Below are 143,822 nucleotides of genomic sequence, written 5' to 3' on the forward strand. Positions count from 1 at the left end.
CTGGCATGTCCTTCCTGCCATGGCCTCCATCCCCCTTTCTTTCTAAACCTTATCTTTTAATATTCAACCAGGAACAAGACTGCCAAGATCCCTGCCCTCTAAGAACTTACTTTTTGGTGAAAGGAGACACATAAGTAATCATTTCAGATACTGATACAGGCTATGAAAAAACAAAACCAGGCAAGAGGAGAGTGTGGAGGGTGGTGCTTTAACGAGGCTGGTCTGACAAAGGCTCTCTCTGCTCGCGGGCCATTTGAGAGGAACCTTGAGGAATGACGACGAAAAGGAAAAGATTCCAGAGAGAGAGGGAACTGCGAGGGCAAAGGCAGTTTCCGAGGAAACAGAAAGAAGGGCAGTTTGGCTGGGCAGCCCAAGCCAAGCAGAGACTGGCTTTGAGATGACACAGAGGAGGCGGGGCCAGGTCCTGCAGGGACTTGTAGCCCACAGAGAGGAGGTCAGATTTTATTCCCAAGGTGATGGCTTTACAGCCAAATTGCTTTGTAGAAGGGTTTTCTTGCAGCTCGTGGGACTTCTCCAAGCCCCAGTGGCTCATGCCTCCGCCGCCAGCCTGTGAGGGCCAGTTTGCCTCTGTGCGGTCATCGCCCCTTTAAGTGGCGGCTTCCTCCTCAGACCCTGAGCCTCTGGGGACGCCCCTGGCTGGGTGACCGCAGCGCGCAGCCCCGCGCCTGGCCCACAGCAGTCGCGCAGCCCGGGTCGGCAGAGGCTGACCAGGCGATTGCGCAGGGCGACTGAACAAGAAGTCGGCGCAGAACTTTCCCCCTGGAAGCGGGGCCTCCCACTCGTCGCGGCCACGCGGATTCCGGCTGTAGGACGGGGGGGCGGGGGCTGGAACGTGAGGCAGGCGGCCGCACGTGGCCCAGCCGTGTGCTTTTCGGGACAGGTGCGGGGGCCGACAAGTTCGAGAAGGCGCAGACGCAGCCGGGCCTCGGCACCCCGTCTCCCACTCAGGTTTATTTTCAGTTTCGCGGCCGCTGCGGTCTGGTCAAGGGACGGTGTCCTCGGAGGGCGCCAGGGCGTCTTCAGGGGGCGGGCCAGAGGGTCCCCCACGCGCAACGCGCAGCGAGCCGCGTGCCTGCTGTCTGCCCAGAAGGCTGGTGGGAGCCCGCGGGCTTCGCATCTCGGAAGTTTTTCTTTGGACTCTGAGGCTCAACTTGCCCATCTAAGAAATGGGTCTCTGAAATAAACAGCTGGCGAAGCACTTTGCAAACTTGGATTCAAGTTGGGCGGTTAATTCACTTTCTTCAATTCCCTCCTCCCTTTGGAAGCCCAAGGGGCTGGAGTAGCGGGAGGCCACCCACCACACCCTTCCGTCCCTGCATAGTGGTCACGGGAGTTGATTTTGCGTCCCCTGCGGCCTGGAAGCACCGGAACAGCCCTCCTGTGGGGTGCGGTCTCGGAGCCCCGGGTCACGTGACTCCCGCCCGCTGCCTCTGGCCAGCGAGCAAGTGCGCATGCGCAATTCTCTCTCTCTCTCTCTCTCTCTCTCTCTCTCTCTCTCCCTCTCTCCTCTCCCTCCCTCCCTCCCTCTCTCCCTCTCTCTCTCCCCTCCCCCCTCCCCCTTCCTCTCCCCTCCCCTCCCCCTCCCTCTCCCTCCCCCTCCCTTCCTCTCTCTCTTTCCCTCTCCCTCTCTCCCTCCCTCTCTCTCTTTACCTCTCCCTCTCTCTCCCTCCCTTCCTTTCTCCCCCTCCCTCCCCTCTCTCTCCCTTCCCCTCCCTCTCTCCCTCCCCCTCTTTCTCTCCTTCTCTCCCCCTCTTTCTCTCCCTGCCTCCCCCTGCCTTCCCCTCTGTCTCTCTCTCTCTCTGTCTCTCTCTCTCTGTCTCTCTCTCTCCCTCTCCCCCCCCTCCCTCCTTAGGTTGGCTCGGATGCAACCACTGTCAGCTCCTCCCCCTCCTTCCCCGTCTTCACCCTTCCTGACATTCACTCCCTTCCCCTCGCCCTTTGGTTACGTCAGGCGGACACGCCGATGAGCCAATCACGGCGCTGTGTTTAGAGGCCGGCAAGCGGAACTGGTCGGATTGGACCAATAGGAGCCCTCGGATCCGCGCGCCCCAACCGGGCAGGGGAGCCGGGGCCGAGTGGGCGGTGCTTCCCCGTCAGCATGTGGGCGGGGACCAGCAACCGCAGAGGCGTCGACGACGGCGGCAGCGACGACGACGTTCCTCAGTCTTCGGGGTAGGCTCGGCGGCGCCGGCAGGGCTGTGTGGAGCGGTCGGCGGTCTGAGGCGGCGGTGGCCCTAGGGAGGCCGCGGCGCCATGGCGGGGCGGTAGACGTGCTCAGGCCGGCGAGGCGAGAGGCGGCGGTGTCCATCCGGTCCGCAGCGCCTTTCGGCAGGGGCCGGGGGTGGGGAGGACCGGGGCGGGGGTCGTCGCGGGCAGCGCGGGGCCGCGGGGCGGGGCTCGCAGGCCGTCGGGGTGCAGGAGGCCTGGGCCGCCGCGAGGAGCCGCCGCAGGCCGCTGGGCCCCGCCGCCGGGCCGCTCGACGACGACGCTCCCGCCGGGGCCCCGCCTGAGGAGGACGCGGCCGCGGCGGCTGCGAGGCCGCGGGAGGCCGCGGAGGATGGAGGAGCGGAAGGAGGAGGGCGAGGCCGAGATCCAGGAGCACGGGCCCGAGCACTGGTTCTCCAAGTGGGAGCGGCAGTGCCTGGCCGAGGCCGAGCAGGACGAGCAATTGCCCCCCGAGCTGCAGGAGGAGGCGGCGGCCGCCGCGCAGCCCGAGCACAAGCAGCAGAAGCTGTGGCACCTCTTCCAGAACTCGGCCACCGCCGTGGCCCAGCTCTACAAAGGTGAGGGCCGCCGCCGCCATTTTGCTCCGCCGCCCCCGCCTCGAGCTCGGCCGTCGGCGGAGAGCCCGGGGGGCGGTTGGCTGGGCTCCGGCGGTCGCGCCGCGGCCTCGCCGCCCCCTCCCCGCAAGATGGCGCCGCGGGAGGCGGGCCCTCGGGAGGCGGCCGGGGGCCGGCGCGGGGGGCGGCCGGGCTTGGGGCCGCCCGGGGGGCCCTCCCGCTCCTGGGGCCGGGCCGCTGGGTGCCCCTCGTCCGGGGAAGGCAGGGGAGGAGCCCCCGGTCACAAAATGGCGAAGGGAGGCGGCCCGGGGGCCCTATTGTGCCGGAGCCGGCCTCGGGGCGGGGACTGCGAAGGGGTGCCTCCCTCTGCCGCGCCTCTGCCCGGGCTGCGCCCGGGGGCCCCGCGGCTCCCCCTCCCGCTCCGCCGCGACCCCCTTCTTGCCCGCCCCCCACCTAGCGCGGGATCCCGGAACCCTTGAACAAAATGGCGAAACCTAATATGGCCGTTCCGGAGTGATTGACGCCCAAATAACATGGTTTTTTCTTTTTCTTTTTTTGTCTTTGTGTGTTTCTTTTCCTTTTTTTGTTTTTCCCCTTTCCTTTCGTCGTTTTTCAGACCGAGTGTGTCAGCAGCCAGGACTTTCTCTCTGGGTTCCCTTCCAAAACGCAGCCACTGCCGTCACCAATCTCTACAAAGGTAAGGACAACCTTGCTGCATTGCCGGCTAAGGGGAAGGGCGGCCTGCATCGGGGTTTAAGTCCTGCGTTCCTTAGTGCATTGGCCACCTTGACCTGGAGGGATCGCCGGAGTGTTTTCTGCCTCTGAATCCAGCCACTAACTCTCAGTACCTTGCAACTTGAGAATTCTGGCGGTGTGATGTCATATCTAGATAACGGGTTCTCAGCCGGGGGCGTTTGGTCCCCTCACCCCATGGCGATCTTTGACAACGTCTGGGGCACTCCAGAGTGTCATCACTGAGAGGAGGCCGCTAACCGTCCTCGGTGCACGAGGCAGCCTCCCCACCCCCAAACGGCGGTAGTGCCGAGGTTGAGAGGCCCAGAGCTCCAGACCGTGGGATGTGCTTTTTAGGCACCCAGGGAAGAAGAGTGTGTCTCACACACAGGTGGGAGGGACAACTGGTTTGTGGAAAAGCACCTCTTGGAGTAGTTTTTCTTGAGTTAGGCAATTTCGAGCCTGATGGTGGCACAGCATGATTTAAGTGCGTCGAAAGCTAGCTAATTGAAATAATCTGTACGCACATTAAGATGCAGATATTTGATGGACTTGGTCTTCAGATATTTGATGGACTTGGTCTTCCCTAGCAACTCCGTCAAATATTTGCCTTCCAAGCTGCTTTCTGCCTGACCGTACATTGTTGGCAGGAAATCTGATCAGTTTGAGTTGGTATCAAGATTCGTGTTTCATGGCAGTGCTTTTCTGCAGTTAATCCCCGCCCCCTACGTGAAGATGTGTGAGTAAATGTTCTTGCTCATCGTGTTCTCTCAGCAACAGTGGGCTTAGATTTTGTGCTTTGTTTTGAAGATTTGGAAATTTGGGTTTGATTTTTGGCAAGGTTTCTGTGGGAAAAGGATGTGAATTTGAGTGTTAATTTTAGTAAAAATGTAATTAAAATAAATGCTTTTAAACTGCTAGAAGCTGTTGATAATTGCAGTAGAGCTTTGTGTTTTTCAGAATTATCTAAATAGGTTGAAACAGGCTGTGGAGTGACTTGATTCTCAGATTCTTATCTGCATATGAATGAGCAAATTAAGATAGATTTCTTCAGGGAAAAAAATCCCTTATTTTGGACTTCCTTGGTAGACCTTGCAGTTTTTTGGGATGGTAATTTGAGAACGTAAACTAAACCTGGTGAATAGAATGTTAATTTCAGGGAATGAGGAACTAATAGTCTAGGCTTACTGAGAAAAGGGAAACCTAATAAAATGGTGCCCCAGTGGTCAACTTTGATTTTATATAGCTGAGTTCCTTAAATTTTGACTCTAACATTCATTACTGCTTGAGGGTTTTTAACATTCTCTGGAATGGCTCTTGGTTTCACCCAGACAGGGAATTTTGAAATAATACTTGAAACTCATATCTTTGGGAAACTCCGCTTTCTTGGACTATAATTTACATATAGTAAAATCACTGTTTTAAGGTGTATGGCGTGAATTTGACAAACATGCATTGTTAGTAAATGGAATATATTTGTCCCCCCGCCCCCCGTCCCCACACCAGCAACCGCTGATCTGACTGCTGTGTGTATGGTTTTTGTGTTTCCATAATGTAATAAATAGAACCTTGTAGTAGGTAGCCTTTTGTGTTTGGGTTCTTCTATCCACTTTTCATGTTTCTGAGATTGATCCATTCAGTTCACATTGCAGGTATTAATAAATAGTTCAGTGCTTTTTTTTTTTTTTTCTGACTAGTGTTCTGGTGTGTGGAGGTATCACGGTTTATCCATTCAGGTTTTGCAATTATTTTTTGCTTTAAGGGGAAGGCAACACATATTTTTAGTTCGTCTGTGTGCCCGGCTCTTCGACTAGGCCGTAGAAAAATATGAATGTCCTCTGACTTCTCAGTTTTTGGTGCTGTTGTGCGCTCCTGGAATGCATCTCTTTAGGACTGTAGCTGACGGTTTTCTTTAGTGTTAATTCTTCATATAAAAAAGTGGGCTCAGAAGCTGAACTCTGAAATAATCCCTAATTTGATTTCTTGATTTGGAAATGCGTCTTATAATGTATTAGTTTTCTTTGTTCAGAAAACGTAATGAAAGACATAAAATTTCTTTTTAAATAAACATGAAGTTTTTGCATTATGGCAAATGCTGGATTGTCCAACCTTAGTTTTATTTTGTATCCTATTTCTGTAAAATGAAATATATCCCCTTTTACCTGAGGAATGGTTAATTGTGGTTTGTGGAATTTGGTAGTATAGCAACATTATTCTGTTCCTAGCTGACTCGAGGAAAGTGTGGATAAGCTCTGCAGATCCTCACATTCTTCTTTCTTTTCAGGGTGTGGTCTTTAGAGAACAAGAATGCAGCTGTAGGAATAATTGGGCACCTTAAATAGAACCAATAAAATTAGCAAGGTAGTGTCACAGTGCATGCAGCTGTAAGTAGTGGTAAATTTAGAGTGTTCACAGTTCTGATTCAGTATCTAAATGTAATTTATGGGGGCGGGGATGGGGGGAGATTTTGGAGGATCCTTGTAAATGGGCAATGCTCTGGCAGTTTGTATGATTAGGCGCTTATCTGACAAGCCAAAGATGGCTCATTTTCCCTCACCCAGCCTGGGGAGAGGTTGGTACTTTTACCAGCTTCCTGATAACACCTAAGATGAGCACATAGGAAGGTCAGAATTGAGGTAAAAGTCTAGCAGAGGGCCCCTTTTGATTGCCTGTGGCGTCTTGAAACGTTGAACGATGCAGTTGGTTTGGTTGAATGTGGCTGGAGACTTGGAGGAGAGTGAATTGGGGTGTCCTCAGTGTGGACAGAATTCAGCAAAATGGAGTTCCTTCTACTCCACGTAGTAAGTTGAGTCAGACATTGGCATCCTTTTTTGGAAGGGAAGAAAATTCTGATGGCTGGTTTTTGTTTTTACTTTGCTTTGATAAATCTAAAGGAAGTAATGTTTGTTAAATATTCAGTGGTGGTGTGTCCGCTGGCTTAGTACGGTTTTTGATGTCTGCAGCAAAAGGGAGTGAAGTTACTGAGGTGGTTTTAACTTGCCTGGTTGATGCTTATCTGAGAAATGCTTTGTCAAGCTCATCTCTTTCTGCCTCTTAAATCCACCTCCCATTTCCTTGGGTGACTGGTTTCAACCTCTCTCCTGACTGCTCATTAGGAAAATAATGAATTCTAAATTCCTTCTACAGTGTGGGGGTTACTTGCTCAGTAGAGGCTACTCCTGTGGCTGTTCTCGAGGACAGAGCCGTCCTTTGGAGCCTCGTGGTCAGCGGAGGTGGGCGCTGGGGCCCTGCTTGCTCTGCAGCAGCTGCCTGGGAGCCAGTGCTCACCCACATCCCCCAGAGCCACTTCTCACTGCTTCTCTCATTGTCATTTCTCTCAACTTTGTAATATTTTTCTTTTTTGATTTTTGTTTTATGTTAAGCTCCATTTTTTTTTGTTTTATGTTAAGCTCCTCTGCATTTTAAAACTGTCTGAAACTTTAGTTGCATACCGACTTCTCCCACATATGTTAAGAGCTTTCTCTTGATACTGTTTATGTTAAAGATGTTTCTGGTTTTCTCCTTGAACAGCATTTGCCCCCAAGGTGTGACTCTAGCAGTACTTGGAGAAGGCCAGCAGCATCATTATCATGGAGTCTTCTGCTAGATTGTTCTAGTTCAGATTTTAGACTGTTACTTTTACTTAGTTGTATGGTCCTGGAGACAGATAATGGAACAAAAAATATTTCACTATTGTAAGCCTTCATTTTCTCAATTGTAAGTAGGAGTAAGTACCCACAACTTAGAGTGCAGGCTCTTAGTGTGTCATGCAATGAGTCTTCAAGCATGGACTGTGTTGGTGGTCAGGTTCTGTTTTTCAGATGGTGTATTTGGCTATGGGCAGTGCTTAAGATGAAGGGAAGAAATTCTTATTATTTTTTGTCTTTTTAAAATTTCTGTCGGAATAACCTTTGTGGTGTGTCTTCATTTTTCCCTGAAAGGGCTGAAAGTAAATAGAATTGACAGGAGAAAAATAGTATGATGCCCTTTGAAGTCCTTATTTTTGAGACATCTTGATGCCAGATCCTTTTTATGGTGTGTAGTCACTTCATTGTGGCCTTCTTGGGCTTCTATGTGGACTGAAAGTGAACGGAACATACTGAAAATTTGTGGATGAGTGATTGGTATATAAACAACTGGTCAGAGAAAGCATGTTCTACCTGGAGGCAGATAATGAAATTTCAGCTTATGTTTTGACTTTGTGGAGTTGGTTTGTGACTCCTGTTACAGAAAACTATTGCACTTTGAGAGTGTTCAAAACACCTTAGTATGGATTACAGTTGAACACCCTCAGTTTTATTTTACTAAGCAGCAGCCTCATCATTACTAATACCATGTGTAGATTTTTTGTGAATTTTTATAGAAGACGGTCAGTTTCTGATGTGTAACTTCTCTGTAAAAGGATGTTTTGGCTGCAAATAGCAGAAAACACAAGTCAAGCTGGACATGGATTGGCTGCTCTCTGCGTTGAAGCCTGAGGGTGGGATTGATTGAATCCAGTGGCTCAGGCCTCCCTGCTCTGCAGCTCTCTGTACTCCATGTGTGGGCCTGCACATACCAGCTTTGTCGTTAGGCTAGTTTCAGTGTGTTGGCAGCTCACACCTCACATCTTAGGGTCACTCACAGAAGGTTAGAAGAGCCCAGAAGCTTCTTTCCCAGGAGTAAATGACTTCTGTCTCTTGGCCAGAATTGGGTCACATGGTTATTCAGAACCAGTATCATAGCCACAGTTTTGGGGTTCTGCAGATTTGTTTGGGACTAAACCACAAGTTTCACCACTTGAGCAAATGTGGAGGAAGCTTTTCTTCAGAACTATCCAAACAAAAACTTGGGAGTACCTTTAGGAAAGGGAGGACGAGGACTGGATGGTAGGGAACCGTGGCCACTCTGATCCTTCCCTGGTTCCTGCTGTTTGTACGTGCTGGGTGAAGATGTAAGTCAGTATGTAAGTTACCTAGAAGTTCGTGTTTATTTTCGGATACCACTTTGTTAGGGAAGATAGAAATTATTTCCTCAAATCAGTTGAAAAACGGGCTTCCCTGGTGGTCCAGTGGCTAAGACTCTGCACTCCCAATGCAGGGGGTTCTGGTTCAATCACCTGGTCAGGGAATTAGATCCCACGTGCGGCAACTAAGAGTTAGCATGCTGCAACTAAAGATCCCGCATGCCGCAGTGAAGATCCCACGTGCCTCAACTAAGATTTGTCACGGCCAAATAAAATATAAATAGATAAGTAAATATTTAAAAAAACAAAACAATTGAAAGGCAGTTTTATTTTGGTCATGACTCAGATATCTTTTCCTTTTTTTTAAAAAAAAAATTATTTACTTTTGGCTGCGTTGGGTCTTCGTTGCTGTGTGCAGGCTTTCTCTGGTTGCAGCGAGCGGGGGCTACTCTTCGTTGCGGTGCGTGGGCTTCTCATTGTGGTGGCTTCTCGTTGCGGAGCACAGGCTCTAGGCGCATGGGCTTCAGTAGTTGTGGCAGACGGGCTTAGTTGCTCTGCGACATGTGGGATTTTCCCGGATCAGGGCTCGAACCCGTGTCTCCTGCATTGGCAGGCCGATTCTTAACCACTGCACCACCAGGGAAGTCCCTAGATATTTGTTTCTAATGAAACAGTTAAAATACATATTTTCTCCTGCAGCAGACTAGTTGGTTAGTGCAGATTGAGTTCTAAGTTCAAATGTTTTGTAGTTACTAGTATTCCTTGGAAATGTACTCTGATCTAGCAGTGTGATTTTCTGGTTTGTAGATCCTCTAAGGAGAATGGGAGATGACTTCTCTATTGTTGAGGAAGAAATCGATTGTAGAAAGAACTTTTGCTATTTAGTAACTTTTTAGGGCAAGGCCCTTTGAGCCTCAGTTCCAATTCCTTGTTTATGAAATTGAGATATCTGCTTTGGCTAACTCACATAAGGTTTGTGAGTATCAAAGAACTATAGATAGTGAAATCTGATTGTGTTTATGTTTCATGTAAGAAAGTTCTGCATTTGGTCTTCATTTCAGAAATCAGTATGATTCTTTGCCTACTGCCCCTTGCCAGCAGTGGGAAAATGAGACTAATAAAAATCCCTTGAATTCAATTTCACCTATTTATATAAAAACAGTTTTAAAAAATATGAAACAAAGATGTCTACAATGACTTGTATGAATCAGTTTTTTTTTTGTTTTGTGTTTTTTTTTTTTTTTTTGGCTGTGTTGGGTCTTCGTTTCTGTGTGAGGGCTTTCTCTAGTTGCGGCAAGCGGGGGTCACTCTTCATCGCGGTGCACGGGCCTCTCACTATCGCGGCCGCTCTTGTTGCGGAGCACAGGCTCCAGACGCGCAGGCTCAGTAGTTGTGGCTCACGGGCCTAGTTGCTCCGCGGCATGTGGGATCTTCCCAGACCAGCGCTCGAACCTGTGTCCCCTGCATTGGCAGGCAGACTCTCAACCACTGCGCCACCAGGGAAGCCCTTGTTTTGTTTTGTTTTGTTTTTAGGAGTTTTGTAGAGTCAATCCTATGGGGGTACCCTGGCCCTGATTTGGGGGTACTGCGTTTTTGTTTTTTAAATTAATTAATTTATTTATTTTTGGCTGTGTTGGGTCTTTGTTTCTGTGTGAGGGCTTTCTCTAGTTGTGGCAAGCTGGGGCCACTCTTCATCGCAGTGCACGGGCCTCTCACTATCCCGGCCTCTCTTGTTGTGGAGCACAGGCTCTAGACGCGCACGCTCAGCAGTTGTGGCTCATGGGCCTAGTTGATCCGCGGCATGTGGGATCTTCCCAGACCAGGGCTCGAACCTGTGTCCCTGCATTGGCAGGCAGATTCTCAACCACTGCGCCACCAGGGAAGCCCCAGTTTGTTTCTTGAATAAGGAAATGAATGTGTTGTGATTAAAGGTTAGATTGACATTTTGATGCCCTTGGGCTTTGCCTAACCTTCGAGATCATGGCCGTTTTCCACAGTGGCTTTGGCATCAGTAAAAGTGTTGGACACAAGACTGTCCCCACAGTTTTCTGTGCTGTGCATTTCTAGAATTTGGGTGTCTTAATTGTCAAGGTTCAGGAGTATTCAAAGCAATCTTTGGCTGAGAGCCTTCTGGAGGCCATCTTTGTGTGTACGTTTATTATTTTACTGGATACTAAATTAAGCAGTGATTAAAATCTAGTCTGGTCATTCCTAAGATTCTCCAATAAGCATTTAGATCTCTTCTACTTAGTGCAAGATGTGATAGGAGGGTTTTATTTTCAACCAAGTAACTCTTTAAAGTTCTCAAACATACGAACTATATTTTAAACTATGTTTTAGTGTCAATGTGAGATTCTCTGTTTAAGGAAATAACTGAGATTGGATTAATCTGGGTGGTAAAGTAAGTGGATTTGGCTTTCAGGATATGTTAATGGTATAAGACCAAATTATGCCCAGACAGTGCAAAAGCATGTATGTACCCGAAGTCCTTAAATGTTAAATCAGCTTTTCTCCTCCTGTACTTCTTAGTCTGTAAAAGTCTGTTTACAAAATACTTGATTTTTAGCGTGTTCTTGGTTGGTTGTGTTGTTGAGACTTGTGCAGAATTTTTGAGGTGAAATGATTGGTCAGTTGCGTACATTCTTTTTTTAAAGACAATCAGATGTTTTTATTTATTTGTTTGTTTATGGCGGTGTTGGGTCTTCGTTTCTGTGCAAGGGCTTTCTCCAGTTGCGGCAAGCGGGGGCCACTCTTCATCACGGTGCGCGGGCCTCTCACTATCGCGGCCTCTCTTGTTGCAGAGCACAGGCTCCAGACGCGCAGGCTCAGTAATTGTGGTTCCCGGGCCCAGTCGCTCCATGGCATGTGGGATCTTCCCAGACCAGGGCTAGAACCCGTGTCCCCTGCATTGGCAGGCAGATTCTCAACCACTGCGCCACCAGAAAAGCCCAGTTGCATATATTTTAAAAGAGATTCACAACTACTTACATAACTGCCTTCCTTCAAAAGTATGAATATTGAGTTGAACTTTGTTCAACTCTGTGATTAAAGCATCAGCCTGTTGCCGATCTGACTTTTGGGCTTTCCTTGTGTCCTCAATCAAAACCAATCAAAGCTCTTTCCTCCCAGGATTGTCAGGGTTTTTTTTGTTTTGTTTTTGTTTTTTGAACTGCTTCATCTGGTTCCTTCCCTTTGGCTCTTGAGTTTTGTATCAAGTTCAGCTTTTCTTATTTGCTGTCTGGTTTGCTAGGTGTACATTTACGTGCCTGCTTCATCTTACTTTGCACTATCCATGCTTGCTTCAAACTTGTTTCTTGTACCCCTTTCAACTTTTTGTTCCTCTATACTTCCAATTCTGGACCTGCCTCCATTTGGTTCTCGAAAAATAAGATTTCCTGAGTCATTCTTTTTGGAAACAAACTTCTCTGGTTAAGAGCTTGATTGTAACAACTCTGTTAGGTAGGGCAGCTTTGTAGAAACCTAGTTGCTTGTAGATCCATAACAGTGGATGGTTATCTATCTTCCTTTCTGTGGTCCCATGGGATGGGCTTAGTTTACTCAATGACTTGATTTCTCTTAAAATGCTTCTAGCTCTTTCAGAATCACTTAAGGTCTACATACAACTTTACAAGGTCATCTTAGGGATTATGCACCCTTTAAGGTTGGCTTCATCTAAGTCTTTAAGACTAAGAGATGGGAAAGCACTGTATTAGCTTCCTAAATGCTATTTTACCTTTGAAATGGGGTTCGTGCTTGTTTTGTTTATGATGAAATGAGAAATCAGAACACATTGATTCACATTGTAACTTGGGCATTCTAGTAGTGAGACACTGGAGAAATTACTTCATTCATGAGTAGCTTTTTCTTTTAGACTCATTTATTTTTTATTTATTTATTTAATTTATCTTGGTTGCACCGGGTCTTAGCTGTGGCATGCGAACTCTTAGTTGAGGCATGCACGTGGGATCTAGTTCCCTGATCAGGGATCAAACCCGGGCCCCCTGCATTGGAAGGCGGAGTCTTATTAACCACTGCACCACCAGGGGAAGTCCCACGAGTAGCTTTTTTTGTATCTGTAAAATTAGAAAGTTGTGATGGAGTTTAATATTTAAGAGTACTTCTGTGGGTAACTTCTTTCATTTTTCTTTTTAACTTTTTAGCAATAAGAACTGATCATCTAAGGAAGAGGCCTTGTTAATAAAGTTCTGTTTGTGCTGCCCTCTTGCCATCTTTTTTAATAATGCAAATTCATGCAGCTTGGGAGCCTCTGTGAGCCTCTGTGATGTCTGGATTATTGTCTTTCTGGGACACAGGTCTTCATTCGCTGGTTTGCTTATCCTTTCAGCATCTACTTTAGATGTCGCAGACAGAATTAAAATCCAGGTCAGGAAAAGTAATAGAGGAATGAAGATATATTGGTGATTTTCCTGCTAGCACAGCAGCTCAACTAAAAATAAATTGCAGTGACTTAAATTTCTAAGGATTGATATTGTTTTCAATTGTGTAAAGCCACTAAAGGGGCAGGCATCATTTTATTGAAAATCTGGGTTCAATATGTACAGGGGGCAGTATCTACAGGGAGAATAGGAGACCAGTCTGAGAGATTTTAAGACAGGGTCTTTTGGGAGTGGTTATAAGTTACAGAAACCTGTTGGGAACTGGAAGCAGATTGAAAATGTTCCTGGGAAATGAATGAAGCTTCTTGTTTCCACAGTGCTGTTTGGCTTTGTTGAGCAGTCAATCAGAATTAATTTTCCCTTGTTATTTCTAAAATATTTGCTACTGCTTTTAGTGTGTTTCCAGTTCTTGGTGCTGAACCTGTCAGTTAGGAGTACACCTCCGAAATGACATGGTACATGCAAGGTTAGCACCGCCTGAGTGACTTGTTGCGGTGTTTAGTCATCTGTTGAATGATGTGAACGCTCCTGTTTAGAACTCCTGAGAATTCTGTCTTTTCTCAAAGCTTTGTGGTTAAGAACCACAGACTCTGGAACAAAAATTCCAGCTCTTGAATACTGTGGTAGAGTTACTCAGTGTCTGTTTGCTCAGTTGCAGTGAGGGGACAGTAGTACTGCTCTCAAGGTATTCGTGTACCTTGTTTTTCAGGTGAAGCTGGGTATAGTACCAATAAGCCTTTAATAATTCACTTACTGTTGGGCTTCCCTGGTGGCGCAGTGGTTGAGAATCTGCCTGCTAATGCAGGGGACACGGGTTCGAGCCCTGGTCTGGGAAGATCCCACATGCCGCGGAGCAACTAGGCCCGTGAGCCACAGTTGCTGAGCCTGCGCGTCTGGAGCCTGTGCTCCGCAACAAGAGTGGCCGCGATAGTGAGAGGCCCGCGCACCGCGATGAAGAGTGGCCCCCACTTGCCGCAACTAGAGAAAGCCCTCACACAGAAACGAAGACCCAACACAGCCATAAATAAATAAATGAATGAATAAATAATTAAAAAAAAAATTCACTTACTGTTAGCATTACTAAATAAACTAGCTTGATTAGATTAAGTAAGCTTTTTTTTTTAAGGAAATAGCTCTATTAAAATGGTAATTCGGTTGACAAGTAGTTCCTCTGTTTTTATCTAGTTTTTTTTTTTAAGAACAAGGCAGAAGCTCTAGGATTATGTGATGTGTTTACTGAATTTAGAACATTATGATTAGGTGTCAGGTATGATATTTTAAACATGAATGAAGTTCAGTTTAATAGATTACTGATAGACTTAAAGAGCCCCGTACTTCATGATACTCATTTTGGTGAACTTGTAAAATGGTGGTTTTCTTTAGGAGAGAATGCAGCTTGGCTCTACTGATCATCATGTATCTTTTTCTTATTCTTGTTTCCTAACAGAAAGCGTGGATACCCATCAGCGAAGTTTTGATATTGGAATTCAGATTGGCTATCAGCGACGCAATAAGGATGTGTTGGCTTGGGTTAAAAAGCGCAGAAGAACTATTCGTAGAGAAGATTTGATCAGCTTCCTGTGTGGAAAAGTTCCTCCACCGCGAAACTCTAGAGCTCCCCCAAGACTGACTGTAGTGTCCCCTAACCGAGCTACTTCAACGGAAACTAGCTCATCTGTAGAGACTGATTTGCAACCCTTCCGGGAAGCCATAGCTCTGCATGGTAAAGCCGTTTAAACATATTTCTTTGGAAAAATGGTTAAGAGTGTGCCTGTGGACCCAATTTCACATTTAGGTTTAGGTCCAGATATATTGTCTGTTTTTTGTCTATTCTAGTTACTACTTGCTCTAGAAATGTTTAAATAGAATGTAAGCTAAGAACTTACATGGGCAATTTTTGAATGTTAGCCAGCCTATCCTAAAAAAATGTTTTTAGAAAGTTAGTTTGAGCTGATTGGTGTTACAATAACAGCATTTTTTGCAACATTGATTAGAATTTATTGCTTTACACACTTATATTTTACATGTTTCCTTACTCTTCTGAGTCAAAGAGGAAGTTCTTGTGTGTTAAGAATTCTATTGCATCTGTAATTAACCTGGAGAGCCTAGTCAGTGACAGGCAAGTAAGGCAGATAACTGTTGGGCTAGTTCTCATGGGAATTCCCTTTGACACCTTGGGTTATTGAGTGTGCCTGCAGAACCTGAGCGTTGATGACCCAAGAGGGAGTGGACAGATGTACGAATAATTAAATTGACTTTCCTCATGTCTGTTGTCCCTTAGGGCCTTGCTTTGATAGTCAGGACTGTGAGAGCAGGTCCATCACCATCTCCCCAGGCCAGACCTGCCATAAAAAGACATTCTTGGCTGAGGGGTTTAAGTATTATTGGAGAAACCTGGGGTATGTAGTCAGTAAGTTTGTTGTTGCTTGTTCTCTAATACAGGCTTCCAGATAGAACTGGGAGAGGTACTTATAGGACATTCAACACTGCTGTAAAAATAAAACAACAAAATAATAAGACTTGGTTGAAGCCAAGATGAAAACGTGGATTGTACAAGTGACTAAGCAGATAGAAGTAATTAGTGAGTTAGGTCATGAGTCCTGTTAAAAGTTAACACATTTCTGAGCCATAGTGTAGGTCATCTAAGATGAAATAACCTGGTGATAAAAACTGGGATGTATACAAAGGGCTTCTATATCATCGAAGCTTTAATGCTTACAGAGATTCTTGTTCTCTTTGGCAAACATTGATTCTTTATCTAAAACCCCATTCAGAACGTGGAGTTGGAAAAAGTGTTTTTTTTCCCCTCCTGATTGTGAGTTTGTTTACGATAAGTTAAAAACACAAAAACATTTTATTTCAACAAAGTCCATGATGTATGGATGCAGTACTTAAGACTGCTTGCTGTTTCTAATATAGTGGAACAGTTGATGCTGTCAGAAAGTTTGAAACTCAGGCAAAATAGAGATTGATCTGTTCCTACTGAATTAGAGTTTCACATCTTTTACCATTGTTTGAAAAAAATTACTAGAAGTGTACATAGTTTGTCAGATTAATTTTAGTGCATGGTAGTATTTGATGTAGTTTTGTTTTCCTTAAGCATTTTGATTTCCTTTGTCATCAAGTGGATTTATGATTCATTCCATATTTCTCTTGTTAAAATGTCTTTTTTTCTGTATTATACTATAGAAGGTAGTTTTAAGAAACATAAATGCCACTCTTGTTATAAAATCTTAATGCAGTTGTACACATTGTAAAAAGGGCAAGCCAGCAGCCCTCCCCCCCGCAACTACTATATTCTCCAAATCCCATTACATTTTTTTAAATTGAGTTTATTCAACTTATGATTTATTATTTTACTGAACTTTGGGAGTTTTAGTGGTGATGTAGATTTAGGAAGGTACTATTTATAATTTTGACTTACTTTTAAATTGTGAGGGTTTAAAGTTCAATTATAAAGCTATAGAAAAATAACCTTTCCTTTCAATAAACTTACGAAGTAGTGCCAATCCAGAATACGTTGGATTCCTAGGGTTCGTAAACTGAATTCATGTAGTTAAAACATGAAGTTGATATGCAGTAATAGGGCCCCTTGAAAAGAGTACACAGAAACAAATTATATACTGAGTTTTGTGTTCTGTTGGTTTTAGAGGACATAGCTGTATTGGGAATGCTAGTCTGACTTGAGTATTTTTAGTAATTTGAGTGATTTCTAATAATAGGGCATTGTTAACTAAATTGTAAAGCAGATTAATGACTAACTTTGTAACCAGGTGTCCTCATGATCTGATTTTTTGAATAGCTGTAAATTGAAGTCAAAACTGTTCAGATCTTTTGAAATATATTTGGAAATTCATCTTAATTAGGGTGCATACTGGTCAGAATTTGGTTTTGCATAGAATTTGTTTAGCCAGATCTATGAAAATGTGAGGTCAAATTGAAGTTCTTGGGGTTCTATGCTGGAGGGAGAGTCTAAATTCATGAAGTTTTGGGATGCCAGGGGGAGACAGGAAAAGAATTGGTATACTGAGGCTGACTTAAGTTTATAATCAAAGCAAACATTAGTGTTAGGAGTCACATTGATTTATTCTTATCCATAAACAACCTCATGTCCTTAAAAGAGAGGACAGTTACCCCTGTAATTTTTTCTTTTTTTCTTTATCGGCTCCTAAATTCTCACTTCCACCAAATGCCACCCATATGTGCTTAAAATATGTTCTTTATAAGAAGACAGATGGCCAAGATATAAGATAATTGTAGAGTTTTTCATGTAGACAGTGAGGGTGTGATGATAAGATCCTTTGATCAGTACCCTTATGAGCCTTCGACTTAAGTATTGCAATTAAAAGTACATCAATTAATGATTATCAAATAGTTTCAATCAAAACTGTCAACTAATGGTTATGGAGGTTTAAGGAATATAATCCAGTGCTCTATTTTGGCACTTGTTTGCAACATACGTTGTTTATTTTTTGTGTACCATGGTATCTCCTTATCTGGATGCTAAGCTCAACAGAGAAATCAAAGAAATGCATATGCATGTGCTAGATTGATTTCTGTCCTTTTCTTATTCATCCTTGTCTTAAAATAAGAACATTATCGAAAATTTACTGAGAACTGGATTAATAGCTGGCACCTTGTTTTTATGTAAACAAATTTCAGATTGACCAAAAATCATCTGGACCATTTTGTGGTTCCCTGCCTGCCTTTCTGATTATTCCTCTCTTAGTCATCTTTTCTCTTCTAGAGACTTTTCTTGTCTTCTATTTAAGCTACTTTGACCTCTGACTTTTCAGTGACTTAGGTTACATTCCCCAGGATTTAGCCCTTAGCCACCTTCTCCTGCAATCCCTTTAAGGGCCATTTCAGTCTTAATTTCCAAAATTGGTCCTTATGTTTAGACCCTCTCTCCTGACTGCGAAACACGTATGCCCCATTGTCCCCTGGTGGACATCTCCACCAGGGCATCCTGCAGGCGTTCAGAGGGACTCATCCTTCCAGCCTCAACAACAGCAAAAACAGGTCTTTTCTTCACCTTACCACTCGGCAGATGTGTACGTGGCAGATTCTGTGCAGTTTCTAGGGAATATATGATTGAATAGGGTGCTTCCTTTTCTGTTGAGGCCAATGCATACTTGGGTAATTTATTTTGATGTCATATGTAAGGTATTCTGGGGTCAGAAAAGGACATTTCACAGTGCGGCCTGGCCATGGGTTCAGAGAAGGCTGTTCTGGAGGAGGTGAGTTCTGGGCGCTTGGAATAATCTTCATGCTCTTGCTTCCCAGTCCTGAGTTGACCCATTCACCAGTCCATCTTTTCTGGGACCACTGGAGTGATCTTTTTGATCTTGTTGCTTCACTGAAGAATAACCTTTGTTTCCCTGTGTCCTCTAGGGTGAAGTCTGAACTGAGCACAACATTGTAAGGCCCTTGTGATTTGATCTGACCTTGGGTCAGATATCTTAGCCATACTGTGTAATCTTTTGAACACCTTCCTGCTCTTTTCTAAGCTTTTCCTTCTGCCTGTTCATCCCTTCAGACTGATCGAACATCTGTGACGAAGCTTTCCTTCAGTTCTCCCCATTTTCTCCAACCTTCCCTGAGCTGGGTGTCTGCTCTCCCCTTTTGCTTTGCTTCCATAGCTATCCCTTCCCATAGACTGGTGCAGGGGCCAGTGGTGCAGGGGCTGTGTCTTGGAGCTTCTGGCTTTAACAGAACCTGGCATAGACGTGTTCTGAGCTTAACACAGGGGTTCAGAGGTCTGCTAAGTCAACACAGTGGGGGCAGAGAACCTTTCCAAAGAGTTGAGGCTTATAGATCCCCAGGTGACTGCAGTACGAGGAGGGTGAGGAGAATGGAGAACAGAGCGGGTATATCTTAGTGCTGCAAAGTCAGCTCTTCACACTGAACAACTGAGTCTTGGAGTGGGGCCTGAGGGTGATGTACCTTTAGAGCAGTTCTTCCAGTGTTTACTTCACGTCAGCATCCTGCTGAGGAGGGTCTCATTTAAAACTAATAATTCCCCTGGATTATTGCCATTTTATTGATGAAGAAGGCTTATTTGTCTAAAATAGACCAGGTCAGTAAATGGTAGAACAGATACTCCAGATTTGTCTGGCTCCCAAATTCAGTGCCTCTACATGTGTACATTTGGGGTTTCTTTCCCTCCCCCCCTTAGTAGGGCTGGTGGGTGGCGTGGGAGAGGTCTCTAGGCTTATTTTTTCTTCCCTAAAGACATCAGACTATATACATAAGTTTGGTTTCTTGCTGGGGTTTTTCCCCATAAGTGAATCTTGGTAAGTAGGCTTGAAGATGAATGGCTTTTGACCTGTATTTCTGGTTCATTTTAGCAGGAAGAGTATTTAGGCTTGTACATAGGCTGCATTCGCAGCATGACCTTGGGCAAGATGGCTAACCTCTCCAAGGCAGTCTCCTCTGTGAAAAGGAGATACATAAAGTGAGAAGCAAAGTACCCACCCTTCAACAAAGTGTACTTTGCCTTGAGAGGAGGAGGACTTCTGGTTAGTTCTAAGTCCTGAGTGCCCTCTTTGCCTCTGGATGGCATTACTGCAAAAACAGACCTGGAGGTCAGGTGGCCTTTGAGGATACTTTTTCTCCCTTTTCAGGAAGGGTGGCTTTTTAAATTGCAGATAATCATTCCAGAGGAAGGGATAATTTAAAACTTAGTGTTAACTACCTACTTATATTACTTGCTAAGATCTTGAGCTTCTTTTATGTTGGTATAAACTGGTGAAGTTGGTGATGTTCTCTCTGTCTACTGGATGGAGAGATTCTGAGCTGACTTGCCCAAGCTAGTGCTGTGTCTAGAAAGCCTTAGATTGAAATCTGGTTTCCTCATTTTGAGTTCTGTTTGTCATCATGGGGATTAGGTAAAAAGGGTCCAGAGCTAGAATGGGGCACATATGTGGAAGATAGAGACCTGGATGGGAGAGTAAGCCGGGTGCCAAGTCAGACTTCACTCATTTGCTAACTTTATTAAAAACCTGCTCTCACTCAGTCATTTCATAGGTGGACTTTGTAGGTTTTTGGCCCTGGTTCAGACTGTTCCATAAAAATTGGAGACACTTGGTTTTATCAGTAGTTCTAAAAGTCATTTTGATGGCATTCTTGACTGTAGTACAGGGAACTAAAACCCCATTGGGACTGGGTTGATCCTCTGTAAAATTCATCAGTTCACACAGGGTCTGGGTGTTAAACTAGTCACTGGTGGGAGCCATTGCTGTCACTGGCATTTGGCTTAAAGATACCTCCTTGCTCAAGTTCAAGTTCCTTTTGTGTTTAAACAACAAAAGTTTAAAAAAGAGAGTGGGCTACTACATTTGTAAGTACTGAAAGAGTCTTAGGCAAATGCAGGCAGTCTAGCCTTTAATATGATATTGGAGAATTTCCCCCGAAAAAGGAAAGTAACAAAAGAAAAGGGTTTTGTTATGTTTGTCTGTTTTTGAGAAAACACTGTGTGTGTTAAAAGATAGTTTTTTTAGCGAGGATTAAAGTCTGAAGCTTTTTAGTCTGGAAACGTGTGTGTGTGTGTTTGGCTGGCTGTGGTGTTACGAGTTCTGATTTCTGCAATTAAAAATCCTTCTGTGGAAGGTGCGGTCATTTAAAAATGCGAGTGTATCTTGTTATTCTGTAGCCTTTCCTATTGCCCAACATTTACTGAACACAGTAAACAGCCAAGCATTCTGTTTATTAGAGGCTAGTGATAGGGGCAGGTGATACAAAGATGAATCACATAATCTCTCAAGGAGTTTCTAGCCTAATAGAATTGTATTATTAGACAGTTTGAAGCGTAATCCCAGGCAATCAGATTGAGGCACAGTGCCATCACTTTAGGAGTTAATAGGCTCTATATCTGGCCTCTCTTTTTTGTCTAACAAAGTCTTTTTCTGGCATATGTGGTGATCCTTAGTCTCGTAAATCATTAAATTGCTTGACAAGATTCTTGGATCTAGAGAGACTGGGTTATAGGGCCATATAAGAAAAATGCATTAATTTGATACCATATTCAAGGGTGTAAGGTCAGGTAGGAATTTTTTACTTAGAAAAAAATGTAAGGCAGATTCCGAATTTGTCATAAAATGGATCCCTTCTTCTAGAGTTTTGGAAAGCTGTGATTTTAGGCAGCATGGACCAATAGGATTTTCTTGCTCCTTCGAGCCACAGGTTTTGTAGCTTTTGTTATTTTGTCAGAACATTTTTTGGCCTGTGTGTAGTAGAGAAGTTACCAAATTTTGGTGAGAACAAATCTTCCTGATAAAATTGAGATCTGTACATTTAAGAAGAAATTTGATTATTTATGCTTGGTTCTGTCTCTCTCCCCTTTTCTATCACTCTTCATTCCTTCCGTTGATAAAGCTAAATATATAGAAACAAACATTGACAGCCACACAAATACTTAGGTTAAGTGCTTTTAAACCGATGGTACAGTATGAAAGAAACTTGACAATTTTCTGTTGTAGAGAATTAATTAGAACTGACCTGTGGGGGATTTATTTCCAACCACCTTTCAAAATCCCTTTTCCTCCTCTTGCCCACACTCCTAGCACAATGTGTGGAACACAGTAGATTCTTAATAAATGCTTGTTGAATGTTGCATTCTGCATCTTCTTGAAATAACGGAACTGTCAATAGTCATTTAACAGTAAAATGTTTTAAAAACTTATTTGGAAATTAAGATGTAAGAGATTAATGCACCAAAAGCAAATCTCATCTCTTAATTGCTTAAGATTGATTATTTCAAGTAATCTTCTTTAATGGAAACTCTTGTGAAGGCTGGAATTTTTAAATTATACCCTTTGTTCAGACCAGCCTCTGAGAACAAGAACAATTAAGGCAATTAAGATAGCATTAAATTTTTGACGAAAAGTTGGCATTTTCTGTATATTAAGATTAGATATTAGCTACTGAAGTTTCTGTGGGTAGGACTTAACTAAAGCTTCCAACATTAATAATACAAAACTGTTACGAATTTGCAGTAAAATTTTCTTGGACATTTTTTTCATTGAGGTGAAGAAGTCCATGTAGCCATGCCTCAAAGCCAGTTTACTCACTTAGTACTTCCTTAATAATCCATTGGTAGTTTAACATTTAAGTTTTATTTTTTTTCACTAGTTTTCTGATTTATAAATACTGATTTCTTGGAAAATTTGAAAATTTCCAAAAAGTAAAAAATTCAGTATCTTGTTTTCCCACTATACAGAGATAACTGCAGTTAAATGTTTGGTGCATTTTCTTCCAGTCTTTTTTTTCAATGTATAAATATTAAAATTATTTCATAGTTGAGATCATGCTGCGTGTATGGTACTGTATCTTGCTTTTTTCATTTTAACGTCGTGAGCATTTTCCCCATGGCATTAAAACTGTCTTTGAAAAATTGAAAGCATTTTGGGCTGTCAGCATAACTGAAAATGTTTTCTTGGTGTGACACATGTATCTTTGTAATTGGTTTGATTTAGTGTGCTTTACTTCAATAAAAGTTCAGTATTACAATTTACAGATTGGGGTGGGGAGTGGTATCTACTTCAAATTACCCAAATCTTCCTAGTAGAATTCACTTTTCCAGGATTGAACTCCTCCCCTGGTGCACTTAAAACACGACATTTACACACAAGTGCTTGCTTGCTTAAAACCTCAGAATACAACTTTGTGCAAAGGGAGTGTATGTCCATTTGAATAGTGCAATTCATTTCAAATGCAAGAATGCCTGTTTCTTAGGGTTCCCAGTCAGAATGTTAATCACCTTGTCCAAGTTGCGGGGATTTCACATCCCCCTTCTGCCGGAGATGAGAGAGCTGGTGGCGCAGACCTGCAGAGGGTCCTGGACCTGTGCTGAGTGGAACCACAGTAAACAGTCTGCCTTGTCTCCTCCAGGGCGAGTCTCGCAGGTGCTGAAGGGGGCTGGGAGGCCAGCAGAAAGGGTAGAGGCGGCCTCTAGGCCTCTTCCAGGGCTGCCGGATGGAGGAAGGGAGGCTGGCTGGGCTCTGCGTTTGCTCTTTCTGTGTGACCTAACTATGTGCTGGTAAACTGGAATTACATGTAATTAATTCTGAAAACAGGATTTCCTTATGACCCTGAGCATGACCTTGGTATGAAAATAATAGTTCTGTGCTACTTTTTAACAATTTGCCATGTAACCTAGATTCCTATAACTTGGACTGTAACTTTGTTTTAGCTCATGTGGGAGCTTTCTTTTCAAAGTATGATTAAATCCTCCTGATCTTTTTTCCACCCCTGCACTAATCCTTTAAAATGAATGCAGAAACTTTGAAAACTGATAAGTTTATCTTGTATTAAGCAATGGAGACTTTTCTGTCTAATCGTACTACTTGTTCTACTGCTTTTTGTCAATTGATATTCCCATAGCCCTTTTGAAAAAGTGTGTTTTTGGTAGAAATTAAGTTGTATGCCCTTGGGTCATACAACTTAGTTTTTAGTTCTGAAGCATGTTTAGATTCTCTGTACTTGTATAGGCCTGATTGTTCATGTGGCTTAGCTAAGGTTTCCTAAAGCATCTTCTAGTAGCTGTCATTGGTTTATAAAATAAAATTTGGGTTGTTTAAAATATATATTTTTTGGTTGTTAATCTTAATTTTTTTTTTGACACTTGTGGAAAGTCTTTTGGGGGAAGATTAGACAGTTAAACTTTGAAAAGAATTTTCACTGCTGAGAGTAGATAATAATAAATAGGTAATGTTGCACATTGTGATTTTGCTTTAGCTGTCAAACTAAGCCCAGAGTCATACACCCAACAGAAAAAAGATTGTGGTTTTCTGGAAGTTACTGGGGAATTTTCAAATTGACCAAATTGATGTTTAATCTCTCTTCTTTTTTCATGGAGGATAGCAGTTGAAGGATTTGCTTGAGGTGCCTCTTCACTTCTGATGGAGCGTTTTGAGCCTTGGGTGTTAAACATACAGCTACGTGGCTCCTACATTAACAAGAGGGGCATTGGAGCAGGGTTTGTTGAGTTCTTTTTTGGGTATCAAATGCTTAGGGGATCCTGAGTTTAATTACTGAAGTAGCCCAGTTTATTGCTGAGGGGCCCATATTTTGCAGCATAATTACCGTAGAATTTCCTGCATTATGAAACAGGTATGTAAAGGTGGTCTCAAGTACGCGGACACCTTTCAGTATGTTACAGGCTGCGAGATTAGGAAAAAAGGCACAGCTCTCCCCTCAAGGAGTTTACAGTCTTGGTGGAGAACTTAAAAACAGAAAAAAAAAAAACCAAACCCAGGAAGTTGCGAATAATTGAGTTTTAACTTCATGTCAAAGATTTAAGTGAAGAGAGCCACCTGGGTATATTTCCTGGCATTGGAGAGGTGAATAAACATCAACAGCTTTGGATTTCAGAGTGACGGTTAGGACTCTGAAGCATTGTGTTAATTAAGTGCCAGGCACTGTGTTCATGAGATACAGATGTAAAGACACAGTGTCTATAGGAAGAGATGAGCAATGGTGCTGTGCTATGTGAAATCAGCCCGAGGCGTTTCTTTCCCTTCTTTTTAACTTCTAATAAAGTTGTGTGGGCTGGGGAAGAAGCAGCGTGGTTTTTTCCTGAAGATGTTAGGTTTCAGAGGGCCAAAAGGCAGTTAGAAATATGGATGGGCCCTTGATCTCAGGAAAAATGTCTGCTCCTGTGGCACGGATGTGGAAAATGATGCCTGTGGGTAAGCTAAGACGCCAAGGCTCTCACCTGGGTGACATCCGCCTGTGGGGGGCAGAAGAGAAGCCTGCAAAGGCCAGTGAGGAAGGAGCAGGCAGGCTGGACAACAGCAAAGAGGAGAGTTTCAAAGGAGAGGGTGGAGAACCAGGAAAGTAGCCCCAGACTGGGAGGCGGTGCTGGAGGAACTAGGGCCTCAGGCAGTGGGGAACAGATGTCGGGAGGCAGGTGCAGCCTGGGCCATTTTTAGGAACTGCAGATGAGTTGATATTGGCAGTGCAAGATTAAGCCTTAGGATGGGAGTGAAGAGGGCAGAAGGGAGAGGTAGCTTTAGCTGTTCAGAGACAGACCTGCGAGGCAGGCCGGGCCCTAGATCCTGAGGCTGAAATAATACAGGCTCGAAGTGGTGGGTAGCATAACATGAGTAGGAATTTAGATTCTGTTTGAGTCTTGGGTCCCAGCTCTTGCTTACTAGCTCTGTGACCTTGAGTGGCTTACTCAACCTTTTAACCTTGGCTTTTTCATCTGCAAAAAAGATAACACAAATATCATAGGCTTAGTTTGAGGATGAAATTAAAAAGTGCTTATTAATACAGTCCCTGACATAGGAAGTACTCCAGTATTAGTGCTTTTATTTTAATAGGCACTAGCCTTGGAAAGGAGTGAGATAAGATTTCCTCTGGCCACCAGCGGAAGGGAGAGAGGATGCATCTTCTACAGGGAGACCAGTGAGGGGACTGGTTGATTCCTAGCGTAGGGAGTTGAGAGCAGTTTAGAAAGGAGGTGTGGACTGCAGAACTTGATCAGCATATATGGGAGGTGGTTGAGGCCAAGGGTTTGGGAATGTTCACAGTAATTGTAGAGTGAGAACAATGTCAAAGGGAATTTAATAGCTTCGGTGTGGTAGGAAGCAGAGAGTCCTTTTTCAACTTAATGTTCAAATTTAAAGTACATTTATGGAGTAAATGAGAATGGGCCCCTACGAAACCAACCTCTAAGCTTACTTTAAGGTACAAGTCCTATTCTTGGGAAACACTGATTATACTAGATCATATCAGTTTAGTCAAGCACTAACAAAATCCATATATGAGGCTAGGATAGCCCAAGGGGGAATCCGTAAGAAGGAAAATCCACAGGCGGTGATGTCAGGTTATTAAATTCAATGCTGTGGTTTGTTTCCAGGCCTCTCTCATGCCTTTCACAGGTGTATCCTGAACATTTAGAAGCAGAACATACGTTGGCCTCCTTTAACTGTTCAGGGGTCTAAGGAATGGAGTGTCCCACCATGAGTGCTGGAATACTCTGGATTTAGTAACTCTTAACCTTGAAGGCAAGGCAGCAGGATTTTTTATACCACCCTTGTTCTCCCGCCCCCCGAAGGATTAGGGTGATGCTGAGTGAGGCTGCCCTAAGGGGTATCTACCAAGTATAGTATAGTCCAGACCTTGGGGTGATCATATAGCCTGATTTGTCCAGGGCAGAATCACTTTGTATTTGATGTCCCAGGATCATTCTTGATAGTGACCCTTTTTCATGTTCAGTAGTGTACTGTTTTAGATGCTAAATTAAAAAGTCTCCTTATCTATAGAAGTGTCAGAATAAGCCCACTCAGGCTTGAAAGTGACTGCATGCTCCCCTGTTTGCACACACACACACAGCACAGGGATCTATTGGAACGGTGACTTTGGATAACCAAAATGTTCTGTTTAAAGCAAGCACCTCCTTCCTCAGCTCTAAGTTACAAATAGTCCATACCTAGTAGAGTAGATGGCAGGATTTCATAATGGAGTTGTACACCTAGCACGGTGCCTGCCGCATAATAAGCTTCCAGTAATTGGTGGTAACCGATACTGTAAATATTGGTAGTATTACCAGTGAACATCTCCTATGTCAAAGCCAGATGATTCGTTCTTCCAGGAAAAAACTGCTCCCCGGTGACCCCCTTGCAAGGAAAATAGGCAGACATCCTTTGACACTATGACGACGTTGAAAGTAAAGTTGGGTTGCTTTCAAGAGGGTTAAATAATCGAGCAACTCTAAAACCTTTTTTCTTCTTCCTAGGTCTTAGTGGTGCAATGGCTAGTATAAGCGTGCGTTCGAGTACCCCAGGCTCTCCTACACATGTAAGCAGTGGATCGAATGCTAGTCGAAGGAGAAATGGACTCCATGATGTCGATTTGAACACTTTCATATCAGAAGAAATGGCACTCCACTTGGACAATGGTGGAACTAGAAAGCGTACCTCAGCCCAGTGTGGCGATGTCATTACAGACTCACCAACCCATAAACGCAACAGAATGATCTAAACTGCAAACATTTTCACACCCACCATGCTGCTTGAAAGCCACTTGATCCTCAACATATACTATTATTGCAAAGGAAACATGAGGCCATCTTCCCTTGTTCACTGTTTAAGACAAGTGAATTCTATAGTGGTTGCCATAAAAGGAAGTTCTAGGTATTTACAGTAGATGCCTCTTGTAACTATGGCTTTCTTAAAACTATAGTCCTAGCAGAGGACATCAGATATCGTGTAGTCGTTAGCAAGATCATCATAGGCAAACATATATCTGTTTCAAGGCTAAAAGTGACCTTAACTGTATTTATTCTCAAAGGGAAAGGAAGTATCAGATGTTTATTTGGTTATAGAATGCTTTTTTTTGGGGGGGGGGTCCATTTCCTGCTGTGTTGAGTATTTTGCTTCAACAGTATTGCCAGGTTCCTAAAATTGTCTAAAACACGTGATTTGGCTTCCTCGTCAAATCGCCAGGCTTCCATTTTTGCAGCAGCACTGTACCATGCACCTGGTTTCTCTCTAGTAACAGTGTGCAACTTCTGATTATTGAACTGTGCCCTATTTTTAGTTTTCAAAGCAGTTTCTAATTCTGGTGATTGTGTGATGTAAAGAGGTGCTATGATGGTCATGCAATTAATACTTAATATCAAATCAATACACAGAACTTTATTGGATTCACTTTGTGTGTGTTAGTGCTCTAAAAGTAGCAATATTATTAATTTGCCCCCAGATTAACCTTGTAGGATTAAAATACTCATTTTTAAGACAAGTACTACTTCCCATGCAGGGTACTGTCCTTATGGTAAATGTAAACATGTAGACTGCATTCATGGTGACCTAAAGTAGAGAGGTCATGAACTTTATGGGCTTCCTTTTTGGTTCAGTATTAGTGAGAGCGAGATGGATGGTGGGAGGGTAGGTATTCTAGTCTGTTATATTCTGTTTTACATTTTTCATGAATGTTCTACTTTGTGCAGTTTCCATTGGAATGGGTGGAAGATAAAGGTCTTTTATCTGCTAATAATGTGATCACACCTTAAATAGCAAAACCCAACTCTCCAATCCCTCTCCTATAAAGTGCAGTTTGGAATCTCATTCTGGAAAAGATGGAATCGCATGGAGGTTCTCTAGATGTTAGGTAGACTTAAAGTTCTCAATAGATTCCTCTTTTGAGTAAATATAAGACCTCTTGTACCTACAATGTTTTAGAGCATGTTTCATCTTCATTTTTAATATCTTGAACTGAATGGTAGTCTTTTTTTAGATGAAGAACTGATGTCAGCCTGCCAGGTACTGTAATTTATTCTATCAAATTATAAATGTATCAAGTTAGGACAGTGAAAATGTTTCCTTGCAAACTTGTAGCTCAGTATCAGTTACTTTGTTTTTATCCTTCAAAGACCATTGCAAATCAGTGTAAGGGTTTTTCCAGTAATTACTCACAGCACTTTGTTAAAGTTTGCTATTTCTTCAGCCATTTAATAATCTTTCTGTGAAGAAACTTTGCTAAGTTAACCATAATATTCATTGACTGGGTGGGATGTGAATATAATGTGTGAACTGAAGAAGTTCTGTATTCACTATAGATACAGCCCTTATTTAAAAAAAGTCAATTCCATACTAAACCTAGGAATGAAAGTGAGGCATTTCTAAATTTTTGCAAAAGTGGATCATTTTTTTTGTTTGAATATGATAAGGAAGAATTATAGCAATGTATCATTTTACTGGAAACGGGTGAGTCTATGTATTATGAATACTTTCAGGCTTCCCTTTGGAATATATCAAGAAATGCATCTGGAGTTATCTTTGTTTTTCTATCGTTGTAAATTTAGATTCTGGAATTGGGTTTGGTGGTGTGAAGCGTTGCTCACAAGCAGCCAGAACTTCTCTTCCTAAAGGATTTTGAGGCTGAGGAACACATATTTAATCTCCCCTTTATGCCTTGGTTCTAGGTCCTCTTTCCAAGTTAATAACAAAAAAAAAAATTTTTTTTTGGTGGTTTTTGTTTTAGTTGGTGCTCTGAAGCTTAATCTCAGTACCCTTTACTCTTCGATTGTCAAATTTTGATAGAACATGTGCCATTTTCTTTGGTAAGAGAAAGCAGGTCTTCACGTCTGCCAGAACACAATTTATATTATCTTATTGGCTCCATTAAACTTTTTAAAAACTTAAGCATTTGTTAACTTTTTTCCATTGCATTTAATTCTAAATGCTCTGTTACCCAGCAGTAACTCTTCCTCCCATCTCCGTCCCGTTGCTCTCCTGTGCCACCCGAGCACAGGATAAACCGAGACCTAGGAGTAGAAAGGGAAATGATTTCTCTTAGGAAAACTTAGTTCTGACTGCTAGATTTTTGCAGCCTTTCTTTGTGCCATTTTAGATGCAAAACAAATCATGGAAGATTGCATATTTGTGTGATACTTTTTAATGTTGGTTTTTTTTTTTTTTTTCAGTCTCTTGAGAACAGTGTAGGCTGACAGTTTACTTTGGGGGAACAGAACCTCTTTTCATCTTAAGCTAGATTCTGATTCTTTTAGATGTCATAGCTCATGAGTTCTGTTCCTGTCACCCTAACTTGGCATGAGTGGGTTGAGTTATCCTTAAACTGCAGTGTTCTGAGCATGGCTGAAGCATTAAAAACTTAAGTATATAATGTTTGGTATTTTATAGAGCAAAATTAATGGAAAGCATTTGGCTGAATCTAAAGACCTGCAGTCAAATTCTTCAATGTGGTTTACCCAACTGGAGTAGTGGTACACACCTTAAATCATTCAATGAATAAATAATTTAAAAAACCAAAAAACTTTGGGGCTTGTCTGCAGTTTTGTTTTGGTCATCACATCTGAACAACTTTGACATAATCAAATGAAGCTCAGGCTTAAAAAATAACTAGCTGAAATATTTTTCCCAAGGGCTGCTGGAACTCATTAAACTTGAGTCACTGTGGCTTTTGGGCCTTAAGGTTGCCATACAGCAGTGAAAGCTGGGCTAATTTGCTGAACAGTAAGGGGGGTCGCCAAGGCCTGGCCAAGAGGGTGAGCTAGCCTCAGTGCAGTGAAGGTGAAAGATGCCAAGAGATGATTTGGAAATGGGCCTTTAGCTGGGGACACAGGCAGCACAGTTAATTTCAGAAAATGATTATGAGTGGATCAGTAAGTTTTTGGCACCATTACTACCTGAACTTTTTGAGAGGTATAGTGACTGTTAGATTAATTTCATTACATTTTATTTTGTATAGCTTGCTACTACCTGCCAATTCATCCATTAGATTGATTATTTAGGTGTCTAGTTAGGAGGCTGGGAATCTTTCATAGGTAGGTTCTGGACTCTTGGAGTGCAGTGACGTGAAAGCTTCCGCCAGAAGAAACCCTTGTTTATTTTAAACTTAAGATTCATATGTTTAATTTAGTTAAGTTTAGGAGGTTATTCTGATCAGATGTTGTTACAGTACCTGCTCCCTCCTTGAAAGCTGTTACAGCTTTGATCAATTCAGATGACCACACCCCACGCTGGAATGTTTGTGAGGTGTGTGATGTTTTAGTGGGGTCACTCTGTGTTGTACTGATGCATTTGACAGGGTTTTACTTCCTGTGATGGGACCTGCATGTTCTCTGTGGAGTCCAGCACAGAGTAGCCTGTGATGCAAGAGGGTTTTGAGAGTCCAGCACAAATTTTGTGGCCCTCGGCAAAACGGGGAAGTTTCATTGATGTTATTCCAAATTTCTGATGGCCCCTCATTTTATTTGTGTTGAGTTAACGCTTAAAAAAATTTTTTTAAACTGCAGAAATCCAGCCACACAGCAGCTTATAGTATATGCAGATCTTTCTGAAAGAATATATATGGTGGTATTTTGTGACTAAATAGAATTCCATGGTATGTCTGGGCCTTTATGGTGGGTCCCAGTTTTTTCCATAGTTAGTAGCAGTGAACAGTCAAGTTTTTTTTAGGTTCCTATGGGATAAATTTCTGCAGGTAAAGTTGTTGGTTCAAAGGAATTCATTTTAAATTCCATATTAAAATTCAATATTAAAGTATTGATATGTCCTAACAAAGAAGGAGGATCGGCTAATACTTTTATCAACATGGTTATAAGAGTGCCTTTCCCCCTACATCTTAGCCAGTGTTGGGTAGCTGTACTACTTGCAGAGAGAAATGATCTCACGATTTCCATTTGCCTTTTGCCCCCTTGTATGAAGGAGGAACCTTTGCTTGAAATCATGTGGATTTGAATGCTGACCCCTCCACTCACTAGGTGTGGGAGCCTGGGTAAGTTTGCCTCTCTGGGCTCAGTTTCATCATCTGTGAAATAGAAAAAAATGATGCGAAGCTTAGTGACTTGAATTCTGTGGATACATTTACATCTGCATTTATAATCTGCCTTCCATCAGTGGAGCCCTTATTAACTCTGGAATGTGGCTGATAGTTGTTTTTTTTTTTTTAATGTGCCATTGAAAAGATTAATATATGCGTTTTTATAAAGAAAATTAAAATGTCAGACATTAGCGTAAAGGCCCTTTCAGCTTGTGTTCCTTTTTCAGCCCTCTCCAAAGGTAAAAACTGGATAGTTTTGGAGAGTAACCTTCCAAACAATTTTCTGTAGGTTTGTAAGTCCTTCATGCGTGTGGCCACTCAGCTGTGCTGGCTGACTCTGTGTAGGAGTTAGTGCTGGATCACACACTTGAGTGATGTGAGAGACTGGAACGTGGAAGCTCCAGGCTTGAAAATGGGCTGATTTCACCGTGTCCTGGGACAGTTTGAGACCAGAGGGGTAGGTACCAAGCACGAGGTGAAGCTTGCGGTCTGTGTAATGATTAGTTTTTAGGGCAAAAGCTTGTCCACATGTTCGCGAGATCCTACTTTCAAGAATGAAGTTGAACGCCTACCTAGGATGCCACCGGCCAGCAAGTACAGGTGACCTTCTTTTATGAGTCCTTAATCCTCGAGTTGGGGAGCCAGGCCTTCAGAACCCAGGGGACCGGGTGCTGGGAGGGCGTGTCCGCTCTGCGTTCAGTGCAGGGCCCGGTTGTGGGTTGCAGCACAGCGGCGCTTGGTAGGGCTGGGGTAGTCCTCTGCTGCGGATCTGGTGGGTGTGTGCTTTGAGCTGCCTGAAGTGTTTAGGGTCCGATCATTCATGGAGCTGTCATCGAGAGCGCCAGGAGCCCTAGGCTTTATCCAGCTGCAGCAATGAGGAAGGCTTGGCAGGCGTGCAGCCTGAGGAAGAAGGGCTGGGGGTGCTGGGGCAGCCCGCCCCCACTGGTTTCCCTGGGGTGCTTTCAGCCCACTGGGCCCGGTGGGCTCCTAATCCAGATGCCCCCCGTAAGTCCACCAAGGTATGTGCCACTGTACCTTTGGGATTTGTGGAAGGATTCTCAGACCGTTGGTGTCTGTTCCTTAGGGGTGGTGGTGATGCTGGACTGAAATTCCTGGGGGAGAGGAGAACATTCATCAAATCATGGAGGAGGTTGGTTGCTCTTTTCACCCATCTCTTCTACAGTGAGCCTTATGACCACAAAGGCAGTGTTGATTTCAAGGTGTATCTGCAAGTTGGTAACTACCACGAAGTTCTCATGTGCTGTTTGGGGATTCTTTGGTTAACATAAATGTCTACAGAACTGTGTTTGCTTACACAATTATATTGGGCATGTTAAGGCTTGTCTCTTGCCCATCTCAGTGTTTCTCAAGTGTTTGGACCGCGATCCACAGTAAGAAACTCCTCTCCCTTCAAGACCTAGTGTGGACACACACACACACACACGCACCCCCCACAACTGAAACAAGTTGTAGAGAATTGTTACCGTTTTGTGTGTGGTGCACTTGACTTTATGGTTTCTTGCTATTTCTCTAAACAGTATGCTGTCTGTGAACTACTACACTGATTTCCCACCCAGTTTGAAAAGCTGGGAGCTCTGGATATCAGCGCCTGGCACAAAGTGTAGGAACTTGGACATTTCTTGAATGAGTGAGTAGATAAAGGTGGCTTGAAGTTTTCTAGGTTTTCATGAAAAGTCCCTCTTTTTCCCTATGGACCTTCACAGTCTGTCAAGGACCAGGGTATGGTGGTCAGTGAGGTGAGCGCTGTCTCCTGTCCGAGGTGAGGTGAAGTTGCCTGGGATGACAGCTGCCCGTGGGAGGCACACCCAGGAGCCGCTCAATATGGGCACCTCCATTGTCCACCTGGCTGGATAAAATCCCCTTCCAGAGAGTGAGAAGGGTCTCCCCTGGGTTCTCCGCTCGCCTCCAGCTCCTTTCGCTATTTCCTCTCTTCCCTCCAATTCCGTGGTTCTCAACTTACCTGCACATTAGAATCAGCCATGGTCAGGTGTACCCCAGACTAGATGAGACTAGATGAGACTCCTTGGGGTGGGACCCAGGCCACTAGCATTTTTCAAGCTCATCTAGTGAGAACCAACTGTCCCAGGACCTCTGGTGCGTTCTGCAGAGAATGCAGAGGGGAATGGTGCTTTGGCCCTTTCCAGATTGCTTATTGGGCAGGTGGCCAGTGGCACCGGGCTCTCAGGCCAGCCCTGAGGCTGAGGGCAGCTGGTCCTCCTGTCAGAGGACCGTGCCCCTCCCCTTAGCTGCCTGCCCAGCCACCTTCAGTCCCTTAGGCCTTCAGGAAGTCTGGACATGACCAGCGCATTCTTCTGGGGCAGGCTGTTTTACTGGGTGTGGTAGGGGGAAGTTTGCACCCACAAGGCCCCAGGGTGCTGCACCCAGAAGGCCCCAGGGTGCTGTGAATCATGACTCACCAGGAGTGACCCAGCAGTCCTGCCCCAGGAGATGACTCTCCTGCACCTGGCGGGGCTGTGTCACCTTGGGAGAGGTTTAAAAATACAGATTCCTGGACTCCCCACCTACACACAGAATCCAAAGGTCTGGGGTGGGGACAGGGTTTCTATTCTTAAAAGAAGGCAAATTAAAAAATAAGAGTGGGTCCTAAGTCCTACTACCTGGTTACCTCTGTTTACATTTTAAAAATTTCATTGATAACACATGCACTTGGGAAAATAGTACAGAAAGGTTCAAGGTGACAAGTCTTCCTGAGCTGTCTCCTCCGGGATGTTGTCATGTGTGGAGGTGAGCCTGGAGTTGTGCGGCCTCCAGCCACTGAGGGAAGCTGGACCAAGGCCAGGGCTCATGGGCACAGCAGGAAATGAAGGACCTTGGTCCCAGAGTGTGCCAGCCATTGCATTCACTCAGCTTGGAATCCTGTTTCAAGGAGCAGTTCCCCGTTGCAGGAAATCAGGGTGGGGTGCATCCCACACTCATCTGTGCAGATCCCCGGTCTCCCTACCTTGTCAAGAGTTAACTGGGCGCACTTAAAAAATAATTGCTGTACATGTACTTAAATACACGTATTCCTGAAAAACTATACGAAAAGGGTCACATACACTCTCAACTGCACTTTTAGTTTTCAGTTAAAATAAGTTGGAGGGCTTCCCTGGTGGCGCAATGGTTAAGAATCTGCCTGCCAATGCAGGGGCACATGGGTTCGATCCCTGGCCCGGGAAGATCCCACATGCCGCGGAGCAACTAAGTCCAGGCGCCACAACTACTGAGCCTGCGCTCTAGAACCAGCAAGCCACAACTGCTGAGGCCGCGTGCCTAGAGCCTGTGCTCTGCAACAAGAGAAGCCACCGCAATGAGAAGACCACACACAGCAACGAAGACCCAATGCAGCCATAAATAAATTTATAAAAAAATAAGTTGGAGCTCTTCCCTTGCCAGCCTGTACAGATCTGTACCTTGTATTAGTAATGAATATTGTAATGAAAAAGGGTGAAGATACCTGCCAGCTCGTGGGGCAGGTCCGCCAGCTACATTTTCCGGATGAGGAGAGTAGAGCTTGGGTGCCTGGCATTGTGGCCACTGCCCTGTGCAGGGCTGGGTGCGCAGCGGGCTCCTGGGGAGCCCTTGGGGCTGCGCTGGCCACTGTGCTCGGACGACATGGAGCCTCGTGGGTACAGTCACCCACCCACCTGGGCAAGTGTTGGCCACTCTGCCTCGGTCTTCCCGTCCGTAAGGGAGGATGAAATGGGGTGATGCCTCACATGGAAGGATATCCACCTCACACGGAAGGATACCCGCCTCACAGCACCGAGTTCTTCATCCTGGCACCGGGGCCGCAAGAGAGCATTCTCCATTTCTCCAGGGGAGCCAGAGCGGCTGTCCTGAGGATGGAAAGTGGTGACAGCGGGGGACGCTGAGGCCCCCAGGCCAGAGGAGGGCGCTCTGGGGGAGGACGGGGCCGCCGAGGTCGACGGGGAGAGGCACCGGGACGCGGACCCGCCCCGAAGGGAAGACCTGGGCCTACACCCAAGGACAGCACGAGCGCGGCAGGTGGGCTCCGCGGAGCCGCCTGGGACCTGACGTCTGGGAGACTAAGCTGCGCAATGAAACCCGTTTTAAATTGGCTGGCTCTGCGCGCCTGGCGGCTGCCCGCGACCCCACATAGTGGGCTCCCCTCCAGATGTCCCGGCTTGGGTAGGCGACCAGCGGGGTCACCGCCGGTACAGGCTCACGGCAGGCAGGGGTGGGGGGCTTGAAGGCCGAGGGAGTTACTTCCAGGCCCTGGGCGCCGAGGTGGCCTCGTCCGAGGCTGGGGTCAGCTGTCACCCCAGCTGGTGTTCTCAGCAGGTGCCAGCGATGAGGGTTTCCCTTCTTGGTAATGACCTAGCAGGGCTCGGGGGCCACCCCACTGGAACCTTCCCCACAGGCCTCTCCTTGTGAACAGTTGCTCAAAGTTGTGCAAATACTGGAATTCTTTTGATTTATGTCTGCCCCCTGGGGTGCCCTTTCACCCACTGTTGAGAAGGCTGTGACTTTATTCTTTTTGGTTCATCTTCCATGTCATCTCATAGGACGCTCCCCTCCCCCATCATCCTCTCTGCCCCTTGTTTCTCATCCTGTCGTGGTTTTATTTACTGGTTTACTTTTGCGTTGTGTCTGCCTTTCCTGGAGGCCATGTGTGTTACTCACTGTCATTGTGCCTGTCACCGAGTGGACGTCCTTAACCATACTTGATGGGATGAGGGGATCCCCATTTTACATATGAGAAGACAGAGGCACTAAAAGGTTAAGGGGGTGCCCAAACCAGGGGCTGAACCCGTATCTGTCTGCTTCCGCCCTGTCTAGAATGTACTTGTGAGCATTCCTTGTCCAGCTGAAGCTCGGGTTCAAATTCAAGAGGGTTGGGACCTTGAGCAGGTTACCTTAACCTGAGCCTCAGTTTCCTCATGCAAAATAGGGATGACACTGGTTAACTACCTCCTGGGGTTGTAGGCAACAACTTCGTGTTTTGGGGGCCTGGCCAGGGACTGGAGGATGCCCATGTGAGCTGTGTGACCTGGTCAGCTGGACGAACTTGGACTGAGTTTGAGAACTTCCTTCAGACGCACACCATTCAGTGACACAAGCAGATGCTGAAATCGTGTCCCCTCACCCGCAGAGCCATGCACCCCGCAAGGTCCTGGCCCCCCACCCCTCCCCCGGGGGCACCTAGGGTCGTCCTTGAATATTACCTTAAGGCTGGGAGCCTGGCATTCTCCTGCAGTGACTCACTTCCTGTTTGGGCCTGGAGTTTGGAAGGTTGAAAAACAGCCAGGGTCAGCTCCTTGGAAATGTCTGGGCCCGCCCACCAGAGCCTTAAAGGGACAGTCCTCCTAGGGCAGGGCTTGTACCGGGGATTCCTGGTGCTGAGTGGGTGCTGATGAATGGGCCCAGCGACCCTGGTGTCAGGATTTGAGCCCAGGGAGCCTGCCGCCAGATCCCGCAGTGCTCCTCTTTTCCCCTAAGGACACCGCCCCAAGCCCCCTCCCACCCTGCACCACCTCCCAGTGCCCAATCCAACTGCTGGACTATTTTGGAGGGACCCACACTGCCAGGACCTCACTCCCTAATTCTGTTGAACTTTGGTCTGGGCCTTCATTGTCAAACTGGGTAACAGTACCCTAGGCTGGCTGTGAAAATTCCATGAAGTCCTGTTTGCTGGAGGTGGTCCATTCAGATGCTGACGGGGTCAGATCCATGAGTGCAGCTGGCATCCCCAGGATGAAGGTGAATTGCAGAGTGCACAACGGTTTAAGGAAGCTTGAGTTCAAAACAGGCTGTTGGCCCAACTGAGCACCTTCTGTGGGTGGGGCTGGCTTTGGCCTCCCTTGGGTCAGGGCACCTGGGAGAATGGGTGGATGCCTTTCCAGGCTCCTTCAGGCTCCTCACCTTGCCCACCTCTAAAATGGGCCCTCTCACCGGCCCTGGATTTGGGGTCCTGGCTTGGGATACTCAGGAATCCATGAGCTGTAACTCACACTTACTTATTCTCGGGGTTTAGTCCCTGCTCCTGGACCACCCGCCTCCCCCCGCCCCCGCAAACTCCCTCCCATCCCCAGACTGTGCCAGGGTTCTGGTGGTGCCTCGGGTCTGCCCTCCAGGGCTTTGCCTCAGAAGTCCTTCCTAGTCCCAGCTGTGGCTGTAATCCTTCCATTAGCCTGTGCAGGAGACAAACATGGCTGTGGGCAAAGCAGGCTTGGGCTTCTTGGCCAAAACAAACAGGAAGTCCACCAATCCTGCAGGAATTTGTGCTGTGCCCACAGGGAGATGAAAGGCCAGTTGTGCTGGTAACCCCATTTCTCCACTGTCTCTTGGGTGCTTTACGTGCATATATCCCATTGCAAGGTTATTGCAACCCCTAAGGCATGTGTATGTGTCTGTTTTGCCAATGGAGAAGCTGCTGCTCAGAAAGGTTGAGTGACTTGTCTGAGGATACCCAGCTGGCACTCAAACTTGGAATTTCATTTCTGTAGTCCAGACTCCGTCTGTGTGACTTTCCTTTACCTGATCAAGGCACAATCCTTGTTGTCATGGAACTTGTGATCCGGTGGCGGGTGTGTCATTCGGGATCATTTTATGTGTTTAACTTTGCTTTATATTCACTCCAGGTAAATGGTGATGTTTCGTGGTCTCAGCATAAAGAGAGAGAATAGCTTCTTTTCCACTCAATCATGCCTTTTCTTTAGTATAAAAATGGAATTCTTTATTAGAATGGCTGGCACACTATTTAAAGAAACAGAACAACACAGCAGGACTAAAAAAAGTAATGCTGATGTACGATCTCTGGACACAGGATTTGAATATCCTGGCTCCACCACTGCTGAGCTGTGTGACCTTGAGCAAACCCACTTAACTGCTCTGTGCCTCAGTTTCCTCATCTAAAATGTGGATAAGTTGTTGTTATGAGGCTTAAATGGAGTTAATGACTTAATAATCTAAAGTTCTTATAGTAGCATTTGCCATTTAGTAAGCACTGTAGAAGTGTTTTTTTTTTACTGTGATAGAATGGATAAATATACTATGGAAGGGGGAATTCCCTGGCGGTCCAGTGGTTGAGGCTTCACATTAGCACTGCCGGGGGCGGGGGGGCGGTGGGTGGGGGCAGGTTCGATTCCTGGGTGGGAAACTAAGATCCCACAAGCCGTGTGGCATAGCCCCCCAAAAAAAGGAAGGGTCCTCACCCATAACAGATAGAGTTAATAGCCCCCTTGGTCCCTCAAACCCCTAGGGCAGGCTTGTCTTGGGGATTCCTGGTGGTGAGTGGGTGCTGATGAATGGACCCAGGGACCCTGGAGTCAGGATTTGGGTCCAGGGAGTCTGCCACCAGATCCTGCAGTCCTTCTCTTTTTCCCTAAGAACCCCCCTCCACCCCCTCCCACTTTTATCCCAGAGGCAATAGTTTTGACATTATTTTGGTACCTATCTTTCTGGACCAGGAGTCAGTAACTACAGCCTGTATGTAGCCTAAGGGCCAAATTCTGCCCCCGCCTGGTTTTGTGAATAAAGTTTTATTTACATTCGTTTGCTTATATATGGTCTAGGGCTGCATTTGCAGAGTTGAATAGTTGTGACCTTATGGTTCGCAAAGCCCAAAATGTTTACTCTCTGGTCCTTTACAGAAAGCTGACCTCTGCTCTAGACCATTTATCATTAAAAAAAAAAAAAAAAAAGAATTATATTGTAGGCATTTGTTTAGCAGTTTGCTTTTCTTCACTTAGTATTAAATCAAGGACCTCCTTGGGAATTCCCTGGCGGTCCAGTGGTTAGGACTCGGCGCTTTCACTGCCGAGGGCCCGGGTTCAATCCCTGGTTGGGGAACTAAGATCCCTCAAGCCGTGTGGCATGGCCAAAAAAAAAAAAAGGAAAAAAAAAGATCCCTCCACACGCAGACCAGCCTGCTGCTAGTATTTCAGAGTTTGGCCATCCCATAATTTATTAGCCCATCTCTGTGATGTCATTTAGTTTATTTCCCTGTAGTCTATTGCAAAAAGTGCTGCAGTGATCCTTTTGTGTATATGTGTGAGATTTCTAGATACCAAGAAATAGAAATTCTGGGTCAAAGCATACATACGTTTAAGAGTTTGATGGAGACTATCAAATCCTCTTCTCAAAAGGCCAGTTTACCATAATTCAAAAAGATACATGTACCACAGTGTTCACTGCAGCATTATTTACAATAGCCAGGACATGGAAGCAACCTAAGTGTCCATCAACAGATGAATGGATAAAGAAGATGTGGCACGTGTATACAGTGGAATATTACTCAGCCATAAAAAGGAACAAAATTGAGTTATTTGTAATGAGGTGGATGGACCTAGAGTCTGTCATACAGAGTGAAGTAAGTCAGAAAGAGAAAAACAAATACCGTATACTAATGCACGTATATGGAATCTAAAAAAACGGTACTGATGAACCTAGGGGCAGGGCAGGAATAAAGACGCAGACGACGTAGAGAGCAGACTTGAGGACACAGGGGGGAAGGGGAAGTTGGGACGAAGTGAGAGAGTAGCGTTGACATATATACACTACCAAGTGTAAAATGGATGGCTAGTTTCCCACTGCATAGCACAGGGAGATCAGCTCGATGCTTTGTGACCACCTAGAGGGGTGGGATAGGGAGGGTGGGAGGGAGACGCAAGAGGGAGGAGATATGGGGATATATGTGTACGTCTAGCTGATTCACTTTGTTATACAGCAGAAACTAACACAACGTTGTAAAGCAATTATACTCCAGTAAAGATTTTTTAAAAAGCCCAGTTTATACTATCCCCAGCAATGTCTGCAAGCACCCATTTTCCCATATTGTCTCCACACTTGAAGGTTGAATCTTGCCAAATTAACTTTGAATTTATGGTACAAAGTTGAATTTATAGTTCTCATAAAAGTCTGAAGGGATTTTTGGAAACGCATCAGAAATATTGCTATTTAAGTTCAGCTGAAAGAATTCACAGCTGAGATTAGCTAAGGAAATTTTGAAATCATCAGAAAATAGCACAAATGATGGAAAGGATGGATTAGCCAACAAGTGGTGTCAGGGGAAACAATATTTGGGGGAAACATTGTTAGAGCATCATTTCACGCTTCCAGATATATTGAGAGATTAAAAAGTTAAACGTAAAACATAAACAAGGAAAATGTTTGTGAACGCTTAACCTTATAAGCGTAAAGAAATGGACAATATTTTTTAAAAATAAAAAATTGATTGTGAGCATAAATTTAAACTCTTGTTCATCACCAATATGAACAAAATTGAAAGGAAAATGGGACTGTGACATGTAATACACCAAAAGAAAAATAGGAACAGGGAATTCACAGGCAGAAATGCAAATGACGAATCAATATGTGAATAGAAAGTTCATCCTTACTTTGTGAAATCCAAATTTTAAAAAGAGATACTGCGTTTTGAATACAGTTTTGAAATGATAAGTGGATACTACTCAGCACTGGGAAGTCCGGGGTGATGTACCTTCATACATGCTGCTCCTGAGAAGGCAAACTTCCAATATTCCAAAAAATTAGTTGGCCATCTGTATCAAGATCTTTAAAATTGGTCCTAGCTTTTGATCCTATAATTCCACTTCTAAACATTTACCCCAAGAGGGGAATAATCAGAGTTGTGGAAACTGCTTCTTATGCAACAATATGAAGTGTAGTATTATTTGGAATAGAAGACACAAAGAAATAATATAAAAACCTAGTGATAGGGGACTGATAAACACATCTTATTAGTTTCACTAGGTGGAAAATTATGAAGTCTTTATAAAGCATGCTCTTGACTATTTCAAGAAATGGGGAAATGCTCATAATATAATGGGAAATGTATGCAGCATGATCTTAATTTGGCTAGAACAGTGCCTGGCAGCTAGTTTTCAGTAAATGTGAGCTACTATCGTTATTGATGATGTCAAACCCTCCAATGATCATTCATTCATTCATCGCTCAGTTGCACGCGTATCAGTGTTCCGGCTCCTTGCCTGGTCCACCCTGTGTGAGCCATTTGGAGAAGGTTGTAGAGCAGTGGCCCCAGGCTCCTTCCCCCTGTGGGGGGGTCCCTGGACCGTCAGCTGGCTCTGTTTCTGGCTGAGCACTGCCATCTAGAGGCTGCTGGCCCACAGGGCAGCTGTCCCTTGCAGCCCCTCCCTCTGACCCTGGGCTCCAGCCCCAGGGGTGGAGAGGGCCCAGTCAACCCTGCACCCCGCCCCATGGGAGGTCTGCTTGGTCAATGCTAGAAAGACGCTTAAGTCAGGATCCTTACAGGGATCAAGGAAGCCTTTGGGGCCGTGTTTCTTAAAATGTGGCCCTTGAACCTGCATCGGTGTCAGCTGGTGGGAGACTTAATAGTAAAGATCCAGGGTACATCCCAATCCCCCTGAATCAGACCTTGCTGGGGGGAGGTGGTGGGCAGGGGTGCTGAATAGCTAGAATTTTAACATGCTCCTTGGGTGATTCTGATGCACATTGAAGTGTGTTTTTGTTTTTAATTTTTATTAGAGTGTAGTTGCTCTACAATGTTGTGTTAGTTTCTACCGTACAGCAGAGTAAATCAGCTATATGCATACATATATCCCCTCCTTTTTGGATTTCCTTCCCATTTAGGTCACCACAGAGCATTGAGTAGAGTTCCCCGTGCTATACAGTAGGTTCTCATTAGTTATGTATTTTATACGTAGTATCGATAGTGTATATATGTCAGTCCCAATCTCCCAATTCATCCCGCCCGCCCCTTTCCCCCTTGGTATCCATACGTTTGTTCTCTATGTCTGTGGCACATTGAGGTTTGAGAGCCATCGATAGACCATTGATATTTTATAATTTAATGGGGGCCAGAGCTTGGCATAGAGCCTTTGACCCTAGAAACATACATATAGATAGATATATTTTAGGAGGTTTCTTGACTCCATTTTAAGACTTTTTAAAGAGCAGTTTTAGGTAAGCAAAATTGAGAGGAAGTACAGAGATTCCCATATTATAGCCCCCACCACCACCAGGTAGCCTTTCCCATTATCAACATCCCCTACAGAGTGGTACATCTTATGAACTTAGACTGACACATCATAATTGTCCAAAGTCTATAGTTTACATTAGGGTTCATCTGGTGGTGTATATTCTATGGGTTTGGACATAAGAATAATGACAGGTATCCATCATCATAGTATCGTACAGAGTATTTTGCTGCCCCCCAAATCCCCTGTGGTCCACCTATTCATTCCTCCCTCCACCACAACCCCTGGAAAACACTGATCTTTTTACTGTCTCCCTAATTTTGCTTTTCCCAGAACGTCACATAGTTAGAATCATATAGTACATAGCCTTTTCAGACTGGCTCCTTTCACTTAATAATATGCATTAAAGATTTCTCCATATCTTTTCATGGCTTGATAGCTCATTTCTTTTTAGTGCTGAATAATATTCTATTGTCCGGATGTACCACAGCTTATGAATAAAGCTACTGTAAACATCCACGTGCAGGTTTTTGTGGGGATCTAAGTGTTTAGCTCCTTTGGGTAAATACCAAGGAGCAAGATTGCTGGATATTGTATGGTAAGAGTATGTTCAGTTTTGTAAGAAACCACCAGACTGTCTTCCAAAGTAGCTGTACCATTTTGCATTCCCACCAACAATGTATGAGAGTTCCTGTTGCTCCACATCCTCACCAGCATTTGATGTTGTCAATATTTCAGATCTTGGCCGTTTAAGTAAGTATGTAATGGTGTTCACTGTTGTTGTAATTTGCATTTCCCTGATGACATATGATGTGGAGCATTTTTTCATATGCTTATTTGCCATCTGTGTTTCTTCTTTGGTGAGGTGTCTATTAAGGTCTTTGGCCCATTTTTTAATAAGGTTATTTATTTCCTTATTGCTGAGTTTTATTTATTTACTTATTTATTTTAAAAATTATTTATTTATTTATTTATTTATTTTTGGCTGTGTTGGGTCTTCGTTTCTGTGCGAGGGCTTTCTCTAGTTGCGGCAAGCGGGGGCCACTCCTCATCGCGGTGCGCGGGCCTCTCACTATCGCGGCCTCTCTTGTTGAGGAGCACAGGCTCCAGACGTGCAGGCTCAGTAGTCGTGGCTCACGGGCCTAGGTGCTCCGCGGCATGTGGGGTCTTCCCAGACCAGGGCTCGAACCCGTGTCCCCTGCATTGGCAGGCAGATTCTCAACCACTGCGCCACCAGGGAAGCCCCTTATTGCTGAGTTTTAAGAATTCTTTGTGTATTTTGGATAACAGACCTTTATCAGATGTGTCATTTGCAAACAGTTTCTCCCAGTCTGTGGCTTGTCTTCTAATTCTCTTGACACTGTCTTTTGTAGAGCAGAAGTTTTTAATTTTAATGAAGTCCAGCTTATCAATTATTTCTTTCATGGATTGTGCCTTTGGTGTTATATTTAAAAAGTTATTACTATGCCCAAGATTATCTATCTAGGTTTTCTCCTGTGTTATCTTCTAGGAGTTTTAAGAGTTTTACATTTTACTATACAAATCAGTTTTCACTGCAAAGTAAAGGAGCTGTTACAGTGGAGGATTACTGGACTGAATGTCAATATTATGACATAGTATGAGTGTGTTTCGTGTTTGGTAATTGCAATCATTGTTGCTTTTGTTGTGGTCATCCATTTACAATGCTTGGTGCCAGTCTATTTATCTCTTGTAAAAATAAAATATAGCATGTGTCTGTGAAAAAAAAAAAGAGTTTTACGTTTTACATTTAGGTGTATGATCCATTTTGGGTTAATTTTTGTGAAGGGTGTAAGATGCTGCAGCCATAGCCACAGTGAGCCCTGGAGAGAGAGAACGCTGATCTGCTCCTCATAAACCCTCTGGGGCATGAGTGGGGCTGGCTCTTTCACCCACATACCCTGGAGAAGGGGGAAACCCTATTTTCTGTTAGTCTGTTCACTATTCTCTGTCATGGGGATAGCTGCACTTTAAAAATTTCTGATTGATAAAATAAGCAGTGATTTGAGTGTAATAGCGTAAAATTCTAAATGTACTGTATTTGTATAACTTCTCTCTTCTGAGCAACATAGTAGCGTTAGTAACTAATACCTTACCATTGCCAGGTACATGAGAAAAAGTGTCACAAAATAGGATTTGCAAATCCTAGCTCATCACCTATTAATGCTGTGACCTTGGTCAAGCTACTAACTTCTAAGTTTTTCATCTGTGAAAGAGGATTAACAAGAATATCTTACCTGTGGCAAAGACTGCTCATTTTCCCCCAAGATCCTTTCCCCCCTGAATTTTAGCCAGGGCTATGCCAAATGAAGACTACATTTCTCAGTTTCCTTTGCAGCTACGTTTAGCCTTGTGACCAAGTTCTGACCAATAGGGCGTAAGTGATGTGGGGAACTTCTGAGATGGGCTGTTGCCCTTCTCCTCCCCTTTCCTCCTTCCCCTGAGCTGGACTGCAGGTGCAATGGCTGGAGATGGAGCAGCCGTCTGGAACGTGAAGTCGTTTTAGGAATGGAGAGTGGAGGGCATGCATAGTAGATGGACAAGACAGAAGAAAGTTGTTTCTCTGATACTGTGGAGCTGCCACACCAGCCCTGGACCACTCCATAACAGATTTTTATGTCACAGAAAAGTAAACTTCTATCTTATTTAGGCCACTGTCATTTTGGGTCTCTGTTACTTGTAACTGAATTTAGGCCTATTAAATGCATGACCTCATAGAGTTCTTGGAAAGATTAAATGAGAGACTATGTACAACTTGCTTATTGCAAGAGCTAGCGAGCGCATTATCAACACTCAGTAAATGTTAGCTTCTTGTTGTAACTTCTCTAGCATCTAATTATAATAGCTGTCCCTCATCTCCAATGAGAGCTCTAGAGGGGAGTCCTTCCGGAAAGAAACATGATCAAGACTGTGTTGGTTCCAAACAATAAGTAGTATCTGGGAATTCCCTGGCGGTCTAGTAGTTAGGACTCAGCTCTTTCACTGCCAAGGGCCTGGGTTCAATCCCTGGTCGGGGAACTAAGACCCCGCAAGCCACGTGGTACGGCCAAAAACAAAACAAAAAAAAATAAACAACCAAAAAAAACCCCAACAGTATCATCTTCATAAACAACGAATTCAGTTAGAAATGATTTCATTTGCGCTCTTCTGTTTACTAGTTTTAGCTGACAAAGCTCAGCTTTCCAAGTTTGCATGGTATTTTAATTGCAAGATAAGTCATACATTCTTTTATTTTAAAAATTTTATTATTTATTTATTTATTTTTGGCTGCATTGGGTCTTCGGTGGCTTCTTTTGCTGCGGAGCACAGGCTCTAGGGGTGCAAGCTTCAGTAGTTGTGGCGCATGGGCTTAGTTGCTTCACGGCATGCAGGATCTTCCCGGATCAGGGCTCGAACCCATGTCCCCTGCATTGGCAGGCAGCATACATTCTTTTAAATAGCTGTGTTTACAAACACATAGCTCCATTGTTCCACATTGGAAACCCAGCCTTTCAAAACAATTTAGGTGCATTCTTCTCCTTGGCTTTCCCAGAGTCAATGGCCCCAGTTCAGCTTTGTGCTTTGTAACCTATGGGTGGTCTATTTATCAAATATTCAGTGATATCTACTGTGTCCAATTAACATTTGTTTGACTCAGCTGTTTCTAAGGTCCCGTTTAGCTCTCACGTTCTCAGTATTTTGATTCTGCAAAATACTGCGAGTCTTTAGAATGCAAACCTTGATTCCTAAGGAATCCCAAGGGATAAAGCACAAGCAGAGTAAAACTGAAGGAAGAAAATTGTAACAAGGTTTGTTATCAATGGATGAAAGTAAAGAGAAGATAAAAATCAAGATGGTTACTCTTTTTTTTTAATTTTTTTAAAGAGCTATTCTTTTCTTTTTTTAATTTATTATTATTATTTTTTTTGGTTGTGTTGGGTCTTCGTTTCTGTGCGAGGGCTTTCTCTAGTTGCGGCAAGCGGGGGCCACTCTTCATCGCGGTGCGCGGGCCTCTCACTATCGTGGCCTCTCTTGTTGCGGAGCACAGGCTCCAGACGCGCAGGCTCAGTAGTTGTGGCTCACGGGCCTAGTTGCTCCGCGGCATGTGGGATCTTCCCAGACCAGGGCTCGAACCCGTGTCCCCTGCATTAGCAGGCAGATTCTCAACCACTGCACCACCAGGGAAGCCCAAGATGGTTACTCTTTAATGTTTAAAAAAAAACTTCAAAATCAACAATATTAAATGTAACATTTGGGGGGGGGTGGATAAAGCCTATTACTACTCTACATTGATATAATTTAAAACAAACCTGTAAGTACTAATATTTTTATTATGGCAGAAAGCACTATTTTATATGTTAACTCAATTTTTAAATGGGTTGTATTTTAACAGCCCATCAATCGTTCAACAGGTAAATTGGAAGCTATTTTCTCTGTAGAAAATAGTAAAATAATAACATTTCCCAAGCTAGCCTAACAGGCCCATTTAAACTAAATGGTAGCTGAATTATATACTTATAAATATGGTTCGAGTTCTGGGGTCCAGGAGAAACTTTAGCTTCATTTATTGAGATAACCATGCTTTTCTTAAAATTAAGTTGTGTGAAGTGAAATTCCTATTCGTCGTCCTTCTTGTTCTTGTATTTCGTCTGATTATTTTTCTTTAGGCCAATCCATATCAAGGTTTTAGCTGCCCTTCCCTGAAGAACAGGTACCGAATCCTTTTAATGTGCTTGATAAGGCACCCATCTCTATTTATGAACAGTTTTTTGGTTGTTATTAAAGCATCCCTAGTATCTGGGCAAGAATAAAATCGAGTAAGTCATGTTCCATAAGTAGCTTGTGATCAGACACCTTGCCTTGTGTCTTTTTTAATTTTTATTTTTTACTTATTTATTTTTTTGGCTGCGTTGGGTTTTCGTTGCTGCGCGTGGGCTTTCTCTAGTTGTGTCGAGCGGAGGCTACTCTTCATTGCGATGCGCGGGCTTCTTATTGCGGTGGCTTCTCTTGTTGCGGAGCACGGGCTCTAGGCGCATGGGCTGCAGTAGTTGTGGCTCGCGGGCTCAGTAGTCGTGGCTCGCGGGCTCTAGAGCACAGGCTGAGTAGTTGTGGCTCACGGTCTTAGTTGCTCCGCGGCATGGGGGATCTTCCCGGACCAGGGCTCGAACCCGTGTCCCCTGCATTGGCAGGCGGATTCTTAACCACTGCGGGCAGGCGGATTCTTAACCACTGCCTCACCAGGTTAGTCCCTGCCTTGTGTCTTAATGGGAAACCATGAAGAATCAGAAGAGTGGATCTAGAGATAAAAGCCAAGAGAATTTCTGAGAACAGAGTGCAGGAACCATCCAGTCAGGAGTCAAGGATAGAATTGAAGTTCAAATAGAACAAGGACTTTGCCTCAAGAATTTGAGTCAAGTTGACTGTGGGTTTTTTTTTGTGTGTGTGTGTGAATAATATTTCTTTCTCATGCTGTAAATTCTATTTTATTTTATTTTTTTTGGCTGCGCCGTGTGGCATGCGGGATCTTAGTTCCCGACCAGGGATCGAACCTGTACCCCCTGCAGTGGAAGCGCCGAGTCCTAACCACTGGACCGCCAGGGAAATCCCTGACTGTGTGTGATTTCAGCACGTATGCAGTGACCCCCTTCTCTTTTTCTTCACTTTCCACAGAACCCAAAATTTATTGGGGTATCCACTGGATTAGGGCTGCTGTAACACATGACCACAAACTGGCTGGCTGGAAGAAAAGACATTTATTCTCACAGTTCAGGAGGCTGGGAGGCTAAAATCCAGGTGCTGAGGGGGGCTCCCTATGGGGGAAAAGAGGGAGAAATGGCTCCAGGCCTCGCTTCCAGCTTCTGGTGGCCTGAGGTGTTTCTTGACTTATGGCCGTCTTCTCCCTGTGTCTTTGCATTGTCTTCCCTTTGTTTGTGTCTTTATGTCCAAATTTCCCCTTTTTATAAGGACATCAGCCCTATTGGATTAGGGCCCACCCTAATGACCTCATTTGAAATTGATTATCTCAGTTAATCTGATATCTTCAAATATGGTCACATTCCAAGGTCCTGCAAGTGAGGACTTTGACATCTTTTGGGGAGGGGGCCCAAGCATCCACCCTCCTCAAGGGAGGTCCCACAGTGTATGTCTGGCCAGCGGGGACTAGCTCCCAGCTCTCTCTAACTTTCCACATTCCACATCACGTCGCTCTAGAGCTCCGTATTTACCCATGTGAAAGGGGGCCGCTAACTGCACGTGAATCTTACGAAATCTCTAGTGTGGGAATCCTAGAAGGATCTCTGAAGAATCCAGACGGCCCCCTTTCCAGGTGAGCCGGCCCAGGGAAAGGAACCTGCCCAAGGTCCCGGTCCAGGGACAGAACAGGACTCTGGGGAAAGGCTTTGCCTGGGAGGCCCCATAGCCACAGGTTGTGAAGGAAAACCTTGGGCCACCTGCCTAAGCTGGAATCCGGCTGTGGAACTCGCTAGCTCTGTGACCTTGAGCAGGTCGCATGACCTCTCCGAGCCTCAGTTTCCTCACAATCACGAGGATCAGAAGAAGGGCCATATTGGGGACTTCCCTGGCGGTCCAGTGGTTAAGACTCTGAGCTTCCACTGCAGGGGGCGCAGGTTCCATCCCTGGTCGGGGAACTAGGATCCCACATGCCATGCGGTGCAGCCAAAATAAATAAACAAATAAAATAAATAATTATCCTATTTAAAAAAAAAATTTTTTTTTAAAAAGAAGAAGGGCCGTTTACAGGGTGCTCAGCACTGGGCCTGGCGAGCAGCGAGTGTTCACGAAGGGTTAGCCAATTGCTGTCCATCTCAGGGCCATTCCTCCGAGGGTGGCTGTGACCCTTGTCCTGCACTGAGGCTTGGCTTGCAGTCAGAATCCTGACTTCACTTCTCGGATGTGTGATCTTGGGTGACCAACTTCAGGTCCCCGAGCTACAGTTTTCCCATCTTTAAATGGGGTGAATGATATTCCCCATCACAGAGAGTCATTATGAGGCTTAAAGCCCATTTATTCATTCAACAAATATATATTGCGGTCTTTTACTGCAGGAGTCTATCTAGAGATAAATAGTAAACAAATGAATGAGGGACTTATTTAGCAAGTGGGAAGGATGTAAGTGCTGCAGGGAAAACAAAGCAAAGAATGGGAAGGAGGTAGAAAGGGAAAGAGAGGGGGTGGCAATTTAAAGACCTGAAGGGGAGGAGGGAGTGAGCCATGAGGGCACAGAACGTGCAAAGGCCCTGGGGCAGGAGGGTGCCTGGTGGGTTTGAGGGACAGGATGGAAGCCAGTGTGCCTGGAGGAGAGCAGGGGAGCAGAGAAAAGAGGGAGGAGGAGGTGAAGTCAGAGAGGCACAGAGGCTGCTGGAAGGATCTTGGACTTACAAAGAGTTCAAGTTTAGCCATTGCAAACATTCCACTCATATTTTTGGGGCTCTGCCTTGTCCCAGGAACTATCTGGTACTGGGGACAGTCCAGACCTCGAAGAGCTCAGCCCTGTACTTGGGGGATGTTGGGGCTTTGCAAAGGGGCCAGATCTGGGGAGTTCTTGGGGTTGTATCTGGGTCTTCTTAGTTTGGGACCAGAAATGGGTGCTTTGAAAGCTTTTGGAAGCAGACAAATACACCCTTTCAACATCTAGAGTCTTATTTATTAGAAATGACTTAAAATTTTTTTTCCTAGGGGTGACTGAAGCCCACTGTTTGCCTGGGTCTCTTTTTCTCCTGTGCCCACCGGTGGCTGAATTTAGTTCATTTGCCTTCTCCTGCACTGCTGCTGGCAGAACTCTGCCAGCCTTTGGGTTGGATACAGATAATATATTCTGTTGAAGAGCAGGCATTCTTATTATTATTTAAATCTTTGAAACATTAGTCTATTGAATATGGAACTTGAATCCGATGGGGCCTTTGGACCAAATTCTTTTCTTTTCCTCACTCCCATCTCTCCCCCATCCCTCCCCTCCCCATCCCTCCTTCCCCAGTTCCTCCCCTCCAACCCCCCCCCCCCCCCCCCCCCCCCCCCGCCGAGCTCCTTCCTGGTTTTGTTCTCCCCAAATGATGCCAGTTCCTGTGTCTGTGTCTCTGTGTCACTTGCTGTTTCTCTGTTCTGTCTCCTTATCCCTGTCTTGACTCCAGCGATATTGACATTTGGGGCTGCATCCTTCTTTGTTGTGGGGCCGTCCTGGGCACTTTGGGATGTTGAGCAGCAACCCTGGCCTCCACCCACTAGATGCCAATAGCACCCCCTCCCCAGCTGTGACAACACAGATTGTCTCCAGACACTGCCAGCTGCCCCCTGGGGGACACAGTAGCCTGGAGAACCTCTGGCCTGTCCCCTTCTTCATCCCTCGGTCTCTCTCTCATCAACTGTCTCTCTCTGTCTCTGGCCAACACGAGCAAGTAATCAGGGCTGACTGTCCCCAGGGCTGGGAAGCCAGGCTGCACCCCATCACCCGCATTTCTTCTGGCCTGTACTCCGCCCCCGTCTCAGTTTCCATGGGGTTGAACCGTGAGCTGGCAAAAGAGTGGGAATGGGGACCGAGGCCAAGAAGAATGTTGGCCTGTTCTGCCCATGTGGGTCTCAGAGCACCTGCAAGATCACGGGGTGGGTGCTTGTTAAACCTGGAGGTTCCTCTCATTGAGACCCCTTCTTCTGGGCTTTGGATAAACACGAGTGACAGCGGCCTATGGCCTGTGTCTTGGCTTCCAAAAGCTGCCTCAGCAGATGGGTAACTACTGCGTATCCCGGGCCTTTCTGTCTCTCCCTGGAACCCAGTGAACAAATTAAGCGCCAAGGGTCTCCTGAATTCTCCATGGCTTGGGCTCTGGCCAAGGGGGCTGGTGTACCTGGGGTCAGTCACATCTAAATGCTAAGCTATCAGGTGCTGCCCCAGAAACCCAAGTGTGGGTCCGCTCCCTGTCCTCGATGCGCAGCTCCACGGCACGTCACCTCCTGTTCCCTCAGTCGCCACGCTTGGCCCTGACTCCCTTCTCCAGGTGAGCTGTGGCGTGGCTGCTTTGGCTAGCCCCCCACTGCCAAGGTCTCCGTGGGAGGGGCCACGGCAGGTGCAGAGGGCTGCGGGGTAATAGCGACACAGATGCAGAGAAGAAACGTATGGACACCAAGGGGGGAAAGTGGTGGGGAGCGGGTGGTGGTGTGATGAATTTAGAGATTGGGATTGACATGTATACACTAATATGTATAAAATGGATGACTAATAAGAACCTGCTGTATAAAAAAATAAAATAAAATTCAAAAATTAAAAAAAAAAAAAGAAGGCTGCGGGATGGGAGAGCAGAAAGGGCTCACACAGACCTGACCTGGAATCCAGATTCTGCCACTTACCAGCTGTGGGACCTCGAGCAAGTCACTTCACCTCTCTGAGCCTCTGTTTCCTCTTCTATAGAACAGCAATACCACCACCTAGTGGCATATCTAGCATATATGATGCCTGGAGCGGGTCATTAAAAAAAAAACAACACTCCTTCCCCCCTACCTTTGGCTTTATTCAGATATAATCCACATCCTATATAATTCACCCATTGAAAGTACAATTCAATGTTTTGTGGCATAGTAATTTAAAAACTTGTGATGGAATATATATTGCATGATTTCGCGTTTTGACCATTTTTAAGTGGCCTTAATGACGTTAGCACCTCCTCTTTATGACAAAATGATCTTCTGTGATGTCGGTAACAGTCATCTTCTGGATTGGTTCTTTGGTTTTAAAACAAGCGAGTAACAAGTAAAAGAGAAGCATATGTTTCATTTTTAAAGATGTTATCTGAATTCAGGAAGGTGTTTCATGTGTGAACTAGAATTTGCACTTATTTGAACAAAAATAGGACACCTCGAGGGTTCCCCCATCTCACTGTCCTAAACTGTCCACACAGGGACTTCCCTGGTGGTCCAGTGGTTAAGACTACGAGCTCCCAATGCAGGGGGCACAGGTTCAATCCCCGGTCAGGGAACTAGATCCCACATGACGATCCGCTCGGCGAAAAAACAAAACCAAAACCAAAACTGCCCATACAAATCAAAATGCCAAGATTTTAGGAGGTAACTCCAGCTTGGCGTCCTCGTCTCGGGGCCCCCCTTGTTTACATGGACTCTGCTGTTTGCACGCGGCGTACTAAACACCAGGGGTGTGTCAGTGACTCGACCTGCACCCGGAGAGGGTGACGCCCGGCATCTAGGAACTTACTCCCAAAACAAATGTGGGGAGCTGAGTCTGGCTGGCTGTGTGGCTGGGCGTTCTCAGAATGAATTGCCATTTAGAATACAATGTTTATGAAGGGACAAGTATCAGGAATAAAAACGTGCTGCTTTGAAGTATGCGTCTGTTCTGAAAACTCAGCGGTAACTAACGGCAGCAACTGTTTGGAACTTAGGCCAGCGAAGATATTTTGGGGGAAGAGTACTGCGATGGTGAGGATAAAAAGCAGTCCAACTTGTGGTCGATTTCATTCTTGGCTTCGGGTCTGTGTAGATGAGATACAGCCTCTTGTCGCCTCCATCAGGGCAGCTGCTCCCCGACCCGCCGGGTTGTGGATGAGCCTTGGAGTTCAGGTGCAGGAAGAGCCCAGCACGCCCCCCGGCTCATCCTGCGTCGCGGGCTCTGATACCTAACTGGTGCCCCAGCATGATCGACACAGGCCGGTGCTGCTCTTGCCACTGACAGGTCTCTACCTCACACTTAGGAATTTTTCTAATCTGGGGTGTGGCTCTCGCTCAGGCATAAGTCACTGTGTCCCCACTGAAACTCTTCTCCAAGAGGCCAAGGAATATGGAATTGTCAGCAGTCGAACTTTTTATTTATTTATTTATGATTTTTGGCTGCGCTGGGGCTCTGTAGCTGTGCGCGGGCTTTCTCCAGTTGCGGCGAGCGGGGGCTACTCTTCGTAGCTGTGCTTCGGCTTCTCATTGCAATGGCTTCTTTTGTTGCGGCACACGGGCCCTAGAGCACGCGGGCTTCAGTAGTTGCGGCGTGTGGGCTCACTGGTGGTGGCGCACGGGCTTAGTTGCTCCGCAGCATGTGGGATCTTCCCCGACTAGGGATCGAACCCTTGTCCCCTGCATTGGCAGGCGGATTCTTAACCACTGGACCACCAGGGAAGTCCAGCAGTCGAACTTCATGATGTTTTTCTATGTAATTTTCTGGGTAACCCACGTTGCTCTGAGCCTTCTGCTTTGGGAATATCAGTTGAAGCTCACGTAAGATCCCTTTTTATTAAAACCCTCAAAGTAAATTCCACCTATGAGGTGTCTGCCTGGTACAGACAGTAACGGAACTGCCAGGTATTTAAAGATGGGCTGGGGGCAGAGGGTTCCCGTGTTAGCTGTGTCTAGAGTGATTTAATACCAGATGAAATCCTGACACTGTCCTCCCAGCCCCTCCTCCCCGGTGCCAGAGCTGCGCCTCACATCATCCTTGGGGTCTGGGCATCAACTACACGCTGACCTGCCTGCCAACCATGGCACAGCCGGTGGGGCAGATGCTCACACCCCAATTCGGGGAGGAAGACCTGAGGCTGAGCGAGTATCCAGATCTCATGCAAACCTCCCAGCCGCCACGTCCTTCTTGGCCCCGCGTTTGGACACCAGGACTCCCCTGAATCGTGTGTCTCTTTGTTGGGGGGGCATCCCTGGTACCTCTCACTTGGCACCGCGCAGGCCAGTTTCTCTGGGACTGTTCCCCACCCCTTGGCTGTCAAAGTCTGAGGTCAGCTTTGTTCCAGGTCTGTCTGGGGTTTTCTGGTTGCGCCTCCTCTTGGGCCCTATATCAGTTTCCTGGCACTACCGTGACAAAAGACCACAGACTGCGGGGCTTCAAACAACAGGAATTCATTGTCCTGCAGTTGTGGAGGCCAGAAAATCAAAATCGGGGTGTCTATAGGGTGGGTTCCTTCTGGGGGGCTCTGAGGGAGAATCCGTCCCCTGGCTTGCTCCCGGCTTCCGGGGGCGCCGGCAATCCTGGGTGCTCCTGGACTGGTAGTGGCCTCGCTGCATCTCTGCCCGTTTTCACATGGTGCTCTCCCTGTGTTCTGTGTCCAAATTTCCCTTTTCTGATAAAGAAACCAATCATTTGATTGAGGGCCTTCCCCTCCCCCAATCCAATATGACCTCATCTTAACTATTGCGTCTGTAAAGACACTATTTCTACATAAGGTCACCTTTTGAGGTTCTGGGTGGACATGAGGGCCCCCATCTCTTCCTGATTCACAGCTCACATCTTCTTGGTGACCCATCAGGGTGAAGGGCCCGGATGAGATATCTTCCCAGAGGGGCTGTCTGAGTCTTGTGGTGCACGGGACCAGGGAGGGGAGCCAGAGGCTTGAGAGGTGGCCTCTCACCTGGGGAGGGGATGCGAAAGGGAGAGGTTGGGGGAGGGGGAGGGGGGGTCCAGGGCTAAGATAGGAGCCCAGCAGGGGAGGGGAAGACTCTTTTTAATGTGGCTTCCTGCTTGCGATGAGAGAGACAGAGAGAGAGAGAACTTGGAGCCAGCTAGGCGGGATCTGAACTTGGGCAGTTCTCTGCTCAGATCTGGAGTTGGGGTCCTGAGAGACGGGCTGTGTCACTCTTAGCCCTGTACCCCAGATCCATTAAATCAGACCTGTGGAGGTGCAGCTGAGCTGCAGGCCCGTCAGGTAGGGGCACCCCTCAGAGACAGTGACCAGGGCAGGCTGCTCAAACAGACGACCTTGAAAAGCCCTTCGTAAAGACATATACCCGTCTCTGCACAGCCTGGGATGGGAGGTGAGGCCGGGGGGTGCGGGGTGATAACTCATGGAGTATGGAGGGGCTTGGGCAAGGGAGTCGAGGCTGAAATACTGTCCTCGGGACCTGCCCCTGACAGCCTGCTTCTCTCTAATTACCCAGGTGACTGTGGTGATAAATCCTATTCAGCTAAGTCTGGGTGCCTGGCAGGCTGAGCATCAGACGCAGCCATGCTGGACCCTGCTCTGGCCGTTAGCAGCCCTGCCCGCTGCGTGGACCCTCTGGGCCTTCCCCCTGCTTTGCAATCCCTCCTGTCCCTTTGGATGGACCCCGTGGGAGAGAGGAGCCAGGTGACCCTGATTGCCCTAATGTACTCTGTTATGAGCTAAAATGTCCTCCCCACCCCGGAACCTCAGAATGTGACTCTATTTGGACATGGGGTCTGTGGAGAGGGAATTACGCTAAAGTGAGGTCATAAGAGTGGGCCCTAATCTAATATGACTGGTGACCTTATGAGAAGAGGAGATGTGGACATAGTCTCGGAGAGAGGAAAACACCATGTAAACACACAGGCAGCCACCTGCAAGCCTAAGAGAGAGACCTCAGAAGAAACCAACCAGCCAACTCCTTGATCGGGGACGTCCAGCCTCCAGGACTGTGAGAGGATACATGGCTGAAGCTGCCCTGTAGTCAGCAGTACTTCGCTGTGCAGCCCCTGAGACTGATGTGCACTCCCACTCTGCTCCGGGACCCCTGAGCCAGCTCGGAACGACTCGTGCAAGTGGTCGTTTTCAAGCTTCATTTCCTTAACCACCCAGCTGTCTTTTCCAGATGAAGCCTTATCTGACAGCTTAGTGTACCAAACGGAAAATCAGGATTATTCCAGTTGATTGAAGGCGAGGGAGGAGCTGCCTGCTTCCACTCTTTTGACATCCTTATTCTCACCTAACCTGTCGGCCCTTGGTGCTTTCCCTAGAGCACAGGTTATGAACCACGGCACCGGAGGGTTATACCCATTTTGCAGAAGCACCGTCAGTCTGGGGCTGGCAGTAATAATGTGAAATCCGTCACTTCTTTCCATCTTGGTGTCTACTCTTATGTTTCAAGGTTTCATTATTACAGAGAATCTGTAATATTCTTGATATACTGATTCCCTATCACATGTTCGGAGACTCAGTCTAGGATGGAACGCTGGATTGCAGTCGGATGCTGGGGTTCAAGGCCCTCCTCCACCACTAGCTGGGTGCCCTGCGAGCAAGTCCCCTGACCTCTGTGAGCCACAGATTTCTCATCTGTAAAGTGGGAATCGATGCTAAGATTTGTGAGCTGGGAGACAGCTTAGGGGAGTAGAATAAACACGAGTTTTGGAGTCAGAGAGACCTGAGTGTGAATTCAGCTCTGCCACCTCTTAGCTGTGTGGCCTTGGGTACCTGGAGTCACCTCTCTCAGTTTCCTTACCTGTAACATGTGGGTAATCAGGGCAGCCTCTAGGGTTGTCCTGGTGTTGCTGAAATTTGGTGCCAGATTAAATCTTGGAGGCAGAGTTTTGGGTGAAGTAGAAAGAAATAGCTTTATTGCTTTGCCAAGCAAAGGAGGCCACAGCGGGCTAATGCCCTCAAGCCTGTGTGTCCCGCTCTGGAGGGGGGTAGTGAGGAGTCTTATGGTGTTCAAGGAGCAGCGCGTGACCTGCTCGTGCATATTCTTCTGATTGGTTGGTAGTGAGGTAATCAGGAGTCAGCATCATCAACCTACTGGTTCCAACCGGTCTGGGGTCTATGTGCTGGTGGGCAGCATGCAGTTAACTTCTTCCACCTGGGTTTCAGTATCTGCAAAACAGCTCAAAGGACATGGCTCAGAATATTATCTGTAGTCCTTGAGGAGGAACTAAAGGTCCTTGACTTGGTTTAATGGCTAAAGTATCATTTTGTCTTGCTTGACTGTTTTCTTTCTTTCTGCATTTTCTCAATTCTCTGATTAAATTTATTCTTTGACTAAAGTTTTTCTACAGACAAAAGGCAGGCAGAGGACATGGGTGGAGGTCTATTCTGGGAAGACCTCATAGGGTCCTGCTCGGTTATACTGGGGATTCAGAAGATCATGTCTGTAGAGCGCCTGGCCCAGAAATTCTCATATAGCAGGTGCTCAACTAAACCCAGTTCTCTCTTAACTCTCCTTTCTTTCTAGTATGCCAGGGATTGGCACACTTTTTCTGGAAAGGGACAGAGAGTAAATATTTTAGGCTCTGCGGGCCACACAATCTCTGCTGCAGCTGTTCAACTCTGCTGTTGCAGCAGGAAAGCAGCCACAGACAGTATGCAAACAAATGAATGTGCTGTGTTCATCCGATTCAACAGTGTGCACTTGGAGAGTTGAATTTCCTATCATTTTCATGTCACAAAATATTCTTTTAATTTTTAAAACAAATTGAAGATGTAAAAACAATTCTTGCTTGTGGGTTGCACAAAAACACAATGGGCTGGATGTGGCCAGTTGGCCATAGTTTGCCAACCCCTGTGTTGGACTGTGAATGTCTCCAAAACATGTGTAATTTCCTTTATATTGTGAGTGCCTCACGGAAGGCTGGACCTTTGTAGCCTCCAGTGAGAAAATGAATGTCTATCTCTCTCTTAGAGATACAATTGTGGGAAATACTTGTAAATAGGTATGTGATCAGGCAGGCATATTGCAGGTGCTCAAGGTGCTTTTGGAAAGAATGAAGCCTCTTCCAGGGGAATTTGCATCCTTCAAGAGGAGGCAGGGAGAGCTGGGAGCCAGGGTAGGAGAGAGCTTGGAAGTCCCCGTTAATTTCGGCTGTGCAGCCATTCCCAACTCAGCCAGCAGGGGGCGCCGGGGACCGCTTTCGTCTGGGTGGCGGGAAGTGGTGCAGCTGCGCCCTGCCAGGAGATGGGAGACGGCGGCGAGATGGACGAGATGACTTCCGAGCGTCGTTTCTGCCCGGTGAATCTCAGCTCTTTTTTGCAGAGGGAGACGCGGGGATGAGCTGCCTGGAACTAGCTAGCAGCAGTCGGGAGCTTGGTAGAGCAGCCCCCTTTCCCTGGAGGTGAAATAAAATGAAAATCTTCCCCTCGTTGCGGTGGCTGTCATTCTGGAGTTTCAGCGTGTTCCCTTTATCACTCCTTGTGGTTAGGAGTGATAAAGAAAAAACGTATGTGTTTATAGAGGAATTAATGGTGAAAAAAAAGCCAGGGCTTTCTTTAATTAAAGGCAGGCCCGGTAAACGCATGACAGATACCGGGCAGAAAGGAAATGGTAAGATTGAGCCGGGAGTGGGCACCAAGGACCTACAAATGACACTCTGTTAGCCTCTAAAACCTCAAAGAAACCTGCGAGGCGAGACTGTACGACTGCCCCCAACGGCTGCCTGTGTTGTCTTGGTTGGTGATGATTCCATCCGTGAAGACGGGATGGAGAAATATCACAGACAGGTCCACGGTGCAGGGTAGTGTTTCCAAAGCATGGACTTCAGACCAGCAGCAGCAGCCTCACCTGGAAACTTCTTAGAAATGCATATTTTGGGGAGCCACCCCCAATCCCCTGAATCAGACCCTGGGGTTGGGGGTTGCAGTTGGGCCCTAACAAACCCTCCAGGCGGGTGTGATGCACGCCCAAGTGTGAGGACCAGTGGGGTCCCGTAGCTGTTTTCAGCCTCAGCTGCACGTTGGAATCGTTCACCTGGCTTTTTAAAGCCTTGAAGCGGGCACCACAGCCCAGAGCCATGACATCAGGCCCCTTAGGGTTGGAACCAGCTTTTGTGGTTTGTTAAGACTCCCCCAGGTGATTCCAGTATAGCCAAGGTCGCACCCACTGGTGTAGTCTAAAGTAGTTCTGGGGTTAGCCAGACCCAAGTTCAAAATCTCAGCTTTATCACTTACTAGCTGTTTGTCCCTGGGCAAAGCATATCACTTCTCTGGCCCACAGTTCCTAGTCTTAGAATCGAGATAATCTTCCCTCCTTGCAGGATTGTTTAAAGATGGAATGAATGTTGCAGTAAGCATCCTGTGTATAGAAGCACCTAGGACAAGCACCGGCTCCCAGTGGAGGTTCAGCACATGATAGCTCTCCTTCCCTGCTCCCTTTTCTTGGACAGTGGAATTTTTTAGAGCAAGGACCACATTATATTTTACTTGCATCCCCAGGGCATTATCAATCCGTTATGTATACCTCGGTCCTGCGTGAGGGCTGGGGAAGTGAACATCTGAGAGGTTTAGCTACGGGACTTCTTTTTTTTTTTTTTTTTTAATTTTTATTTATTTATTTATTTTTGGCTGCATTGGGTCTTCGTTGCTGTGCGCGGGCTTTCTGTAATTGCGGTGAGCAGGGGGTTACTCTCTTCATTGCAGTGCGCGGGCTTCTCATTAACGTGGCTTCTGTTGCGGAGCATGGGCTCTAGGCGCACAGGCTTCAGTAGTTGTGGCTCGCGGGCTCTAGAGCGCAGGCTCAGTAGTTGTGGTGCACGGGCTTAGTTGCCCCACGGCATGTGGAATCTTCCCAGACCAGGGATCGAACCCGTGTCCCCTGCATTGGCAGGCAGGCTCTTAACCACTGCGCCACCGAGGAAGTCCAGCTACGGGACTTCTTATCTTACCGTCTTGCTGGGACCAGGCTGGGGTGACCTTTCTTTGCTTTGTCTTAACCCAGGTCAGCCCTGATGTCTGTTTAAATGCACCGTCCCCTTGACCTTTAGGACTCTATCCCGATACAAAAAGATTGCCAGCATGCTAGGATATGGGTGCAAAGATGTTTATTGGTGCATCGTTTGCCCTGGAAAAAATTGGAAACATAACTTTTCCAATAGGTGAATAATAGAATAAATTATGGTGCATTCAGTATTATGGCGCATCAGAAACCATTAAGAAGAATTAAGTAGATCTATATGTATTGATCTGGAGAGGGTTGTACTATATATTATTAAGTGAAAAAGCAAATTGCTGATTCATGCCTGTGACGTGATTTCTTTTTGTTTTTCTTTTTAGGAAAAAGCCTTCCTACTGTTGCAGGAAGCGGAGCCCCTTCCAGGGCCCCAGAGTGGGCTCTTGTCTAACACTTGGAAATGAATTGTCCGAAGAGACACACGTGCTGACAAAGCAAGAGACTTTATTGGGAAGGGGCGACCAGGCGGAGAGCAGCAAGGTAAGGGAACCCAGGAGAACTGCTCTGCCACGTGGCTCGCAGTCTCAGGTTTTACGGTGATGGGGTTAGTTTCCGGGTTGTCTCTGGCCAGTTGTCTTGCTTGGCACATAGTCTGACTCAGGGTCCTTCCTGGTGGCGCGCGCATCTCTCAGCCAGGATGGATTCCAGGATGAGGGCTTCTGGGAGGTTGGTCGTCTCCTCCCTCTTTTGGCTCCTCCTGAATTCTCCTGGTTAGTTTTCAGCGACACCCTATGCCTTATCAGGACCTCCTGCTGTGAGACAACTCAGGCAAGCAGGCCTGGCCACAGCAGGTGGTTTTGGTCAACAGTTCCCTAACACTATAATATGTGTACCCATCTGTGTGTGTGTCTGAGTGTCTGTGTGTCTGTGTGTCTGCGTGCATAAAGAAAAGCAAAACGTGAAAGAATACATTCCAGGCTGTTTGAATTGGTTTCTTTGTGGGATTGGTGAGCGGGAGAAACTCATTCATTCATTTGTTCATTCATAATCTCATTCATTCATTTGCTCATTCATGATTTCATTCAATTAATATTGATTTAAGGTCTGCTACGTGTCAGGCATTGTAGCCCTGGGGATACAGCCATGAACAGAACAGACTAAATTGCTCTTCCATGCAGCTGGAGTGACCGAGTGTCCTGGTGTGTGCCCTGGAGTGCCCTGGTTTTAGCGCTGAAGTTCCATTGTTGCAGGAAACTCCCCAGTCCTATGCAAACTAAGATGGGTGGTCACCCTCTGGAGCTTGCATTTTAGCATAGGGGAGACAGATAAACAAATATTAGAGGATGGTAGGTATTTGGTGGTAAAAAAGCTGTCTTGGAGGTCTTCCAACTCACCTGCCCAGGCACTGAGGTCCCCCTTTACGTTCTGACCGGCTGTCAGTGATGGAAGGATGCGCTGAGCATCTTGACCGCCCCAAGGGTCGTTGGCCAGCTCTCCGTTTTGCTGAGTTGGAAGTGGGACCTAATTTGTTAATTACGAGTAGATGGTGAGCTCTCCTCGTACTTGGATTAACCTAATGGCCTTCCCGGCACGACTCGGATTCAGCTGTAGGCATCACTGCAACTTTTAATAAAATGATTTGAAGGACCATTAGGAGACACTTCCCGTTACTGGGCAGATAACCGCTTGGCAGCTGAGCTGAACAAACACTTGGGTTTTGGTTTTAAGGCACTACGCTTACTCTTTTAGCCATGCTTGAGGGCTTGATGGCCTTTTCGGCTCTAACCCAATTTGCTCTGCTTTGTAAGTGCAGCCAGGAGAACATGCCTCACAAGCTTCGAGGCTGGAGCAGATGCTCCTGGTGTCCTGCCCATGTCCCCTTGGTCCCAGGATCTTCAATCTTTGAGCACCTGTGACACCTGAGACTCTGTCTAGGGCTTTCCTTGCTGGCCTTTGCATGGCTGGGAGAGCTGGGGGGATGTTATGAGTTGAATTGTGTTGAAGTCCTATCCCCGTACCTGTGACTGTTGGAAATAGGGACTTTGCAGATAACCAAGTTAAGATGAGGTCATTAGGGTGGGCCCTCATTCAATACGATTTTGATCTTATGAAAAAAGGGAAATTTGGACACGCACATGGGAAAAACACTTTGTGAAGATGAAGGCAGGGATCAAGATAATGCACCTACAAGCCAAGGAATGCCAACAATCGCCAGCAAACCCCCCAGACACTAGGAGAGACTTATGGCATGCAGTCTCTCTCCCGACCTCTCTTTGACCCTGGACTTCCAGCCTCCAGGACTGGGAGACAGTAAGTGTCTGTTTTTGAAACTGCCCAGTGTGTGCTACTTTGTTCAGCAGCCGCAGGAAACTAACACAGGGGGCTAACACACACACCCACATGCAGGGAACATCCTTCCACCGGTGACTGATGGGAGCTGTGGATAAGTCCCCTGGCTCCCTGGTGGGGTACCCTGTCTCCCAGAGGGCCCTGGCAGGTGGAGCCCGGTTTGCCATGGTGATCACCTGTGACAAGCACATCCTGTACTGGCTGCCCTGCCCAGTCTCATTTCTCATCCCCTGCCTGTGTTTCCTGGGATCCTGTCCCAGGTAAGCACCTGGCACTTGAATTTCCATCTCAGGGTCTGCTTCTGAGACAGGCCTTGGCGAGGGAGTCTTGACCACTGGCACGCACATGTGCACGTGTGTGTGTGTGTGTGTGCATTGTGCAGTGTAAAGATCTTGGCTCACAATTTCCGCCGTGTGAGCAAGGTAACTTCATGCCTGAATTGAGCCCTCAGCCTGTTGCCTTGGAGACTGGCCATCACCTTCGTCTGCGGGGTCCTCGCCAGCTCCTTCCCCCGGGACTGGGGCCTCTGTGAGCTGAGGCCTGATGGGGTCACGGCTGTGTGCCACCACCTTTCTGGGCTGACATGACCTGGTTGTTTTTCTGGTCCTTGGGTCTGGTTCCTGCAAGTCAAGGTGGCAATGTTTTTCTGGTCCAGCTCTGTCTTGGCCACTGCAGGGGCCAACCTCAGCAGCTCCGCCACCGCACAGAGGCCTGATGCTCTCTGAAGGGGTCCCCCACTTCTGAGCTCCTTCCAGGAGCACGAGCAAAGCTGCCACGCGCTCTGTGCCCCTGGTGGGTATCTTCCTTCAGGAGATGGAGCTGGCCCTGGGCTGCGCGTGGCTGGCCTCATGGCAGTGTGCCCCTGGGCAGGCCACTGCATGGCCCCATTTCCCTCTCCCGTGGCACTGACCGAGACTTGCATTCCCGGTGCAATCGTGGCTGGGGGTCCCTGGGGCAGGAAGAAAGACCTCCTCACTGGGATACAGGACATGACTCAGGGCCATGTGAATTTGAAAATTACACCAGTAACATACAAATAGATGAAAAAACTCCAACAACACAGAAATATTTGGAGTGATCCGTGAACGTTTCCTTTCACTTTGTCCCTTGATGGTATTTTCTTTCTCAGACTATTATATAAGTGTGAATATAGATCTAGACACAGATAGATATAAACAGATGTAGATATAGATAGATAGCTATAGCTTAGATGTGGACATCTCTATATATGTAGACACAGATTTGGATAAAGACACAGACATAGATAAAGGTGTAGACATATCTATAGGTATAAATAGATACGGAGAGTGTATTTTTAAATACGAATGCCATTGTGTTGTCTGGGTGATTATGTGACTTTCTCTTATCCCTAGATGATGGTCTAGAAAGTTTTCTGGACCAAGCACATTTATACCCACCTCATTCTTTTCAGCCAGTCCCCTGTGAATTGGCAATCAAGTTGCACCCATTTCTTTCCCAGCTTTCCCATACAATGCTGCAACAAACAAATTTTAACAAACTCTTAGGTCTTTATGTGTTTGGGCAAGTCTTTCTGTAGGAGGGATTCCTGGAGGGAGAATTCCTGAGTTCAAAGGGAAGCACATTTCAAATTTGGGGAGGTGCTATCCAACTGCCCTCCAAAAAGGTTGAACCAATTTCTGCCCCCTGAGTAATTGAATTTGAATATTAAAAAGGACTCTGACCTCCTTTTGTACTTTAAGCTGGTGAAGTGGGACAGATCAGTGACATGTAAATAGGTTAGGGTGGAGTAAGCAAGTCTGAACTGGCTCCCACTCGGTGATGCTTTGTCGTTTCTTTTTAATGCATGTATTTGAAAGAAAAGACAAACTGCATTTCTTTCATGTGTTTTATAATTTAACACTTCTCTGATAGATACAAGACTTTCCTTTCTACCATGGCAATTTTGGAACCAGTGAGGTTTTCCTGTATCAATCACAGGTGATTATAATGGAAGATGGGCCAAATGTTTACATAATTATAATTCAGAGTCAAGAAATTTAGGTTTGATTCCATTTTACCTGTAGGATCAGCCCCCTAAAAATGACCGACTGTTGAAACTTATGCCTGGAATTGTGAAAATGCAATGTGACCTTGAACTTTAAGGTTAAACCACTCCATTTTCCTTCCTCGTTTTCATTCTTCCCAGATTTTCCTAATGGAGAAGAAATGGTGCCTGTATTTGGGGTCACCTGGATGTGAGAGGGTGTCTATTTAACTATCCTGGCTTCTATCCTGCACTGTGGTACTTGCAGATAACAGAACTGGCTCTTCTAAGTTGCATGTGTGCCCACAATTAGAAGAGATGTCTAGGGCTCTTCAGAAATGGGCCAAACTTGGACACGTTTAGGGGTGGACGGGAGAAGTCCTTGCTCCGAGAATATTGTTTCAGAGATTGTCTATTTATTATTATTATTTTTGAAGGACGGTAGACATGCAGGAAATCCTGCTCAGAGGAGAAAGAAGAGGTGGAGAACGGAAGAACAGACAAGGCTGTGCTGAGAACTCGCGTGTTGTAAGGATTCACAGGGCTTTTGTTGATGTGCAGACTCCAGAGCCCCACCCAAGAGAGGTGGCCTCTGTCGATCTGGGGTGGGGCCTTGGAATCTGAAACTTTAGGAACAGACTGTTCCATCCCATTGATGTTGGACTTGGCCTTAGGTTTTGCATTGGCCAACGGCATGATAGCCAACATGGCCCAAATGAAGGCTTGAAGTGGGCTTGCTCTCTTGCACTTCTGCAACAGCCATGAGAAACATTCCCTGGGTCACTGCTGGTCCTTGAGAAAGGAGGGACAAGGAGCAGAGTCACCTCAGGCCCTGGAGTCCTTGCAGCCCTGCACTTTGAAGCAGAGCTGCCCCAGTGGAGTATGCGAATGATCACTTAGTATTGTGTGCCTCTTGGGATGGTTTGTTACACATCAATAGCTGACAGATATCAAGTTTTTTTCTATGTGCTCATCACGTATGTTTGACCCCACTACCACAATTACTAAGAAAGATGTTTACCTCTCTAAAATCTTCACCAGACTGTGTGTTCAGAGTGGGCAGAAATTATATTAATCTTGTTCACATCACCTAAAATTCTACCTGGCACATGGCAGGACCTCATAAAGTACCTATTGGACAGTGAAAGATGAACAAATGAAAGGAAGAAAGAATAAATGAACTTAGGTTGCCCCAGTTCCTTGGCTGTCCTTGGATCCTTCCAATTACATTTTCTTTCTTTCTTTTTGAAAAATTACTCTAATTTTAGCCAGAGTTAATTTTTATTATCTGCCAGAATCAAACATGCAAAAACCCCAAAGCTTAACGAATACATACGAGCTCAGTACTCAGTTGACTAAGCACTGCCCCCTCATCTTTGGTTTGTTTCCTGTTTATAACAGTCTTGTGATGCATGACTTCTTTCCCTTCTTTGGGAGGACTTGAGGATCAGACGTGCCAGTGACATGCTCATGTCCCCTCAACCAGCAGGTGGTGTGAAGGAGACGCATCTGTATCTCCAGCTCGTGGTCCAGGGTCTTCCTCCAGCAGCTTCCCTTCCCAGTGGGTCCTGCTTCTCCCTGACACGCCGCGGCTCCGTCTCTGAGAACCTATGTGTAGTGTTTGAGTCTGTTCCTCTCTCCAAGAACATGTCTTTGTCCCCTGGGGTGCAGGAGAATAGAGTGTTCCTTTTTTATGGCCAGGAAAACATTAATGAAAAATGAACCATCAGTGAAATTAATTTCAAAGATTTACGCATTCCCCGTGACTAACAAGCCTGCACCTGTTCATTTGACACCCTTTATGAACTTCCCCCCACCCCCTTTCCCACCTTCTTAAAGTTTTCATCCTTCCCAGAAGGCATCTGGTGGGTGTGTTGAGCAGTTAAATAAACCTACAGTGGGATAGAGACATGGCTTGTTAATTTGAAAGGCTGCTCTGCTGCGTCACAGTTATGGTGAACCAGGCTGAGCAAAGTTACCATCCGGGAGTTGCTGGTTGGGTTTTTACACTCCATGTAAAAGGCCCCAGTTTAATGGGATAAGAACAGACGCTCATTAGCTTTCCCAGGAGCTCTTCCACCTTCCTGCATGGGTCATCTTCTCTCCCATCCTCCTCTTCCTCTGTGTCACGACAGGCACCTTCGTTGGATAAACCCAAAGAGAGAGGGTCACTTGTTTCCCCTGGCTCCCCTCCCCCATCCGTCCACTGTCCTCGGCTCCAGCATTTTTCTCTCCATGCCACTGGCCCTAAATCTTGTCATTATTTCCTCGTGGCTTTGGTGGATGGAGACTCGATGGGCCCTTTCTGGTTGGTGGCTCTCAGAGGTCGGGAGCTTGCCTTCTGGACTTTGTGAAAAGCTCTAGAGAAATCCAAAATCGTGACACCTGGGCTTCTTTGGACATGACCACCTGTTTGCTGCCCACCCTCGTGTCCGCACGCTTCATTCTCATTTACCTACTTTCAGCAACATGAAGGTATATCTAGATCTGAGAATGTCCTAGACTCTTTGTCTTCTAGCCTTTGTATGAACTTTGCTTCATACAAAGTTCATACGAAGTTGAACTTTGTTACCCATCTCCCTCTTTTTTTTTTTTAATTAATTAATTTATTTTTTGGCTGTTGGGTCTTCATTGCTGCGCGTGGGCTTCCTCTAGTTGCAGTGAGCGGGGCCTACTCTTTGTTGCGGTGCGCAGGTTTCTCATTGCCGTGGCTTCTCTTGTTACGCAGCACGGGCTCTGGGCACGCGGGCTTCAGTAGTTGTGGCTCGCGGGCTCTAGAGCGCAGGCTCAGTAGTTGTGGCGCACAGGCTTAGTTGCTCCGCGGCATGTGGGATCTTCCCGGACCAGGGCTCGAACCTGTGTCCGCTGCATTGGCAGGCGGATTCTTAACCACTGCGCCACCAGGGAAGTCCCTACATCACGGTTTTGGTGTATGACACTTGGGGCTGGGTCATCCTCTGTTGGGAGGGTGTCCTGTGCACTGCGGGAAGTGTAGCAGCAGCCTAGCTTTCATGCCAGGAGCACAGCCCCCCACAGTTGTGACAACCAAAAATGTCTTCAGACATTGCCAGTTGTCCCTGGGGTTGGGGAGGGGGACATTGCCTCTGGTGGAGAACCACTAACCCGCACCATCAAAATCAAAGACCATGACCTCGCCCTTGGCCCTGGGATTACATGGCAGCTTTGAGCTGGAGCTGGGCTTTGTTCTGTGTGGCTCGGATAATGACAATGATAATGATAATGATAACATAATAATCATTCTTAGAGCTGACATTGGCTGTGGTTACTGTGTCAGACACTCTTCTAAACCCCTTTATCCTCTCAACAGCCTCACAATGTAGGTGTCACTATTACCCCCATTTTACAGAAGAATAAACAGAGGCACACAGAGGTTAAGAAGTTCAGCCGGGTTCACAGATGCTAAGTTATAAACAAGATCCAAACCCTGTTGTGCTCAAGGGCTTGTTCTAACCCTCAAGGCAGTGGTGAGCACTGAGTGGTAGTAAGACGGAAGCACAGGGACTTCCCTGGTGGTCCACTGGCTAAGGCTCTGTGCTCCCAATGCAGGGGACCCGGGTTCGATCCCTGGTTAGGGAACTAGATCCCACATGCTGCAACAAAAATATCCCGCATGTGGCAGTGAAGATCCCGCGTGCCGCAACTAAGCCAAATAAATAAATAAATATTAAAAAAAGAAGAAGAAGAAGAAGAAGGAAGCGACAGGCGAGATTTGCACGTAAGAAGAGTGACACTTGAGGCCAGGGTGGAGGCTGAATCCGCAGTGGACCAGTGAGGCTGGAGGCAAAACTGCTGCGGAACCCAGCTCTGGAGGAAGGAGCTACAGCAACCCAGACCAAGAAGCAAGTTGCCTGGAAGAATGGGGCTGTCCATTCATTCATTCATTCATTCATTCACTGGTTCCTTTCACGGTTATTTACTGAGGATTTCTCTGGTGCCTGATGCTGTTCTAGGCACCAGGCTTGGTACTGTAACTCCCCTGGTAGAGTTTATAATCTAGTGGGAGGAGATGGGCAAACAGAAAAAGTACAACAAAACAGCAGCTATGCCATCATGCAAACCAACCACAGAAACGCTTAGATATGATGATGAATTCTAGGTAGGAAATGAGGGGGCACCGAGGCAGGTGGAGTGAGGGGTCCCTGTTCTAGGTGGGGTGCTGGGGACTCCCTGAGGGGGTGGCTGTCGAGCTGAGTGCCAGCCTGGGGAAACGTGAGGTAGGGGGTGTATACTACAGCGAAAAATCTTTCTAGCAGGAATGACTTGGAGTGTTCTAGAAGGGGCAGGGAGGCCAGAGAGCGGGGGAGCGGAGAGAGCGAGGAGGAGAGTGCCTTGTGGGCCAAGACGAGGAACTTAGTTTTTGTTTATTTATTTTATCTTATTTTAAAAAAGTGTTTAAATTAAAACAAATTTTTTTTGGAACTTAGTTTTTAGTCTGAGCGCAAGGAGAACCATTTGGAGACTTTTAAGCAGAGGAGTGTTTTGTCTGTTTTAGGAATTAAAAGGTCTCTCTGGTGGCACCGGGTGGGAATGGGGCATTCCTGTTAGGAGCAGGTGGCAGGTGCCCTTGGGGGCCTGAGAAGATGCAGCCAGAGCTGGGAGGAGGGGGTGTGGTCTTCGGGCAGGAGTGGTTGGACCACTGCAGCTCCGAGGAGGAAGGAGGGCATCACAGTCAGATTCCGGAGCTGCTGGGAGGGCACCCCCTTCCCACCCACAGGAAGTCAAAAGCTGGGGCTCAGACCCAGCCGGGGCACCTGGAGATGCCCTGCAGGACCCCCCAGCAACAAAGTCACGTGGCCTCATCCACCACCAACACATCTGCCTGCTGGAACCTTCCTCGCCAATTCTATTTTTGCTCCCCTTGGCAGCTCTGTGGAAATTAAAAGGCTATTTGCAGTGACTAATGATGCTAATTCTGATCAAACAATTTAAAATTCATCCTTCGCCATATCAGAGACCCACTAGGGAACAGAATTAACACATCATTTGTGGCAATTTCTATGACGGTTGGTGGAAAACAAAAAAGACATTAAAATTGGTCTCAATTCAAACCACTGCTCGTTAAAACGGCCTCCTTTAAAATATCCCATCTTGATCTATACAATAGCTCTCCGTCTGTTCCCGGCTTATTAGCCAAGAGGAGGGGCCTTGACAAGCTGGCTGCTGGCTCCAAGGTGCTAGAAACTTACTTGGGAGTCTTGTGGCAATGCATTCCGCTGTCCTCTGCAGCTCTGCTCACCCGGCGCCCCTTCCAGCTCCACGCCAGCCAAGCTGCCTTTGGGTCCTCCTGTCCTGAGAGGGGAATGTGGCTCTTGTTTCCAAAAGTTAAAATTCAAGAAGCCAAATACTAAAAAAAGAATCAACCTTCCCAGTCTTGCCTAAAATTGAGTCACTCACAGGTAGTCATTCACTACCTGTGTAGTTTTTGCCATATCCATATCCATATTCTATGATGTCCTGAATATGAATCCGACTCTTTTAAAAAATGAAATTAATATCTTAATTTAATTTATACAAGAAACTTTATAACCTATCTAATATATATCAATTAAAGGAACACATTAATTCAATTTTAAACAGGAAACTTTATAACACTATTGTAAGTGGAAACCCAATATCACAAACAATAAATAAACATTAAGTGTAAAAATAAATACAATGGTTTAGAAACATTTGACACTTTACTTTTTACCCCTTGGCTTTTCTATGTGAGTTTCTGTCTTTGTGTGTGTGTGACAAAATACCCACAAAAAAGGGGGCAAACAATTAAAACACATATTTGTAAGCCTTTTGACCATTAGATAAATATGAAAAAGTTAAAAAAGGAATTGCCGGGATTTCCCTCGCGGTCCAGTGGGTAAAACTCTGTGCTCCCAATGCAGGGGGGCCCGGGATTCGATCCCTGGTGGGGGAACTAGATCCCGCATGCATGCCACAACTAAGAGTCCGCATGCTGCAACTAAGAGTCTGCGTGCCGCAACTAAGAGTCCGCATGCCACAGCTAAGTGTCCGCATGCCACAACTAAGAGTCTGCATGCCACAACTAAGAAGCCTGCATGCCACAACTAAGATCCTGCGTGCTGCAACTAAGACCTGGCGCAGCCAAAATAAATAATAATAATAATAATAAAAAAGGAATTGCCAGTTGAAAATTAATAAAGGAAACCTCAACTAAAATTAGAGTCAGGAGGGACTTGCCTGGCAGTCCAGTGGTTAGGACTCTGTGCTTCCACTGCAGGGGGCATGGGTTCATCCGTGGTTGGGGAACTAAGATCCCACATGCCACGAGGCACGGCCAAAAAAGAAAAAAAAAAAAAAATTAGAGTCAGGAATGGCCTGTAGAGGTAGCTGTCACGCATTACCTCTCACCCTCATTTGGATGCACTGACCATCATTTGCACACCCCACAGGAAGAAACTACCTTGCTCTCCCAACCAGTTTACTATCCTGAAGGAAGAATTTCTCCTTACTCAGCAACAGCCCAGCCAATGAGAAGCCATGGTCATCCTGAACTCTTACTTTACTCCAATGAATCTCATTTAGAACAGCCCCTCCCAACTCCCCACTTTTCCCTATAAAAGTAGACTGTCTTACTTTTTTCTCTGGGCATGTCTATGGTTTGCTATAGATTGTGTGTCCTGAATTGTAATTCTTTGCTGTTTCCGAAGAAAACCCATTTTGCTGGTGAAATAACTGCTCTTTCATTAGTTTTAGGTTAACACAGCTGAAGAATAAAAAGCTTGCATGTAACAACGAGGACAAAATAAAGATAATGGAAAAGGAAACAATGGTATTAGATTCTAGCTGGATACATTTGCCAGTGAAGGCCATTTGTGGCTGGGGACAGGTGGAACATAGCCTCCCCTGGGGGATCAGGGGAGACCTCCCAGAAAAGGTGACCTGCTGTCCAGTAGCTGTCTCTTTGGGGTCCCACAAGAAACCTTTCAGCCAGCAGAATCTTAAAAGATTTAATTGATTTTTTTTTTTTAATCTCATATCCTGGGTCCCTGAAATTACCCAGTTCTACCTGCCTTAGGCAGGTGTGTGTGTGAACTTTGGCACTGATTTTATAAGCTCCAAGATTATGATAATGTTTCTAGTCTCCTCTCCATTCTGCCCTTCCCATCACTATGGCAACCCACAAAACAAAAAGGGCAGAAGGAAGGTCTTTTGTTTGTTTGTTTGTTTTGTTTTGTTTGTGTCTTTGGCTGTGTCGGGTCTTCGTTGCTGTGCACGGGCTTTCTCTAGTTGTGGCGAGCAGGGGCTACTCTTCGTTGCGGTGCACAGGCTTCTCATTGCGGTGGCTTCTCTTGTTGTGGAGCACGGGCTCTAGGCGCTCGGGCCTCAGTAGTTGTGGCTTGCAGGCTTCAGTAGTTGTGGCTTGCGGGCTTTAGAGCGCAGGCTCAGTAGTTGTGGCACACAGGCTTAGTTGCTCCGCGGCATGTGGGATCTTCCCAGACCAGGGCTCGAACCCGTGTGCCCTGTATTGGCAGACCGATTCTTAACCACTGCGCCACCAGGGAAGCCCCAATAAAGTTCACTCTTGGTGAGGTTCTCTCAGTTTTACAGATGCATAGGGTCATGTATCCCCCTCCCCCACTATCAAAATGAACACCTTAAAAATTCCTCTGCATCCCCCCAGCCCCAACTTGCCAGTCCTGGGAGTAAATGCCCAGCCCTTAAACTAGCTACCCCAGTGGGTGCTGCACGGAATAGAGATGAGCCCTACCTACATTACATATTTGTGAGTAAAATAAATAATCATTGTTGTTTTAAGCCACTAGATTTTGGAGTGGTTGGTTAGGCTGCAATAGATAATCCAAACAAATATATGTCCCAACAAAGGTTTTCTGCTTTGTGGAGATAAAATATTCACCTATTTTCTACCACTACATACACTTCCAATTCTGTTGTAAAATCAGCCCTCCTTATGATTCTTGATAGTTCTTAACAGTGACATCTAAGTAGAGACTTGAAGAATGAGTTCAGATGAAGGAAGGTAGGAGAAGCATTGCAGGCAACAGGAACTGCTTGGACAAACGTGTCACAGCACAAGAAGTTAAGTGGGCACCGGGAACTGGAGGCAGTGAGGTGATTCTGAAATGTAAGAGGAAGGGAAAGAGAAGTAGGGGATGAGGATGGACAGGTCAGTAGGGGTCACGTCCTGGAGAACCCGCTGGGGTGCAGAAGATTAGAAGTGGTGACTCACCGGTAATCATATAATAAACTCAAGTGGGACTGGTTCCTAAATCTGGGCTCGTCGGCCCCCAGCACGGAACCTCATCCACTGTTTTCAGCTCTGGTGTAAACCAACCTTTACGGCCCTGAAGGTTGAGTGAGAAAAGAAGGGTGGTTATAAAAGGAAATGGTTAAGACCTTAAGCTCCAAGTTCAAATGCCAGCTTCCTGCTGTGACGGCCCGATGACATACAACTTCTCTGGGTCTCAGTTTTCTCATTCCAAAGATGGAGTGACAATAACAGCACGTACCACATGAGACTGTTTTGCAGATTCAACAAATTAATTAACATAAAACATTTAGCACGTAGTAGGTGCTCAATACATGTAGCTCTTACAACGTCTGGAAGTGGAGGGGATGGGAGAAGTTAGTGAGGGTGGACGCAGTGAATAGATTAATTGAGCGACTTCTCTCAGTTCTGTGAACTGAGAAAAACAATGGTTTTCTGATCCCTCCAAGATGTCTTTTCAGATTTTCGAGACATTTCCGAGTTGAGACGAGGTGAACAATAGCCTTTCAAGGTGGAAATGAAATCTCACATTCATAAGAAACAGCCAGCCCTCTAGAAGGAGGCTGGTGATAGAATGGCTGTGCTTGATTACTTAATTGAGGTTGGTCACGCTAAGCGGGGCCAAGGCATCCCTCCAGACCCCTGAGGCTCCACAGGAGGGTGACTCTTGGGGAAATCTGTGCTTTTAGGTCACCCTCTCAAAGCTTCCTTAATGGCCTCCTTAATAGACTGCTATTGTCTCGGGAGTGAAATAGAATTCCTTCTGCATAAAAATCGAGGTGTGATGTCTAGTTCACATCCCTGTACAGAAGGGAACTCGTCCTCAGTGATAAGAATAGAAACCAGGATAGGAAAGTTTCCTCTCACCCTTCCATGGGTTCCATTATCACTGAAGGAATGAAAGCAAGGATGAGGGAAGGAGTGAATGAATGAAGGAGTGATCAGGTGAGCTAATGAATGGATGAGTTGGCGTGTGAATGAGCGAATAGGTAATGTGAATGCACCTCCGCTGTCATTTTACCCCAAGCCACCCTTGGTTTGTCCCTGTTCCACCACAACAGCCAGATTTGGTTTGAATATTCCTGAACGTGAGACCTGATACAGGTAGGTTGCAGGATACAGGTAGGGTGCAGGTAGGTTATTTGGGGAGTGATCCCAGGAAGCAGCAGAGAGGGCGCTGGGAGAGTGAGATGGGGAAGGGAGAAAAGAGCACAAAGTGAGTGTGTGTTTTGAGCTGGTTAAATGCTACGGGCATTTGGAGGTCAGTGTTGCTGGGGATTCTTAGAGGAACTGTGTAGTCCACACCTTAGAGGTGATTCACCAAGGAATGGGAGGCAGGATGTCTATCCATCCATTCCCATCTCCCCACGGCTGCGGGATGCCCCAGGTGCATTAACCGCACCTCACTTCCGGGCTGCATGGTTCTCCTTGGGCAGAAAGCAGATGGGATGTTGCACCCCTCCCAGCTGGGCTGAAATCAGGTGAGGCCCAGAGAGGGTGGTGCAAGACCCCACAGGATCGCTTTTGCCTCCCTACTATTCCTCTCTTTTCTCTGCTTCATTTACTGGGGTCCATTCTCAACCCAGCAGCCTGATATTTGATCATGGAAATTCCCACTGCCCCCAGCCCCCTTCAATGGACTCCCTTTTCTCTTGGAAAAAGACAAAATTACTTAAAAGAACCTGCATGGCCCTCTGTGATTTGGTTCCTGCCCACCTCTCCAGCCTCATGCTGTACCTGGCTGCCACCTTGCTCTCTGCACTCCAGCTACACTGGCCTTTCTGCTCATCTTCACCCTTGCCATATGCTTGTCCTGCCTCAGGACCTTTGCACATGCTTTTCCCTTTGTGCCAAATGCTCTCTGGTCCAGTTAACTCCTCCTTATCCAGGGGTTCTCACTTCAAGCATCGCTTCCTCAAGGAAGCCCAGATCAGGTCAGCTTTCCTTGTTATCTGCTCTGATAGTTCCCTCACCTCTCCTTTCTGAGCCGTGTGATGGTTGGAATTTTAGATTCATGTGTGTGATCCTTTGATTAACATGTGTCCCCCACTGTGCCTTAAGCTCCATGAAGGGACTGCATCTATTTCTGCTTATTCCTGTTTCCTCAGTACAAATCCAAGTGCCCGGCATTTCGTAAGCTGTCAATGCATATTGGTTGAATGAGTGTGTGAGGCTTTTGTTACTCCTCTGGTTTCCATCCTTCCCCAGATGCCGCAGGGCTCAGATTTGGCTTTGTTGCAGGTCTTCCTTAGAAACAGCCTCATTGAAAAACATAATTTGAAAGGATACATGCACCCCAATGTTCACTGCAGCACTATTCACAATAGTCAAGACATGGAACCAACCTAAGTGTCCATCAACAGATGAATGATAAAGAAGATGTGGTACGTGTACACAATGGAATACTACTCAGCTATAAAGAAGAACGAAATAATGCTATTTGCAGCAACGTGGATGCAAATGAGAGATTATCATACTAAGTGAAAGACAGAGAAAGACAAATACCGTATGATATCGCTTATATGTAGAATCTAAAAAAAGATACAAATGAACTTACAAAACAGAAATAACTTACTTACAAAACAGAAATAGACTCACAGACATAGAAAACAAACTAATGGTTACCAAAGGGGAATGGGGGGAGGGATAAATTAGGAGTTTGGGCTTAAAATATACATACTACTATGTATAAAATAGATAACCAATAAGGACCTACTGTATAGCATGGGGAACTATACTCAATATCTTGTAATAACCTATAATGAAGAGAATGTAAAAAAAAGAGTATATATATATATATATATATATATATATATATATATCTATCTGAATTGCTTTGCTGTACACGTGAAGCTAACATTTACAACATGGTAAATCAACTATATTTCAATAAAAATTTAAAAAAAAAGAAACAGCCGCATTGACAAGACAGGCTTCTTAAGATGTCTGGGGAGTCTGTGTTCCAGGGTTTGCTGTTCCTGCAACATAAAAAGCCCAGGCTACACAGTTTCACAAACGTGAGTAAAACAACGTGACAGGACAGCCCTGTCCTGTCATTCAGCGTGATGCTGGGCAAGGACCCACAAGCCCTTCTCTCATTTCCTTGTGTGTCAGACAGAGACGGAACCTGCTGCAGGAGGGCAACGCCGGCCGAGTAGCTGGCACGTTGCCTGCATCCTACCTGCCGCTTCCCTTCCAGTCTCTCGCTGCATCTCGCTGCCTCTGGGGCCTCAGCTGGAGACAGAGAAGCAGAGGGTTGGCAGAGCTGGGGACGCACCTGGGGAATCTCGAGGGGCTCTCTTTTCACTCCCGCTCCTTGGCTATCGATTGCTGCAACACCTGCAATGTTTGCTTCCTTAAAAAAACCCCACAATACTCCATTAGCTAACACCTTTTGTAGACTGTCTGACGCAGGCCACTGGGGTGGCGGGCGCTGGATGCTGGTGAGCCCCAGGCTGCTTGTGATGTTTCACCCCAGCTCCCCTTGGCCGGAACTCGCCGGCAACCAAGAAATAGCCTTGGAATGAAAACTTTGAAGGAATTCATTCATTCAACAAATATTGATCGAGTTCCTACTCTGAAGGGCAGTGGGTCTGGTCTGAGACAGGTGTGGGTTTGGATCCTTGGTTATTCCTGCTCTACTCAGTACCTATTGTGTTCCTAGTGTGTGCTTGGCATACAGTTGGCACCAGCTGAATAGGTGCTGAATGATGGAACGCATTTTGCAGTGATTGGCAAGGCACATCGCTTTTCCAAACCTCAGTTCTTCATCTCTGAAATGGGCATATGATAGCCTGTCCCCAGGGGGATATTAGGAGGTGCTGCAGATTGTGTGCAGAGCTGGCACCCCATAGATTCCCTACAAGCAGTGGCTTTGACCATGACAGGGATTTGAAATCCACCCTATCTGGCAGTGGAGAACTCTTTCCATCTGGAACCGTATTATACCTGTGCCGCATCCGTTCTGTGGCCAGTAAGCAGAATTGTTTCTTCTTTTCCCTAATTATATCCATTTGCTTTCTCTTTCTTCTGTTACAAAAGCTGAGATGTTAGACTCATTGGCTGTGAAGGTTGAATTCTCTTCTAATTATGAGAAAAATTGCTCTTTTGTTCTTCTATTAGTCCTAATGGAAACTAGCTGCATCAATCTTCCAGCTTTGGGGTGAATCTCTAGAACTCTAGCAGCATTGCTGCGTGCAGACTTTGGAAGGAAGTCTGTGGATGTCTTTCAGCTAGGAGGAGGCCAGGGTTGTGGTTCTGGAGTTGGGTAGACCCGAGTATGAATCCAGTTATGAGCTGTGTGACCTGGGGCAGGCCCCCTCATCGTCCTGGTGTCAGTTTCTTCATCCGTAAAATGGGCGTATGGCTTCATGCTGTTCTGAGATTATGGGGCGTGGAGACGGATTCTCTTGATGTGACAGCTGCTTCCCTTCTTCTCCTACCTGTCACAGGCTGCCTTCCTGTGATGCTGCATATCTGGGAGGGGGTGGCCCTTCTCCTGGACATTCAGATGTGTCCTGAGGAGTCTTCTATTAGGACTGCCAGAAGGGGACCAAGCAACTATATGACACTGTTTTCCTAGATCCCCTTCCCCCAAGATGTTTGGATGGATAGATAAAGGTGGTGATTTCTGGATCTTTCTCTACCACTTTCCCTAGGCCACGGTGTCTCCCCAAGGGCATCGTTTGCCATGCGATAGCACAGGTCCCTTAAGAGAAGCCAGAACTTCAAGGACACACCTGAGAGATGGCTGTAGGGGACCAGCAGCTCATTCCTCACCTCTGGGCTCCCAGCAAAACACAGAAGGGAGAGAAGGCTCAGTTCTGAAGCTGAGTGGAGGGAGGAGAGGCTGCGGGCATGGTGCTCTGAAAATTCCCACCCTTCACTGTTAACTGTAAACCCACAGGGATGCTGCGTAATTTTTCGACACGTAAGTTCCTCATCCGCAGTCCTGTGCAAGATTCCAGGCCCTGGGCCCGTTCCCCAGACCTTGAAAGAGAGGCAGGGGAGGGAGGAGGTCTCAAGAGTCACCCGGCAGAGCCCAGGGGAGTTTTGACATCTTGGCTCTGTGGCCCCTCACCTCCAAGGTCATGTCCATAGTCTCTGCGGAGGGAATGCTGGCTGTCGTGAGACCCCAGCCACGACCTTCTGAGTGCTCAAAAGTCCTCCCCATCAGCCAGGTCCCAGGAATAGCTGGAGGGCAGAGGTGGGCAGGAATGGGCAGTGGGGACTGGAGGGGAGGAAACCTACCTCTCCAAAGCCTTTCCTCTGGCATTTGGTGGGGCTGCCCTCAGGGAGGAAGGAGGCTGGGTGTGTTGAGGAGAGGCTGATGCCTCTGGAGGCCCATGGCAGCCTCCCCGGGGTTCAAGCTCAAGGAGCCCGCCTGCCAGAGGTCTCCACTGCAGCTCAGATGCCTGGGGTTGGTGCCCTAACCTGGGCTGCATGTGTGTGTGTGTGTGTATGTGTGTGTATGTGTGTGTGTGTGTGTGTGTGTGTGTGTGTGTGTGTGTTCCTAAAGGAGAGAGAAAGGCAGGGAGGGCATAATCCACAGAGAAGGATAAGAGAGAATAAAGAGGGGAAGAAATGAGGGTGGAGAGAATGATCAGAGGAGGAGTGAAGGAAAGGGAGAGAGAAAACAGAGAAAGAACATCTCTTCCTTTGCGGCGTTCTTTCCCTGCTTCTTACAGAGAGAGGGGGGCCTTCCCGCCCCACAGCTGGGCAGGGGCAGCCAGACTCTGGACCACGTGCGGGCTACACATCTGGCCTTTCAGCTTCCGCTGGAGGGAGCGATGCTGGTGGGACCTGGTCATGGCTATTCTGTTCAGGGAGCTGGATGCTGCCGGCTCACGTGGAAATGGATCCTGCAGCCCACCGAGCCCAACGCCAGCAGCCAGGCAGCCGTGGCTATGATGCTGGCCCCGAAACAGGAGGGGCCTCCTGGGCCTGGTTCTTGGGTCACAGCCCGGGGGGAAGGGCAGGCAGGGCTGACCTTTCCTGAGGCCACCTGAGAGAGGAAATGAGAATCTAATGATGCCAGAGTCTTGGGGGAGGGAGGTGGGGCGTGAACTCCTCACAGCCTGTTCCCGGGCTGCAGAAGCCTGTGCCAGATATGGGCATAGCCTTGCACTGGCCTGGCAGCCTGGAAGCAGCTGCCACGGAAGAAATGCAACTAACCTTCATTTCCAGCTGGCTTCTGGCGTCAGGAGCCAGCCTAGAGCTGTGGGAAGAGAAGAGCAGGATGCCAGAGTCAGGCACAGCTAGAGCTCGCATCTCCACTTTGCATGGCCCATCATCTCCGAAGTCCCAGTTTCCTCATTTGTCAAATGGAGACGATCCTAGTAAAAGTGCATTTGCTGACATTTATGGAATACTTACTGTTCCAAATGCTTTAGGGCCTGAACTCTAATGTGTCCTCATAACAGACTGTTATGGTTATTTATTTCTAAAGGCTTAGTGGCTTAAAACGTCAACTGATCATTTTCTCCCCCACTCCTGTGGGTTGGCGGGGCTCAGCTGGGCAGTTCTGGCTGAGGGTCTCGGGTAGTGGTGGGTCAGCTGCAGCTGGGGCTGGAGTCACCTGAAGGCTGGACCGGGCTGGGCATCCAAGGGGCTTCTTCTGTCCCAGGCCTGGCCCCGGGGTGGTCCTGGCCTTGATCTCTGCACGGCTCTAAGCCTCCAGGACCTCTCCCTGTGACCACATCAGAGCATGGGGAGTGTATTAGTTTTCTGTTCCTGCTGTAACAGATGACCACAAATTTAGCTGCTTAAAAAATACTCATTTATTATGTTGCAGTTCAGGAGGCCAGAAGTTCAGGTGCAGTGTGTGTCAATGAATCCTTTGTTCAGAGCCTCACAAGGCCAAAATCAAGGAACAGGCGGGGCTGCGTTCCTTTCTGGAGGCTCTGAGAGGGAATCCACCTTAAGCTCATGCAGCTTGGTGGCTGAATTCAGTAACATGTGGCTGGAGGACTGGGGTCCTCGTTTCCAACGGGAGTCTGCTCTTTGCTCCCAGGGGCCGTCCATGCGGCCCCTCCAGCGACGGCACGCAGAGTCCCTTTCATGCTTGAGTCTCCCTGACTTCTCCTTCTGCCGCATCTCTCTGCCTCCAGCCAGAGAAAGTTCTCTGCTTTTAAGGGCTCCTGTGATAGATGGTGTCCACTTGGATGATGCAGGAGCGTCTCCTGAGCTCAGCCCACAACCTCAGTCACATCAGTCAAGGCTCAAGGTAGCTGCATGTCTCCCATGGCCGCTGACTTCCCTGCTGCGAGGCCAAGTAAAGACCAAGCCTGTATCTGGCACAGGGTCACTTCCATCATATGTCAAAGCATCACAGACCCCACCCAGACTAAAGGCGGTGGAGAAATAGACTCCACGTCTTGGTGGAGATTCTCACTGCAGGGGAACATGTGGGAGGGGAAATATTGTTGGGACCACCTTTATTTATTTATTTGTTTTTAAAATTTATTTTCCTATTGGAGTATATTTGATTTACAATGTTATGTTAGTTTTAGGTGTACAGCAAAGTGAGTCAGTTATACATATACATATATCTATTCTTTTTCAGATCTTTTTCCCATATAAGTTTATTACAGAGTATTGAGTAGAATTCCCTGTGCTATACAGCAGGTCCTCATTCATTATCTGTTTTATGCATAGTACTGTGTATATGTTAATCTCAACCTCCTAATTTATCCCTCCCCCGCATCTTTCCCCTTAGGTAACCATAAGTTGGTTTTCTAAGTCTGTGAGTCAGTTTCTGTTTTGTAAATAGGTTCATTTGTATCTTTTTTTTAAGATTCCACATACAAGTGGTATCATATGATATTTGTCTTTGTCTGACTTATTCACTTAGTATGATAATCTCTAGTTGCATCCATGTTGCTGCAAATGGCATTATTTCATTCTTTTTTATGGCTGAGTAATATTCCATTGTATATATGAACCACATCTTTTTATCCATTCCTCTGTTGTTGGACATTGGGCTGCTTCCGTGTGGGACCACCTTTAGGAAACAGCATGAACCACACCACCCTAGCTCATTCTTTTTCTTTTCCTTCATGAGTCTAGCCATAGGTTTGTCAATTTTGTGTCTTTTCAAAGAACTAGCTCTTAGTTTTATTAATCTTTTCTATTGTCTTTTTACTTTCTATTTCACTTACTTCCACTCTAATCTTCATTATTTTTTTCCTTCTGTGGACTTTGGGCTTATTCTTATCTCCATTTTATTCTATTTATTTGTTTTTTAAAATTTTATTTATTTTTGGCTGTGTTGGGTCTTTGTTGCTGCGTGTGGGCTTTCTCTAGTTGAGCGAGCAGGGGCTACTCTTTGTTGCGGTGCGTGGGCTTCTCACTGCGGTGGCTTCTCTTGTTGCGGAGCACGGGCTCTAGGCGTGTGGGCTTCAGTAGTTGCAGCACGCGGGCTTCAGTAGTTGTGGCTCACGGGCTCTAGAGCACAGGCTCAGTAGTTGTGGTGCACAGACTTAGTTGCTCCGCGGCATGTGGGATCTTCCCGGACCAGGGCTCGAACCCATGTCCCCTGCATTGGCAGGTGGATTCTTAACCAATGTGCCACCAGGGAAGGCCCTTATCTCCATTTTATAAGTGAGGAAACTGAGGCCCAGAGAGGTCACATAACTTGCCTATAGTCCAACAGCCTGTTGGGAGTTGGAGGAGGCGGGTGGCTCCAGACTCCCGACCATCAGGCAGATGTGAAAGCACGTGAGGATCTGAGCACAGTGCCGCAATTATGTGACAACCAGACCTAGGTATCTTTAATAGCATCTAGAGTCAGGCTGTGGGTGGTTCCCATCCTCCCACCTTGTAGCTGTGTGACCTAGAATGAGGCTGTTTCCCTTGAGGAACTGACAGTCTGTGGATAATGCAGACCGGTAGGAACTGATAGCATCCAGATAAAATGCACATGGGGGAGGGGATGGGCAGGGGGCTCTGGGCCGCAGGAGGCCTAACCCAGACCAGAGGAAGGAGAAGCCCTCCTAGGGGAGAAGTCCACCTGAGACCTCACGGAGGAGACAGGGTTACCGAGATGAGAAAGAGGCAGGAGGTCCTGGGTTTAGGCAGAAAGAAGAGCGTGTATGTGTAAAGTTCTGACATCAAGAGAAAATGTGGCATCTTTTAAGGTCACTGCCCGCCTCCCCCCAACCAATTTGTGTTCATCCAGAATCCCAGAATGTGACCTTATCTGGAATAGGGGTCTTTGCAGATGTAATCAGTTAAGGATGTCAAGATGATGCCCCCAAATCCCATGACCTCTGACCTTGTAAGAGGAAGAGGAGGGGACCTGAGACACAGACACAGCGACCCGCAGGGGAGAAGGTGGTGTGGAGACAGAGGCAGAGCTGGGAGTGCATTGTCAGCAAAGCCAAGCAACGCCAGGGATGGCTGCAGCCACCGGAAGCCGGGAGAGAGGCTCAGACGGGGTCCTCCCCACAGCCTCCAGAAGGAAACAAACCTGCCAACACCTTGATTTTGGACTTCTGGTCTCCAGAACTATGGGAGAAGGAGTTTCTGTTGTTTTAAGCCACAAAGTAATGGTCATTTATTACTGCAGCCCCAGGAAACCAGTGCAGCACGGCATGGGGGTTGTCATTCCAGGCCACGACGAAACCGATGGGGGTTTGCACATGGAAGGCATTCTCTCAGGCAAGTCATTTGCTATTTGGAGGAATTAGCTAACCCTGGAAAGGCAGGCTGTCCTGGTCAGCGAGGCCCTGGGTGCCAGAGCGCCAAGAATACAAAAATCAGAAAATATAGCGTCACCTGAGGGTGGAAGGATCACACTCAATTTACTCACAAGATAACGAGGATCCAAGAGACGGTGTAACTTTTCTAGCGGGGCACAGCTTGTAAATCAAAGCACTGGGTCAGATTTCAAGCCAGGTCAAATAAGTCTTTATTGAATGAATGAATCTTTATTTTTTTATTGAAATATAGTTGATTTACAATGTTGTGTTGATTTCTGCCATACAGCAAAGTGACTCAGTTAGATATCTATATATATATTCTTTTTAAAATATTCTTTTCCATTGTGGTTTATCACAGAATATTGAATACAGTTCCCTGTGCTATATAGTAGGACCTTGTTGTTTATCCATTCTATATTTAATTGTTTGCATCTGCTAATCCCGAACTCCCAGTCTATCCCTCTCCCATCCACCCCCTTAGCAACCACAAGTCTGTGCTCCATGTCTGTGAGTCTGTTTCTTTTTTTTTAAATTTAATTAATTAATTTATTTTTGGCTGCGTTGGGTCTTCGTCGTTGTGTGCGGGTTTTCTCTAGTTGCGGTGAGCGGGGGCTACTCTTCGTTGCGGTGCGCGGGCTTCTCATTGCGGTGGCTTCTCTTGTTGCGGAGCATGGGCTCTAGAGTGCACGGGCTTCAGTAGTTGTGGCTCACAGGCTCTAGAGTGCAGGCTCAGTAGTTGTGGTGCACGGGCTTAGTTGCTCTGTGACATGTGGGATTTTCCCGGACTAGGGCTTGAATCCGTGTCCCCTGCGTTGGCAGGCGGATTCTTAACCACTGTGCCACCAGGGAAGCCCCTGTGAGTCTGTTTCTGTTTCATAAAAGTTCATTTGTGTCATATTTTAGATTCCACATGTTAGTGATATCATACGGTATTTGTCTTTCTCTTTCTGACTTACTTCACTTAGTATGATAATCTCTAGGCCCATCCATGTTGCTGCAAATGGCATTATTTCGTTCTTTTTTATGGCTGAGTAGTATTCCATTGTATACATACCACATCTTCTTTATCCATTCATCTGTCAATGGACTTTTACGTTGTTTTCATGTCTTGGCTATTGTGAATAGTGCTGCAATGAACATAGGGGTACATGTATCTTTTTGAATTATGGTTTTCTCTGGATATATGCCCAGGAGTGGGATTGCTAGATTATATGGTAGCTCTATTTTTAGTTTTCTGAGGAACCTCCATACTGTTTTCTGTAGTGGCTCCACCAACTTACCTTCCCATCAACAGTGTAGGAGAGTTCCTTTTTCTCCACACCCTCTCCAGCATTTGTTATTTGTAGACTTCTTAATGATGGCCATTCTGACCGGTGCGAGGTGCATTGTAGTTTTGACTTGCATTGAATGAATGAATGAATCTTTACATCCACTTGCCTGCTTGAAAGTGGCTGCTCCTTGGCAAATGGGAGGAGAAATTTGATGGATACTTTAGCCACAAGTGTCTCTGCTTTAGTTACCTAGGTTGCTGAGTCATTTGCAGAGATTTACAATGCCTAATTTTTTTTTCTAGCCTGAGCTAGGCTAGTCCTTTAGGCTGAGAAAACTTTGGCAATGTATCTTTTTAAATGCATTTCAGTTCCTTGGACACGCTTTTCAAACGTTGGTTGTTTCATTAATGTCTCAGTGGAGAAATCATCATCGTAAACACAGATGTCATTTACTGAGCTTCTACTATGTGCTAAGTGCTTTAGACTGATCACATCATTTAATCTCAACAGTCCTGTGTGGTAGTACAGTGATCCCAACAGTAATAATAATAGTGATAGTAATAATAATGACAACAGCAATACTGGCAGCAACAAACAATAATAACAATAACAGCAAATATTTATTGAGCGTTAGTTGCTAAGTGCCAGGCACCATCATTATCCCACACTCAAGTACCACTAAGGACCTTTGGGTTGAATTTCAGATACTTCCCAGCGTTCTCGCCCTCCCTCCAAAATGAGATTTTTTTTTTTTTTGCAGAAAGAGAACAGGCCTATCCTCCTTCTATATTCCCAGAGGGCTGGAGGGGGCCCCTTGCCCACATGCCTCTAATTGGAAGGTATGAAGGAGGCCCCCCCAGTTCTGGAGGGCAGCCCCCGAGCAGTGTCCACTCTGATCAGAGGGTGCCCAGGCCCAAGAGCACACTTCTTGGTGCACCCCAATGTCCACAGCAGCACTATTTACACTAGCCAAGACATGGAAGCAACCCAAGTGCCCATCAGCAGACGACTGGCTTAAGATGTGGTAAATATATACAATGGAAGATTACTCAGCCATAAAAAAGAATTAAATTTTGCCATTTGCAGCAACATAGATGGACCTAGAGAATATTATGCTTAGTGAAATAAGTCAGACAAAGACAAATACTATATGTCATTTATATGTGGAATCTAAAAAATAATACAAATGAATCTATATACAAAACAGAAACGGACTCGCAGACATAGAAAACAAACTTGTGGTTACCAAAGGGGAGAGGGAGGGAGGGATAAATTAGGGGTATGGAATTAACAGATACAAACTGCTATACATAAAATAGATAAGCAACAAGGATTTACTGTATAGCACAGGGAATTATACCCAATAGCCTGTAATGGAATATACAATCTATAATGAAATATAATCTACAAAAAACAAAACAAAACAAAACTGAATCACTATGCTGTACACCTGAAACTAACACAATATTGTAAATCAACAGTAGTTCAATTAAAAAAAAGAAAGCGCAGACTGCTCAGAATTTCTAATGAAAACCTGATGGCTTTGACCTAGTAATCGCCGTTCCTCAGTCTTGGGACTGGAGGTGCTTTGGGGGCTCTTGTCGGGGGAGAGATGCTATTCTCCATTTCCCTCGTTCACAGAGCGCCACCGGGACCTGCCCTCAGCCCTGCTGTCCCCCAAGAAGACAGCAGGCCTTGGAATGCCTCCCGCCCCTCCTACCCTGAAGGTGATACCCAGACATGGCTTTGGGGGTGGGAGGAAGGGTTATCTTCTCCCCTCCCCCACCAATCCCATTCCATTTAAACAGTAAAACACTCTTGTATCAACACTAAATTTTGAAAAAAAAAGGAAAGAGAGAGACCGCTCATGGCCCCATTCTACAACGGCTATTCTTTCTACTTCTCGGCCTTACCTTCCAGTCTTTGCCCAGATGATATCAAAACCCAGCCTATGTGGATAGAGTGTGTCCTATTGGCCACTGGATAAGGACATTGATCCTGGAGGCTGGTTGGGTGCGGATCCCAGCTCTGTCGCTTAGTAGCCCTGGGACTCTTGGCCAGTGACTGATCCTCCGTGAGCCTCAGTTTCCTCATCTGTAGCTTGGGTAACGTCACCAGCCTCTTATAATTCCCATGAAGATTAAGTGAGATGAGTGAGCAGAGCTGCAGCCTGGCACCTGCCATGCAGCCAATGTCCATGAATGGTTGCTCTCAGTGGTGGGTAGCTCCTGGCCCCCCAAGCAGGCCTCCCCCCACTTCCACAGGGGATTCTCCCCGCCGAGTCAACGCTAACTTGTTTTCAGATCTCAGTTCAAATATCACCTCCTCATGGAAGCCCTCCTTGTTAGAGCTGCTCACTAACCTTTTTTCTGCGCAGGACTCATCTCATTTGCCACGTTGCACTCTTTGGTGTGACTATCTAATTAATACCTGTCTCCTCTTCCGGACCGTAAGCTCCAGGAGCAGAGCCTGTGTCCTTTTTGGTCCCCACTGTATCCTCAGATCCTAGCTCTGCCCTGACCCAGAGGAGACTCCCTCCTTTGACCTCCGTGAGCCCGACTGCCATGAACTCTTAATGAACCACTGAGCTCTTTCTGAGCCCAGAGAATTATCACTGAGCACATCTGCTGTCTCTGAAAATGTTGCCTCCTCCTAACCCATGTCTCACTGCTACTTCTACATCCCTGGGGAGACCCCTTCAGGGAAGGAATCTCCCCAGGTCTGAGGGGATGCCTGCTTTGCTGGGGTTGCTTTGGATTGCCATCAGGATCCGTTGTCTGGGCTTTCGTAGCATCTTCCCTGCCCCCACCCCCTCCCCCCAAGGGAGAGGTATCCCAGATGGATACAAGTTGGTGACTTGTTGCAGCTGACTGACCTCAGAGGGCATGAGGCCAGCCCTGTGCCCCCATCCTGGAATGGCCACAACCTTGGGCCCAGTTGGAGGCTGAAGGCAGGGATTTTGGGGGCTTGGGGAGAGGAGAAGGGGAAGAGAGATATTTCCCTTGCTAGTGATGTCAGCTTCTTGTCCCTTGCTGGGACTGAGTCTCAGGTAGTGAGAGACTCCTGGGTGGGCTTTATTCCCTCCCTCCAATCCTGGGAGGCTGGGGTAATTGGTGAAGACTCTGTAAATTCTGTGATGCTGCTGGCATAGACTTGCCAGAGACCGACTCTGTTTAATGATTGACAATAACAACACCAACACAATGCATTTTACCCCGTTGGTAAATTTCATTTGCAAGATCTAAATCGCCTGTAGTTCCTCTGGTAGCACGACACGTCCGTGTTTTAAGGCACTATTAGCTAAATTTTGCAAACTGGCCGTAGGTGGATCACAATAAACCAGACCTATCCAGGTTTCTGGGGACACATTCATCTCAGATCCCTTTTGGCCGGCCTGGGAGATAGTCAAGGGTCAAGGCTGTGGCTCTGGGGAGGAGGAGAACTGGGTTCAAATCTTGGCTCTTCCATTTCCCAGCTGTGTGACCTGGGACGGGTGACTTCATCTCGCTGAGCCTCATCTTGCTCATCTGTAAAATGGGAACAAGAACATTAGGAGGGCTGGGGAGTGAGGTCAGGATATTTATTCTCTTTGTTCCCACCTTATAGGGTCAGTCAGGGTCAACTGCATCTCTTGATGGAAGGTCATAACTCCTGCCCGACAGCCCTCTCCTCACAACTTTCTCTGTCTTGGGATTCTGGGAACTTCTTCCTCCTCACCCCAGGATTATCTTTCAGCAAACTAAGCCCACCTTTCCCATCCTTTTGTCCTCCTTGCCCCTGAAGCTCTGGCTCCCTCCCCCCTCTCTAGCTCTCCTTATCAGCATCTTTCCTTGCCGGTCCTCAATTCTTGCCACTGTGAGAGAATCCCGTCCTCTCAAGCAAATAACTGATTTAAGCGGGGATTCTCACTTGGCGATCCAAGGGTTATGTAGGGTTTTGCATCTGTCTGCATTTTTCTAGGAAGAGGATCTATAGCCTTCCTTCCTCCCCCCACATTCTTGAAACATAAAAAATTTAAGAACCACTGGGTGTCTGTCACTTCTCCCAGGATCATCTGATTTTAGAGATGACTTTTGAATAGCCAAAGGAATGAATCTTTAATGGTGGAATTATTACAGGGGGTTGCACAGATCCTAGGGCTTGGCGCAGCCTGGAGCTTCTTCAGTTGGCCATTACAGACCGTGCTTGTCTGACATCAACGCTTAATGCATAGTTACTGATTTTATTATCCCAAAGTGGGAGCACAAAGTCTCAGAGATTCATGTCGGATTATAAAAAGGCCAGATTTACTATTCTCTAAAACTTTTTTCAGAGTGAAGGAGAAAGGAAAATATTAATAAAAAACGACATGCTAAATTAAATGGACCAGAGAGCAGATAACAAAATAAATCTCACAACCAAGGAGTCTGGCTCCCTGATGTAGGCGGGAGAATATTTAAGAGGGGATGAAATGGATGAAGGAAAGGAAGAGGAAAGTTTCTCCCTCTTTTCTTGGAGTGACTCAGTCTTTGCCTCTGGGAGTCAGAAAGCAGAGTATGCATGCCCTTGTGTCTTAGCAAGGTCAGGTGGTCCAGCATCAGGGGGAGGGTTGATCTTTTGGGGATGGAATTCTTCTCCCTTTTTTCCTTTCTCTTCCCCTCTTCCTCCTTCCTCTCCCTTCTCTGTTCGTCTCTGCCTTTTGTCTGTAAGTCCTGATGAGATGTTGGGTGTGGTGGTAAGCAATTTTACCAACATTATCTCACCTTGCCAGCTCTGTGACCTTGGACCAGTGACATAACCTTGCTGAGATTTAGTTTCTTTTGTTCGTGAGGGGTTGTGAGGCTGGCATGAAATGGTACATCTGAAGCCGTGGTGCAGCGTCTAGAAGCAGCAGTCAATTAATAAATGTTCTTCTTCTCCTTGTAACAAAATTAGCCAGCCCCTAATGCATCTAATTAATAAATGTGCATTTGAAAGATACTGACGCAGTGAACGGGGAACGGCGGCTCCTTCTGTTGCCTGCAGGAGGGTACCTGGACACAACGGGCTGAAGCTGCCTGTTTTTACATAAGGTGGGATCTTGATTCTTGTTTTAAGGTGTGGAGTAGGCAGGGGTAGTTTTTGAAATACAAATGTGCATTGTGTTGCCATGACAAAGATGTTGCAAGGAAATAGAGAACCACAGAACTTCAGAGCCAGAACAGATTTCAAACAAAATAACTCTATTTTTCAAGCCCAAACTGGGACAGAGGGTCAGAAGGGTACAAATGATCTTATGGGGACAGCAGGACAGAGCCATATTGTCTAGAGTTTGAGATGCTTTCTTTTAAACCCTTTAACAGATCTGAAAATAGAATACCTTTTGTGTGCATTTAATGTAGTTTGTTTTTAAGTCTGGAAAAGCTATCATACCAAATGTGCATCTTACAGGCAATGGTGTCTTAAATGGAGCAAAAATGGTTATGAAATGAGAGCTGATGCTGCCAGAATCAATGATCAGTCCAAAATGGGACTTACTCTTCTGCACTCTGAAGAGATAGACCAGTTGACCACTGTGTCCTTCCAGCGCGTATGGCAGAAGATGTCGATGCCCTACCTAACCCTCAGCATCTATCTGCATCTCCATCGTGCCTCCATCTCCTCGTGTTTCTATCCCGAGGGCCCTTTGGGCTGACAGTGTGATCTGCCTGTGCGTCGGGGAGGCTGAAAGTGTCAGGGAGTTCACATCCTTGGAAGCACCCCTCAGCTAACAAGGCCTGGAAGTTGGTGGAAGATACCCCAGATTGCTCACCCCTTAGATGGGAAACTCTGAGGTGTGTTCTGCACTGTCTGCCCAGCGTACCCCAGTGGTACTGAGCTCCAGTTTGCACACAGGGCACCTTGCTTAGGAAAGAGGTCCAGGTAGTCATCCATTCTAGCAGTGTTTATTGAGCACCTACTGTGTACCAGGCCATGCCACCCTAGGCTCAAGGAGCTCACAGTTAGGGGGTGGTGGAGAAGCAAACGGGTACACAAGCAGGTCATTACAATGCAGTCCAACGGGTGCTGGAGGGTGGGCTGGGGCTGAGAGGGCTGACACTGCCCAAAGAGTCATTTGATTTGATTTGATTTGATTATTTTTAAAAAAATATTTATTTATTTATTAAATATCTATTCATTTATTTGGCTGCCTCGGGTCTTACTTGCGGCACGCGGGATCTGTCATTGCGGTGCGTGGGCTCAGTAGCTGTGGCGCACGGGCTTAGTTGCCCCGGGGCGTGTGGGATCTTAGTTCCCCGACCAGGGATTGAGCCCACATACCCTGCATTGGAAGGTGGATTCTTAACCACTGGACCACCAGGGAAGTCCCTGCCCAAAGATTTTAGAAAACAGGCAGCAGTTTTTATTAGTAATAACAGCTGCTGATGTTTGCGGAGTCTTTCCCGTGTGCGCTATAGTCTCTGTGCTAATTGATTTGCAAACAGTATTTTGCTAAGCTTCCCTTTAGCCCTAGGCGGAAGGTTCTACTATTCATTCTAGTTTACAGATGAGAAATTTGAGGATCAGAGAGGTTAAGTAACTTGCATCAGGTCATACAGCTAGTAAGAGACACAGTTGGGATGTGAAGCCAGGCCTGTTGTGAGCAAACTGCAGGCCCATAACCCAAATCCTGGCCCCTGGCCTATTTTTGTAAATAAAGTTTAATTGGAACATAGACACACCCCGCATTTACATATTATCTTTGGGTGTTCTTACACTATAGTGGCCAGAATTGATTAGTTGTGATAGAGACCCTACGGCCTGCAAAACTGAAAATAGTTCTCTGGCCTTTACAGAAGAAGTTTGCCGAGCTCTGCTGTATTACATCAAGTCATTTCATTCTCACAACACAGTTATCGCCCCCATTATACCAGGTGGGGAAACCCAGGCCCAGAGAGGCAAATTTACTTGTCCAAGGTCACACAGAAGAGCTGGGATTAGCACTCTGGCCGCAGTCCGGTCCAGAGGCTGTGCTCTAACCACTCTGCCCCATCGCCCTTCCCAGTCAAACTAGCAAGGTCGGCTCCTTCGGCTTAATTTTCACATTCTGTAGCACACAAGGAAGAATAAAAGGTCTTGTTAGAACTGGCTACCAGCAGATGTCAAAATATTTTCGGTGGCACCAGAAATGTGCGTTGGGAGGGAAAATCTTGAGGACCGGAAATTTCAATATTTATCTTTGTGGTGACCACATAGTGGGAACTTTGGCAGCTTGCCCAAAATGGTCTGTCGGCGGGAGGCTGCGGGGACGAGCTGGAAAAAGCGGTTCATAGTAGTACGGAGCTCATGGGGTTCCTGCAAGGATTAAACCAGGTGAGACACTCGAGGCGCCCAGGACAGTGCCTCATGCCTGCTAAGGTCCCCGTGGGTATTTGCTATTTTGTGTCCTCAAGAGCTGCTCCCAAGGAATGTTGTTAGTTCCTGGGCAGAATCTGGTTCACTCACTAGCTTCTCTCTCAGGTCTGGGCCTTTGCACACACTGTTCTCTCTGCCTGGATTTTCTTACCTGCGAGCTGAGACCAGTGTCTGCCCAGCTCTCCTAGGTTGTGCAGCCTCAAGTCAGGTGCCAGGTGTGCAGGGATGCTGCCTGACCTCTTCACCCCCTGGGCTGTGTGTGCATGTCCCCCCTGGACTGCAGCCCACCATCTCCCCTAATTATAATGTTCCCCGACCTGCCTACCTTCCCCTCTGGGTTGTTTGCTCCCGTGGAGTACGGGCTGTGTCTTCTGTAGCTCCCTGTAGCAGAAGATGAAGTTAGAGGGATTCCAGGTGTGAGAAGGATTTGATGGGCTGGCTCTGAGATGGGGGCTCAAACACAAGGACCAGAGAGGGGCCTCTAGGAGCTTTGGCTAGAGAGCGCAGGCATTTGTTGGAGCTTTTTTTTTCGGACTGTGCTTGTGGGTTTTTCCAAGGTGTTGCCTTCTTTGGTTTCAACTCTGGGATGCGGTAAAAAGAATACCAAGGGAACTACCACCGTGTTCTTCCTTGGGTCCTGAGGTCTATAGCTGGTCTGCCTTCTTCTCCTCACCTTCCAGAATCTTCTTACAATTGTTCTATATAATGTCCAAGGTTTCACTTGCACTCATTGGGAGGACTAGGGAAAAGCATGTCTGCTCCATCTTCCTGGAAGTGGATGTCTCCAGTCCTGGAAGCTGTGACATATGGCCACTTCTGTCCCCTCGGCCAAAGTGTAGCCCCTGGGCTACTTCTAATGGCAAGGAAAGTGGGGAAATGCAGCCTTCATTCCGTGTGGCCATGGGTCCGGGTAAAACTTCTGACTTTTCCTTGTGCAGGAAGGGATGATGGCTGTTGGGGGCCACCAGCTGTCTCTGCCACGGGAGACAGAGCAGAGGCTGCAGGCCAGGGGGAGCTGTCAGCACCCTCCACACCAAGGCTGTGGTGGTCTGATGGTCACCTAGCCCAGACCTGGGCACGCAGGCTCTCTTTTTGTTCTTTCCTTTAGTCTGGCGCAGGGTTTCTCAGTCTTGGCCCAGCTGCTGCCTTGGGCATTCGTTCTTTGCTGTGGGGCCATCCTGTGTACTGTAGGGTGTTTAGCAGCATCCTTGGTCTCTTCCCACTAGATGCCCGTGGCATCTAGTGACAACTGAAACTTTCCTCCAGACATTGCCAAATGTCCCCAGGGACAGGGGGTGGGGCGCAAAATCACAGTTTAGCTCAAACTTCAAAAATGCCTTTTTATGGTTGTATTCACAAAATCACTGCTTTATAGATTACGTACGGGCTTTAAGAATAATTTTGACTCTTGCTGGTTTCTTCCTTGCTCAGTGACTCAGACCTGTCCTGGTACCCTGCTGTAGAACAGCATGGTGGTGCAGACAAGTTCCTGCAGCCAGACTTCCTGGGTTTAAACCCCAGCTCTGCTCTTTACTAGCTCTATACCTCTAGGGAGTTACTTATTCTCACTGAGCCTCAGCTTCCTCATCTGTAAAATGGGGAGTAATTTTAGTATCTACCATACAGGGTTGTTGTGGGGTTGAAATGAATGAGCGTGTATGGTGCTTATAAGAGTACTCCATAAAGAAACGTTAGCCTTTATTATTGCTCTTATTATTACTTTACTACTATTACTTCCACGTGGCACCAAGTGTTGTTGAAAATCCCCAAACTTGGAATAAAAGAAAAAGTTTATTCCCGCCCCTCCCCCACCTTGGGCAAACTCCACACCTAGCATCATAAAAGAGCTTTAAAGAAACAAACCCCAGTTCCATTGTGAAACCTTGTCCCCAGCAGAATGAAAGCCGTGGAGAACATAAGAGGGATGCCTCTTTTGAAGCAGGGCTGTTACTTACCTCCTTTTTTTATTTTTTATTTTTATAAATTTATTTATTTATTTATATTTATTTTTGGCTGTGTTGGGTCTTCGTTTCTGTGCGAGGGCTTTCTCCAGTTTCAGAGAGCGGGGGCCACTCTTCACCGCGGTGCGCGGGCCTCTCACCGTCACGGCCTCTCTCTTTGCGGAGCACGGGCTCCAGACGCGCAGGCTCAGTAGTTGTGGCTCACGGGCTTAGTCGCTCCGCGGCATGTGGGATCTTCCCAGACCAGGGCTCGAACCCGTGTGCCCTGCATTGGCAGGCAGATTCTTAACCACTGCGCCACCAGGGAAGCCCACTTACCTCCTTTAAGGTAATCAAATTCTGGATCATCAAAGGCGAATGGATCGCGGAGGAGGGGGGGGGGCGGTGCTCACTTCCCCTTTTGGATGGCGCCACTTATTAATTCACATGTCATTGTTCTGCGGGCACTTAGGGGCTGGGGAAATGATGGCCACGCTTTCCTGTGCTGAAGTGGAACAAATTACGAGGGGGATAAATGAGCTAAGGGGTGGAAATCATTCTGCACAGTGTCTGCACGTGGAAGACACTTTGTAAATGTCGGCTCTTAACACCTCGTGTGCGATGAAAGTTGTTCCTGCCTGGGGTAATGGTGCTGGAAACCTGCCGTGTGCTGAATGGCCGCCCCCCCCCCCCCCCCCCCCGCCAAAGATATGTCCACCCAGAACCACTGAGCTGGACCTTATTTGGCAAAAGGGTCTTTGCAGGTGCAATTGAATTAAGGAATTCAAGATGAGGTCATCCTGGATGATCTGGTTGGCCCCAAATCCAACTGGTGGACTTGAAAGAGGAGAAGGTGCGGCAGGGAACACCATGTGATGATGGAGGAAGACACTGGAGTGATACATCTACACACTCAAGCCAAGGACCACCAAAGATTGCAGCAGCCCCCAGATGCGGAGAGATAGGCATGAAGCCGATTCCTCCTTACAGCCCTCAGAGGGGACCAGCCCTGACAGCGCCTTGAGTTTGACCTTCTGGCCTCTTGAACTGTGAGAGAATACATTTTCGTCGTATGAAGCTGCCCAGTTTCTGGTAATTAATTATAGCAGCCACAGGGAACTAATACAATACCCGACTTGGATGGTATACACTTTTCCTTTCGTTTTGTGTTTAGTTTATTTTATTCAGGTATAGTTGATTGACAATGTCGTGTTAATTTCTGCTGTACAGGAAAGTGACTCCGTTATACATATATGTACATTGTTTTGCACACTCTTTTCCATTATGGTTTATCGCAGGATATTGAATACAGCTCCCTGTGCTATACAGTAGGACTTGTTGATCCCTCCTACATATAATAGTTTGTTATCTGCTAACCCCCAACTCCCAGTGCCTCCTTCCCTCACTTCCCTCCGCCTTGGCAACCACAAGTCTGTTCTCTATGTATGTGAGTCTGTTTCGTCGATAAGCTCATTTGTGTCATTTTTTTTTTTTTGGCCGCACCCCACGGCTTGTGGGACCTTAGTTCCCCAACCAGGGATCAAACCCGCGCCCTTGGCAATGAAAGTGCGGAGTCCTAACCACTGGACTGCTGGGCAATTCCCTGTGTCATATTTTAGATTCCACATATAAGTGATATCATATGGTATTTGTCTTTCTCTGTCCGACTTACTTCACTTAGTATGATAATCTCTAGGTCCATCCATGTTGCTGCAAATGGCATTATTTCATTCTTTTTTTATGGCTGAGTAGTATTCCATTATATATATATAATGTCCGTCGACACTTAGGTTGCTTCCATGTCTTGGCTATTGTAAATAATTCTGCTATGAAGAGTGTGTGCCATTCTTTGGGCATGAGAGATCATTCTAAGTGGTCTCCAGACTTAACATTACATAACTTCAAACCCTGTAGTGGAAAATCAATCCTCTTTCAATCTCCTCTTATTCCTTTGATTACTTGAAGCCAAAAGTCTCAGTGTGGCATCATCTGTCTTTAACTTTTACTGATCTTCCACTTAAACAAGACAGAACAGACCTCAGGTGCAGAGCCTTCTGTGGGCCCCCAATACCTAGATTTTCATTGTATTTATTTTTATGGCTGATTATGGTAATTATTACACTGTAATAATGATAAAAAGTCTTGTTGGAAAAGTTATTTATTGAGGTAAGAAAAGCAATTGGTTTAAAGAAAAATATTAAGTAAGTAATTACAGATATTGCCTAACATTGTGAAGAGGGTATGAACCTTCTGATGTTAGGAGATACTGTGCTAATAAGAGGTGGGGTGGGGCTTCCCCGGTGGCGCAGTGGTTGAGAATCTGCCTGCCAATGCAGGGGACGCGGGTTCGAGCCCTGGTCTGGGAAGATCCCGCATGCCGCGGAGCAACTGGGCCCGTGAGCCACAGTTGCTGAGCCTGCGCGTCTGGAGCCTGTGCTCCGCAGCGGGAGAGGCCGCGATAGTGAGAGGCCCACGCGCCGCGATGAAGAGTGGCCCCCGCTTGCCGCAACTAGAGAAAGCCCTCGCACAGAAACTAAGACCCAACACAGCCATAAATTAAAAAAAAAAAAAAAAGAGGTGGGGTGTGTGTGTGTGTGTGTGTGTGTATGCACTTGAATCACACAGCTCATGAGTTTACTTTTCTAGCCATACAGGAAATCCCTGTGATACAAGTGTTTATGAACTAAGGTAAATCATTTTGAACAGCAAACAGCAGTGCGAAATTAGAATCTCTCAACAGTTAAAGGGCAAAGCTGTCACCTGTTGTGAAACATCCACTGGAATTAATAAAGAAGCAAGAAGGTTATTTTAGAAAGGCATCAAAACAGTATCAACGGCCCCAAACCTAAGTGAATTTTCTCTCCTCTTTGGGTAGGCGGTGGACAGCCAGATGACCTTGACTTGACTTTGAATGGAACTTGCCTTATGGTTGGCAACCACGTTGAAAGAGGGGAGAGCGTAGAGAAGAGATAGATAGGTGCCTCGAGTCCATCCTTAACTGAAGAATCAGAATGAACTCAGTCATGCATAGGGTGCTTACTGAAATCTCATAATCACGGGCAGAAGTTGGGGAGGAGTCTTTTATATTACAGAGAAATGGAAATGTTAAAGCCTTTCTGAAGGGTGTGTCCCTTTCAGAAAGATGGGGTCCTTCTACAAGATGACTAGCCTGGACTCTGAAAAAGTGTCAGTGACATGAAAGTTAAAACAAGGCAGTGGGGCTGTCCTAGGTTAAAAAAGACTAAAGAGATATGACATCAAAGTGAAATACAGAACCCTTGATTGGATTCTGGATTAAACAAAGAAAAGTGATGTCACTAAAAAGATATCACCGGGGTTTTGGGAAGATGTTAAGATGAGCCACATATAAAGTAGCGTTATTGTATGACTGTTAAATCTCTTGGGTGTGCTAATGGTGTTATTACACAATGGATTATGTTGGAGAATGTACTTGTTGTTAGGAAATATATGCTGAAGTATTCAGGGATGAAATGCTGTTGTTTTCAAATAGTTCAGAAAAAAAAACCAGACAGAGATAAGCAAATGTGGCAAAGTGTTAATGATTGGTAAATCTAGATGAACCTAGGTGTCCATTATCATTACTATTTTAAATTTTCTATAGGATGACAAATTTTCAAAATAAAGAGTTGGGAAATTTTTCCCAACTGCACTAATGGGCTGGGGAGATGGGGCTAGACTTATTGCTTTGTAGTTTTCCTTGCTTCTGTGGAAATGACAATTTGGCAATTTAAATGTGTCAATAGAGCTCCTTAGAGTTTCTGGTTTTAGTGAATCACTTTTTTTAAAGCACTTCCTTTGTGTGAACAAAGTTCTAAGGGAAAAAGATCCTCTTCTAGGCTTCAGAGGCATTAATAGACCATGGAAGCTCCCTTTGTACAGTATCACAGGTTTTCTGCTCTGTTGGATCCAGGACAGGATGATCCTGCTCTCCCTACCCACCAGGTGTCTCATGCTTATGCCACCTCTCTCTTGTACCAGGGCAATGATTCTGATTGTCTAAGCAGGGTTGGCAAATAAATAGCACACATACTGCTGCTCCTACTCCTGTACCCATAGAAGACATCACTAATCAATTTCAACACAAAGCTCCAGCCAGTCACCACTAATCAATCTCAGAGAAATGGTCACGACATCCTGGACCTTTTTTTTTTTTTTTTTTTTTTTTCCGCAGAGTTCTCAAGCAAAACAAGTGTAAATCTGAGTTACTCTAAACCTGGTACGAATGGTATCCTGGTCCTCATGGTGACCCATCCCTCTCCACTTGCCTTCTCCCACCAACATAATAAAACAGGATGTTATCTTGCCCCACATCCTTTTTAAACATTTAGTGGGACATCAGGGTGCTGTTGTGTGCTCAGCAGGCTTCCACATATGCGGCTGCCACTGAGCTGATGGGTGTCGTTCCCTCTGCCAGGGGCGTCTCTTTTCTATTCTTCTGAATTTCCTCCAGCTTATCCACTGGGGCCCTTGGTGCCAACACTTAAAAAAAAATAACTTGGGAATTCCCTGGTGGTTCAGTGGTTAGGACTCAGTGCTTTCTCTGTGTGGCCCAGAGTTCAATCCCTGGTCAGGGAACTAAGATCCTGCATGTTGCATGGTATGACCAAAAAAAAAAACTTAATTGAGACATATTTTACATATTGCATATTTCATCCATTTCAAGTATACAATTCAACAATTTTTTAGTAAATTCACAGAGTTGTACAACTATTGCTACTGCCCTACTGAGATCCCTCACGCCCATTAACCGAGGCCTTCAGACTCGGACCAGGATTTACTCCACGGACCCCCCTGGTTCTCAGGTCTGTGGGTTTGGGCTGGAACCACACCACCGGCTGTCCTGGGCCTCCCGCATGCAGACAGCAGATCACAGGGCTTCTCGGTTTCCATAATTGAGCCAATCCCTCATAGGAAATCTTTCCCAATTTTTATATATATCCTATTAGTTCTGTTTCTCTGGAGAAGCCTGGCTAATTTGGAGGTCCCACTGAGAACTGGTCATTTTCCCTTTCCGCCTCTGTGAGTAAATAAGAGAAGGAAGCACAGATGTGCTCTGGGCTTGCTTCACAACTCACATGACTGCACCCTGCACACAGGCCCTGGGCTGTAGTGTGCAGCTGCTGGTGTCAATAAAAGGGCCCTATTTGCTTGTTTTTCAGCGGCTAATCCTGGCAGCAGAATGTGCAGGAGACCCTCTGGTAGATAGAGTGGAGGAGAAGCCAGTGGAGAGAAATACCCGGAGAAACGCTCCATGCATGGGAATCCAAATAGGGAGTTCTTTTATCCAAAACAGACACCATGGACTTACAAGATCTTGGAGCTGGAGGAGATGGGAGGCACTTGGGAAGACCCACAGATCAGCCCGGAACATTTATTAAGCCCCTGTTGTTTGCTAGGCCACGTCACTTTCCCGCTCTGGGGAGCCCATGGCGTGTAAAGCCCTATTTCAAAACCCAAAGCTGGGTCACCTCTCTAGCATCCCTGAAGGATAGTCTTCCTTTCTTAATCACCTTCAGAGATGGAGTGCGCACTGCCTCACCTGGGTCAGGGGGGCCGGGATAATGCTCCCCTGCTTAAATATCTCCATGTGCGGAAATGACGCCTTCGTTTTGATGAAAAGCATAAGGAAAAGTACCTGTCCTTTTCACCTACCTTTTCTAAATGCCAGGTTCCTATTAGAGGTGAGTATGCAGATGGCAGGATTTGGATCTGTTTCCTTTGGCTGTGTTATTTTTTTATTTCATCAGACGTTTCTGAAACAATCTTATAATTTTCCTGGTATTCTTGATCATTATACTTTGGATTCTCTCCTCTCCAATCAGGCTTCTGCTGTTCCACTGAGACCACACTTGTCAAGGCCACTGGTGGCCTCCAGATTGCCAAATTCAATGGTCAGCAGTGCTGTCATTTTACTTTTCATCCCACTAGCATTCAACACTCCCATCTTCTTAGAACACTTCTTTCTCTTGGCTTTGGTGTTCACTTTCTTGGTCTTCCACATATTCACTGGCAGCTACTTTATAATTTCCTTTTCTACTTCTCTGCCTCTATTCTTTGCTATTCTCTGCTCCCGACATGGAATCAGCCATTTGTGCGTTGATCCCTGGCTTCTCTTGGTGGGGAAGGGTACTTAAAGACCACAGTCTGGGAGCTAGAGGTGCCTTGTTGTTTTGTTTTGTTTTGTTTTAAATAAAATACATCTTGAGTTTATGCTGAGACTTCAAATCCAAACTCAGGACCAGCAGGCTTTTACTTAACTTCTTCAGTCTTATACCAGTGTCTTCTTTCTTCCATATCCAAATTCCTGACTCCCAAAGAAACCAACATAATTACTCATTTGCTTTATTCCATAACACACAAAGAATAATCTTAGGGAAACGATAGCAACACTGCCATTGGTGATTTGATTAATGAAAACAGTTTGAGGGTTTTTTTTTTTTTTTTTTTGCCTTAATGTATATCTTACTAGGGATGTTTTAAAATCACTACGTTTTAAAAGTCACTTGAATAGTTTCTTTCCACGTGGTTATGCCACTAACTCAATATACGGGGAGGCTCATTTGTTTCATTTTGCTTTCTTTCAATTTTTAGGAATTAAAAGAATTAATTTTAAATTTTAAATTTTTTTTTAAAAAATTTAGTATACAAAATATTTATAATATTATAAAGTCAAATTTACACAATTTATTCATTGAAATCTAGTTTCTCTCTCTCTCCCCTCTTTAACTGTTTCCTCCCTCCCCTGGTAGGTAGCTATTCTTGTTTTTGATTTATTTTCCCATTAAAAAACATGTGTTCATATTCCACCTCTTTCTTAGGTAAATGGCAGCATAACATACACATTTTTCTCTACCTTGATTTTTTTCATTTGATAATACATCGTGAGGACCACTCTGGAGCAGAACGTAAGACATTCTACCTTCCTTTAGCAGCTAGAGCAGTGGATGGTATTGTGTCAATGTTTAATATTAATTCAACCAGCTCGTGCCAATGCCCCAATATACGTGATTCCCAGTCTGCCGTCACAAATGATGCTGCAGTGAATAGCCGCATGCACACTTCTTTTTTTGTCTTTTTGCCAGTGTATTTTTGGGATAGATTTTTAAGGAGTGGGGTTATGCGTCGATGGTTAAATGCATATGTAATTTTGTTAGATATTGCAAAACCCCCCTCCGCTGGAGTTGTGCCCTTTTGCATTCCCACCAATAACACCTGCAAAGTCTGTTTCCCCACAACCTACAACGGTAGGTTGTAAAATTTTGAGGATGTTTGCCAACGGTTAGGATAGAAGCCACTGGACTGCTGTTTGCTCTCACTCAACAATCTGGTCTGTCCACGGCAGCCAGAGCTCTGTTTATAATGTTAGTGATATCATGTCTCTCCCTTGCCTAAAACGCTGATGGCTTCCACTTCCAACATACAACCCTCTCACCTGGCAGCAAAGTCCTACGTAATCTAGGCCCTTCCTACCTCTTTGACCTCATCTTGTTAGTCTCTCCCATTGTCTTACTTCGTGCTGGCCATCCTGGCCTTTTCTCTGTCCCCTCAGTCACTAAGGTTACCCCTTCCTTAGGGCCTTGGCATTTGCTGTTCCTTCTGTTTGGAACTGTGCCCCCTTCTTTGCACAGCTGCAGTCTCCATATTTACATACCAGCTTCTCTCCTCAAAGAAGCCTTTCCTGACCAATGACCCAAAGAACTCCTCCAGTCATTCTTCACTGCCTCATCCTATTCTTTTTACTCATTTTTTTGGTATTGATTGATTGATTGATTATATGCTCCTTGACAGCAGAGTCTTTTCCTGCCTTCTCATCCTGGAATGCTCAAAACGTATTGGTTCGTTGGATGAATGAATAGATAGCAAATATTTCCCCTGGGAAATGATCCTCAGGCTCATTCTCAGTCCCCGTCAGTAGAGGGCGCTCCTTGAAGGCAGATCATCATTTATTCATCTCTGTACCTGTAGTACCTGCCGCTTAATAGGAGCTCATGCAGGACAAATCCAGGTTTTGTGTAGCCTGAAGCTTATACAATTGAGGAGCCTTCTTTAGGTAACAGAATCTACAATTACAAATATCAAATTAGGTAGAAGGCCTTGGAAGGGACCCATGTAAGAGAGGGCCCCTGATGCCTAACCCTCGTTAGTTTCAGGGAAACCCATCTGGTGGGCTCATTAAATGTCTGTTGAATGAGCGACTGAGTCAAAGGTAGATTTTAAATGGCTGATTTCACTGGTTTCATTTTCGGTGGGTAGAAACACAAAGAAAGCTGTAACAGTAGGACAGAGTACCTGCTCCGTTTTATTCTTGCACATAATTAGGATATTTTTTATCTTTCCAATTTAAGGCGGTTTTGACCTCAGGTGTGTACGCAACAGGAAAGAAACTAATCAGGTACTGTGACATTTCGCTGGGGCCACTCTACCAGGGAGCAGCTGTCTTGGCCTTTCTGCTCTCCATTCTTCTCTCTTTTGCTAACAGCACATCCACTTCCTTTCGGAGAATCGTCCTCTGCCTCTTTTAATCCTTGCCATTCAGCTGGGGCAGATCCAGTTTCCAAATAAGGGTAGGCACCCCAGGCCTGTCAAGTTAGCACATTTCAACCCCCAGCTCCAGTAATTTAATTATTATTATTATTTTTTGGCTGTGCCGTGTAGCTTGTGGGATCTTAATTCCCCGACCAGGGATTGGACCCCGGCCCTCTGCAGTGAAAGCGCCGGGTCCTAACCACTGGACCACCAGGGAAGTCCCTCCAGTAATTTAATTAACAGTCACTTCCATATCCTTTGTACTATGTGCTAGCCACTGGTTTAAGCGTTTTATAAATGTATGTTCATCCATGTAATCCTCACCACGAGTCTTTGAGGGAAGTACAATTATTGGCCCTGTTTTACAGATGGAAAAATGAAGGCATAGAGGGGTTAAGGCTTTGTCCAAGGTCCCAAGCAGGTAAGTGATGGAGCAGGAGTTTGAACCTTGTCAGTATGGCTCTTGACCACCTTATTGGGTTGCATCTCAATTAGTTCAGGCAAGAGAGAAGAGAGCCAAGCCAGTCCCAAGAGCCACAATCCCAAGGCTTGGAACCGTAGGGGAGGATTTCTCTTACCATAGCAGCTGCTAGCAGTTCAGGTGATGAAAGCTGGAGGCTTCCAGGGCCGCGGTGTAGAGCTGGGAAAAGTTGCCATCTGGAGGAGCGATGGGGACCCTTTGGTGGAGACTCTGGTGATGCTGTTGGCACCCCCGTTCTCAGCCCATGTGTGAAGGTCTGCCTCTGGGCTTCCCACACGTGAAAGAAGATGTTCCCTTTATTGTTTAAGAGAGTTTGAGTTGGGTTTTCCATCTTTTCTAAAAAAAAGTTCAACTTGGTGTTTGACCTTGATGACTTTTCATAGTATGATTTGAGGAAGAATTCCTCTTGGGATCCTGGAAAGGAATGATGCGCCCAGACTCCTAGGTACCATCCTCCTGCTGGTAGGATAGTGTATGGAGAGTGTGGATAATGAAGGCAGATGGCATGGGATTGATTCCCAGGTAGGGTCCCTAGGAAAGTCACGTAGGCCCCCTGAGTCTGGGGAATGGTGAAAACTGCCTTTATGGGTGGTGGGTAAAGGTTTAACGAGATAATATGGGTGAGAGCTTCTGGCACATAGAACATGCTTCATGCATATATACGCTCTTGTCCTCTCCACCCTCTTAGTCTCTGTCTGTCTTTATTTGCTATTAGTCAGGGTCTTCCAGAGAAACAGAACCACTAGTGTATGTGTATAAAAATATATATCTATTTATATTTATTTATATATTTAAATATATTAAAAAATATAAACCTATATTTAAGTACATGTACGTATTAAATTTTTTTAATTTTATTTTAAGAAATTAGCTCACACAATGGTAGGGGCTGGCAAGTCCAAAAATCCAGCAAGCTGGACACTAAGGCAGAGCTTTTTGTTTTTGTTTTGTTTTTTAATTAATTAATTAATTTTTAATTAATTTTTTAAATTAATTTTTAATTTTTAATTAATTAATTTTTGGCTGTGTTGGGTCTTCGTTGCTGCGCGTGGGCTTTTTCTCTAGTTGCGGCGAGCGGGGGCTACTCTTCGTTCCGGTGCGCGGGCTTCTCACTGCAGTGGCTTCTCTTGTTGCGGAGCACAGGCTCTAGGCCCGCGGGCTTCAGTAGTTGTGGCACACGGGCTTAGTTGTTCCGTGGCATGTGGTATCTTCCCGGACCAGGGCTCGAACCCGTGTTCCCCGCATTGGCGGACGGATTCTTAACCGCAGCACCACCAGGGAAGTCCTAGGCAGAGTTTTTATGTTGCAGTCTGGAGGCAAAACTCCCTTTTCTCCAGGAAACCTCAGTTTTTGCTCTTAAGGCCTTCAACTAATTGGCTGAACTACTTGCATTATGGAGCGCAAGCTCCTTCACCCAAGGTCAACTGGTTGTGGATGTTAATCACATCTACATGATCCCTTCATGGCAACATCTGGTCTAGTGTTTGACCAAGACAATCGGCGCCATAGCCTGGCCAAGCTGACACCCAAAATTAACCATCACGTTTGCTGATGCAGTCTCTGTGGACCTCAGTTTCCCCATCTGTTAACTGGAGGGCAGGCCTTGCTGTGCCCTGCAAGCTTCTCCTCTATGAAGTGGGAATAATGGACCAGGATGGTTCCACGGGGCGAGTGAGGGAGAGCCCAGGAGCAGGATGAAGACGGTTTCTGGACATGGCGTCCTCACTGTCATGGGACAGAAGCTCCTGCAAGTTGAGGCCTTTTGTTCCCCGAGTCCCTGAATCATCTCAGGGGAAGAGAAGGTAACATCAGAGCTTGAAGGTGGCTGATGGCATGTACCTGAGCTATTTATATGACTCCCAGCTCTTTCACAAAGACAATTTCAGCCCCATGAGGGAGAAAGCACAGCCCTCCTGGGTAGCGGCTCCCAGCACATAGACATGCACAGTCAATCTGTCATCATCCTAAGGAAGGACCCCCTTCCTTGCCTTCAGTGCCCACGCTGGAAGGAGAGAGGAGGGAGGAAAGCAGGAGGAGGGGGAGGAGGGGACGCAGATGATTACCTATTTTGTGGGAAAGGACACACACACTGTCACCCACATTTGTAAGGTGGAGAGCAGGGTTTGCATCTGGTTCTAACATTTCCTCACGGTTCTGGCTTGGGTGGGCAAATCAAGGGACCTCTCTGACCCTCAGTCTCTTTATCTGTGAATGGGGGAATCCTGGTAATAATGCATGGCTTGCAAAGATGTGGTGAGGGTGACACCAGATATAATACGTGTGAAGCTTTTCATTCTCCGATGTCTCTACATGGCCTGATGGGTGAGAGCTCCCCGATGAGAGGATCAGAGAGGTGGCCCCAGGCTGGATTTGGTCGTGCCCACAGTGCTGCCGCTGGCCACTCTGAGGTCGAGTTCAGCTCTCAGTCATCCTGGGTCTTGGTGTTTATGTTTATTTTTAGCAGGGGAATGTTATGGTAAAGGAAGGGGAGAGCTATTAATGAACATATTATTCAATAATGAGAGAGAATGAGGAGCTATCCTGATTGTATTACGAGTCTGTCACTTGAAGTTCATACTGTGATTCAAGCTCAACGTTTCAAGTACTTTTAAGTGGGAGCCCAGGTTTTCAAGTACCGGAAAAAAAAAAAACCAATTACCTAAAAGTGGTAAAATTAACATCCCTTCATTCTTGGCCTTCTAAAGAGCTCTCTGATTACATATCCTTTACAGTTTATCCAGGCAAATGAGGTTAGGGGAAGGAGATAGCTTCTACCCAGTGACGAAAAGCTTCCATAGAATGATTCTTGGTGTTTGAAAAGGCCAGATGGTAAACATGAACGTTTTTGGAATGGTGTGAAAGTCACAGAGTATGTTTATTACCTTTATTCCACCTGATCCTCTTAGGGACCCTGAGAAGCAGGCATCACAATGCCCATTTTGCAGATGGTGATCACTGAGGCTCAGAGAGGTGAAGTGCCTTGTCCTAAGGGGCAGAGTCAGTGCAGGGAGGACCCTAACAGCAACCCTAACCTATCCGCTGAGGATAAACTTAGGTGAGAACGGAGTAGAGGCAGTTTAGATACCTGCTTTGTGAAGGACCAAATGCTTCCTCAGGGCTCTTTCTTGATGGCCCTGGGGCACTGTGTGACGTGTTTAGCGTCCACAGACCTGTCACAAATCCGTTCTCAGCCCCGATTCACCCTCATCTTGTCCCTCCCTGTCTCTGAGCCTGTCTCCACTCGTACAGAACATCTGGGTTTCCAAAGGGTGTCTGCGCCCATCAGTGGGGCCTGAGCTGCTTCTATTTGCTAAATAGTTTTGCATTTATGTTTCCAGTTACCTTCTACTTATGGCTAACAGTACCAGCTTTCCAATTAGGGTAGAGATGTATGATTTCCTTTTACAACAAATGCATTTTATGCCTTTTAAGAGTGTGGAGATATAAAAAATATTTAAATAGATAATAGAGGTGTTGGCAGATATAACAATAATCACGAAGGTTTACTGAACGCTTACTATGGGCTCGACGTGATTCTAAGCGCTTTCTATCTATTAACTCATTTAATCTTCATAACCATTGAGGCGGCTTCTATTATTAGCTCCATCTTACAACCGAGCAGCTGGTCTTGCCAAAGCCATGTGACCAGGAAGGGGTGGAGCTGAGGTTTGAGCCCAGACCCCTGACTCTGGAGTCCGCGCTCCTATGCGGTTGCCTGTGTGGGGTATGCAGGAGCAGTGCTTGGGGAACGCCTGCCCAGGTTGTGTTTGGGGTAATCAACTTGCCCCGGTTTGCCTGGGACTTTCTTGGTTTTCAGACCAACAGTCCTGCATCCAGGGAACCCCCTCATTACTCTTGTTATGTCTCGAGTCTTTTTCAGTCTTTTCTGAGATTGCATCACTGTCTATGTCAGCAGCGTGAGCCAAGCATAGGCAACCAACCCAAACCTGCCAGGTCTGTGGCTCATGAGGAGTAAATAGACACAGATCCTAACTGTGTACATAACATCCAGAGACACTTGCCTAAAAATAGCCGTAAAGTGGCTGATCGCTGTCTATGTAACCCACAGTGACACTTGCCTTATCGGTATAAATAACAGTAAAGACATCCCATATCTCTATCTACAGCAGAGTAAAGCGTGTCATATCTGGATGTACAGAAATACCAAATCCTGGCATACTGGCACATATCCTGTGGAATAAGGAAACCCCATGGGCACATCTGAAATAACAGTGATGTTGTTGATGATGATGATGATGATAATAGTAATAATAATAGTGATGGTGACAGCTGCTCTTTATTTAGCATACCCTTTGGTCCAACATAGTACTAAGCACTTTACATGCGTTATCTTAATCAATCCACACAGTCCTTGTGGGGTAGTAGTATTATTAGCATCTCCATCTTACAGAGGAGGAAGCAGAGGCACAGAAAGGTTTTATCCCAAGATTCCAGTCCCCGGGTTATTCAGACACTAATCTAGGTTTTGCTGGAAGGGATGCTGTAGATGTCATTAAAGCCCCAAGTCAGTTAATTTCAGATATAAAGATTATCCAGGTGAGCGTAATCCAATCACATGAGCTCTTAAAAGCAGAGGGTTTTCTCTGGCTGGGAGCAGAAGGGAGCCAGAGGGATCGGAAGCATGAGACAGTATGACACGCTGTGCTCTCCTGAAGATGCAGAGTCTGTGTGGAGAGGAATGCAAGTGGCCTCTAGAAGCTGAGAGAGCTCCAAATTGACAACCAGCAAGGAATCAGGGACGTCAGTCCTACAACTGCAAAGAACTGAATTCTGTCAGTAACAGGAATAAGAGTGGAAGAGGATTCTGAGCTCCAGAGAAGAACACAGCGGTCAGCACGGTGATTTCAGTCTGAGCAGAGACTCCAGCCATGCCCAGCTGAACTCCACCTGTGGAACTGGGAGCGAACATGTGGGTGTTAGGCTGATAATTTGTGCAACAATAGGAGACAAATACAGATGGCATCTTAAAAGTGGAATCAAAAGTTAACTGAACTTAAAATCTTAGTTCTTTCAGCAAATATGTATTGCCCATCTAGCCCAGGCCTGCTCCAGGCTTTGGGGACACAGTAGGGAATGATGAAATCACAAAATCTCTGCCCCCTTGGAGCTGACATTCTTTGTGGGCATGTGTTAGGAGGAGGCAGATGATAACAAAAAATATGTAAAACATGTATATCCGGTGATTTGTGAATGCTATGGAAAAAGAGAAGGCAGGGAAGAGGGTTAGAGAGAGAGAGAGGGAGAGAGAAAGAGAGAAAGTGTGTGTATGTGTGTGGGAGGGGATGTGTGGCTAGGGACACATGCGGCATGTGACTAAAGACTTAAACGGAATGAACCGTACAGAAAGCTGGGAGAAGAGCATTCCAGGCGGAGGGAATAGCAAATGCAAAGGTCCTGAGGTGAGGACATACCTGGTGAGTCCAAGGAGATCTTAGGACAGAATAAGCAGGGGGAGAGTAGTAGGAATTGAGGTCAGAAAGGTAATGGCATCCGGATCCTGCAAAGCCCCCCAGATGGCCATATCAATTATATCCCCTCTCCACCATGTTTGAGGGAAACCCTATCTCCACCCGTCCACCCTTGCCAATACCTGTTAGGATCAAAAGCACATGGTTTGTCAATTGGATAGATGAATAGTGGTGTCTCCTCTTTCTAATTTGCATTTCTGGGTCACTGGTGAGGTTGGGAATCTTTCCTGATCTCTGCTGGCCATGCGTACCTCCTTTCCTTCCCCAGGACCACCCCCAGTTTGTGCATCTGTGTCTGTTATGAAGAAGAGAGTTTGGCATTTCTGTGTGTCTCTCATAGGGGTACGGGGTCCAGAGAGGCTGTGCCAGGCTTTCTATTCCATCACCTGTGGACAGACCCCCATTTATGCTCCAGCTGTAAATTCCCTCCTTTCCTCTCCCACAGAGGGCACCTAATCAGAATGCAATGAGTGAATCCGATGTTTCATAGGAATAACCTTGACTCTATTCGTACATACGTTTGCAACATTTGGCACTTTATTATTAGCAATAGATGACTTGGTAATATACCTCACGACTGCTTGCAATGCAGCATATCTTGGTTGAGAAATGCTGGCATAGCATGGGCAGAGGAGGGGTGCATGCATGTGTATGTGTTTAGATGTGCATATGTGTATGTGTGTGTGTGAATGTATGTATGCAGATTTGTGTGTGTGAGTGTGTGTGTTTGTGTGTGTATGTGCATGCCTATGTGTATGCAAGTTGTTTGTGTGTGTGCTTGTGTGTGTGTGAATGTGTGTATGTAGGTTTGTGTGTGTTCTGTTTGTGTGCATGTGTGTGTGTCTGTGTGTAGGTGTGTGAGTGTATGTGGTGTGTCTGTGTATATGTGTGTTTGTGTATATGTGTGTATGTGTTGTGTGTGAGTGTGTGTGAGTGTGTGCATGTGTGAGTGTGCGTGCAGTGAACGAGTTGGAGACAGAGCAGACCTTCGTTGCTCGCCCCTCAGAGCCACAGGGTTACTCTCAGGCACCAGCCACTCTACCTGCGTCACCCACCTGCATGGAGAGACTTTGCAGCCTTGGAAGTCGAATCCCCAGGACCCTGGTTTAGTGTCCTCAGGGTTTCCCTCTGCTGCCAGCTGGGCCCCTTCCTGGGAGGTCTTCCCAGAGGGCTCTCTTGGACCGGGACCCCCAAAAGGCCTTTGCCAGCCGCTGAGCACCTTGGCACACGGTCATGGCCATGTGAAGACAGAGGCAGAGACCGGGTGAGGCTTCTGCAGGTCAAGGATGGCAAGGTGGCCAGCAAACCAGAAGCCCTAGAGGATGGGACAGATTCCTCGTCACAGCCTCAGAAGGAACCAGCCCTGCCGACTCCTTGACCTTGGACTTCTGGCCTCCAGAACTGCGAAACAGTACATGTCTGTCGTTTAAACTATCCAGTTTGTGGTACTTTGTTATCACAGCCCTAGGAAGTGAATATGCAGAGAAATGCAAGCAGTTTGGAAGGGTGGAGTGTAGAGTTTGGGGTGAGGGCCTCTCAAGGACATGAAGAAAGAGCTAAGGGTCCTGCATTAGATTTAAAACATCAACTACCCAATCCCAGGAAGGGAGAGTTCTGAAGTGGGGGCCTCAGGGGCAGACCTGTGTTCAAATCCTGACTCTCCTGTGTGATCTTAGGCTGTTGACTTAACTTCTCTGAGCCTCAGAGCACCCATATTTCTTAAAAGCACCATGTTATCAATCAAGAATTGATTCCTAAGGCCCATCTTATGATGTAAAACGCTGTAACTGATCAGGGACATCACACAAAGTAGAACTCGATTGTATGTTTTAACAGACAATTGTTGAGGATGTAAAGCAAGGCACTTGTCAGGACTGCCTGCAGCATTAAAAAATAGGGCTCCACAGGCACACAGATTGGCAGCACTGCCTTCTTTTCCTGGTGACTCACTGTGTGGCCAGCAAAGTCATTCCGCGTTCTCCCTTCAGGGAGTTCTTGGAACTGCCTTCAAAATGAGGGTCACCCCTCTGGAAGGTATCGAGGTCATTTTGACATTCTTGTACGGGTTTGAAGGGCACAAACTTTTTGAATGGCAAGTGCCGGGGGTGTCATGGTTTCCATGGTGATGGGAGAAGCCAATGCCAGCCCTGAAGGTGGTGAGAGGTGGGCAGTAAATACCGGTTTGGTTTTTTTAACTTGGGGGGTGGGTCTTATTTGCAGGGAAAATTGTTTGAAAACTGTATAAGAGGGAGAGTGGACCAAAATGTGTGTGGGGTCATCATTCCAGGTGACGTGTGACGTGAGTTGAGGGTTCTTTTGTCCTCAGCAGCTTATGTAATGAGCCCTGATGTGTGTCTCTGTGTGTCTGTCTGTGTCTCTGAGTGTATGTGTGTGTCTCTGTGTCTTTGTGTATGTGTGTGTGTGTGTGTGTGTGTATTTCTACATGTCTCTGAGTGTATGGGTATGTGTTTGTATAGTGTGTACATGTGTGCATCTCTGTGCATGTATGTATGTGTATATGTATGTCTCTGTGTGTGCAGATGTGTCTGTGTATCTGTATGCATGTGTATATTATATGTACATATCTGTGTATGTGTGTATGCACATAGCTGTGTATATGTATATGTGTATGTGTCTATATGTACTTGTAATTGTGTATATGTGTGGATGTAATGTGCCTGTGTATCTGTGTGCCTCTCTCTGTGTGTATGTATATGTGTGCACGTATGTGGGTCTTTGTGTGTTTATGAATGTGCCTCCATGTACCTATACATGTATGTGTATGTTACACATGTATATAGAAGCTGTCACATGTGTGCATCCGCTTGCACGTGTCTGTGCATTTCTGTGTGTATGTACACGTGTATATATGTGTTTGTATTTGTGTATATGTGTATACGTATATGCCCTGTGAGGCAAATTTTGACTCCTTCTAAGAAAAAGCTTTCTGGCAAAGTGTCTCAGAGAAGAAGGGCTATGTCAAGACAGCGAGTCCCCCATCACTGGAGGAGATCAAGAAAAGGAGAGAGAGACCCAGGGATGGTGTATCATGTCACAACATGGAAAGTGACATGAACCCCACTGAAACTGGCAGTGGAGGAAATATACTGGTTCTTGCGGTCAAGAAGAATTCTCAGATAGTCCACAGAATTGAAGGAGGAGCTGCAGACACCATCCGTTCTGGAGGTTGGACCTGCTTCTCTGTGCTGGCTTCATTTTCTCCCACTGTTTGGTCCACATAATGGGGAGGATGGTGGCCATCAGTCCTGACTCCATATCCTCCCAGCTTAACAACCTTGACAGCAAGAGAATGCCTCAAGGGAGGACACTGATTGGCTCAGCTCGGGCTATATGCCCACCCCTAGAGAGCAGTCAGTGTGGGTGTGGCCAGGTCTGACCTGGGTCCTATGTCCACATCAATGGTTGAGAGTAGCTTCTGTTATAGAAGTAGGGAATGGAGGAGAAAATGCTGGGCTTCTGAACACCTTAGTTACTGTGGTTCACTATGGATGCTGTAGGAGGGATTCAATATGAAATGAGAAGATGGACCCCCCCACCTCTAAGGTACTTGGGCAAATAACAGAAATTCTTAAAACACTTGATAAAGGAATGTGTTAAGATTCATTCCAGCATCTCGGTTTTGTGATTTTAGTCCATCTTGTTGATACCTTGAAGCCAACTTGGCCACCAAGGATTGTTTTCTGAACAGCAGAGGTGCTGATCAGCCGGTGGTGCTATGTGTGGAGGACATCTGGGGGTGGCCTCTGGCTACTGGCCACCTCGCTCCCCACCTCTCAGATAGGCAGCCCTCAGAGAAGACATCTCAACGCTGCAGCACCGTGGGTAGTCATTTAAAATTAACCAGGTGGTTATCAAATCATTCTCGCTTATTCTAGTTATTCCTTGAGCCTGTCTGCTACCCCTGCCGTACCACCCCCCAAGAGCTTTAATGAGTCAGTTATGTGAGAACAAGATATAATGAGGGATAGTTGGGGGAGAAAGTGTCTATAGAGTTCCTTGGAGCTCTTGCATGAGATTATTAGAGTTAAAATAACCATTTAAGAAGTGGAGGAAACAGTAAAAATATTTTATCACGTTTACTGGGTAGGTTGCCTCTTGCCCAGTTCCACATCTGGAAGAAAATACTGCCTCATAGAATCCCAGGCTCTCTGCTCTCACCTCCACTCTGCACACCATGACCTGAGTAGTCTCATGAAAACACTCCTTGCTCAGAAATTTGTAATGCCTCTCTATTGCCCACAGCAGGATCCCAAGCCTAGGCTAAGTGTGCTGTTATTCTCCACTCCTACACCCAAGGCAGACATCACTAATCAATCACAGCAAGTCTCAAACTCCTTCTGTGTGTTGCTAGCCATCAACTGGGGTTGACCACAAAAGGAAACCGATGTGCCTTGCCAGGTCTCCAGTGTCAAGTGAGCTGGCAGCAGAGTGTGGACGAACCCAGGACTTTCAACTCTTGATCCATTGCTTTGTTTGGGTTCTGGGTTAACACACAGACTCTAGAATTCAAATCATGGCTCTGCTAGTTACCGGCTCTAGGATCTTGGCCAAGTCACTTAACTTTTCCAAGCCTCGATTTCCTCATCTGTAAAATGGGTGTAACTATATGCTTCCTCTTAGGGTTATTTCGAGGCATCAGTGAGGTGGTTCAAGTAAAGAAAGCTCTTAATAGTACACAGTAAACCTCCCAGGACACAGTGACTGCTGCTAACGGCCCCCCCCCACCCCCCCACCCAAATTTATATTCCTTTGCAGAAGCTGGAACCCAGGGGGATCTATGATCTCACACCTCTCATAGCCAGAACTGGTCTCCAGGTACTAGTTTTAAAAAGATACCGAACTTCCTGGGAACTGTACATCCCTCCTCCCTCCTGGGAGCCCAAATTCCAAGAAATGCAGCTAAAATTGGCCCTCGAACAGCTTTTGCAGAGCACGTCGCAGCTTTTTTTGGGTCTAGAGAGCCAGTTTCCATGATGAAAGTGGCACAGAAGGAGAGACCCAGCTAAAAACAGCCACCGCCCAGACTGGTGTTAATAAGATGCAGCCTCCCCTTGTCGCTTCGGGGGTTTGGACTCTTCGACTTCCGCAGCAGGTCTCCCCATCACCACTAGGTGGCAGCATCGCAACGCGCGGCGGGGACCGCGCCCCAGGACCGTAACAAAGAGCCGCTTCTGAAAACGATGCCCATGCAATACTCACCTGCCACAAAATTCTCCCCTAAATTATCCCCCTTTTATTTGGGGACATTTATTTATTTGCATTGCAGGAGATACTCCCTGGAGGTGTCTCTTCTAAGAGCTGAGTTCGTGCTTTAGAAGCAAAGCTGAAGAATCGTCTGAGCGCCGGTGTCCCAGCCCCCAGCCCACTGGACTTAGGACACTCCTTATGCCTTGGGTCCAGCGTCGTAATCGAAGAACTTCAAAACTAAAGTTTTGAATTTTCCGGGAGAGGTGACCTCGATTGGCGGAGAGTGCGCCAGCTTGGGACTCATGGTACTGCCCTGAGGGGCCGCTTGCTTCCCCCTCTGAGCTTGAGGGATGGAGTTTTGGCCCTGGAGTTTGCCTGCCTGTTCTCGTGTTGCTAAGTGTATGGCGGATGGGCCACTAGTGGAAACGCCTCCTGGCCCATAGTGAGGAGTAGGCGAGTCACAGATGTGAATTTCTTAGAGCAGTGCCTGCCGCATCACAAGGACTCCAATCTTTGCTGCTTTGGCTCCTTTCTCAGTATCTCCAGCATCTGGCACATAATAGCCACTCAACAAATTGTAACTTAAAGAGCCTCACTGCACTTTTTTGGGAGACAACGGTGGCAAGGGGGACGCTGGAACGATTTCCCAGGCTTCCTTTCTCAGAGTGTGGTCCTGGGCCGGCAGCATGGGTAACGTGGGTGCTTGTTAGAAATGCAGCGACTTGGCCCCCGTCCAAGCCACCAAACCAGAATCTTCCTTCACAGCATCTCCAGGGCTTTTGTGGCACATTGAAGTTGGAGGACATGGCTCTGCGGTACCTTTTTCCCCAGGGAGCCTGGGAGTCAGCCCCAGGAAGCTGGGATTCACCCCAGGGAGCTGGGATTCACCCCCAGCCCTGAGCAAGCTCCATCTCCCAGATTTGCATCTTGCAGCACAGCAGCCCTCAGCAAGGCCCTGTATTCTAACCTTTTCTTGAATGTCTTCTCCAGCTGCCTGCGTGCTCAGGTGTGACGGAGGCGACAAGCTGCTGTGGGTCCGGCTCTGCTCCACACGCTTCCCGAGCTCCCAGGTCCGGCTCCCCACCCGCCCGCAGATGGCGCCAGCTCCCCTGTCTCAGGCCACAGCATCCTCCCCATCACCCCAGGGACCCATCACCCCAGGGACCAGAAACACACTTAGCAACTCTCCTCTCGCCAACCCTCCCCTTAGCCCTGTGCATCGTCACCAAAGCGTATGTCCCCTGCCGGGCTTCCTCTGCAGTTGCTTGCTCTGGTTCTCTGTTGCTCAGCTCTCTTGGGAACCATCCCCACATCCCCTAACTGTCCCCCACCATCAGCCCTCTCCCCAGCTCCTGATCTCACCTCGCACACCTCTGCCAAGTTCCCGGCCTCGGCTGGCGTCACTCTGCTGTCCCAAGTCCTGCACCACCTCCTCACTGCTGAGTCAAGGCCTCCCTTCCTTTGCCTGGTGGCCAAGGCCTCCTGTGGCCTCTTCCCAACCTCCGACCCACCTTGGAGGCTGCGTCTCAGCTTCTTTCCCCTCGTCCTCACTCAGATCCGGTCACAGCCCGTGGGCCGCATCCACCCTCAGCCTGTCGCTGTGGATAAAGTTTGGTTGGCACAGAGGGATGTCCATTTGTCTACCGATTGTCCGTGGTGCTTTCCCGTTTTCACAAGGGCAGAATCGAGTCACTGCGACAGACACGGCACAGCCTGGAAAGCCTGAAATATTTACCATCTGGCCCTTTTCAGAGCATTGCCAGCCTCTGTTCTAGATCCAGCCCAAGGGCACGACAGGCTTCAGGCCCCTCGTGCACACTCCAGCCCCTTACAGCTCCCGGGCCCTCGCGCGTTTCTGCTGGTGGTGATCCTGCGGCGAAGCAGCCGAGTCCGGTGTTCCTTCAGTTTACGGAGGACCAGACAGGTGCCTGGCTTGCCGGGTGCTGGGACGAAGTCCTTGTCTCAGCTTAAGTGTGGTTGACCCAGGCTGTCATCAGAAGCACCTTGGAGCTTCAAAGTAACATCTCCAGGCCTCTTGTTTTCTTATTTTGATGTCTTGACAGCCTTGAGGCCAGGTGCCTGCCCTTAGCACTCAGCACCTGCTGGGCACACAGCGCAGGTCATTATAGCTCATGTGACCAAGGGAATGGATTTCTCTCTTCCCAGAGAATGGATTCCTCTCTCTGTTTCCGGTTTTCACCCTGGGGACTAGACTTCATCTCCCCCATGCTTCCAGCTGCTTGTGGAATCCCATTTTGGGCCAATGCTATATGTATCAGTGCTTCTCAAACTTTCACGTGTAGAGGAATCACCCGAAGATGTTGTTAGAACGCAGAGGCTGATTCTGTAGGTCTGGGATGGAGCCTGAGACTCTGCATTTCTGGGTAAGGCTGCCACTGCTGGTCCACGGGTCACACTTTGAGGATTGGTTCTCACCTCTCACTTCATCCTGCGATCACTTGGGGGCTTCTGAATGCTCATGTCTGGGCCTAACCCCAGACCAATCGAATCGATGTAGGGGGTGAGTTAGGACCCAGCCTTTCTGGGTGGTTTTAAATGTAGAGCCAGCATGAAACTTCGACCTAGAACCGCCAGCCTAGAACCATGAAGCTTCTTTCTGAACAACCTCCCCTTCACATCGCTGCCGTCGACAGCAGCAGTGCTCGGCGTTCTCAGCCCAGCGGCGTCCGCATCACCTGGGAACGTGCTAGAAAGGCAGGGTCTCAGGTTCTGCTCCAGAGCTGCTGAGTCAGAAACTCCGGGGTGGGGTCGGGCAGTCTGTTTTTTAATAAGCCCTCCAGGGAATCCGGAGGCCACTCAGGTTCGAGCACCAGTGTCCTAGAAATGTCTGACCTTGGGCCCACCCTCAGCTCCTAACTGGTCTTCCTGCTTCTGGCCACACACCCAATCCGATCCAGTCTTTATTCTGTAGTGATAGTGACTTTGCAGAAAGGTCAATTCGACTAGATCACTCATGTGCATAGAACATTCTAAGGCTCCCCACTGCCCTCAAACCCATGTCCGCCCACCTCCCACTGCAGGAACATGGAGCCACGGATGGTTTCCCCTTTCACATTGGGGGGTTCACAGGTGCTGAGTCTCGGAGGACAAAAGTCAAAGAAGGGGAGTCATTCTCTTTTCTGTTTCTCTCTTCTGTTGACCAAGGCACAGACTGAAATCAGGCCTTTTTATGATCTAAAGAGACTTTTGTGACCTTCTCTGTTAACCACAAAGTCCTGTTCTCCAGAACTCCCTGTTTCTTTGTTACTGGAAAGTGGGGCAAAAACTCTGGCTCCTTCGTCTTTTGATCACGTTACCCTTCAAGCTACTAGCAGAAGTTCTGGGGCCTAAGTGCAGGGGAAACCCGTCTCTATGATTAGCACCCCGGCGCCCTCTTCTCTCCCATTAGCTCCAGTGGTTCGCAACCTTGTTTGCTCACTGGAATCACCTGGGCGTTTATAAAGATACTGATGTCTGGGTCCCCTGCCCAGAGATTCTGTTTTAATTGGTTTTGGGGGCAGCCTGGGTACTGGGGTTTTAAAAGCAGCCCACCCCCATCCCTGAAGATCCCAAGGAACAGCTAAGGTTGAGAACTTCTGAATTTGGCGAGAGATCTGTTCTTTGAGTCCCGAAAGCCTATTTAATAAGGGACAGAAGAATTGTTTCCTCTGCTTGAGGAATTATGTGTCTCTGGGTCCAAGTGTCTGAGCCCCAGCGCTGATGCCAATTTGACACAAGGCCGTGGGCGTCTGCATCCTGGAGGCATTCACTCAAGCCCACCCAAAGGGATGGGGGTTGGATCTAACAGTAATTGCATCCCACACACATTCACTCTTTAAATCGTACCTGACCATGTAGGTATTATTATCTTGACATCACAGACTAGTAAACTGGGGTTTGGAAAGCTTTTTTAAAAGCTACCTTTCATCAAGAACTTTAAACTGTGCTAAGTGCTTTACATCCATTTCCTTATTAAATTATCAACTGAGAGACAGAGATCTTCTTCATCAGTGAAGAAGTCCAGGCTCAGAGAAGCAGAGTTACATGACAAAGGTCACACAGCTCTTAGAGGCAAATAAACTTGGATTTGAGATCCCTTTTTAAAATAACCCCAAACTCTGGTTTCCCAGCCCTCTCTCTCCTTCATCTGCAACATTAAGCAAACATTAAAAAAAAAAAACCCAAAACCCCCCAAACAACCAAACCTGTTAAGGTGAACACAAGGAATCTGCAACTTAGTGTCACATCATCTATATGCAAATTTCACCTTACCGGTTTCAGCTATCAGGAGAGAGTCTAATCCTCATTTGAGGACACGTGCAAAGTTGTGTTAGTAAAAATTACTTTGTGTAATGAACTCTTAGATCAATTCTCATTGAAATGAGCTGGAATTAGATTTTTGCTCTTCCCATATGTAATGCTTTCAATTCGATGACGAATTACCAGAGTCAGCAGCTATCTGCCATCTCAATGCCATGCATGGCTAGTTACAGCTTTCTTGTTTGCCGGTCCTTTGCAGAGGCAAAGCAGACTTACTGGAGTGAGTTTTTTAATTTATCAGGGCTGTTTGATAGAGGCTTTTTTCTTTTTTCAGGGGGAATTTGCCATTTTAACATTTAGATTCATTTGTTTTCAAAATCTCTTGTGGGTCACTGTGTGAATATTAATGACGATATGCACATATTATTTGCGTGACTTAGGGCAAGCCGTGTCACCTCCCTGGGTTTTCCGTTTCCTCATCTTTGAAATGAGAGAATTGACTCAGGTTGCTGTTTGCTCAAATTCCGTAGATCTGAAGGTGTTAAGAAAAAAAATTAGAGAAATATTGGGTTCCACGAAGTCAGGATTTCTGCCTTTCCAATGGGAACTGCTCCTTTATTCTGTGTGTTTCTGCCCCAGCCCATAAAGTAAGGACTCATCCTAACACACCTGCCCTCTCAAGCAAGTGGGGAAGCAGCTTTGACCCCGAGCTGCCTCTTTCTCAAGGGAAGAAGAATGAGTCATAACCAGGGAGATGAGGAAGGCTTGTCATTCCTTGGACCTTTTGCACAGGCTGGGGACACAGAATCCAAGGGCTGCCCTGGACACCCAAGGTCATTTCTTCCTGCAACCAGCAAAGGTGGAAGAAGCACTGCATTGTATATTGTAAAGTTATTTGATGAAGTGCCTGTATTCTTTGCGTTGTGTCATCCTGGTGAAGTGAATGTTTTACCATTCTGGGGTCACCCTCTCTATCCCTAATCGGTCTTTTTTTGACTTACAGATCATTTTGTCTGGTACTAAATAATATGGCCACTCCACCTTTATTTTGCTAGTATTTGCCTGATGTATCTTTGTGGACCATCCCTTTACTTCCAATCTTTCTATGTTTTTATGTTTTAGCTTTTTTTTTTTTTTTTTTTTTTTGGAGCAGATAGGCGGATTTTTCCCCAGTCCAATCTGATAATCTTGTTAATTGGGATGGTTATTCCATTTACATTCATTGTGAATATTAATATAATTGGACTTGTTTCTCTCATTTTAACTTCTTTGAATTCTATTTGTCCTGTTTCATATATATATACTTTTATATTATATTATATATAATATATAATTTATATGTTAATATAAAATATATTTATATAAATACGTTATACATTTTAATAATAATTATTATATATTATATTACATATTATAATTATAATATCGCATATAATTATAATATGCAATATTATAATTGAAATATTTATAATGTTTTCTTTTCTGGTCTGAAAAAACTACGATTTTTTTCATCTTACTTTTTTTCTCTCTCTTGGGATGAAAGTTATAGCCTCTGTTTTTACTCTTTAAACAGTTAACTTTGAAACTTACTATGCACGTGAAACGTCCTAATCTTAAGGTGGATACCTTGACTGTCGCCACCTCCCTGCTCTGCCTGAACGTACAAAGATGATGCAGTATTTTAACCGGAGTCATTTCCCTGCTAACTTACATGCTCTCGTGGCTCAGGATTTTAGTTCAGTCTTTTCATTAAACCTACCCGTTAGGCAGTTATTTTCACTTTATGAAAACGACTCTCCAGACTTACCCAGGTGTTATCTCCCGCCCCACTGTGCCATTTCTTTTTCTGTCTCAGACCTTCTTACCCCGGGTCATTTTCATTCTTCCTGAACGATATCCTTTAGAAGTTCTTTTAGTTCGTGTACTGGTGGTTCAAGCTTTTAGCTTTTGTTCTTCTGAAAGATGTCCTATTTTGCATTTGTTCTTGAGATATAGTTAAGTATGTCCCTATAGACTGAATGTTTGTGTTCTCCCCAAATTCTTATTTTGAAACTCAGTCCCCAGTGGGAGAGTGTTAGGAGGTGGGGCCTTTGGGAGGTGATTAGGTCATGAGGGAAGAGCCCCCAAGAATGGGATTAGTGCCCTTATAAAGGAGGCCCCAGAGAGAGCCCCCTCAGCCTTTCTGTCATGTGAGGACACAGCAGGAAGATGAACAAGGAAGTTGTATTTATATTTCTAGGATATCTTCCATTTACACTGGACATTAGCCCAACAATTCCTGCTAGCCCTTGTGAGACAGTAACTCACAGTTAAATACTGACTATCATAAGGGTAAATGTGTGAGGGAGGAAATGGATACGGCTGAGGGGCTGAGGCTCTGGATGACCGCAGAACTGGACTGGTGGAAGATGGGAGGCTGTGGGGAGAGCAAAGGGCCAGGAGTGCCCTCGGCTATATTCATGGAACATTCGCAAGTGTGTTGCGCTGAGGTGGGTTGGGGAATCCTGTTTTCCAGCAGCCTCAGAACTTCACCAGGAGGCTGGGAATGTGGAGAGAGGATGATTTGTTTTCTGAGTTTCCCATATGGCTGGAACTGTTCTACATGCCGTGGAGGCACACTCCCTTCTCTCCTGGAGCTGACATTCTATCGGAGGAGATGACAATTTAAAGGAATTAAATAAATAAAAAAAGATAATTTTAGATGGTTGTAGGGTCAGTGGAGCAGAGTGCGGCAGCAAGAGGGATGGTTCGATGGATGATAAAGAGAGGCATCTCGGATGTGGGGTTTTGAGCCGGAACCTGCAGGAGGTGGGTGCTTGGCTTTGCAGAGAGCGAGGAAAGGGTGGTCCTGGCAGACAGAGCAGTGAAGGTAAGACGAGGAGGTGAGGGTGAAGGCCCTGAGGTGGGAGGAGTACTCACAACCAAGTGTCAGGAGGAGGCCCTAGTGTTCGGTGCTATATTAGTTACCTCTTACTTAGTAACAAATTATCACAATCTTGGCCATTTAAAACAGCCCCGGCTTATTATCTGGTAGAGGGTCAGAGGGTCAGGCGTTTGATCACAGCTTAGCCAGGTTCCCTGCTCAGGGTCTCACCAGGCTGCATTCAGATGGCATTTTTGTCTCAAGGCTCAATTGGGGAAGGATCTGTTTCCAACCTCATTCAGGCTGTTGGTGGCATCTGTTTCCTTAAGGATACGTAACTGAGGACCCTGGCTTTTTGCTGGCTGTTGGCTGGAGGTGACTCTCGGGTCCCAGAGTCTGAAGTTCCTAGAGTGCCCCTGCAGCCCTTTGCCGTATGGGCTTCCTCAACACGACTGTCTACATCGTCAAGCCAGCAAGTAGGACCTCTCAGCTCGGGGAGATCCCAGTCCTTCTTGTAAGGGCTTTCACCTGATTAAGCCAGGCCCACCGATGGTGATCTCCCTTTTGAGGAAGTCAGAGTCAACTGATTTGGGACCTTAATTACACCTACAAAATCTCTTCACTGTTGCCCTATTCTACTGGCCAAGGCAAGTCCCACCCATCCTCAAAGGGAGGCAGTTGTAGTGGCTGTGAGTATCAGGGGGCCCCACTGCAGAATTCTGCCCACTGCAGGCATATTGTGAGTAAGAATGGGAGCCGTATGGCAAGTGCTGCTGGTTGCCTGCTCAATATTTAATACCCCCTTTCTTCTTTATCAATAAAACTCTGATTTTGTTCGGAAGGCAAGGGGCACATCTAAGCAGACTTGGCTTCCCAGGCCCCCTAGAGGCTACCATTGTGATGTGGCATAGTTCTGGCCAATGACTTGTAAGTTGCAATCTAAAGAGAAGTTATTATTTTCCTGATAAAAAGGGACAGACCGAACTGACATGTGCCTTTTCTCCTTTGCTTCTTTTCCTTCTTTCTTCCTGGAACTTGGACACGAAGCCTGGAGGTGGAGCAGCCATCTTATGACCAAGAGGCTTCTTATTTTCTGAGGATGGCTGAGCAGGAAGGTAGAAAGATCCTGGGATTCCAAGGGGATTTTGGAGCTTCTTTGGACCACTCTTGGACTTCTTGTCATGTGAGAAAAATATGCCCCTGTTTGGTTATGCAAATATATTTAAGTTTCTATTACATGTAGCCAAATGTAATCCTAACATACAACGACAATATAAGGCAAAATCAGGTTGGACACATTGCAGAGTGTTGGTTTTATTACACTTAAATGGGAAGATGTTGAAGGCTTTTAATCAGATGGGTGCCTGGATTCATTTATGTCTTGGAAAAATCTGGCTCCTTAGCAAAGAATGAGCTGTGCGATGGGGTATGTGTGCAAGGTTGAAAGTGGAGGCTCAGAGAAGGTGAGTAAGTCACCCAAGGTAACACAGCGAGAGAAGGACAGAAATGGGATCCAGACTGCATGTTTGTCTGACTTTGGCTGTTGTCTCTGATTTTAATCAAGGGCTTTGTCTCCCTGCTGTTGCTGGAGGAGCCCAAAGCTGCCTCTTCTCTCGATTTATCTCTGCAGTCCCATTCTCTGAAAAACCTCATGATTTTCACAGTCATAAAAGAAAAATTCATTGTGGGTCTGGAAATTTTTCCAGATCAATCTGGGCCAACCTAATTAAAGCTAATGAAAGAAAGATGTGTATGTAAATGTGTGTGTGTGTGTGTGTGTGTGTGTGTGAACTTTCCTTTCAGTTATGATTTGCTTACAATTTCTTTTAAGTCCCTGTTGACGAATGCCCACCTGATACTAAATTGCTAAAGGTTGGAAGTATAAATGATTTCAGCATTATAATCAGAACTCTAATCAGCTCCAACTGATGCTGAATGCTAAATGAGCTTGAAATAGGGCAACTCCCTCGGACATGGTATTGAATTTCATCCAGGGATGTCCAAGGAAATCACTCAAAGTTTGACATGTTGAAGTGGTGTAGTGGCAAAGTGCCACTATTCACTATTGTATTGTGACGGAGGAGGTCGGGGCTCCGGCTCCCAGTCCTGATTCATGAGGTGACCACGGGGCAGTCACTTTCCCTCTCTGGTCCTCTGTATTCCCATCTTCCAAGTGGTGCTCTCTTGCCAGAGCAAAGGTTTTCAATCTGTGTTCCCCAGAGTCCTGGGGTTTCAGGGCTGCTCCTGAGAAACGGGTTTGCCTCTATGGGTCAGTTGAGTCTGGAACTGAAAGCTGGTTAGAGGACAAGGAGTTTCAGAGGTAGAACCCACAACCTTGTCCCTGAGAGAGCTCACTTTCCATCGTGGCGCCACTGTTTTGTTCCAGAGGAGGGCACAGGTGAGGAGAACCAAGCTCTGTAATTCATGGAGAAAAACATCTGCTCTAATTAGACCCGTCATGGGTGAGCAGGTGGCCCCTCTCCAGCCTTCCCGGGGGGCTGGAAGCTAGCCATTTGCTCACATCCCATGAACAAAGAACCCTTTGCCCTCTTGGATCCTTGGGCAAAGCTGACTTGGTGAGTCAGGGAGAGTTGGGGCAGTCTCTAGAGAAGAGAAGTGAGGAAATGATGGAGAGATGCAGTGAGAGGGCTGGGAAGAAACATTCTAGGGCGTGGAACCATTAGGGTTCCCTGGAAGAAGGAACCCTGAGGCGTGGGGGTGGGGGAGATGTGGGGACGGACCTCTGTAGGATACTAGCTGTTGAGAGTTCTGAAGGTATTATTCATTTCCTTCATAACTTCAGTCCAGTCACTTCAACCCAACCCGACACAACCTAGCCCAACCTAATCCAATCTGTCCATCCGTCCATCCATCCACCCACCCACCTACCCATCCATCCACCTATCCATCCATCCACCTATCCATCCATCCATCCATCCATCCATCCATCCATCCATCCATCCATCCATCCATCTATCCATCCATCCACCTACCCATCCATCCACCTATCCATCCATCCATCCAACTATCCATCCATCCATCCATCCATCCATCCATCCATCCATCCATCCATCCATCCACCTACCCATCCATCCACCTATCCATCCATCCACCTATCCATCCATCCATCCATCCATCCATCCATCCATCCATCCATCCATCTATCCATCCATCCACCTACCCATCCATCCACCTATCCATCCATCCATCCATCCATCCATCCATCCATCCATCCATCCATCCATCCATCCATCCATACACCTACCCATCCATCCACCTATCCATCCATCCATCCACCTATCCATCCATCCATCTATCCACCTATCCATTCATTTCTACACTCATGCATTCACCTACCCACTGGTCCACCCATCCATGCATTCACTCGTTTGGTTCAAACACCTCCTTTTCCCCCCTCTGCCTTATTCACTTCTTCTTTCAACCGTTCCGTAAACACCTGTGGGGCAGCCACTCCATAGCTGGGAATGTCGAGGGGGCATGAACTCTGCAGGGAGCTCACAGTCCCAGTGCTGTAAACAGATGCGCAGGCGAGTCTGAGAAGTGATTGTAATACAGGGATGAGCAAAGTGCTGTTACAGTTTGGAACAGGGAGGTACTATTTAGAGAAGTGGATCAGAGAAGGCTTCAAGGAGGCAGTGACGTAGGAACTAGTTCCTGAAAGAGGAGCTTCAGTTTATTGGCCGGACAGGTGGAGCAAGGGTTTATTTCTTGGGATGCTGCTGATTTGAGGCGCTGAGGCCATGCTTATCCTTTAGAGATGGTATAAGCTCTACTCCCCTTTCTCCCACCTTCCAAGCCTCAAGAAAGTCTGAATTATTCATTTCAAATTTCTACGCTGATGAAATTCAGGTTTAATTCAACAACTGATTGTTCTTATTCAAAACATTGGAGGGGAAAAAAACTATTCAAGGAAAAATGATAGAAGCTCATAGCAGGAAGTTACCTCCATCAAACCTCTTCGTGTGCATCTCCTGCAACTGAGAACCCAACATACCAGCTATTCATTTTGCTCAGAGGCCAGGAGGGTGTGTGTGTGTATGTTTCTGGACTGATTTTGCTGCAGATAACAGACTGTGTCTTAGCGTTTGGTACCATCTTGCTGATGTGTGTCTTTTGTGCCAGCATTGTCACATGGTCACAGAGCTTAACACTTAGACCCACTCAACATCCATCAAATATTCATTGAGCGTCTTCTGTCTTCCAGGCTCGGCGCTAGATGTTGGTGGCCATACACTAACGAACCAGGCAGGATTCTTGCCCTTAGAAAACCCACAGTCTAGAACAAGGGGCAGCAAACTTTTCCCACAAAGGGCCAGATAATAAATATTTTAGGCTTTGCTGGCCATACGATCTCTGTGGCTGCTATTCATTTCTGCTGCTGAAGTTCGAAAGCAACCTTAGAAAGTATGTCCAAGAGTGGGCATGGCTGTGTTCCAAGAAAACTTCATTTACCAAAACAGGTTCGGCCCCCAGCTGTAGTTCCCTGATCTTTGCCTAGTGGGGGAGACACATGAGGAACTAGACAATGATAAAATATTGAAGTAAGCGCCGCCAGGGGGGTAAACACAGCGTTCAGAACAGAGTCCCCACCCAGGCTTGGGCAGTGCAGAAGACTGCCTGGAGGAGGTGATGTGTGGTCTTAGACCTGAGAGGTGAGCGGAGGGGGCAGGGTGAAGAGGCTGGGGGTGGGGCGGGGTGGGGAGGGCCCTCCAGGCACAGAGGATTGTATGCAAAGAAGCTTGAAGATGGAAGGAGATACGTGTGTCTAGGGAGAGGGGCTGGGGGCCCCTCTGAAGGGGTTGGCCAGGTGAACAGGGCACAGTAGGGAAGGATCTTGTAGGAGCAGGATGTGGTGCACTGTGGCAGGTTTTTAGCGCCTTGTTTTATTTTGTCTTATTTTAAAAGACCCAACACTCCCATCTAAGCAGGCGTCCGGGTGCGCCCAGAGCAGGACACGCAGGTCTTCACAGGGTGCCTTTGTCATCCTCTTCCCTTGATCTGTGAGGGCTCCCAGGCAGCCCAAGGGCTGGTCCAGGAGACAGGTCACTTGGTAAGAGGTTTTAGCTGCAGAATAGAAGCCATAGTTGAGGGAAAAATGGAAACAAAACCAAAGCAGGCATTAACATGGAGCTGGGACAATTAATGGATGCTTATTTACCAAAGCTCTGTACTCATGGGTATTGGGGGGAGAGAGGATTAAATGCTGTAATGTGTATGAATTTCTGCCTTGTACATGCTTGGGTGTAATACGAGCTAAGATGCTCTAATGCCCCTCTCCTCTTCCCTGGTCTTTTCCTTTCTCCTCTGTTCCTCTCCCTTTCCCTCCCCTCCCTTTCTCTATGCTGTCCTTGTAAACCGGGATTAAGCAGTGTTCTTTGCTTTCTAGTACCTTTGGTAGAAAATGGTATAGAGCAGCACGATTAAAGATACGTGTGTTTTTGTTTTTGTTTTTGTTTTGCCGCGCTGCGCAGCTTGCGGGATCTTAGTTCCCCAACCAGGGATCGAACCCGTGCCCTTGGCAGTGAAAGCGTGGATTCCTAACCACTGGACTGCCAGGAAATTCCCACGGTTAAATATATGAACCCCTAGGAGAAACAAACCTTGGTTTGAATCCTGGCTGTCGCATTTACTAACAAGCTACTTCACTTCGCTAAGAATCATCTTTCTCCTCTTTAAGATGAGAATCCTGTTTATACCTCTCTCGTGGTTTATTGGGATAACTCATGTGAAATGTTTATTAGTGCTGTGCTTGGCAAGAGTGTTATTGTGATTTGTTTTAAATTTTGGGACCTTAGCAAATGTTTGTTGAATGACTGTATGATGTATGCAAAACATAGTATTTTTAGATAATAGAACTACAAACCTTAGTTTGCCAGTTGGCATATAGCTTATAGGACAGCTCTCCTTGGATTACAGACAAGGTGGTCCCATTAAGTCCTCATCCTCTTTTCCCCAATTCTGTGGATTCTATTTTAGGAAAGTCACTTAAGTCAAAGTTCCCTTTTTATTCCTGCTGCCAAGACCTTGGTTCATCATACCTCATCTGAACTCTGCCAGCAAGGTCCATTTTCTGGCCATTGGTCTTTTTCTACCCCACCCAGTCACCCAACTGTGGACAGATTGATCGTCCTAAAAATAAAAATGGTCTCTATCCTCTGCTTAATAAAAGATGTTGATGACACTCTGATGTCTAGATTTTAGAGTGTGACCTCAGGTCCTTCCCCAGTCTGGTCTGCTGATGCTTTTAAGTCAGTGGTTCCCAAATGGGGGTGATTTTGCACCTCCACCTCCAGGGGACATTTAACAATGTTTCAAGACATTTTTGGTTGTCACACCTGGGGTGTGTGTGTGTTTGTGTCCTTGGCGTCCAGTGGGTAGCGGTCAGGGATGCTGCTAGACATCTTACCATGTACAGGACAGCCCCCCATAACACAAAATTATGTGCCCCCAATTATCAATTAGTGCTGGGGCTGATAAGCCCTGTTTTATTCCCATCTTTCCACCATCCACGGCACCATCCTGACCGTCTCATTAACTTCTGAACATGCCTCCCTCTTTTTGCATCTCTGATTCCCTTTTTCTGGATTACTCTTTGTTTCTCTTTTTGCCCTGACACACTCTTATTCATCCTTGAGACCTATTTCATATGTCTCTCCTTCCAGAAAGACTTGTAGGAACGAATTCCTTCTTTCTTTTGGAGCCCACAGCCTTTACAACATTATAGTGTTGTAAGTATTATTATTACAGAATTTATGTCATGTTCCACCCCCGTCCATTTCCAGGCTTCTTTAGTATCGAGTCTTGTTTATTCCCTTTTCCCAATATCATAAGTGTTTGTTGGATGAATGAGTAAAATATTCAGGAAATAAGTGTTCAAAAGATTTACTCTTAGGTCCCACGCTCTTTTGAGAGAAATACTCTGGAATGACGTGTTAACACACACATTTCTCCCTTTCTTCCTCATCTCACCCATCTTCCGGATAAATTTTATGCTGATAAACTTCAAAATTTTCTGAAACTCAGACATGATTTGTGTTCGTGATTCAATTTCAATTTCATATCTTCAGCACTTTCGCAGTCAGTAATGTTTTCCATTTTGCAGTAAATCTATGGATGTGGCTTGAACACAATTTTCTTCGGTCCCACCCCGTGACACATTTACTGCCACCCACCAAGGGTCTTCATTTATGGGAATGGAAACGAATGCTTCCCGCGTATATCTGCCGACGTCTCATTCACATTCAGACCACGATTGTATCTTATTAGAACTGCATCGTCCCCCCTTGTGGGAGCAGTCAAAGTCCAGTGAACCCAGGGATCCTGATTCGTCTTTACCATTGCTGTGTCTGAAACGAGGCACATGGCACCTGGCACCATAACCTGCTGCTCAGTGGAAGCCTGTTGAATGAGGACGAAACGTATGGGCTGTTCTGAAGCTTTGCTTTGCCAGACCAAGATTTGAGATCACAGGGAGAAGTAGTGGAATGAGCACAGACTTTGGGTCACACAAACTTGGGGTCTAGACCTATATGTACCATTTACTATCCGTGTGCCCTTGGGCACACTGGACTTTTTAAGCCTCACTTTCTTCATTTTTCTCATGGGCCTAATTTGCATCTATCTCCCAGATTTTTGTGCCGAGTAAACCGATTAGCATGCAGTAGGGTATTCAATAAGTGGCATCTATTAATAATAACAGGACAACCACGTGATGTGGATCATTCTGTAACAGGGAATAGCCAATCTGACTACACACTGGATCTGTTTCTTTTACTTTTTTTTTTTTTTATCTTTTTGGCTGCGCTGGGTCTTTGTTGCTGTGCGCGGGCTTTCTCTAGTTGCAGAGAACGGGGGCTACTCTTCGTTGTGGCGCGTGGGCGTCTCATTGCAGTGGCTTCTCTTGTTGCGGAGCACAGGCTCTAGGCGCACGGGCTTCAGTAGTTGTGGCATGTGGTCTCAGTAGTTGTGGCTCGCGGGCTCTACAGCACAGGCTCAGTAGTTGTGGCACATGGGCTTAACTGCTCCGCGGCATATGGGATCTTCCTGGACCAGGGCACGAACCCATGTCCCCTGCATTGGCGGGCGGATTCTTAACCACTGCACCACCAGGGAAGTCCCTGTTTCTTTTACTTTAACCTTTGCTTTCCTCTGCTTTTGTTCACTAAAAGGATACTGTGTATACATAATGGCCTGCCTTGGGGAACCCCGCCCCTCTGCCTGAATGTTAAACCAAAGTGCCTTTGTTCAGGGAAGCATCCTGACCCTGTCCACCTGTGGATGGCTGCAAGAAAGAAGAAATTAACACATTCCCTCCCTGAGGCTGGCCATTCCAAGTGATATTTGCAAAACCTATTGCCTTTTTACTTTACTTCCTCATCTCCTCCCCCTCTCTGTGCTGTAAAATAAACTGTCATCCAAACCCGGATAAGGTGGTTTTTCGGAGACACTCGTCTGCCATCTTCTCCGTCTGCCGGCTTTCCGGTATTCCCTGCCTCAACACCTCGTCTCTGATTCAGTGGCCTGTCCTGCGGCGAGCAGAGCGAGCTTGGACCCGGTAACAATTCCACGTAATTGGTCAGATGTTGAGGGCCATTCAGGTAACTGCACCATCACTACTATGGGTAGAGATTTTTCTAGACTGTCCTGCAGGGTATTATTTTTCTTTCTCAGGATTCCCCCCCACCTCCCCATTTGGGTCCCAATCACATCGGTCTAAACCGCAATTGCAGACAGAAGCTCAAGCCAGTTCATGATGCGTATCCAGTGAGTGGCGCAGGAACCCTGGATGTTGGAGGCAGCAGGGAACTTCGAAAAGCCCTGATTCATCACCCTCAGTGTCCAAAGAAACCCGAGGCTCAGAGAGGCTAAGTAACTGGCCCCTGGTCACACAGTGAGTCAGTAGCAAAGCCCCAACTTGGTCTAAGTTCTCCCGACTTCCAAGCCCTTGTTCTTTTTTTGCACCAAGAGGCCAGTGGCTTACATTTGGTGCTTTAATGGTCAAAGCATTATAGTCGAGCCTATAGAGTCGAGCCTATTATAGTCGAGCCTATAGAGACCCACACAGCATTGCTTTCTGCAGCATTAAATTAAGTTCTTGACTCAGGTCTTTGAAGCCTGACGGCTTCTCATGGGAAGGGGACGTGCAGGAGAAGCGTTTCCAGAAGGGGTTTCTCAGAGCAATGCCCTTAGCAAAGCAGCTCCGGCCCTGGCTCAGACGTCCTTGAGCTGCAAGGTCGGCTTCTGATACACAAGACTTTGATGGTGGAGCTGCTTCCCTGCAGGAAAACACCTGCAGTGAACCCAGCCCCAGGGCACGTGGTTCCCCTCGGCCACATCCTCAGTCTTCCTTCTGCGATGGGGGAACACTTTATGCTCAGGGTCTGTGCTGAGACTTTGGCTTGCCCATGCGCTTTGAGAAACCTTAAGAGAGAGAGAGGCTTGGGGGCCAGACTCTCAGGTACAAGGTCCGGTTCCACTACTTGTTGCGGGGTGACCGCAGCGAGTTGTTCAGTCTCTCTGCATCTCAGTTTCTTTATCCGTAAGAGGGGAGCGCTTGTCCTGGGGGGGGGCTGTGATGACTGAGTCAAAGAAAGACAGTGCTTACAAAGGTATTTATCACATAGAAAGTGCTCAGTAAACATCATCAACTGTTGGTAAACACAGGTGCTGGATTCCAGCCTGATTCACATCCCCCTCTGTTTCTCCTTGCCTGTGTGACTTTGGGTGAGTTACTTGACTGCTCTGAGCTACAGTATCTTATCAGACAAATGGATATAAGAACAATACTGGAAGTTCTGATTTTCCTATATCCATCTTTGGGACAAACTGTGCTTTGTAGGCATTTACACTAAAGCCCATACACTCTTTCTTCTGTGTGAGTTTGGGGTTTTGAACATCAGCTGAGACAAATCCATCTTGACATCTGTGGGACGATGCCTCTTGGCAGGCAGTTCCTCTCCAGGAAGGTCTCTACCTTTGTCCGCACAGCAGTTTATGCCAAGGACTTTAATATTTTATTGGATTTTTGTCATTACTGTATAAAACCAAGCAGAAAGAAGAAGTGCTGATCCTACTGGCGAAGGAACATGAGTCTCATAAACAAACACAACTGAGCCAAAGGGAGGAAAAAAAAAGAAGATAAAATCATAAAAGCCATCCAGCACAGCAGATCTTTAACTTTAGCTGGAAGATCTCTGGGCTTAGCTTACTGTCTGTCACTCAGTTGTGAGAGAAAAGAATAAAATGGAAGAATATGTATGAAAATGCCAGAAATATAGGGTCAAAGATTGCATCAGGAAAGTGAGGTTTAATTAAAGACTGTATACAAAGATTGTCTTTCCCTCCCCCAACAGAGGAACTGATTATTCAAATTTTGGAGACATTTGCAGTTGTGCATTATATATGCCCACAGGGCTGATGATTGCTTTATATGTAAATGACCAACCTTAGTGCATGGTACATAAAGGTGCCTCCTAAATTATGGCTATCATCATCATCAACACCATCACCATCACCACCATCATCATCAACACCATCACCATCACCATCATCATCATCAACACCACCATCGCGATCATCACCATCTCCGTCATTATCACCACCATCATCATCATCAACATCATCACCATCATCACCACCACTATCACCACCATCATCATCAACACCATCACCATCATCATCATCAACATCATCATCGCGATCATCACCATCACCATCATTATCACCACCATCATCATCATCAACATCATCACCATCATCACCACCACTATCATCACCATCATCATCACCACCATCATCATCAACACCATCACCATCAACATCATCATCATCACCATCATCATCATCCTTAAGGTTGTCTCAGAAGATTTGGAGTCAATCAAGACAGACTGAAAGCATTAGAATATCGTCCATCACTTAGGTAATTCAGAAATTAACTATGATTTCCCCCAACAAGTGTCCTTTCTGCTTGGATATGCCCCGTCTCGGGGAGTTCATTGGCTGTGGTGGTGTGCTTGAGTGTACCTACTCTGTGTCAGTGTATTTCCCTGGGAGACTACCTGCTAGTGGGTTTTATGCCCTGTATGGATCCACAGAATTAGTGAAATCTCACTTTCACGGAGAAGGGCATCCAAATAGGCTACCCATCCCACAAGAACTCATTAATTCATTTATCTGCAAACATTTCCTGAGCACCCACTATGGGCTGGCCTCTGGGCTGGGCCTTGGAGGAGTTCCAGGGCCCGTGGGGGAGACAGACAATTGCATCAGGAATTGTAATTACAACCTGGAAAGATAAGGAAGGGAGCACTGTGGCAGCTTGCCGAAGGCGGTTAGCCCAGCCGGGGGGTGTGGTGGTCATGAAAGGCTTCCTGGAAGAGGTGACTCTTGAACTGAGTTTCAGGGGATGGGGAAGAGGAAGGCACTTCAGATAGAATGGAGAGGATGTATGAACAGACATGGAGCTCAAAAGACTGGTGGGTATGAGTACAGATGCTGGTCCAGTGTGTGTGTATGTGAGTAGGGAGTGGTTGGAGGGTGCAGAGGACTTGAGGATGAAGCCAGGAAGGTGAAAGGGTCCAGGAGAGCCTTCATGCCAAGCAGAGTTTGGACTTTATTCAGGGGTGTGTGGAGCTCCTGTGGCAGCCCTTTAGGTCACCCTGACCCTGGGACGGGGGCTCCCTCCTCTGGGTCGAGCCGGTCCACTTGAGTGCAGCACGTCTGCTGGGGATCCGCTCTTGGCTTTCGTGTGGGGGCCAGTTCTGTTTCTCCCACTTCCTTGGCATTTGCTTCACACGGCTCCTTGATCCCTCCCTTCCTCACCCTTTCACGGTCCAGTGGTAAGAGCTCAGCTTTGAAGCCAAACAGACCAGGGTTAAGTCTCAGCTCTCTGGCTGCCTACTTTTGAGCCTCAGCCTGGTTCCTTAACCCCCATCAACGTCAGTCTCCTTGCTTGTAAAAAGGGGACGGTAATAAACGGAGCAAACATTTACAGGCAGTTTATATGTGCCGGGCACCATTCTAAGCACTTTACAAAAATTACTCATTAAATCTTTATAACAACTATTATGATCCCTATTTTACAGATGAGAAAACAAGGACATGGAAGGCCCCAGTCCTTCTGGTTGGTAAGTGGCAGGAGCAGGAGGCCAGAGTTGACATGAAGATCAGAAGAGTTAAGACACGCAGGGTCCTTGATGTACTGCCCAACACGTGGTTGATACGCAGGCAACTGTCATAGTTATAAGCTCTCCGAGAAACATACAGAGCGATGCTATCCAGGATAGAGCAGTCCCCAGAGAGAAGCAAATTCCTTTATCACAGGGAGCCATGGAAGGCCTAATTCAGACTGACTCATTAACTCCAGACAATAGAAAACGACAGATCAAGCCTCAGATGGAAGAGACTGGAACAGCCATTGATTAGAAGCCAGACTTGTTTCTTTCTTCCCCTACTGATTGACCGACTTCTGAGGGCTCTGCTTTCTTTGTAATTAAAGAGCTAACTGAACTGTCAAGCACGGTTCCCTCTTCAGTCACCATCGTGGGGTGCGGGGAGGACGTCTGATAAGCCATAGATTTCCTCCTGCCCAGTACAGCTCAAAATCCAGCCAAGCGGGCTTCCTTGGTGGCACAGTGGTTAAGAATCCGCCTGCCAATGCAGGGGACATGGGTTCGTGCCCTGGTCCAGGATGATCCCACACGCCGCGGAGCAACTAAGCCCATGCGCCACAACTACTGAGCCTGCGCTCTAGAGCCCGCGAGCCACAACTACTGAGCCCGCGTGCTGCAACTACTGAAGCCTGTGCCTAGACCCCGTGCTCCACAACAAGAGAAGCCACCGCAGTGAGAAGCCCGCGCACCGCAAGGAAGAGTAGCCCCGCTCACCGCAACTAGAGGAAGACCACGTGCAGCAACGAAGACCCAACACAGCCAAAAATAAATAAATAAATAAATAAAATAAAGAAATAGAAAAAAAATTAAAAAAAGAAAAAATCCAGCCAAGCACTGAAGTTTCCAACCTGCCACTCTTGAATCCCTGAAGTCACATGGAGTCTCTTTTATACCACCCAAATAAGGTATTGGCAATTGGAATCAGCCATTGAACAAGAAAAAAGGACGTTTGCAAAATCGCTGGATGTGAAACTTGGCTTTAACTGACCAGGGAAGGGAATGGAAGGGTGGAGGGGAGGAAGCTGCCGAGAGTTGGGGGCAGCAGAGCCGAGTGTAACCTGCTCATGTTTGGAAACAGCAGACCTGGGTTTGGATCCCAGGCTGGCCACTTCCTAGCCATGTGATTTGGGACATGGCTATAAGTGTGAATCCTTCCTAGTTCCTGCCCAAATTCAAGCCCAGGATTTGGTACAGGCATCAAGGGTCTCTTTTCAGAATAGATGCTGCATGGTGGCTGGGAAGAGGGTTTGGTTTGGGGTCAGACCTGGATTCACGTGTGACGGTGGGGACTGACTTCCCTCTGGGAACCTCTGTTTCAGGCGAAGGTTGGAGATGAACAGTAAGGAGTTTGTGTCATGTAGCAGTTAGAGAAGCCGGCTCCGGAGTCAGACTGCCTGGATTCAAATCTTTGCTCTACTGCGCTGGTTCTCAACCTGGGGTGATTTTGTACCCTCCTTCCCCAGGGGACATTTGGTCATGTTTGGAAACATCTTTGGTTGTCACAGCTTGGGAGAGTTGCCACTGGCCTCTAGTGAGTTGAGGCCAGAGATGCTGCTCAATATCTTACAATACACAGGACAACCCCCAACAGCAAAGAATGATCCAGCCCTAAAAGTCAGCAGTGCTGGGGCTGAGAGACCCAGCTCCATGGCCAACCAGCCTGGGGAGCAGTCACTTAACCTGGTCAATATTCTGTTCCCTAGCAGCGCCTGCCTTGGGCGGTTGTTTTAAAAACAGAGGCATCACGGCACCTTGCACAGCACCAGGTACCCAGCAAACCCTCTATAAATATAAGCTTGGATTTTCTGAAAATGAGAGCCAATAGCATATATTAACTGCTTGGCCATAGTAAGTCTGCAAGTAACAGTAGGGACGTGATCGTGATGACGGCCGTGTGTTCTATTTTCACAGGATCTTTGCAGTGCCCCTGAAATCCTTCTTCTGTCCTCCACACCTCGGCATCAAAGTGATATTCAAAGCCATTGTCAAAATTAAAAAAGCAACCGACTTGCCCCCCGGGGAGGTTGATGTTGGATCTCGGGTCTGCTGGTGCCGAAAATCATAAAAGGCAGCTGCCTCGTCCCCTGGGTTTTCTAAAAGCTGTCTCCAACTTGAGCAGTTCTTGTAATGGGGACTTGTTTTCCTGGAATTGGGGGGGGACGACGGCTCTTTATCCTCCCCTCTCATGTTCTGTCTGGGCCTGTCATGGCCAAATGTTTGTGTCCCCCCCAAATTCATATATTGAAGTCTTCACTTGCAATGTGGTAGTATTTGAAGGTGGGCTTTTGGAAAGTGATTGGGTTTAGTCAGACGAGGTCATGAGGGTGGGAATCCTTGTAAGGATTAATGTCCTTATAAGAAGAGAAAGAAGACACTAGAAGGCTCTTTCCCTCCATCCCTCTTCTTCCTCCTCCTCCCCCCCTTCCCCCTCCCTCCTCCGCTTCCTTCTTCTTTTTCTTTCTTTCTCAATCTCTCTCTCTCTCTCTCCCCACATGGAAACACAGTGAGAAGCCATGATCTGCAAGTCAGGAAGAGCGTTCTTGCCAGGAACAGAATCTGCCTGCATCTTGACCTTGGACTTCCAGCCTCCAGAACTGTGAGAAGTCAACGTTTATTGTTTAAGTCCTGGAGTCCATGGTGTTTAGTTATAGCAGCCCAAGCTGACTAAGGGCCCTTGAAATAGGGATTTTGCCAATACCTCACCTTTTCAGGGAGATCCTGGAGAGGGGTACTCCCCTCCTTCTTCACCCCATACTCCCTCTTCACTAAGCAAAGAAGAGTGGTTTTTCCAGTAGCTGGAGCGTGACTTCCTTGGGCCATGTTGGCGGGAGGAGCAGTACCGCCCTCTACAGGTGGAGACAAGAAGCAAAGCGAGAAGCTGGCTCCCTGGTCTGGCTCCTTCTCTGGCGCTGATGTCCCATGGGGGCCACCTGGGGGGCAGCTTTGGGAAGGTCCACACTCTCCTCTCTTCTTTGCCTGCCGTAGGGTGGATGGGTGGGGTGGTGGGCCAGAGCCTAATGCGTTCTTCAAAACTGTTCTATAACCAAATCGAGTATAGTCACCCCTCATGATTTGCGAATTCACCCACTGGCTGAAATTGATTTGTAATCCCACAATCAACACTCGCGGCGCGTTCATGGTCGTTTGTGGACAAGGAAGAGGCGGTAATGGCCTGAGTCACCCGATGGGTACACTCCCAGCTGAGGGTGAACCGGACAAAGTCCATACTGTAACCAAGGGTCCTTTTTGCTGTCTATGTAGTGCCATGGTTTGTTTTTTTTGTTTTGTTTGTTTGTTTTTTGGCATTTTTGTGCTTTTTGTTGGTGATTTTTGCTGTCATTTTTGGGGCATTTTGGTGCTGTTTGTTGGTGATTTTGCTGTTTAAAATGGCTCCCAAGGGTAGAGCTGAAGTGCCGACTGCATTCCTACGCACAGGAAGGGTAGGGTATGCCTTATAGGGAAAATAGTTGTTAGATAACCTTCTTTCAGGCACGAGTTACAGTGGCCATCAGTTCAGTTTTTATGAAACAAAAGTGTTTATTAAATAAGGTGTCTTTAAACAGAAATCCAGGTTAAACAAGGTTATGCAGTGATCGGGTGGTGGAAATGTTGTGACCGAAGTACCTCTCCCAGGAGCAAAGGGGCAGTGTTTGCTGATTCAGTGTTTGCAGGCATTTTATGGAATATAACCGTGTTGGGCCACAAGAATTGGCTGGACTTTAATGCCTTCTTCTCTCCTGGTGTGAATTATCTGCTGGTTAGACTCTGGAGGGGAGGAAGGGGAGTGACTAGTGACCAAATCCTCCCGGCTTAGTTTCCTCTTTACCAGATATTCTCTGCTCTTTGCCATCGCAATGCTTTTTGCCACTAGGAAGACGCTGCAGAATCTTCTGTGCGATGGAATCCTTACTGGGAGGCTAGCTGTTCCTCCCAGGAACCTGTCAGTGTAGAATCTGTCAGAGAGGAAAGGGCCCAGGTTCAAATCCTGCACTGCCATGTTGCCCCTGTTTAATGCAGGCAGGTCGCATACTCTTTGTGACTTAGTTTCCTCATTTTGGGGGAATAACAAACTCCTACATCCCAGCACTGGTGTCAGAAAAAAATGAGGTCACCCAATCCCAGCATAGGTGCCTAGAAGAGTCAGTTTTGATTTCCTTTCCCCAGGAAGGGTTGTAACAGCATCAGAAAACTTAGGTTCCATTGAAAATATATTGGAAGCAAGGACCACAAGCCCCATGTTCATGATTTTTTTCTGTAATGCTTTTTTAATTCTTTATTTCTTATATATATATTTGAGTCGAAGTATAGTTGGTTTACAATGTTGTGTTAGTTTCAGGTGCACAGCAAAGTGATTCAGATATACATGTTATATATATACATATTATATATATATATATATATTCTTTTTCAGATTCTTTTCCCTATAGGTTATTATAAAATATTGAGTATAGTTCTCTGTGCTATACAGTAGGTCCTTGTTGTTTATCTGTTTTATATATAATAGTGTGTATATGTTAGTCCCAAACTCCTAATTTATTCCCCCCCCCCCCACTTTTCCCCTTTGGTAACCATAAGTTTGTTTTCTATGTCTGTGAGTCTGTTTCTAAATAAATTCATTTGTATCATTTTTTTAGATTCCATATATAAGTGGTATCATATGATATTTGTCTTTCCCCGTGTTCATGACTTTACCAAACCACTGCTGCTTCCTGTCTTTGGTCAATGACACTGCTTGAATGTACTGGCCACTGTGAGCCCTAGGCTCCCTGAAGCCTCTGGATTTTCTTGGAGAAACAGTGGGGATGGGAATGGGAAATTCTCCGTTTTCTGGGCCATTGTGGCTCAAGTCTGGAGTCCACGGCTGCCTTTGCTGACAGGCAGATATCTACTCACTGACTGGGGTGGTTATTTTTATGTGTTAACCCGGTGGGGCGACGGTGCCCAGTTATTTAATCAGACACTCATCTGGGTATTGCTGTGAAGGTGTTTGGTAGACGTGGGTAACATCTACAATCAATCGACTTTAAGGAGATTACCCTTGATAATGGATGGGGGTGGTCTCGTCCACATCCACAGTTGAAGACGTTAAGAACAAAAACAGATGTCCTGGAGAAGAAGAAATTCTGCCTCCAGACTGTAACATGGAAATCCTGCCTGAGTTTCCAGCCTGCTGGCCTGCCCTACCCACTGTGGGCTTGCCAGCTCCCATGACTGAATACACCAGTTCCCTGAAATCGCTCTGTGTATTGTTCTTTCTTATTCTGTCTCTCTATGTTACCCTCTCTCTTTGCCTGTCTGTCTGTCTGTCTATCTATCTATCTATCTATCTATCTATCTATCTATCTATCTATCTATCTATCATCATCATCTCCTGTTAGTTCTTGTCTTAGTCTTTTCAGGTTGCTATAACAAAATACCATAGCCTGAGTGGCTTATAAACAAAATAAGTTGATTTCTCACCATTCCGGAGGCTGGAAGTCCAAGATCAAGAAGTCGGCAGATTCCATGTCTTGTGAGACCCACTTCCTGGTTCGTGGATGGCCATCTTCTCACTGCGTCCTCACATGGAAGGAGTGAGGGCTCTCTCTGGGGTCCCTTTTATAAGAGTACTAATACCAAAGTCCCCACCTCCTAATACCATCACACTGGGTGTTCGGTTTCAACATATGAAATCTGGGGGGGACAAGAAATATGGCATCTATGTCAGTTCTGCTTCTCTGGAGAACCCTGACTGATGCACAAACGCATCCACTCCCGTGGCTTCATCCACCATCTCTGTTAGTGTTTCTTAATGCTCAGGGCACAGACCCATTTGAGAAAATGATGTAGGACTTAAAACTTCTCTCCAGAAAAATGCACATGCGTACCTAACATCGCATGCAAGCTTAGGGATCAGAGACCCCAAGTTAAGATCTGCATGCTGATGGATCCCTAAACTCGATCCAACCTGACTGCTCTTCTGAGCTCTAAACCTACTTAACGTCTCATCTTGGCTGTTTTGCAGGAGTCTCAAACCCAACAGGTCCAAACTTAACTCATCGTTTTTCTGCCCTATACTCCATTTGCCAGTGAACGGTGCTGGGATCTCTCACACCCTGTTTGCCAGTGAATGGCACCGGGACCCACCCAGGAGAGAAATTTCAGGTCATCCTTACATTTTCCTTTCCTCCTCTCCATCCACATCCAGACAACCGCCAAGATCTGTCAAGTCCACACCCACCGCCAGGGGTCAAGTTCAGGCCAGCACCACCCTCCTCAGATTACCGCATTGGTCCCCTAATTGGGATCCCTGCTTCCAGCCCCGGTCATGTCTGGTCTGTTCTTCACTCAGCAGCCAGAGTTGAATTTTAAAATGAATATTTTATTTTATTTTATTTTACTGAGATATAATTGACACAAACCATTGTGTAAACCCACAGATATAGAGAACAAACTAGTGGTTATTGGTGGAGGGACGGAATATAGAGGTGCGGGGAGTGGGAAGTACAAACCATTGAGTGTACAATAAGCCACAGAGATGTGCGGTACAACACGGGGAATATAGCCAATATTTTGTAATAACTCTAAATGGAGTGTAACTTTTCAAAAGCGTAGGGAATTCCCTGGCGGTCCTGTGGTTAGAACTCTGCGCTTCCACTGCCGAGGGCATGGGTTCAATCCCTGGTCGGGGAACTAAGAGCCTGCATGCCACACAGCGCAGCCAAAAAAAAAAATTGTATAAAAATTTAAAAATCAAAAATCCTCACAAAGCCAACTTTCACATATATCATGAGACTCTTTCTCTAATATTTTATTTATTATTTTTTAAAGTATTTTCGTGAGTAAGGTAGGGTGTTTTTTCTTTCTTTGTCATACTGTCATTATCTAGTTTAGGTATCAGGGTTACGTAAGATTCATAAAAGTAGTTGAGAAGTTTCTGTTCCTTGAAAGAATTTGTGTGCCATTGAAATGATCTGTTCCTTGAATGTTGAGTAGAATTACCTTGTAAAAAAAATTGTGTAAGTTTAAGGAGTATGATGTGATGATTTGATACGCATATGTATTGCAAAATGATTACCACCATAGGGTTAGCGAACACCTCAATTGTGTCACACAACTAAAAATGAATATTTAGAAAAATCAGTTCTGAATTATATCTTTCTTCGGATTAAAGAAATCTTCAGGGGTTCCACCTTGCCCTCTGGTCCATGCAGGGTCCAGTGTGGGTCACAGCACTCTCTATCGGGCACTGTCGCTGCTCTCCCATCACGCGTTCACTCCACAGACATTTATTGAGCCCCTCTGTGTGCCAGGCTCGACGCTGGGTGCTGGAGATTTGGAGGACAGTGGTCTTTGTCTTCCAGGTCCTTATGGCTCTCGTCTTGCGTTTTCCAGCCATGCTGTGATGAGGACGATCTCCTTATCCAGATGTGCTGCTTGGTGTCACAGCTTTGCACCAGCCTTTCTGCCCTTTCTTCCCCTTGGCCTCTGGTGAGCTCCTTTCCTTTTTTCAAAACTCAAGTCGGATCTCTCCCTCCGTGGAGATTTCTCTATCTCTGACGATAATCATTCAACTCTGTATAACCTGAGAAAAAAAGAATTTATTGGAAGACAGAGCCAGGGCCACTCTGGAGAATCTAAGTCAAGGAATTCAAAGATGCGTCTCTTCCAAGTAAGTGTCAGCTGTTTGTTGCTTCTGTATCACTTTGCTTAATCACTTTGTTTAATATTCCTGGACTTGTGCTGGAGATGGATGAGAGATGGATGTGCTGGACTTGAGTCAAATGGCCACCCCTGGGGATGCCACCTGATTGGCAGCCTCAGAAAGACTGCCTATAAATGGGGAGGGAGAATCCACCAAAGGAAATTGGAATTCTTGACCTCTCTGCTGCAGCTTCTTGACCTCTCTGCTGCAGAATTTATTATTCCTTCTACTGGTCTTCATCTTGTACATTAAAAAAACTAATATCTTACAAATAATTTCTCTGGCCATGCTGAATCACGATTACTTATATACTTTGCTTTGGCACTTGACTCTGTGTATCTTTGTGAACTGGGTTCCGATGACGGGGCCTAGCACATAGTAGGTGCTCAGAAATGTCTGTGGTGTTGACTGAATAAATCATAAAATGAGAATTTAAAACCAGCCTTTTCAAGGATCACCTTTATTTTTATTTACTTACTTATTTTTGGCCGTGTGGTATGTGGGATCTTAGTTCCCCAACCAGGGATCGAACCCGCACCCCCTGCATTAGAAGCCTGGAGTCTTAACCATTGAACCGCCGGGGAAGTCCCTAAGGACCACCTTTAAACACAGGTTTCTCTTAAGAGCAAAGTCTGGTTCCGACTTTGAGATGGCAGCTTTTAAATTTCTTTTTTCAGGGGGCTTTGGGTCTTGAAATATGGCCTATAAAGAGAATTTGGGTTTAGGAAAATCAATTTGCTGAATGGTTTTAAATGATCATAACCACATATATGGTCGCCCAGAAAAGAGGATGCCCAAGGACAGATGAAATTAGCCTATGTTCATGCCCAAGACATTTACATGGAGAGAATTAAAGGAAAAGGGATCATTTTGGATAAAATATCCAAATAATGATGCATAAAAAGTTATTGAATATAAATGCAAAGTAGCCTAGGTTTATGTTATACTTGGAAGAAAAAAAAAAAACTAAGGCTGTACATGGATGGAGCACTTGGTCTTGAAAATATCTACTCCCTCTTCCAACAATTACAGACACCTAGTATGTGCCAGGTCCTGAATCAAGCACTTAGACACACGATCACCTTTAATCCTTACAAATCCCTGTTTGGTAGGAATCACTGTCTCTATTTTATAACTGATGACATTGAAGTTCAGCATATTGATGTAATTGGCCCCAAGTTCATGCAGCTGGGAAGTAGCGGAGGCAGGATTTGAACCCTGGTCTTCCTGATGTCAAAGCTGATGTTTTTACTCCCATTTCAGCCTGAGGATGGGGCACAGGCATAATTTCCCAAAAGGGAACCCAAAGCGCTTACTTCACAATTAGTCCCTGCAGCTGGCTCAAGGCTCTTTATTTTATTTTATTTTCTTAAAAAATATTTTATTGAAGTGTAGTTGATTTACAATGTTGTGTTAAATTCCGCTGTACAGCAAAGCGATTCAGTTGTACACATACATACATTCTTTTTCATATTCTTTTCCATTATAGTTTATCACAGGATATTGAATATAGTTCAGCCCAGGGCTCTTTAAATCCCTTCTTGCTCTGGTGTAATTTATCCTGGTATGTAGTGTGAGGTACAGACTTTAGTTTTAAATGGGTGTGCAGTTTTCTAGGCATCAATTTTAAAGATTACAACTTCATTTTGTCACAATCAAACTTCCCAGACATGCTTAGAACTATTTGTGGGTATTCTTTTCTGTTTAATTTGTATATGTGTTCATTCATGTAGTAATGCTACAATGTTTGAATTGTAGTGGCTTTATAGTAAGTTATATAGCTGCCTGCTAATTAACAGATACTCAACTTCTAATAAAATTTATTACTTGTAAAAAAAAAAAAATCCCTTCTTGCTGAGGTAAGGACTGGCCCTAGGGGCCAGGGAGGGCTGAGCTTTCTTGCTGGGGGACGGGGGGAGGGTCAAAGGATCAACTGGAAGATTCTTCCTTGGCATGGTTGCAGGTGAAATGCTCTAACTCTGAGGACAAATCCTTGAGGGACAAACTCACTCCCAAGTAGGCGGGGTATTTTCTCCTGCCTGTCTGGGGTGGTGAGGGTGAATGTGAGTACGTGCACGCAGGTGAATGCGTTTGCATGTGTGTGTAAGCCCAGGTGCTTGTGCATAAGAGGGTGGCCATGTCTCTGTGAATATTTATATATTTTTGCATGTGTATTTTTGTGTGTCTAGGTGTTGTACGTTTCACGATTATTTCTGCCTCTCTCTGTGTATGTGTGTGTGTGTGTGTGTGTGTGTGTGTGTGTAGAATGACTACAACAGTGAGGAAATGTGTAAACAGAGATCCCTGACTTCCATCCTGTTTAACAGGTTTTGGAGAGTGTCTATTTACCTCTTATTGGAAATGTTCTGCTACACTCTGCAATTTCATTTCCCATTTGATCAAACGGATTTTGTTTATCTTCCATAAATCTTGCATTGGCAGCTCCAGCTCTGCTGATTCCCACACCTCTCATTGTTCTCAACATTGTAGTGTTTTTTATGAGGTTTAATATTCTGCCCAGCCTTCATGGGATGCTTATTTCCTATTGGGCTGTGATCCCATTGTGTTGGCCTGGACGTTGAGGAGTCTGGCTTCAGTAGCTGATGGCCAGACCTATCCTATTAGCTCTCCTAAAATATAGAGACAACCTTGGGTGTGGGCAGATTTGGCATCGTCTTAGGCAGCATGGAGTGAGGCACATAAAAAGATGGGTTTTGAATTAAATGGAACTAATTTCAATTCTGTCTGTGGAACTAACCAGATGAGTGACCTCAGGCAACTCATTTTGTTTCCTTTCTGCCATGAAACCTATTAGAACAAAGAGAATTAGAAATTCTTAGTTGCAAGGATAAAAATAATATATTTGAAACATTGGTTACTTGGTAAGTGTAGCAGACAGATATTGGTGTGTAACAAACCATCTCAAAACTAAGTGGCTTGAAAACTGTAAACATTTATTTTTGCTCATGATCCTGTGTGTTGGCTATTTGGCGGGGGTGGGGGGGTGGTTCTTTGACTCCCAGTGGGGCTCTGTCCTGTGTCTGTGGTCAGCTGAGGGTCAGCTTGGTGGCTTTTATTGGAGGTTGGCTGGCTATTGGCTGAGGTCTCTTGGTTCTTTTCCACATGCTCTCCCAGAAGACTGGCCTGGGTTTGTTTTCATGGTGGAAGCAAGGGCCCAAGAGAGACAGTTGGAACTGCAAAGCCTCTTAAGGCCTCCGCTCGGAACTAGAATGCCATCCGGCCCACTGCATTCTATTGGCCAGATCAGGTGATAGGACCAGCCTGGGTAAGCTGGTGGGGAAATAGAATCTACCCCTTGACGGGAGAAGCTGCAAAGTCACATTGGAAAGATGTGCAAGCAGGGAGATCATTAACTGAGGCAATCAATGCAATCAGCCTATTGCAATAGGCACTCAGTGCCTGGCGCTTAGGAGGCATTTTGTGAACATTAATTAATGGTACTTAGTGCAACCTGTAGTGGGGTAAAGAAAAATAATTTTCCCTCCACCCTTCTAAATTCTTAGCTGAGATTCCCCTGTAATAACAGACAGATTAACAGGAGAAAAAGAAACAAAAGTTTGATAACATGTATACCTTCTGTACACATGGGAGAGACGCAGGGAAAACTTTGAGTAACTCCCTGAAATGGTCTAAGCCACCACCTTAAATACCATCACCCGCTAAAGACAAAAGAATATGTTGGGGAGGGGTATGGGGAAGCCAGTTCTGGGAGGTGACCAGGAAAACACAGTAAACAAGGGTAAGGTTGTGATGCAGATTTAAGTCAGTTGCTTCCTCCATTGATAAGATTTTCTGGAGATTTAGTCATCCTTCTTTTGGTCCAGAGAGGGAGACACCTTTACAAATGGAGATTTCCCTTATAAATGTAAATTTCTCTTACAAAAGATAACTTCGACTACTGGGTTCTCAGAGCTCCTCCTGTGTCTGCTGTTGCTTAAAAATAATCAGCCTACGCGATAGTGAGAGGCCCGCCGCGCACTGCAATGAAGAGTGGCCCCCACTTGCCACAACTGGAGAGAGCCCTCGCACGGAAACGAAGACCCAACACAGCCAAAAATAAATAAATAAATTTTAAAAAAAAATCAGCCTAAAGTAATCTGGATACCAGAGAGGCATATTTTGGGGTGACAAGTTCTACTCCCCTTCCCTGTATAAACCTGGATCTCTATGTGACCCAGTCTCAGCACAGATTTGCATTCATTCATGGCCTTTTGATTGCCCTCTGCAATCCCCGTCTCTCGGTGTCCGGCTGCATCCCCGCATCTGGGCTTGATTCCTCCCTTTGAGCTTGGTAGGCATTCAGAATGCACCCTGGTAGCTCATTTCTTCGGAATGATGAGAATAAACATGTACTGGATACTTATTCAGCTCCAGACCTTATGCTACTGTAGGGGAGCACAGTTTGTCACCCCAAAATGTCTCCTTGAGGGTTATTTTGTGCTGAAAACAATCAAGGCCCAAAAGACTTAGGAAGGGCTTCCCTGGTGGCGCAGTGGTTGAGAATCTGCCTGCCAATGCAGGGGACACGGGTTCGAGCCCTGGGCTGGGAAGATCCCACGTGCCGCGGAGCAACTAGGCCCGTGAGCCACAACTACTGAGCCTGCGCGTCTGGAGCCTGTGCTCCGCAACAAGAGAGGCCGCAACAGTGAGAGGCCCGCGCACCGCGATGAAGAGTGGCCCCCGCTTGCCACAACTAGAGAAAGCCCTCGCACAGAAACGAAGACCCAAC

The 143,822-nt window shown here is 46.2% G+C and overlaps 1 protein-coding gene and 1 long non-coding RNA gene across 2 annotated transcripts; both read left to right on the plus strand.

Annotated features, from left to right (window-relative positions):
* The first annotated feature begins 2,413 nt into the window (after positions 1-2,413).
* On the plus strand, positions 2,414-29,657 carry HAPSTR1 (HUWE1 associated protein modifying stress responses). The gene is made up of 4 exons (XM_068565721.1): positions 2,414-2,804; positions 3,418-3,498; positions 14,323-14,598; positions 26,620-29,657. Exons 1-4 carry the CDS (start codon positions 2,579-2,581, stop codon positions 26,862-26,864), a joined length of 828 nt encoding a protein of 275 aa, XP_068421822.1. The 5' UTR covers positions 2,414-2,578; the 3' UTR covers positions 26,865-29,657.
* A 5,511-nt stretch (positions 29,658-35,168) lies between these two features.
* LOC137750546 (uncharacterized) lies at positions 35,169-120,389 on the plus strand. The gene is made up of 3 exons (XR_011070477.1): positions 35,169-35,339; positions 59,848-60,004; positions 120,245-120,389. It is a non-coding gene; the product is annotated as an uncharacterized lncRNA (long non-coding RNA).
* Positions 120,390-143,822: the final 23,433 nt, after the last annotated feature.

The sequence above is a fragment of the Eschrichtius robustus genome, chromosome 16 (assembly GCF_028021215.1).
Source record: "Eschrichtius robustus isolate mEscRob2 chromosome 16, mEscRob2.pri, whole genome shotgun sequence".
NCBI classification, from domain to species: domain Eukaryota; kingdom Metazoa; phylum Chordata; class Mammalia; order Artiodactyla; family Eschrichtiidae; genus Eschrichtius; species Eschrichtius robustus.

Coding starts and splice junctions, on each gene's coding strand:
- HAPSTR1 (XM_068565721.1), top strand. CDS start 2,579: ATGGAGGAGCGGAAGGAGGAGGGCGAGGCCGAGATCCAGGAGCACGGG. Junction 3,499..14,322: donor CGTCACCAATCTCTACAAAG/GTAAGGACAACC, acceptor GTTTCCTAACAG/AAAGCGTGGATACCCATCAG. Junction 14,599..26,619: donor GGAAGCCATAGCTCTGCATG/GTAAAGCCGTTT, acceptor TCTTCTTCCTAG/GTCTTAGTGGTGCAATGGCT.